The sequence below is a fragment of the Cheilinus undulatus genome, linkage group 16 (genome assembly GCF_018320785.1).
Source record: "Cheilinus undulatus linkage group 16, ASM1832078v1, whole genome shotgun sequence".
In the NCBI taxonomy this organism is placed as follows: Eukaryota; Metazoa; Chordata; class Actinopteri; order Labriformes; family Labridae; genus Cheilinus; species Cheilinus undulatus.
In genome coordinates, this window is record NC_054880.1 from 45,259,187 (window position 1) to 45,367,711 (window position 108,525).

Consider the following 108,525-nt stretch of genomic DNA (forward strand, 5'->3'; position numbering starts at 1 on the left):
GTGGCAAAACATTAGTATAAAAGGAATAAAGGGGCAAAAACTATATCAAAAATGGTTTAAAAGAAGCAAAAATGGTGAAAAGGTAATGAAAGTGGCAAAAATGGACAAAAAGTGGCAAAAATGGATAAATGAGGAATAAGACAGGCAAAAAAAGTGGTTAAATGAAGTTAAAAAATGGCAAAAATCAGGTTCAAGAGGTAAAAAAAAAAAAAGTATAAAAAATGGGTTAAAAGTGGCAAAACGGTGCATAAGTAGCCAATGGCAAAGCAGTGAATAGGCAGGAAAGTGGGTTAAAGAGTGATAAAAATAGAAAAAAGTGGCAGAAATGGGTTAAAAATGGCACAAAATGTTGCAGAAATGGCAGAATGAAGCAGTGAAGTAGTGAAAAGTGTGAAACAGTTCCTATTGGTGCTGAATCACAATTATGAGGCCCATTCTCTGGGATTTTCAGGAGCCAATTCTGTGGGCAGACCTGTCTCCTTGTGGTCTACGGCGTTATAGATAAGGGTAGATCCCACTGGTAATGTCTAAAAATGTCCTATGTTTCAAAGGAAAATAAAAATACTAATGAAATAATTTGTTAATCAGAACAAAATATTGATTTAGTTTTTCTTTATTTGGAAGTCCGCCCCCCAGAGACTCTGTCAGGACTAAACCCAGCCCTTGTGCAGATGTACTTGATGACCCCTGTTACAGGCGGTGTGTCTCTAGAACGGGGGCTAATGGCGGACCTGCTGATTCTGGTGATTGCCAAACAAGCGGCACAGTTCTGAGCATGAGTCTGGAGGAACCAGACGAGTTCTAGGTGTTGACTTTGTCGCCAGATTCCCAAGATCTCAGTCCAGTTGATCATCTCTGGGATGCTGCGAACAACCATGATCCTTTTGATCCTTGGCGGCCCCATGCTTACAGGAGTCAGAGGATCTGCTAACGTCCTGGTGCCAGATTCCACAGCAGGCATCCAGAGGTGAAGCGGAGTCGATGTGTTGTCAGGTCATCGCTACATTAGCCAAAACATGACGAGAGCGGCACTTACATAACATTAGGCCAGTGGTCATTGTGTTATGGCATTGTATAGTCCTTGTGAGGCCTTCACACAGTTATGTAACTTTAAGGTGGTCTGAGGCAGCCAACACAATCTAAATATTGGTTTGTAAAGTGTGGGTAAAGAATGAGCATCAGTAAATCAGTGTCTCCTTTCAGCTTCTCAGCAGATGGAAGCGTGAAGAGCTCTAAGATCTCCTGGTAGACGGCTGACAGCGTTGACTCTTGGATTCTGGGCCTCTCTGATCTTCCTCCAGACTCTTGGACCTTTTTCTTCTCCTTAGCCCAGTTGTGATGCTTATGATGCCGGTGGCTCAGGAGTGGCTCGCCATACAGAACATGACACTTGTAGTTCATCTCCTGGACCCGTATGTGTGGTGTATCTTGATCCACAGACTCCAGCCTCAGTCCAGTCCTTGTGAAGCTCCTCTAAGTTCTTGAATTATGGTGCACCATCGCTGTCAAAAGTCTGTATGCATAACTTTGACACTTTGTATCCGTGTTTGAAAACTTTGTGCATAAATAAATGCTTTGTACCCCCAAAAATGGTTTTGTATCTATGAGTCAGTAAATTATGAGTGTTTTTATGTGAGTATGAATCTAAAAGATATGACTTCAAGCAGTCATGAATACGAATCTGATTTCTTGAATCTGCTTTGTCTGATAATCCTCTGAAGGCTGAGCTCATCCACATTGCTTGTGCTCCCTTTCTTACCACACTTTTCTCTTCCAGTCAGCTTTCCATGAGTCTGCTTTGTTTCAGCCTCTGAGAACGGCCTGGCCTTTCAATAAAGACCCTCTGTGGCTTACCCTCCATGGGTGGATCGCCGTATGGACAACTGTCAGGTCAGCAGTCTTCCTCATGATTGTGGCTGTGTGTACTGAACCAGACTGAGAGAATGAAAGCTTGAGGGTTCTCAACCTTTTCAGCCCCCAAAATAAAGGTGCCAGAGACAGGGGACCCACACTGGACCTGAAGGTGGTTGAACAGCCATGCACAATCAAGAATAGTCAGGTTCAGACAAGGCCGCCCATAAAGGGGATAAAGGAGAGAGCTTTCTGGGGCCCAGGCCAGTCTGGGGGACCATGGAGGTCAGCAAAACCATGGTTTATTGTAAAGTTAAGCTGTGATAAACATATCTTATATTTAACCTGAATAATAACAACTCAAAGCCTTCTTGAAAAAAAGTAAATCCCTTTTGTTAAAACCAGAATTAAAATGGGTTAAAAATGGCTAAAATAGGTTAAAATTGGCAAAAAAAAAAAAAAAATGGTGGAAAAGGTGGTGAAATTGGATTTTAAAAGTAGCAATAATGGGTCTGAAGTGGCAAAAAATAAGCAAAAAAGGCTTTAAATTTGCAAAACTGGGTGAAAATTTGGTGAAATTGGATAAAAAATTAATATGAACAGGCAAAAATGGGTTAACTTAGACAGAAATATAGGCAGAAATGGGTGAAACTGGCAAAAATGAGCATATCCACCAGTGAAATGTGGTTAAAATTGGCAAAAATGGGTGTAAAATGCTATTTTAAAAAAAGTGGTTAATAGAGGCAATCATAGGTCAACAAAGGCAACGTTTAATGTGAAGTGGTAAGAATTTATTTAGAGGTGGCAAAAACACTTTTCCACGATACTTTATAATATTTTCAGATACGGGTTTTTAATTTTCATGACATGTAAACTGTAATCTTCAACATTTAAAAAAAACATTGAAATAAACACTCAGGGCGTGCAGATGGTCGAGTGGTTTGAGGCGCTACCCACGTACCCGGGTGGTCCGGGCTCGAATCCGGCCTGTGGCCCTTCACCACATGTCTCTCTACACTCTCTTCCTGTTTCAGAGTACATCCACTGTCCTCCTCTAACCAATAAGGGCATTAAAATCCCAGAAATAAACCTTTAAAAAGAAATATACACTTTGAGTTGATCAATCTATACTAAATGTAATTTTAACTTATGAATTTAATCACAGGAAAAATGAACTTGGTCTGTGTGACACATTTCATGTAAAAGTCTGTTCTCCCTTTGATTTATTTCAGAGGGTTAAATTTCCATACATTTATCTCATATAAAGTGAAATATTTCAAGACTCTTTCTGGGCTTATCTTGATGATTACAGCTCACAAAAATATTTCTCAAATTTTTGGAATATTGTGGATGACTAGATATGTTTCAGGTGTCAAACCAATCCTGAACCAAAGACAGACTAGAGTCTCACCTGGGCAGAGGAAAGAACGGACTGGACTGTTGCTCAGTGGTCCAAAATCCTGTTTTCTGTTGAAACTAAATTTAGATCACGGTCCCAGAGTCTGGAGGAAGATCAGAGACACAGAATCCATGTTGCTTGAAGTCCAGTGTTTCCAGTCTCCACAGTCAGTGATGGTTTAAGGTCCATGTCATCTGCTGTTGGTCCACTGGTCTTTATCAAGTCCAGAGTCAGCGCTGTCAGCCGTCTACCAGGAGATTTTAGAGACCTTCATGTTTCCATCTGCTGGAAGATTCATGGAGATTCTGGTTTCCTTCTCCATCAGGACTTGGCACCTGTCCACAGTGAAGCCAGAACTACCAGAAACTGGTTTACTGACCATGGTGTTACTGTGTTTAACTGGTCAGCCAGCTGGTCTGACCTGAACCCTGGAGAGAATCTCTCAGGTGTTGTCAAGAGGAAGATGAGAGACATCAGACTCAACAATCAAGGAAGCTATCAGAGCCACCTGGGCTTCATAACACCTCAGCAGTGCCACAGACTGATGGCTCCATGACACGAGCAGAGATGCAGGAATTTGTGCAAAAATAACTCCTACCAGTTACTAACAGGCCTTTCAGACTGGCAGGGCTCAGTGCTGGTTCCAGCTCCTGAATCTAATTTTGAACCTTTCCAATCACTTCTATGTCCACAGGTGTATAAAATCATCACCTAGGCATGCAGACTGTTTCTACAAACATTAGTGAAAGAATGGCTCGCTCTCAGGAGCTCAGTGAATTCCAGCGTGGTACTGTGATAGGATGCCACCTGTGCAACAAGTCCAGTGGTGAAATTTCCTGGCTCCTAAATATTCCACAGTCAACTGTCGGTGGTATTATAACAAAGTGGAAGCCATTGGGAACCACAGCAACTCAGCCACCAAGTGGTAGGCCACGTAAAATGACGGAGCAGGGTCAGCGGATGCTGAGGCGCATAGAGGTCGCCGACTTTCTGCAGAGTCAATGGCTACAGACCTCCAAACTTCATGTGGCCTTCAGATTAGCTCAAGAACAGTGGTAGAGAGCTTCATGAATGGGTTTCCATGGCCGAGCAGCTGCATCCAAGCCATACATCACCAAGTGCAATGCAAAGCATCAGATGCAGTGGTGTAAAGCACTCCGCCACTGGACTCTAGAGCAGTGGAGACGCCTTCTCTGGAGTGACGAATCCCATTTCTCCATCTGGCAATCTGATGGACCAGTCTGGGTTTGGGGGTTACCAGGAGAACGGTACTTGTCTGACTGCATTGTGCTAAGTGTAAAGTTTGGTGAAGGGGGGATTATGGTGTGGACTTGTTTTTCAGGAGCTGGGCTTGGCCCCTTAGTTCCAGTCAAAGGAACTCTGAATGATTCAGCATACCAAGAGATTTTGGACAATTCCATGCTCCCAACTTTGTGGGAACAGTTTGGGGATGGCCCCTTCCTGTTCCAACATGACTGTGCACCAGTGCACAAAGCAAAGTCCATAAAGACATGGATGAGAGAGTTTGGTGTGGATCAACTTGACTGGCCTGCACAGAGTCCTGACCTCAACCCCATAGAACACCTTTGGGATGAATTAGAGCGGAGACTGAGAGCCAGGCCTTCTGGTCCAACATCAGTGTGTGACCTCACAAATGTGCTCCTGGAAGAATGGTGAAAAATTCCCATAAACACACTCCTAAACCTTGTGGAAAGCCTTCCCAGAAGAGTTGAAGCTGTTATAGCTGCAAAAGGTGGACCAACATCATATTAAACCCTATGGATTAAGAATGGGATGCCACTTAAGTTCATATGAGAGTCAAGGCAGGTGAGCGAATACTTTTGGCATTATAGTGTATTTATTCATTATGCACAAAATCTGCTCTTGAACATTGGTGTATATGTTACTTCTGCAGCCAGCCTCAAGTGGACGTTGGAGGAACTGCAGTTCTATCACACGTGCACCAGCTTGACTCTCAGAGTTTGCTGCTTGGTTAAGATAACTTTATTGTAACTGTCACTGAAATGTCATGGGGAACGCTGTTTCTGGGAAGACTGTCAGATTTAATGTCTTTAGACACATGTGGACCATGAGCAAAGGACTGGTCTGGAAAGAAAGTGTTTTTTTTTAAATTACATGTACCTTTTAAACCTGCAGAGACATCAGTCTGGCAGTGGAGCAGAGTCATCCACCTTCCAAAACATCAAATAAATGTGTGTTTGCTTTTGTAATTCACTGTTGTCTTTGAAAAATGACCATTCTGTATGTGTCACTGTTTCTACATTTTATTGGGTCTGAATTCAGGGCAGATCTGTCAGCAGAGCTTCTGATCCGTCACTGGAGCTGAATGTTAAAGCTGAACTCTTGCCATCAGGCTGTCAGCAGATCTGCTGATAAAACTGCTTTAAGAAACAAAGTCACACAAACACACACAGGATTAAACACTGAGACACTACAGCACGGGTGTCAAACTCAAGGCCTGGGGGCCAAATCTGGCCAGTGGTACAGTTATACCGGCCCACAAGATAATCTCATATTCTTTAACTGGCCCTAAAATATGAGGTCAGATTTCCTTCAGTATAAAAATGTAAAATAAACCTTAATTATATCAAATATCCTAAAATCATAAAAATGTGACAAAATTAAAGAGTAAAAATAATAAGACAAAAAGAAATGTGGGGTGTTCGTTTGTGTTTTCATTTCATATTTTCATTTTTGCACAATTATAACTTCTATTATTTAGACTTTTATGTTTTGAACTTTTAATATTTATTAATTTGATTTTTTTTTATCCCATATTATGTCCTTTTACATTCATTATTTGGACTTTTAGCTAATATTTATGTTTTTTCAATTTATTATTTTGACTTTTTTATCTCATATTTTGACTTTGTTAGTTTGTTATTTGTTTTGACTTTTGTCTCATATTTAGGCTTTTTCTATTTTAATTGACTTACATCTCATATTTTGACCTTTTAGGTTCACAGTTTTCAATTTTTAAGTTATATTTTGGCCTTTAAAACATGATTGTGACTGTCGTTTTTACATATTTGCCTTTTAAAAGCATTATATTAACATCTCATTTTGTGTTTTGATCTTTGGTATTAACAACTTTGACTTTTTATCTCAGATTTTGAGCCTTTCAACTGATGATTTGGACTTTTTAAATCTCAAAATCATTCATCATCACTGTTTATCTCCCTATAATGTATTACTGGTGATAATGAGGTTGACAGTTTGGTTTAATGTGGACCCTGTTAGACCCTCAGGTTAGACCTTAGTCCAGAATCTGGCCCCTTCTGTGACTGAGTTTGACATCCCTGCACTACAGTCAAGTTTTTCTTTGCATGCCCAGCCAATGACACACACATTCTGACACACACTTACACACACATGCATGCCATTGGTCACTGAGTGCACAGACTATTTGGAGCTTTTTCTCTTCCTGACACTGAGGAGTGTGTGCAGTGATGCTTTTTCTTTGTGCATGTACTTTTGATTACACTGTAGGCTTGTTCAAAGTGCTTCTGAAACTGTGTGTTTACCCCGGACACACAATGTGAGAGCAAGGACTGGCAGAGAAAGCAGGAGAGAGAGAGGACAGCAAGTCAATTAAAGGCTCATTTTCATCTGCCGTGACAGCCTGGAGAAGAGCGGGGAGGGCATCTGAGAAAGAACAGTTGCTGAAGTATTACATAACGGCCATCAGAAGCTGTGGTGTTTTGACAACAAGAACCCTGTGAAACTGGGATCACATAAACAGGAACAGCAGCGGGGGAAAGATGTAAGAAAGGGATGTAGGAGGAAAACACACATGCAGTGTTGAGGAGGAAGGACACAGCTGGACGTCAGAACTTTAGCAGGCAGAGATGACTGCTTAGCTTTAATGCTGCAGCGATGGAAATAAAACTATTCAGCTAATGAAGACGGGGATCAGATGACGGTGAAATGGCATGTAGCATAAATAAAGGTTTGTGGACAAAACAGAAGCTGCAGAGACAGCAGTGCCGACTTTCCTCCTGCTCTTAGTGATCTTTAATGACAGAAGGGTCTGTTGGAGTTAGCTCAGACTTGTTTTTAAAGAGAACCCTCAGAGGCTCATCAACCCTGAGGCAATAATTCAGGCAATCAAACGGTTTGTTTCAGGGCTGATTAAAAACGCAGCCTGCAGTCCTTTTCTAAATAAGATGAAACAAGCTGGAGGGACCACAATAACACTCATTATCTGTCTTTAAAGTGAGGACTTCATTGATTTTACCTTCTAATTCTGTAAACTACTCATGTGGGGACAGGCCTGCCAAAGAAAGACCCTGAAAGCTTTTCATATGGGGCCCTCCATAACCACTCACTAACATCAGTGAATGCATGTTAAATTAGCAGGTTTTTGAATTAGCCTCCATGCTAACATTTGACGCTTCAGTCTGACTGGAGCTCTGAGTAAATAAGTCTGTAAACAAGTTGTTTCCAGGGTCAAACCTTATCAAAGGATGTTCTCCCGCTTTAGTTTTAGCATCCCAACTTTTGTGGAAGTCCTGGCATGGCTAACACAGACATCACTGGACTAACAGTTACATGCAATGGCTGCATCTATTATGTTACTGTCTTGCAGTAAACAGATAGATATGGGCTCATGTCACTTTAAGAAGAAGTAGTTTACACTAAAAACTTTAATTTGCTGCTCTCATAATTAAAAGTGAATAATTAGAAAATGGAGCAGGAGATTGACAGGCGGATCGGTGCGGCGTCAGCAGTGATGCGGTGTCTGCATCAGTCTGTTGTGGTGAAGGCGAAACTCTCGATTTACCGGTCGATCTACGTTCCTACCCTCACCTATGGTCACGAGCTGTGGGTAGTCAGCTCAAATATCTCAGTCGCCCCCTTGTGGCTGGCTGCGATATAGGGCCTGACCTCACTGTTAGAGCCTAAAAATTCCACACATTCGAAAGAAACTGAAATATATAACCAAAAATGCACCATATTGCCGAAAGTATTCGCTCACCTGCCTTGACTCTCATATGAACTTAAGTGACATCCCATTCTTAATCCATAGGGTTTAATATGACGTTGGTCCACCTTTTGCAGCTATAACAGCTTCAACTCTTCTGGGAAGGCTTTCCACAAGGATTAGGAGTGTGTTTATGGGAATTTTTCACCATTCTTTCAGAAGTCACACACTGATGTTGGACCAGAAGGCCTGGCTCTCAGTCTCCGCTCTAATTCATCCCAAAGGTGTTCTATGGGGTTGAGGTCAGGACTCTGTGCAGGCCAGTCAAGTTGATCCACACCAAACTCTCTCCTCCATGTCTTTATGGACTTTGCTTTGTGCACTGGTGCACAGTCATGTTGGAACAGGAAGGGGCCATCCCCAAACTGTTCCCACAAAGTTGGGAGCATGGAATTGTCCAGAATCTCTTGGTATGCTGAATCATTCAGAGTTCCTTTCACTGGAACTAAGGGGCCAAGCCCAGCTCCTGAAAAACAAGCCCACACCATAATCCCCCCTCCACCAAACTTTACACTTAGCACAATGCAGTCAGACAAGTACCGTTCTCCTGGCAACCCCCAAACCCAGACTGGTCCATCAGATTGCGAGATGGAGAAGCGCCATTGACTGCTCTAGAGTCCAGTGGTGGCGTGCTTTACACCACTGCATCTGACACTCTGCATTGCACTTGGTGATGTATGGCATGGATGCAGCTGCTCGGCCATGGAAACCCATTCATGAAGCTCTCTACCACTGTTCTTGAGCTAATCTGAAGGCCACATGAAGTTTGGAGGTCTGTAGCCATTGATTCTGCAGAAAGTTGGCGACCAATGCACACTATGTGCCTCAGCATCTGCTGACCCCGCTCTGTCATTTTACGTGGCCTACCACTTGGTGGCTGAGTTGCTGTCATTCCCAATGGCTTCCACTTTGTTATAATACCACTGACAGTTGACTGTGGAATATTTAGGAGCCAGGAAATTTCACCACTGGACTTGTTGCACAGGTGGCATCCTATCACAGTACCACGCTGGAATTCACTGAGCTCCTGAGAGCGAGCCATTCTTTCACAAATGTTTGTAGAAACAGTCTGCATGCCTAGGTGAAGATTTTATACACCTGTGGACATGGAAGTGATTGGAACACCTGATTTCTTTAGTTTATTTGAAGGTTTAGCTCCCAAAGTGACGGTCAAGGAAACGGCTGCTCCTTGTTCAAATGTAGTAGAGGATCATTTATGACAACTTTAAACTTCTAGATTATATAGAAAGAACACTAATCATCCCCTAAAACAGAGTTTTCATATGAAAGCCTATTTACGCACCTTAAAAAAAAGATCAAATATGGAAGTTACAGTAGGCAATAAATAAAAGAATCCTAATTCATAACTGTGAGATAAAAAGTCAAAATTATGAGATAAAACATTGAGATTATGAGATTAAAAGCCAAAATTATGATTAAAAAGTCATAATTATGGGATAAAAACTTGAGATTATGAGAAAAAAAGCAAAATTATGAGGTAAGAAATCAAAATTATGAGACAAAAGTCATAATTATGAAATAAAAAGTCAAAATTATGAGATAAAAAGTTAAGATTATGAGATAAAAGTCATAATTATGAGACAAAACATCATAAATATTGGATAAAAAGTTGACATTATGAGATAATAAGTCAAAATTATGAGATAAAAAGTCAAAATTATGAGATAAAAAGTTAAGATTATGAGATAAAAAGTCATAATTATGAGATAAAACATCAAAATTATTAGATAAAATGTCATAATTATTAGATAAAACGACAAAATCGTGAGATAAAAAGCTGAGATTATGAGATAAAAATCCAAAATTATGATAAAAAGTCAAAATTATGAGATTAAAAATTGAGATTATGAGATAAAACTTTGAAATTTGAGATAAAAAGTCAAAATTATGAGATAAAAAGTTGAGATTATGAGATAAAACTTTGAAATTATGAGATAAAAAGTAAAAATTGTGAGATAAAAAGCTTAGATTACATGATAAAACATTGAGATTATGAGATAAAAAGTCAAAATTATGAAATAAAAAAATCAAAATTATGATTAAAAAGTCAAAATTATGACAAAAAGTCAAAATTATGAGACAGAAAATCATAATTATGAGATAAAAAGTCAAAATTATGAGATAAAAAGTTAAGATTGTGAGATAAAAAGTCATAATTATGAGATAAAAAGTTGAAATTGTGAGATAATAAATCAAAATTATGAGAGAAAAAGTCAAAATTATTAGATAAAAAGTTAAGATTATGAGATGAAACTTTGAAATTATGAGATAAAAAGTTGAGATTATTAGATAAAACTTTGAAATTATGAGATAAAAAGTCAAAATTGTGAGAAAAAAGTTGAGATTATGAGATAAAAAGTCTAAATTATTAGATAAAAAGTCAAAATTATGATAAAAATTCAAAATTATGAGATAAAAAGTCAAAATTGTGAGAAAAAAGTTGAGATTATGAGATAAAAAGTCAAAATTATTAGATAAAAAGTCAGAATTATGATAAAAAGTCAAAATTATGAGATAAAAAGTTGAGTCACTGCCTGGCTACTCCGTTTCCACTCTAATCCAAAATGAAGACAAAGTCTTGGACTTGTACTGCCACTGTATTGTTGATTTGATGATTGCTCGCACACAGTCAAGGCACCCAGTGCCAGAGGCAGCAAAACAAGCCCAAAACATCTTTGAACCTCCACCATGTTTGACTGTAGGAACTGTGTTCTTTTCTTTGTAGGCCTCATTGGCCTCATACTTCACATTACAGTAGGTAGTGAATCCTGTACCTGGACCAGCTGAGAACCGTTGCTCTACACCAGTGTTACTCAACCAAAGAGCCAAATTGTTGAAAAATGCCTTTTCAAGAGCCACACTCTAAGTGGTGAAAAGTGGTGAAAAGTGGCAAAGCTGGGTAAAAATGGCAATATGAATACGTTGAAGGTTAAATGCTCAAAAGGCAGCAAAAATTAGTGAAAAGGGGCAAAGTAGGCCAAAAAAAGCCACAAAACAGTGGGAAAAATGGGCAAAAAGCAGCAAAGACTGGCAAAAATGGAGCGGGGGGGGTAGCATTTAATGGCATAAGGTGGCTTAAATTGGTGAAATGTGGCAAAAAAATGGGAGAAAATGTGCAAAAAGCAGGGTAAGAAAGGCAAAAACAGAATAAAAGAAGCAAAAATGGTCAAAAAGTGGCAAATAATGGGTGAAAAGTGGCAAAGACTGGCAACAAGCCACAAAACATTGGGAAAATGGGCAAAAAGCAGCAAAGATTGGCAAAAATGGGGGGAGAAGTAGCATTTAATGGCATACGGCAGCTTAAATTGGTGAAATGTGTCAAAAAATGGGGGAAAATGTGCAAAAACCAGGATAAAGGAAGCAAAAATAGGCAAAAGTGGCAAAAAGAAGTGGCAAAAGTGGGCTTAAAGCAGTACAAATGGATTAAAAGTGGCAAAAACAAAAAGAATGTGGGGGAAAAAATTGCAAATAAGTGCAATGGAAAAATACAGACCAAAATAATCGGTTGACAATTAAAGCTAAATGTAAAAGTGTGTGAAACAAACTGATTAATGTGGCTTGCAATGGATAATTCCTGAGGTCAAGTTTTCCCTTTTTTATAGTTTTCATGGGGAATAATATTTCAGATTTTTAAGGAAACGGCCACACGGCCATGATTATCCTGGCTCTGAGCTCTGAGTCAACCTGACAGTAACCTCCTTCAGCGTTGCCGTGTCTGTGGTTTACATCCCATACATCAGCTAGGTGAATACGGCCTGAGCTCTCAGGTGTGCCCTCTAGTGGTGTCCTCCAGTGACACAGGTCATCTCCAGGCAGGCATTTACTCACATGTTCAGGAGTTTCTGCAGGATTCAAGGCTGATTTATGATCAGATATGACCCTAATGTGCTCTGACTGTGATGATATTGAACATTTTAATGTAAAGGCCATTTTAATCCTTGATAGATGCTTCATTATGCTCATTAAAACTTGGATTAGAGTGTGAAGGATTGAGCTGACACTCACCATCCATCCTCCTCCCAGTGAGTCCATGTCACAGAACACCTGGAAACACAAGCACAGTCAGGATCAACACACTGGTCAGTACTGATGGGGTCTGAAATATTTAGATCATCATTGCTTTACAGAGAAATAAAGATGTGATGGGATTACCATCCCATCTAAAGAAGTCTAGAGTTTTATTTCTACTGTTTTTACAGCATCTCTATCTCTGTCAATCAGTTAGAATCTTCAACGTTTCACTGTCTGAATATCAGAGACTATTCAAGCACAAGTCTTCTTGTAATCCACATCCCTGATCAATATCAGATCTATCGGAAGAAGCCTGAGCTCTGTAACTAGCTCTCATCATTTCTATCTAACCTGCAGCCCAGAGAGGCTGGGGCGTACCTGGACAGCAGACGTGGATCCAGTGGGGTAGATGGTGTACACTTGGCTGGGTTGGCTGTGGTCATTGTTTTGGATGTCAGCACAGTCATCGGGCAGGACAAGCTGAGCGCTGATCAGCTGAGGAGCCAGGAGACAGATGAGGACTGGAACCAGCTGGAATAAAGGCTCGCATTTTGATTTGGATTCAACCAGAGACGAGCAGACACCAGGCCATAAGAGAAGCTCTGAAAGTCCTCTGAGAAACTGCCCGTTTCTATAGAGCGCAGTTTTTCATCTTTCAGACTGATTTATAAATCACCATGTCAGCAGTTTATTGGACCTGAAGAGACTGACAGACTTCTGTAACGAACTGTACAGAGGCTCAGAAAGCTGAAAAGAGGGCGTGTAAAGGTAGGCTTCATTTCACCTGTGATCGTCTGTGATAAAATTAGAATTATATTCTGTAGTCGTGCATGTTTGGGAGTATAGAGGTGATGGTATGGCATAGAGCTGCTGTGTTGTCCCACACCTGCTGTACTATTTTAAATGAGGTTATTAGAGTTATTGTGCAAAGCTGTTATTTTTCTGTGTTTAGTACATGCAGTTGCTACAGGCCTGCATGTTGACTTGTAGCTTTTCTGATGAACTTGATGTGCCATCATCAAGGTGAAAAATGCCAACAGTGTAATTTGAGAAATATTCTTAGTTTTTTAGGGCATCTGGACACCCCCTCTCAATGTCTTGGGACCCCAGATTAAGAACCACTGGTATAGCTGACCTGTTCATGTCATATAGTTTGAACCTTGTGAAACCTTGTGTTTGGTGAATAAAACGGCACCATTCTATCTGGACGTGTATGATGCCAACACTTAAGCTGTATCTTCTGGTACCTTAATACAAGAGTCTGAAATAGTCAAAGATAAAAATATTCAGGAACATATAAATTAAAATATTAGACAGTCATTTAAGAGTGAATGTGACAGTTAAAAACAGAGAGAGGTTGTAAAATCCCTCCAGAGTCAGAGTTTGCTATCAAAGCTTCAGAGAGCTGGCTGTTTTAATGTCCAGAGAGCAGAACTCTGAGGTTTAGGGCTGTGTGGCTTAAAGACGGCTAAAACTAGCTCTGTACATACCTTCATGATGAAGTCTGAGTTGAAGTGAGCTGATGAAGATCAGACTCTGGATTTGAGGACTGTGATGGCTCTGTGAGCCATTTATACATTAAACATTAACCAAAGATTGAACAGCTGCTGCTTCTCACCAACACATCAGCCTGGAAACATTTATCCATGAGTCTCTGGCCCTTTGATTGAAGTGTGGAGTCATCTCTGGCCCTTTGATTGAAGTGTGGAGTCATCTCTGGCCCTTTGATTAAAGTGTGGAGTCATCTCTGGCCCTTTGATTAAAGTGTGGAGTCATCTCTGGCCCTTTGATTAAAGTGTGGAGTCATCTCTGGCCCTTTGAATAAAGTGTGGAGTCATCTCTGGCCCTTTGATTAAAGTGTGGAGTCATCTCTGGCCCTTTGATTAAAGTGTGGAGTCATCTCTGGCCCTTTGATTAAAGTGTGGAGTCATCTCTGGCCCTTTGATTAAAGTGTGGAGTCATCTCTGGCCCTTTGATTAAAGTGTGGAGTCAGCTCCTGTCCTCGGCACACCCATGCAGCTAGAACCACATTTTCTAGGGTTAGGGTTAGAGGTGTGTATTGGCAAGAATCTGGCAATATGATACGTATTGCAATACAAGGGTGCCAATATAGATATATTACGATATATTTTTGTAATTTCAAATATATAAATATATGTATGTATTTGTGGGTGTGTATATTTATGTTTATTTATATAAATAAATAACAACTATGTAATTTTAAGTTAATATGGAATATAACATAACTATTCAGCTTTTCATAAAAATGTATTGAAAATATATGTATCTAAATTGAAAATTATATGGTGTATAATAAAATACATGGTCCTGAATCATCTAGAGTTTTAACTCTTTTTTTGTACAATTTGAAGATGAGGTTTTTTTCCCATTTGTTGTCATGAATTAAAAAGCTTTCAGGACTTCTAAAAGAAAAGTGAAAACAAAATCAATATAGAGTAAATGTACTCAGATCTTTTATATTTCATGGTACATCAGCTTGTATGTCTTAAAGACAAGGAGTTCGTGGAGGAAGACTGATCCTCATGTCAGCTTGAAGGACTGATGGAGTGTGTTGTGAGGAGGGCATGACGTGACGGAACAGTGTTTTTTTAACCGTATTATGGAAGCCATAATTCTTAACAACACTACGATGGCGCAGTGCCTTACAAAAAAAAAAGTATTGACTGTGTAATTATGGTGGCATCGGTAAAAATTAGCAGTAGCTTTGGCAGGCTTCTTTCATGTTAGCTGTTAGCCGCTAAGCTATCCCTATGTTGTCAGGTCCGTGGTGTTGTCCAAGTATTTCACTCTGTGTGGCATATCTTACAAATGACTTAACTCCTGTATAAGTCTGTGCCGTTTTTAATGTTTTGGGAGCCTAAATAAGTCCACATATCCGCTACGAATGCAGCAGAAGCTGCACTGCTGGGTAGGCATGAACAACCGGCTCGCTCAGACCTGAAGTCTTGCATGATCTCGTTGTCTAAGCAGAGGAGAAGAGGGAAGACTAAACTGCTTGCTGCCAGCTGGCGGTGCCTGCAGCCAACTAGTGGTCAAGCAGCGAAATTACCACAAATGACAGCACCAACAAAGTAATTTATTAATAAAATATCGATACTGCGTTTTAAATTATCGATAAAGTATTGTGCCGCAAATGCGATATATCAGTGTATCAATATTTTCTAACACCCCTCACATTTTCATAGTCCACTCCTCACCGATTGGTCAACTTTAACATCAAATCTTTGCATACTTACCTCTGGATCTTGTTCAGGTTAGAAGCTAAGACAGTTGGAATTAAAGCCACAGTTTAGTCTTGGCTTTAAACACAGCCAATGATAATGGAGAGAGGAAGATGCTGCTTCCTAATTCTGTGGCAGGCCTGACTGCCATAACAGCAGAGATACAGCAGACACACTCAGACTATATGACAATATCTTGTTTTCCCTTTTTCCTCATTTTTTGTTAAATCAAAACTTATTGTGATTCTATAATCACTGTGTTCAAACTCAGTCCCAACAAGGGCTGGGTTCTGAATCTAGGTCTAACCTGAGAGCCCAACAGGGTCAACATTGAACCAGAACCTGTCAACCTCAGCTTCAACAGTAATGAATTATGGAATTACAGAAAACTGTCCCCCAGTGGAAATTTTGGTATTTTGTCAGAATCATGCAAATCCATCAAGCAAGGGCCCCACAGAGGCCCCAAACGTGAGACAGAAATTTAAAACATAGCCTCTAAATTTTTTGTGAAAAGTTTTGAACATTTGGAAGCAAACTCCCAACATTCTAATAGTTTCACTTAAACGTTAACAAACATTCAGGACAAGCATCTCGTTATGATGTAGGGAAGCCAGACTGACGTCCTCCTACAGACACGCTGAGTCTGAGGAGGTTCACGTCTGTTTGAAGGCTTTTTATTGGGTGGAAGCTTTATTTAAAATTCAGACGTTGACAAAGATGTGTATAGAATCAAACAGCGGCCATGTTTCCTGTGCATGGATCATCAGAGTGTGTGTTGTGATCTAATAATATACCAGTGTGTGTGTTGGATTAGCAGTAGCATTGGTGCTAGCATCTTGGCTAACAGGCTAACAGAATTCCTTATTAGCGCCACTCTTTAACCTCTTTTCATCACTGTTTCTAACCATGTTTTTCCAATCCATTTCGAGCTCGTTGTTGCCTTTTTTGACCAATATTTTCACTTTTTATTCCACTTTTGCCTCTTTTAAACCACTTTTCACCATTTTCCTCACCCTTTTTTGCCTCTTGACCCATTTTTCAACTTTTATCCCATTTGTCAATTTTATAACCACTTTCCACCTTTTTGTCCCACTTCTTTTTTTGCCTTTTTTGACCCATTTTTTCCACTTTACAAATTTTCTCCATGTGTTTTGTGCCCATTTTTGCCTTTCTTTACCCATTTTTCCATTTTAATTCCATTTTTTCACTTTACAACCACTTTCCACAATATTCCCTCCCATTTTTTGTCCCTTTTTCCCTTTCTTGACACATTTTTCCAGTTTTATTCAATTTCAGCCACTTACAAATGCTTTCCACCATTTTACCACACATTTTTTGCCGCTTTCTGCCATTTTAGACCCATTTTTTCCAACATCTGTTGAATGTTTGCCACTTTTTAACCCCTTTCCACCATTTTGGCCACACATTTTTGCCTTTCTTGACCTATTTTTTCAAACTTTTCTTGCATGTTAGCCACTTTCAAACCTTTTTCACCATTTTTCCCCTCCCATTTTTATCTTTCTTGACCCATTTAACCCCTTTTTTTAATCTTTTATCCTATTTTTCCACTTTATAACCATTTTCCACAAATTTCTCTCCCATTTCTTGCCTCTTTCTGCCTTTCTTGACCAATTTTTTCAAACTTTTGATAAATGATAGCCACTTTTTAACCTCTTTCCAGAGTTTTTCCCACCCTGTTTTGCCTGTCTTGACCCATGTTTTCGTCTTTTTTCCCATTTTACCAATTTTTAACCACTCCCCACAAAATTCCCTCCGATTTTTTGCTCCTTTTTGTCTTTCTTAACCCCTTTTTTATCTTTTACTCATTTTTTTGCTTTTTAATTCCTCAATCATTTCTTTATTTTCCCCGTCCATTTTATAACCCCTTTTTCCATTCTTGGCCCATTTTTTCCATTTTTATCCCATTTCAGCTGCTTTTAACCACTTTCCACCTTTTTCTCCCACCTTTTTTTTCTGCCTCTTTCTGTCTTTTTTGACCCATTTTTGCCACTTTTCAAATTTTACCCATCTGTTTTGTGCCCATTTTTGCCTTTCTTACCTATTTTCCCAGACGTATTCCTTTTTTTCCACTCAATAACCACTTTCCACAGTTTTCTCTCCCATGTTTTGTCCCTTTTCCCCTTTCTTGTCACATTTTTCCAATCCTATCCCACTTCGCACACTTATAAATGCTTTCCACCATTTCATCACACATTTTTTGCATCTTTCTGCAGTGAAGGAGGATTTTAAAAGCCTCACAGGATTTTCTGAATGAGCAGCTCTTCACATGAGCCCCAGTGATGTCACTGATGAGATAAAAGTCTCAATGCCTCTTTGAATCCATGTCATTCCTTCTTCTGAGTGAAGAGAATCATCCCATCGACAGCTTTTCCTGCTTGTAGAGAATAAAACACCAGCTGGCGAGCTCCACCTCTGGTTCTCAGTCTTCACTCAGAATGGAAATGCTGTCAGGATTTGACTCTGAGGCCTCGGTGTAATGTGGGAGCTGCAGGGGGGCTGCCAAGCATTCTTGCTACACAAAGACAAAAAAGAGGGGATGACTGTGTGTTTCTGTTCATGTTTAGGATATACTTTCAGGATAGGTGTTCCTTTTGTTGACCAATACAGTTTTTCCTGAGCAAACTTCACTGAAAATAGCACTTTTTAAAAAGTGGGACTGTCAGTCTTGCTTCCAACTCTGGTAAAAAATGAACAAAATGACAGGGACTTCTGCACTGAGGGGATAGATGCTGGAGTTAGCCCAGCCTTCTGCAGGCCTCTGCTCACTAAAGTCACGTTTGCATTTAAGTAAAAGAGGATTCAGTTCTACAAACACCATGGAGAAAGACTCATGCACTGGCGGCTCAGACCTGCATGTGGTGGTGGTGCTGATGCTGCGAGAGCTGATGAACTACCAGCATCAGTGAAACTGTTTTTTTCTTCTGTGTGGTGCATTTCTTTTATGTGCTGTTATTTGAGGCCTTTCAGCTTCAATTATATCCTTACCCAGCACAAAAGCTCCTGTCACTTTTCTCACTTTCCTGATGTAATGGTTCTGCACCCATGTGACAGACACAGAGACACAGTGAATAAGCTACAAGCTTATTAAGTGAGTATTACAGACGGAGGTCCAGGCACGTTGTGTGGGCACGTTTTCAACCCCAGGAGGCTGTGCACATGCAGCTCTCGCTGAACGTTCATGGTTGCCTTGACAAGTAGCCAGCCAGCATCTTCAAGAAAACAAACAACCCATAATTACCCCGTTCAACCGCAGCATCACTTCCTGCAGTTCAAGCATCCAAAAGACTCAGTCTCCGTGGCTACCCTGTTGCCGGGAGACAATTTGGGTGGGCTGAGATGATGTCTAAGACATGACAGAGACGAGCAGAGGTAGCAGGAAGGTGGCACTGGAGAAGGCCAAAACAATACTATGCTAGGCTATTAACTGTCTCCTCTATTATTTTACCAAACTCCAGCCTTCCACCTTTCTCTCACACTCCTTTTCTGAAGTCATTTTGAAGGGTTTCTCAAAAAGAGGACACTGTATACATTCTTTAGGTACAGCCCAAATTCTAAAAAAGTTGGCCTGCTGTGTAAAATCCAAATAAAATGATTGTCAAATCAAACAAACCTATATTCTATTCACAACAGGACATAAACAGTATATCATGTGTTGAAAAGGAGATATTTTTCCAATATAAGAAAGATATTAACTCATTTTGAATTTGATGGCAGCAACACATCTAAAAAAAAGTAGGGACAGGGCAAACAAAAGGCTAGAAAAGTAAGTGGAACTAATAAATAAACAGCATGCCACAAAACCTTGGGAAAATAGGCAATAAGCAGCAAAGACTGGCAAAAATGTGTGCAGGGGGTAGCATTTAACAGCATAAGGCAGCTTAATGTGGCGGCTTAAGGTGAAATGTGGCAAAAATGGGAGAAAATGTGCAAAAAGCAGGGTAAGAAAGGCAAAAACAGGATAAAAGAAGCAAAAATGGTCAAAATGTGTCAAAAATATGGCAAAAAAATGTGTGATAAGTGGCAAAAACATGCAAACAAGCACCAAAACAATTGAAAAAATGGGCAAAAAGCAGCAATGACTGGCAAAATGTGTGCAGGGGCTAGCATTTAATGGCATAAGGCAGCTTAAATTGGAGAAAATGTGGCAAAAAATGGGAGAAAATATGCAAAAAGCAGGATTAAAAACTGGCAAAAACAGGAGAAGAGAAGCAAAAATGGTCAAAAAAAGGCAAAAACATGGCAAAAACCGGGCGATAAGTGGCTGAATAAGGCAAAAAGCCACAAAATCTTAGAAAAATCTGCAAAAAGCAGCAAAGACTAGCAAAAATGGGGGAGAAGTAGCATTTAGTGGCATTAGGCAGCTTAAATTGGTGAAATGTGGGAAAAAATGGGAGAAAATGTGCAAGAAGCAGAGTAAAAAAGGCAAAACGGGATAAAAGAAGCAAAAATGGTCAAAATGTGGCAAAAACATGGCAAAACTGGGTGATAGGTAGCAAAAACAGGCAAAAAAGCCACAAAACAGTGGGAAAAATGGGCAAAAAGCAGCAATGACTGGCAAAATGTATGTGGGGGGTAGCATTTAATGGCATAAGGCAGCTTAAATTGGTGAAATGTGGCAAAAAATGGGAGAAAATGTGCAAAAAGCAGGGTAAGAAAGGCAAAACAGGATAAAAGAAGCAAAATGGTCAAAACATGGAAAAAACATGGCAAAAAATTTGTGGAAATTGGCAAAAACTGGCAAAAAAGCCACAAAACAGTGGGAAAAATGGGCAAAAAGCAGCAAAGACTGGTAAAATGTATGTGGGGGGTAGCATTTAATGGCATAAAGCAGCTAAAATTGGTGAAATGTGGCAAAAAATGGGAGAAAAAGTACATAAAACAGGGTAGGAAAGGCAAAAACAGGATAAAAGAAGCAAAAATGGTCCAAAAGTGGCAAAAACATGGCAAAAACTGGGTGAAAAGCGACGAAACAGGCAAAACAGCCACTCAACATTGGGAAAATGGGCAATTAGCAGCAAAGACTGGCAAAAATGGGGGAGAAGTGGCATTTAGTGGCATAAGGAAGCTTAGGACAGGGCAAACAAAAGGCTAGAAAAGTAAGTTGTACTAATGAATAAACTTATTAGCTTAATTGGAAACAGGTCAGTAACATGACTGGGAATAAAAGGAGCATTTTTAGACAGGCAGAGTCCCTCAGAAGTAAAGATGGGCAGGGGTTCATCAATCTTCATCCGAGACTTTGCACATGCCACCATCTACAGTACCTATCATCAACAGATTCAGAACATCTCTGTGTGCTACGGACAAGGCCGAAGGTCAGTATTGGATGCTGGTGTTTTTCAGGCCTTTATGCAACAAGACAAGAAAAGGCATGACTCTGTACTTGAAATCAGGAACCCTTCCAAAAAATCAATATCTGTCAATACAGCTCGCCTCGCCGTCTAGAAATGCAAGTTAAAACTGTATCATGCAAAGAAGAAGCCATCTATGAACATCATCCAGGAACACCACCATCTTCTCAAAGCTCATTTAAAATGAAATGAGGCAGAATGGAAAACTGTTCTGTGGTCAGATGAATCAATCACTAAAGAGGCGAGGGAGCATCCGGCGTGTTCTCCTGCCTACATCTCTGATGGTATGGGGTTACATTAGCGCCTATGGCGTGGGCAGCTCTAACATCTGGAAAGAAACCATCAATGCTGAAAAGTAGAGAGAGATTTTAGAGCAACATATGCTCCCATCCAGACAACGTCTCTCTTATTTAAAACCTTGCATATTTTAGAAAGGGGATGTTAAACCACACACAGCATCCAGCACGACAGCATGGCTTCACAGGAGAAGAGTTGGGTTCTGCCTGCAGCCCAGACCGTTCACCAACAGAAAGCTTTTGGTGCATCATGGACAGAATTGTTGGTGCCCTTCGGTTAATGAAAGAAAAACCCACAACGGTCACTGAAAGAACTTCAAACTGACATAAGTAATAATAAACAAGAAGTTCCTGAAAATTAACTCATGAAAATCAGACATTGCTTCTGAAAACTGATGGCTCCCTTAACTTAATAGTTTGTTGCCTAACCTTTGTGAGGCAATCGCTGCAAGCAAGTGATTTTTGTAACTCTCAGTGAGACTTTTGCAGCTGTCCCAGGTATTTTGGCCCACTCCTCATGATCATACTGCTCCAGCTGTCTCAGGTTTGAAGGGTTTCTTCTCCAGACTGCATGTTTCAGCGCCTTCCACAGATGTCACTAGGATTTAGATCAGGGCTCAAAGATGGCCTCTTTCATTCGTAGCCATTCTTGGCTGTTTTTAGCTCTGTGTTTGGGCTCATTATGACATTATTTTTTATCTTTAAAGGGGACATATTTTACCCTTTAAGACAAGTTTATATTGGTATCAGAGGTCCCCAAAACATGCCTATTAGGTTTGTTGCTGAAAAACCACTCCAGTATTGGATTTCTGCATGTCTCTGTTTCAGCCCTGCTCAGAACGAGCTGTTTCTGTGTCTGTGGCTTTAAATGTTACTGAGCTGTCTGACTCCGCCCCTGATCACGCCCCTCTCAGGAAATGGATGTGGCTTATCGGGTGTGGCTCTCCTGATCCTCCAGGATCAGGAGAGGAGGGTGGAACTTTTCTCCAAGGAGGGAGGGCCTACCAAACCTGGGGGAGGGGCTAACTCTCCATGTGACACCATGAGAGGAAAATCTGAAAACGGCTTGTTTCAGCACACATTTTCTGAAAGGTGGAGAAAGAGAGGGGGGTGGGGGTGGATGTTTCTGATCTTTGAGGGGATTGTGGACTCATATTTTTGTCAGAAAAGCCTGAAAAAGTGATTTTTTTTCATGATATCTCCACTTTAACAGGGGTAACATCTTTTATGGTCCAGGCTGTTTTATTATAATTCTGATATTATGATTTATGATTCTGTTAAACCACTTTCAAAAGTGATGGTCAATGAGTTTCATGAGTTCGTTTTCAGTGACTTTTTATTCATTATTACTTTTGTCAGTTTGAAGTTATTTCAGTGGCCATTGTGGGTTTTTCTTTCTTTGTTATTTAAATTTATTTAACCGGGCTGAAGGAGCAGAAAACCTGAAACCCCATTTCAAGACGGACTTTGGGCACAGAGAGCAAAAGTAGATTTTGTGACTGAGTCATGGAGCAAAGACTACAACTTCCAAAACTTTTAACCTGAATGAAGTCATACAAGCATGATGAAGCAGACTAAGTAAAGCCTTATAAATAAGCCAATGATTTAGCCTTCAGCGTGTGGTCAAAGACGGCCAACCAGCTCGATTATACAGAGTAACGAATGAAGGACTTAAGGTTGGTTATAAACCTCTATGGTACAAAAGATTGAAGGCAGAGGTCATCAACTACATTTGTACATGGGCCGGATTTTGTTTTGACAGATACTGATCAAATTTAAAAAATGTCTAATTAGCATACAGTATTTGTATTTCCTTTCATTTTAACACACTTACAGTGAGATCAGCCCCTTACACCTATACCGCACCAGGCCCAGAGGAAATGATTTTGATATTTTAGCTCCATATTTCTGGAGCTAAATGTTGTCCATCACCAGGTTTGACATTAATATACTGTGTCTTAATTGGTGAGAAACACCTGCAGGAAACAAGCCGTCTATTTCTGATCTCAGACGGTGAATATTCCAGTCTCCAAGAGCCTGGAGTGGAACGTTGAAACAAAAAACTACAGATTTAATCAGGACTAGTATGTGTTTACCATGGATCATATTTACTAATGATGACTGACAGATGGATTACTGTATAAATGGGTCAAACATAAGCCATTCCTTGTAAAAATTGCCAATATTGATCGTTTTTGGGGTCAATTTAATAGCTATAGGGGTAGAAAGTCAAAAGATACCCTAAAAACCATAAGTTCTCTAAATTTCATAGACTTTTAGGGGCTGGATTAGAGAGTTTTGGGGGTCATTTATCACAGACATGCATGTACAGAACATCACCGTAATCAATCAGAGGCATTAAAGTGGCAGCAACAAGCCATTTCTCTGAGACTTAACAGAAGGGTACCAACAATTTTGTCCTTGTGCATAAAATGAAAAATCCCACAAAACAGACTCAGAACTGTTGAGCAGCTAGAATCCCACATCAGACAAGAATGGGACAACATTCCTCTCCTAAAACTCCAGCAACTGGTCTCCTCCCTTCCCAGACTGTTGTTAAAGGGGGGGTGCTACACAATGGTAAACATGGCTCCGTCCCAACTTTTTTGAGATGTGCTGCTGCCATCAAATCCAAATGAGCTCATATTTTCATGAAACGTTTTAAAGTTTTAGTTTCAGCATCGGATATGTCGTAATATCACAATATATCAATGTCCCAGTATGACCTTCTACCATTTTCAAATCACAGAAAGTGAAATATTTCCTAAACATGAAATTTGTGTCAAAATACCAGTTTAGAACTTTTTTTTTTGCAGCATTACATATCATGAAATCCAGTGTTCATTTCATTGACTAAAACTCTGACTAAAAATGTTTGTCAATAGCCTTTTTTCCATGACAAAAACTAGACTAAAACTATCAAAAATAGCTCTGTGATGACTAACACTAACAAAAACTATGTTTTGTTTTTGTCAAAACGACTAAAACTAGACTAAAATGTAATTTAGTTTTTGTTGGACATTCAAAATATGTGATAATTCTCCACTGAAGGTCAATCTGTCGAAAAACAATGTAGCTGTAGCGATTCTGCCTCTCAGCTGTAGAAAGCAGGGTAGAAATGACTAAAATGGGACTAAAACTGAAATACATTTCGTCTAAAGACTAAGACTGAGACTAAAATTAAAAATAGCTGACAAAATTAACACCAATGCAATCAGTCTAGTACCATATTTTCAAAATAGTGTACAAAAAATTCCTATTTTCTTCATTTTTGTATTCTTTTCTTATTAAATTAGAGAAATATTTTAAAAATTATTCCCTAATGCAACAGTTAATATCAAATTTGTAAAATGAGTAAAAACATCATCACAATTAGATATTTATAAAAAAAATTCTGCCCTAGTTAATCTAATATTGTGTCAGTTGTGTTTGTTGTAAAATGCATGAGATGAGGAACTTAAGAAAGAATGGCAAATTGGGCAAAAAAAAATCGCAATTCAATTATTTTCCCAAATCATTCAGCCCTAGCTCATAGTAGGTAGAGGTTCTTGGGAAACCTGCAATGAAAAGTGTGTTTCTATTTTTTTTTCTTTCTTACTAATTAGTGTCGTTATTGAATCAAAAGAAAGTAAATGAATTGGTCAACAGACTGAAATTTGTATCAGAGATAAATAAAATACTGGGAGTCCCCTGCTCCTCCCTCACTTTTCTCCCATTTGAGCTACCTTTTGCCATTGAATACCACTTTATTGCCCATTTTTGCCACTTTTATCCAATTTTTGCCTATGAGGGCTGTCTTTTGCCATTTAATACCACTTTTTCCCTACTTTTTTTTAACCCATTTTTTGCTACTTTCATTTCATTTTTGCCCCTGTTCACCCTTTTTTCTCCATATTTTCACCCATTTAAGCTACCTTTTGTCATTAAATGCCACTTTTTTCCTAGTTTTTGCCCATTTTAGCCAATCTTGACTGCTTTTTGCCCATTTTAGTCACTTTTCACTCATTTTTTTTCACGGTTTTGCCACTTTTGGACCATTTTATGCCAACAGTAATTCATTTTTTTGTCACTTCTCACCCATTTTTGCCACTTTCTGACCCTTTTTCCAACTTTCTTACCCATTTTCATCCATTTTTGTTGCTTTTTGACCATTTTTGCAACCTTTAACTTATTGTTATAGCTACTGAAGCTGTTTTTGCATCTTTTCACCGTTTAAATTGTGGCTCTTGCAAAGGTATTTTTCAACTATGTGGCTCTTTAGTTGAGCAGGGTTGAGTAACACTGGTATGAAGCTTAAAAATAAAAAGATTGTATCAAACTGGTATTTTGACACTTTTCAGGATAAAGAAATATTGAACTTTCTGCGATTTGAAAATTGCAGCATGCCAAACTGCGATTTAATCTTATTTGTGATTAATTGCCCAGCCCTAGTATTAACCATTGCAGAAACATAAAAAATGATTTTGGTAATTACCAATGCTGTTAATTCAGGGCAGCTGTGGCATAAACCTTACTTTGGTTAGGGTTAGGGTGGTCTAATAAATTTTTTAAGCGCTGTTAATGCACAGTTATTTGTAAAAATGACGCAGCATTTGTTGATTGGCTAGCCGGTTAAGGGGGGCCCTATGTAATATTTTTTCTGGGGGCCCAAAATCCCGAGCTACGCCCCTGTTAAGATCTTTGTTTTCTGTCTGAAAGTCATGGTTTTGTTTGATGCAGAGTTGTGTGAACTGAGAATAAGTGCTAGCCCTTGAATTTGTGACTGCACTGTTGGCCGTCATACTACACTGGTTAAGTAAAGTAGAGACAAGGTTTCAACTATGATATAGAGTGCAGGAGATTCAAAAAACTATGTATTTTGTTTGATTTTGGATGTTTGTTTTTAATGTCTATTATGATCCAACAATATGTAAAGGTTTGATTTTAAACAAAAGAACAGTTTTTCAAAGTTAAGGCAATACTGACCATCAGGGGAGGAACCAAGTGTCTATTTTTGTCTAAAAACCTGCAAAGCTACAGGGAAATATAACCTTTAGTTGTAATATCACTGAGCTTATTTAAGATTTTTTTATATATATTTTAAAAGATGAAGTACAAGTGATCCCAGTAGATGGGTGTACGATCAAATGTAAATAAAAATCTACTGTATGGAGCCTCATAAACAGACAGCCATCCCATTAAAATGATGGGTTCTTATTTGCTAAAGTCAGTTCTAAAGGCACACAGAATCACATATTAACATCTGAGAGTAAAAGACCATGTTGTTTCAACTCACGTCGTTGCCCCTTGAAACAGAAGGCCTATTTTTAGTCTAACACACATCTCTGACCCTATTCTGTCACTGCCGTTGTGACTTAGCAGCGAGCAGAGAGTCGTACTGCTCTTAAAGCATCACTGTCCAGGTCTCCTGAGTGGGTCACTCAACTCAATATGCATGTGAGGGTGCTTTGGATGGATTCACTATTACCCCTCTGCAGAGTAGAGAGGGGAGGTTATACCACACGCCGTTACTGTGCCGCCACCTGCTGGTCACCCTCAGTCACACTAGACAAGAAAAAGTGAGGACGTCACTAGAAAAACAAGCCGGCCCTTTGCCCTGTTTATTTCCCCCCTCATATCTCAGAGTAGACGAGGGGTCAGAAAAAGAACATCCTGTGCACTTTTCCAAGACCTCCACCCAAAACAAGATATTCCCTAGACAGAGATTCCTTTTTTAAACATGGATTGCCCAAGACTTACTAGAGTCATATTTCCAAATATGCCTGTTTAATTCATCAGGACAAAAATAAATCACTGAGAAACACAAAATGCATGTTACATTTATTTACAAAATTTCTTCACCAGAGGACGGGTTGAGAAACCTCTGTTATCTAACCCTGATCCCAAAAGAGAGTTACAAGAATCAGTGAAGTTTCCTCAGTCTTTTAGAGTAAAGTGCACATCGAAGACGCTTACAGTTAATCTGCTGTGGCTGTATTAGGGAGCTGTTGTGGAATTGTTTCCCCATTTTCTTTCTTTTCTGCTCCAGAGAGGATCCGAAGGACTGTCTGGTTGAAGTCGTCAGGCTGGTCGGCAAAAACATAATGGCCTGCTCCTCTGATCACCTAACAAGACACAGGGAAAAGTTTAAACTAGGGCTGTCAGCATTCATGTGTTCATTGTGATAAATAAAGGTCCACAGGTAGTGTCTTTACTTTTTTAAAAATCACATTAATTACAGGATTTATTGATCTTTCAGCATGCTTTGGTTAAGCCACTGCAACGTCCCTGCAACCACAATTATGTAAGATAAGTCCACCGCTGCTCCTGAATGTCTTGTTTCACTTTAAAAACTCACAGGCAGCTCAGTAGATGAGCTGTAGGTTATCTGCATCTCTTCTTTTCTTTCAAATAAAAATAAGACTTTCCACAGATCTATCTATATATATACAAAAAATATACAAAAAAATGTGTATATATTTTGTAATACTTCACGGTTAAATTCATTTGTGCCATTCCTCAAAGCAGCAGAGACGCAACAGTCCCTCCCACAATGCATTGCACTAAACAATATGGCAATGCCCATGGCAGAAAGCCAAAGTAAATTGTCAAAAATGGATTAAAAATGGAGAAAAAGACATTTACCATTGGATCAATCGCCATCGATTTAATCTTTCATGACCCTGAAAAGTCACAGAAGTTCTGAGCTGACTAGAACGGCGTCCTTTAGAGCTATGGAGACATCGATGGTAGCAAACAAAGCGCAAAAAGCTCAGCTTTAAGAGGGAAAAAAGAGTGTCTCTGACTTATGGTTCAAAAGTTTTTAATGATTTTATAAACTGTGTCATATCCTTGTTGTAAATGACAACGCTGTCCTCAGACACCCCAGAAAGTCAGCCAAGTTCTGAGCTTAGAAGAAAATGTTCAGTAAGAACTGCACATGCATGGAGAATATATTTAGAAAGGAACAACAGAGAACTGTCATAGGAAAAAAACAAGTTAGTGCCTATGACTCACGGTTCAAAAGTTACAAGCATTTTACAAAGGGGTGATCCTGTGGCACGCATATGTGCCATGTGAGCTCTAAGGGCTAAGGATTCACAAAAATCCAAAATGAAACAAAACAGTTGTAAATGCCAAAAAGTGATTTTTAAACTTTGATGTTTAACTCAAGAAATTCTTAGATTGGTAGCAATTAAAAAGGCTAATTGTTTGTCAGCTCTTGTCACAGATTTACCACTGAAACCATGCAATTCCAATTTTGGATCCACTGATAGAAAGCACTCTGGGATCTGCACCTGCCATGAGTGTTTACTTTAAAACCATAAGGTAGAGGATTTTTTAGAACTTACTATGATCTCCACGTCCGGTCTGGTCTTCTTGAACGCGTATCCTGAGTCACTGTCAATACTGGAGCGCGATCCATAGATGAAGGAAATGGGAATGCCTGCTTGGATCTGGCCGATCCTCCGAAGCATGGGCCTCTTAGCCCAGCCGTACGGTATGGTCATGTTCCTAAAGGCTGTTTCTCCGCTGAAAACACAGAGAGGACATTTAAGGGATTGTTTGAGATTCTGGAAGAGTATCAGTTCACACAGTGCATTCAGAAAGTATTCAGGCCCCTTCACTTGTTCAATTTTGTTATGTTTGCAGCCCAAAAATTCATTTTTATTTGCATTAATCTACAAACTGCAAAATATTTCACCTGACAGTCAAGTGGGCTTTTGTGTGCTTTGAAAGGCTTCCATCTATCCACACTTGCATAAGCCCAGATCAGTGGAGGGCTGCATGATGGTTGTCCTTCTGGAACTTTGTCTCATCTCCACACAGGATCTCTGGAGCTCAGTCAGAGTCACCGTCAGGTTCTTGGTCTCCTCTCTTACTAAGGCTTCTATCCCGATTGCTCTGTTAGGCCGGCAGCCAGCTCTTTGAAGAGTTCTGGTCGTGCCAAACTTCTTCTATTTGAGAATTCTGGAGGCCACTGTGCTCTCAGGAACCTTTGAACTTTTTTACAGCCTTCCCCAGATCTCCCGGTCAACAATCCTGTCTCTGAGCTCTGCAGCAGCTCTTTTGACCTCATGGCTTGGGTTTTGCTCTGATATTATTTTTAATAAATGTGCATTTTGTATTCTGCTTTCATTTTGTCATGATCAGATACTGAGTGTAGATGAATGAGAATAAAAATGATTTTTTTTACTGGAGCATCAGGCTGCTGCATAAAATTTCAAGAAAGTGAAGGGGGTCTGAATAATTTCTGACTGCACTCTTTCTTAACACGACACTCACCTTGGAGTCTGGGCGTTGAGATGGTAGATGTAGTCAGATACGGTGTTGTCATCAAACACAGAGGAGTACTTCTGCTTAAAGTCCGACCTGATTGTCTGAACCAGCATTGGACCTAAATAAGAAAAGACGCCTACTTTCAGTTGTTGAGGAGTCAGGATATTTACTGCTGCTGTCGGGCCATAACCTCTTATCTCCAGAACCCCCACTTTTCGGGGAAGGAGGAAAAAAACGTTTTGTTTTTTTTTTCAAACAACTTAACACTGAATGTTCAAAGTCACCATTTGTTACACCTTTCATTGGCTTAAAATGTATAAAAAAGAAGAAAAAAACACTGATGGATGTAAAGGGAAACCAATGGCACTGATTCATGAAATAACAATAACATAAAATGAAAACTGGAGATGGGAGGTTTTGGCATCATCCTCTTTAAAAATATTTTGGAAATGAAAGATAAAAAAATTCAAGTCACAGCAAAACAATTTTATACCAAATATCTATAGAAGACAGAAAACAAATCAGAGTGTGCAAATGTTCAGGTAAATACAGGTGTTTACATTAACTGTTTAATAGACTCATAACATTTTTTCTCACTGTCTGACATTAAATCAGACCAAACTTTTCTGTTTCAGGTCAGTTTGCTAAATGCCAGAGTAATGACAGAGATTTTTGTATTTATTCCTTCAAATCCATTTCCTTAGTGTTTGGTGGCATTGCCTCTAAACTGTATGACTTGGGTCAAACGTTTTGGATTTCCTTCCATGAGACTTTCACCAGAGTTTGCTGGACTTTTGTTTTATTCCTTTCTGACAGACCTGGTGGAACTGAGTCCGGTTTGTAGGCCGCCTTGCTTTCACACGCCTCCTCAGCTCCGCCCACAAATCTCCTCTAGGACTGAGATCAGGGCTTTGTGATAGCCACTTCAGAACACTGACTTTATTGTCCTTAAGCCATTTTGTAACTAATTTGGTGTTATGCTGAGGATTTATTCCTTCAATACTTCTTTATAATGTTCTTTCCTCATGATGCTATCTATTTTGTAAAGTGCACCAGTCCCTCCTGCTGCAAAACACCCCCACAACATGACGCTGCCACCCCTGTACTGCACAGTTGGGATGGTGTTCTCAGGCTTTTCCTCCAAATGTAACAATGGTCATTATGGCCAAACCGTTCAGTTTTAGTGTCGTCAGACCACAGGACATGTCTCCAGAGGTGAAGCCCTTTGCTTCTGTGTGTATCTGCAAACTGTAATCTGGCTTTTTTATGTTGCTTTTGGAGAAATGGCTTCTTCCTGGCTTCGTGGCCTTTCAGCCCATGTGGGTCCAGGACTGGTTTCATTCTCTTACCAGCTTCACCAGCATCTTCACACGCTCTTTAGCTTTTGTTCTAGGGTTGATACGCACGTTTGACACCAAAGCCGTTCATCTCTGGGACACAGAACCGTCTCCTTCCTGAGCGGTATGATGGCTGGACATTCCCGTGGTGTTCATACTGGTGTATAATTGTTTGAAATGATGAATGTGACACCTTCAGGCATCTGGAAATTTTACCCAAAGATGAACCAGACCTGTAGATCACGATTCTTCTCCTGACATCTTGGCTGATTTCTTTGGATTTTCCCATGATGCCACACTGGGAAGCAGTGTGTTTGAGGCCTCCAGTTACCTCAACTGTTGTCAGTTAACCTATCAGAAGCTTCCAAAGCCATGACATCATCATCTGGGCTTTCCTAAAGGCACAGTAATCTTAGTATATGAAAACTTCCAACTTTGAAGAAATTCTGGCATTTAGCAAATAGAAATAATTTTAATAACCGAGCTAAACAGGAGAAGTTTAGTCTGATTTAATGCCAGACAGCGAGAAAATAAAGTTGTGTCTTTTTATATAGCGTGTATGTAAACTTCTGGTTTCAACTGTAAGTGCGTGTTTATTTGCTGACCTAGAGGTCCAGCCAGTCTGAGTGCAGCCAGAGGGTTGAAGGGACTCATCACAGCCCCCATGGCTCTGATCCACACTGGGATGGAGATGTCGTTGGGGTTTTCAGGACGAGCTGGGAACCCCCACGGCTCCACCAGCAGCAGATGTTTTACTCTGCAAACAAACACAATTATTCAAGAAGTGCACACACTAAATATGAAATATAAATCAACTCAGATTCAATCGTTTATGGAGCTGCAGCAATAAGGCAGATGTGAGATAGCAACATGTGTAAAAGGACAGTCAAACAACATTAATACAGAGTTTTTAAATTACAATAGCAGGCCTAGGCTCACTGTGGGTATCTGTATTCAGCTGGTGCCCAGTCTCTGGATGCAGATACCTGTGTGGATGTTTGAGTGTATATGCTGCGGACAGATATCCTCCCAGGTTGTGTCCCAGCAGCACCATTTCTTCCAGTCCGACCCGCTCCCTCCACTCCTCCAGGGCTGTCAGGAACTGCTCCTCAGCCCTCTCTGCATCGGTACTGAACTGAGGGTGACTGCTTCTGCCAAAGCCGAACAAGTCTAGAGCATAGACCGGTCCACTGCTGGACAAAGAGTCCAAGTTTTGGGCCCAAAGAGCTACTCCTCCTCCAAAGCCATGCAGCAGAACCAGGGGAGGTCTTGTTGGGGAGGAGAGATGAGGGGGGAAGTGTGGCTGCAGAGGAGTGGAGAAAGCTAAGGTCCACATGTAGTTGTTGTTGGATATTCTGACATGCTGCCTGGAGAAAGGCTGCTTCACATCTGAGAGGAGAGGGTAAAATACAGGACTATTACACAGAGAGAAGGAACAAATGGGAACCATTCTCCCCAGTCATCTCCCACTAATTAGATGAGTATTTATCGTGTCTAGTTCTGCTGGTTTAGGCTCTTTTGATAGAAATTGCAAACACCAAACTCTGTAAAGACAGTTCAGGGCTGACACTCTTGACTGAAAACTTGACAACTTCTACATCTTTCTACGTCACACTTACTTTTGAGCATTTTTTCTTCTGCATTTTTCAGCTGAGAGGGAGATGTGGGGCACCAAGAGGGAAGCCAACTCAACATCCAGGAGCTGAGTTTGAAACAGCAAGCATGCACCCGAGCAGGCAGACAGAACATGAATTACATGCAAACACAGACCAAAAAATGAACTTTGACCACAGGACGTTTCTGCTATCACAGCTGCATGGTAAGCAATCTATAGGGCACTTCCCTGAATCTGCCTTCCTGGGAAACTTTGCTGCAGTCAACATGGCTAAGCGCAGACAACTAACAGGTGATTTGGTATCTAAATAAAGATATCAAGAGACGGTTACACCTTAACATTTATAACATCTGGATCAAAGAGACTGGTAGTCTTGAAGAGTTGACTGAGTTTTACCTCATCACAACAATCTGTCCTGGAGAACACGTTGTTCTTTGACTGAACCTGTAAATAACCTACTGTTATACCGGCCTATCAGTTTATTCTCAAAGAAATGTGTCAACAGTTGAGAATTAAGCTTTAAAAGGCAATATATAATATTTACAACGTGTTAGAAAAAAGGAGCTACAGAGTGGTACTCTGTAAGAAGTCACTACGACTTTACCATGAAAACATAACTAACGGTATTTTATTAGCGTACATCTAACGTCACTATCCTCGGTTTAAAAGCAGTTTTAAGAGCTAAACTTACCCCTGTTCCTTAAAGGGTTGAATCTCCTCCGCCATCCTCCTCATGGTGTGTTGTGATGGACCCACGACTACGCCGAAATCACAGAAAGTAGTCAGATGCTTGTGGTGCATTCACTTACATCCCGTAAAAAACACCGTTTAATTCTGGTGTGAAACAAACAGTAAAATATACATTATTTTACCAGTACAAAGCAAGGTTGTAATAGTTTTGGATTTGTCATTAGTTTTAATCTTTATTTAGGTTTTCCCTTTTGTTGATTTTGAGCTCAGTTTTGATTAGTTTCTACTGCTGGTTTGTTAGTTCAGTTTAGTTTCTATTTTGCAAAAATGCTTCGTTTTAGTTTAGTGTTTATTGGTTTCAGTGTTAGTTTTAGTTTTATTTGGCAATATGGGATACAGGTTGGGGTGAGACCCAAAAGGACTCTTCACTTTTCAATTCATTTATTCAGTCTTAACCCCTTAAAGCCTGTTGTATCAGATTTGATACATACTTTTATGATACCTCTATCTAATCAATATGATCATGAATTACTAAAAAAAACCCTTCTGAATACAATCTGAAAAAAGAGAAAAATGCCATCAAGTGGATTATCTAAGGTGGCCAAGAAGGGTCACAACACATGCAAACGCCACAACGCTTGCAAATTCATAAAACACCTGCAAACTCAGGAAACACGCGGTGTTTTCTGAGTTTGCGGGTGTTTTCTGAGTTTGCGGGTGTTTTCTTAGTTTGCAGGTGTTTTCTGAGTTTGCAGGTGTTTTCTGAATTTGCATGTGTTTTCTGAGTTTGCGGGTGTTTTCTGAGTTTGCGGGTGTTTTCTGAATTTGCATGTGTTTTCTGAGTTTGCAGGTGTTTTCTGAATTTGCATGTGTTTTCTGAGTTTGCAGGTGTTTTCTGAATTTGCATGTGTTTTCTGAGTTTGCGGGTGTTTTCTGAGTTTGCAGGTGTTTTCTGAGTTTGCAGGTGTTTTCTGAGTTTGCATGTGTTTTCTGAGTTTGCAGGTGTTTTATGAGTTTGCATGTGTTTTCTGAGTTTGCAGGTGTTTTCTGAATTTGCATGTGTTTTCTGAGTTTGCAGGTGTTTTCTGAATTTGCATGTGTTTTCTGAGTTTGCGGGTGTTTTCTGAGTTTGCAGGTGTTTTCTGAGTTTGCAGGTGTTTTCTGAGTTTGCATGTGTTTTCTGAGTTTGCATGTGTTTTATGAGTTTGCGGGTGTTTTCTGAGTTTGCAGGTGTTTTCTGAGTTTGCGGGTGTTTTCTGAATTTGCATGTGTTTTCTGAGTTTGCGGGTGTTTTCTGAATTTGCATGTGTTTTCTGAGTTTGCGGGTGTTTTCTGAGTTTGCAGGTGTTTTCTGAGTTTGCATGTGTTTTCTGAGTTTGCAGGTGTTTTATGAGTTTGCGGGTGTTTTCTGAGTTTGCAGGTGTTTTCTGAGTTTGCATGCACTGTAAAAAATGTCCGTAGAAAATACGGCAAAAGACTGTCAAATAGCAACAGTAAAAGACCGTAAAACAAATAAACATATATTACTGTATAAAATACACAGAATTGCTGTAAATCAAGCAACGGTATGAAACATAAATTTTTACAAATAAAGTACGTAATAATTACAAAATTGTACCGTTTAAACGAAAGAAGATTGTGAAAATAAAGGAAAAATACTGTAATCTTCAAGACGGGCAATTACTCTAAAAATTACAGTAGTATTTTGTTAAAATTACAGACTTTTCTCTCATGTACATTTAAATTCACAGTAAAAATCTGTGAAAAAAATTGCAATCACATACCGTAATTTTAGCAGGGACAAGAGGTTAAAAATACTGCATGATCAGGAAAGTTCTGTAGAAAATACAGTAAAACCTGTCAACCTGCAAAACCTGTGAACAAGCACCAATTAGTTGTTATGTTCACATTTGTTTCTCAGTGCTACACCACATGATGCTGCCTTGTGAAATAAACGGACAGTTACAGTTAATATGAAAACCTTATTGAAACAAGAATGGTACCAAAAATCATTTTGTTTGTTCTTAATTTGATGGATGAAAGTGGTCAATTATTTTAGTTTAACTGATTTATTGGAAAAGAATGATGTTAACTGCTCTCACAAAGAATGCCATTGCATTTGTAAAGCCATTCCACTTCCTTTAATGCATCTAACACAAAATACATTGATGTACTTTAATGTTTCAGTCAATCTTTCAGAACTGAAATTGGATGACACATATTACCGACAGGAAATATAACAAGGTAATTGGAAAGAACTATTTTATATATACATAAAGAGAGAGAGAGAGAGAGATACATACTGTATATATAATATGTATATAATACAGTTGAATATATAGTATATACATTATATAAATACAATAGTTATTTTTACTGGTTAAATAACTTAAACATGAATGCAAATAGAATGACAAGAAACCCTCCATAATCAGTTTTAAAAATGAATGGGAACTGTACATATAGTCTATCAAATTGATTTCTAAGGGAAAAAAATTTCTTAAAAAAAAAACAATATGAAACCATGGTTTAGTTTCTGAAATTTTAATTTACTTCTCATACCTTATGTAATTTAATCTAAACTTCTCTTTACCTGTATGTGGGGTTATTTATGTCTAGTAAATACGTTTTGTTTCATGTGCCAATGCTGTATTAACTATTGGAATCTGTTCAATAAAGTTGTATCAATATAAAAAATAAATATATAAAAATAATTTTGAAAAACTGTTTCGTCGCCATTCAACCCTGTCTACACAGGAACGTTTTCTATTCTGTCTGTACTAGAACAGCGTTTGGGTGTTTAAAATGGAACAATTTGGAAACGAGCTACAGAGTGAACAGTTTTCAGTCACCTCCTCCACGCACACTCACAGTGCTGCTTTCTCGAAATGCGTTTGCGCACTGTGGTTGCAGTCAATTGCCATGCGCGAATACGGTTTCGCGCAGGCGCGGGGAAAGAAGGACCTTATACGCATGCGTGTGTGGTTCGTTGGAAAATCAAACCGCCAACGGCTGCCTGGTAAACTACAGCGTTTTCGTGTCTTCTGTGATCTCGTGTGCGCGGAAATATTTCATAAAGTTGCTGTCTGCTCAAGAAACGGGCTGCAAACGAAGATGGAATACAAAGCAGGACATCGGCGTGTATTAATTCGACGTCACCCGGAGCATCAGCCTACGAGTTATTGGTAAGGTATGTAGAGCTTCTTTTGTCGTAGTGTCAAATATTTCTTGAGTTCTTTTCATTCAGTAACACCACGTGTTTATAGGTAGAAGTTAAATGGGTCAGGAGGCATTTTGTTTCAATTCTAGACCAGCCAACATTGCTGTTTGATTTGTATTGTTTGCTGTCATTTTAGCGTGGAGAACGTTTAACACTTGCTGTGTTGGGGACCATAAGTGAACCCCAAGCTCAGAGCTAACTCCGCCCACTTCAGACTTTTGAAAAATGCGCAAAAAATGGGCGGTTGGATACTGGGAACACTGGGAAGAGGGAAAGAAACAGGACGGAGTTTTCCAGATGAGGTGGGAGTGACCGTGAGGACCGTGATGTCCCCTAGCCAAAAAGTGAGAGTCCCGCCGCAGCACTGATGCTTCAGAGCGACCTAAGGTGAAGGATTTTTCCCCTTCAGTCATATTCATATCTGTGTTCAGAGTCACATTCATATCTGTGTTCAGAGTCACATTCATATCTGTGTTCAGAGTCATATTCATATCTGTGTTCAGAGTCATATTCATATCTGTGTTCAGAGTCACATTCATATCTGTGTTCAGAGTCATTATCATATCTGTGTTCAGAGTCATATTCATATCTGTGTTCAGAGTCCCCTGAAGTAGGCTTTCCAGCTTATTCCTACCCCTCCATGAATATGGGCGCAACTTCCGCTCCGTTCTATCTAAATGGGACTTTGCATAGAAACGAGATGCTAAACGTGACTATTAAAGCAATTTTAATACCAAACTACATAAAGTTAGACTGCTTCACCTCAGACGGGATAATATTATTATTTCTCTAGCCTCTACTGGAGAGTTCAAATTGATGACATTACTTTAGATAACCTACAAGGGCATATTTAGCTAACTTTAGTAGCTTTATATCGGTATAAAAAGATACATTTCTAGTTTGTGGAGTTGCTGAAATTCTCATTTTACAAACTAATCCCTCTTAAATATGGGAATTATATTTATAAAATTATCCATGACTCAAGTTGCCAGCTCTTCAGTTTGGTAAATGTCAAGTTTTGTATTAAGAATTAATAATAAATTAATACTAAAAGAATCACATCCCCGATGCATTTAGACAGTGGACAGCATGTTGTGAGAGACATATTTAACTTTGTCATAATATTAGTACCATGAACATAGCAACAGGTACTGAGCATTACAGAAAATATGATTAAAACATTTCAGCTCATTGATTTAACAAAAATGAAGCAGTATTTATTACAGCAAATATTTATTTATTTATTTCAGAACAACCACTGTTGACACTAAATCACTTCAGTAAGCCTTTGGAAAAATCATGTTTTTGCTATTATTGTTACTGTACTGGAAGTTCCACTTCCATTCATAGCTACAGTAGACCCCCAGGAATAATGTGGTATCCACCTTATTTACTTATCTACAGCTTATAATACAAACAATGTGAACATGTGATAACAAAATTCTAATTAGTTACAAATTCCAGAAGAATTCCTATTGAAACAACTGTTGTTCTTTGTTAGCGTCTATAATTAGTTGCTGTACTAGAATACATGTATTTAATGTAGCCTACTTCCGCTTTGGCACCGGAAGTTTCGCCCATATTCACATTTGCAGTGGCCCCAGGAATAAGGGGGATAGTGTGGTGGTGGACTGTGGTGGTCCTGGGCACTACCTGTTGGCTCCAGCACCTCCTAAATGCACAATGGGGATATGTGCACGTCAGTGTCATGGCACTAAAGATTTAATAGCTCACTTGATTTTTGCAGGATGCCACAAAGCTCAAGATTCAGAGAGGACAGTTGGAGGGCTGCTCAGAGGACATAAAGGGCTTCTCTCCTGTTTCGACAAAAAAGAAGACAACCTCTTTTGCCTTGTTGAAACATTCTTGCCAGATGGGGTACCAGTGGAAAGCCTGCCCCATGTATTGTTTTTTGTAGTAAGTGGATCTCAGAAACACTTTAAAGACTCATTTGGATGGTAATGGATGATTTGCTTGTAATTCTTTTCTACTTTTATCATCCTCCCAGGAGCCTCTTGCTAGGCTTCAAGGCAGCTCATGCTATGCATTGACCAGCATTGGGATCCACTCAGGAGTTCCTACAGAGGTAATAATTTTTCCTCTTTAGAGGTAGTTATATGGTATAGTGTAATGCTGGCAAAATGTTTTATTTCCTTCCAGCCGTGTGCATCATATGATACAATATCAGTTATTTTTATAACTGTGTTATCGTCACCTGTAACAACTGCTATCCTGAGGAAGACGGTTCAGAACAATAAGAGCCAAAACTAACAGACTGAAAAACAGCACATATCCCAGAGCAGTTGCAATAATAAACTAGAAAAGCACTCAGAGAGCGCAGACCTCTGCCATTAGCCCTATCTCCCAATAGTGAGGAGTCCTTTAAAAATTCCTAGATCCAGACAATGATCTGGATCAGTCCCAAAATCAAATCAGTTCTTCCTTTTGCCATTTCTGACATTCCCTGGAAATTTCATCAGAATCTATCCATAACTTTTTGGGTTATGTTGCCAACAAACACACCCCGCCGATCACATAACCTCCTTGGCAGAGGTAATAATAATTGCACTGAATGGAACTGTGCAAAATTTCGTTGTACTTGTGTACAATGACAATAAAGATTCTGGTTCAGATTTTTAGGTTTGATAGTATCCAAATTTTCAAATTTAAAAACAAAAAAAAATAGATGTGCAGCATTTTTTTCTAAACCAAAACTGTTGTGAGCAGAAAAAGCGCAAGGGCAAGCAAGATGACTTACAGAGCTGTGGGATCAACACACACTCTAAATGGAGGGGGTGGCACCAGTCACAGCTTAGTGTTGATTTTAGAAGAACATATAAACACAGCAACACCCTGATAACTGCTTAACAGCTGGATCACTTCAGTACATGTTATACATGTCTGCATTTTGTGTCTGTTTGGCTGTAGCTTCTGCCACAAAACACTAAGGGATGTGACAAGACATTTCATTGAACATTTTTTTGAGTGAATTCAAAATTTGATAGTACTTTGCAATCAGTGCATACATAAGTGTTCAAAACTTCTAAGTTGACATGATTTGTGCTTTACCTTGTCTTTCTATTTTCCTTACTCTTTTTAAGGTCCTGTTTCTTCTGCTAGTGGTGACTAGGACTCCATTACTTTATACTGTCTTCAGTATTCCACTCTTCTAAAAAGATGCCAGTTATCAAGGAAAATAATGGTAAGCCTTGCACAGCATTTGTACATACCTCAATAAATTCTTTAGATTAATCTTTCTTTAAGCAACATGAAGCCATTTTATGTTTATTTTATGTAGTTTACACCAAGCACTGCATTAATCTGGTCATGTAGAAATACCCAGAATACTGCCATGCCACTGCTTTGTCCAGCTTGTTCTCAGTGTTCTGATGATCACACCATATGGGGGCCAATACAGTTTTCTGTGTGAGTCATATGTTTTCATTATGATTGATTTAAAATTCAGCGCCCATCATCTTTGTTACAGCAAAATCCTTTTGTACCCCAAAGCATTTAGGGTAAGTGTACCCATTAGGCCCACCAAAATCTAAGTTCACGTTATTTTTCATAGATACTAAGATGGTTTATTAACATGATCATTTGTTAGAATGAAGGATTAATCCTCATTTGAAGGTATATTTATTTACTTATGCATATTTTAGAGAACAAATTAAAGAAATGTTATGAATAAAGTCATCTGGCATGGGCTTAATTGGTACCTAAGTACCATTTAAGCCCATCAGTGTGTTCCAAATAAGCCCACAACCACGTTTATTGACAGAAATTTAAAAAATTATTACATTTTTCAAGTAGTAAACATATATTAATTCAGTAACATGTTATACATGTTAAACACAATTTATTTTGAACTTGGATTTAATGTTTGGCTTGTAACAATGGACCACCACAAACATGACTAAGTAGGCCTAAAACTGATTTTCATTGGCTTCAGTATTTAACATTTCATTGAACATTTTATTTAATATTGACAAAATTTGATTCAATATTGACAAAATAAAAAAAATGTGTTTGTTTTTAAAAGTATTAAATGATATTACAGTGAATCAACAATATCTTATTGACTTCAAAGTCACAAGTGGGCTTAAATGGTGCCTGGGCTTAATGGGTAGGCTTACCCTAATACAATACAATAATAACTTTATTCATCCTCAAGGGAAATTATATAGAAATTATATATAAAAATATATATTATATTTACATGTAAAAGCAAATTCTATATTTATTTGGGTGGTCTTACAAGTAAATATATAAATAAAGAGCATAGTTTGCAAATATTTATCTTGTGGTTCAACTACCTAAAATCACAATATAACCCTTATGAATGGTTCATACCAAGGTCTTTTGCTAACACTTGTGGTTTGGGCTATTGTGTGTAGCTTTAAACCAGTGTTAATTTCGTCGACTAAAACTATGACTAAAAATGTTCATCGACAGCTTTGTTTTCCAGGACAAAACTAGACTAACAAAAATAGATCTGTGATGACTAAAACTGACAAAACTAAGTTTAGTTTTTGACTAGAATGTAATGTAGTTTTCAGACATTCAAAATCCATGATATCTCTCCACTGTGGGTAATTCTGTCAAAAAACAATGCAGCTGTAGCTCTTCTGTCTCTCAGCTGTAGAAAGCAGGGACCCCAGGTTTGGCAGGGTGCAGAGAACATCCCACTATGACTTGGTACCAGATTTCAGTAAGACAATAAATGCTTGGACTAAAAGTAAAACCTAAAATGTCAGGACTTTTTATGGACTAAAACTAAATGGACAGAAATGACTAAAATGTGACTGAAACTAAAATTCATTTCACTTAAAGACTAAAACTAAGACTAAAATTAAAAATATCTGCCAAAATTAAAACTGCTTTAAATAATGACATCAATTCAAATTTATGTTTAGTTTTTACAGCAATAGCTATGTCACTTTTTTGTGTGGGTCCATATCTTCTTGGATATGTGAAGGAGGGGGGAGCTCAGTGGATACAAGCCTGGGCACCACAGCTCTAAACTATAAAGGAAAAGCAAATTGCAATTAATATGTCATAACTGTCTCATTATAATCAATAACGGAAAAAGTAATTGGCTGTTGTTAGGTGATTGCTGACTTAATAGCTGGCACTTGTGGGTACATTTGCGTTTCTTCACCATATTCTATTATAGAAGCGATCTGTATGTACTGTACACACTGTTTATTTTATTCTGTTGTGCTGATTGTAAGCATGGCTTATTAGAGCCTAGTTTTCTCAAATTTACATCTGTGTAGGCATTAAACTGAAGCACTGAATCACTCTAACTTTGTTTTGTATATGTACTTCCTGCAGAGAGGATGGAGCCAGTCCAAAGTAGAACACCTGATGAACTGTGCTCGAGTCTTCAAGAAGATGAAGTTTCTTGGCCATGTGAAGCTTCCCAAGTGGAAGGCCTTCTTCAGTCAAGACTGGACTCATTACTCTTGAATCATTTAGGGGCAAGTGACTTTGTTTCATCTTCATGCATTACACCAAGGACTACCTGTCATACATATGGACACAAGCTTTTTCTTCCAAGATCTAAACTGCTTTGTGAGTATACAGACAAGTTATCAGATGTGTTGAAAGGTTTTTTATTGCAAACATATAACTGCAGAGTTTCTTATTGTTTATCAGAGAGCTTGAATCTTTTGTTAAAAGTAGGAGTATTAGGGCACTACTGCAAAAATCTAGCAAATTAACTGAAATTTCACATGTTTTGTACTGTATTTTTACAGTAAATTTCTGGCAACCACAGCTGCTGGTAATTTACCGTAAAATTTAAAGTAAGGCAGTATTAAGCTACTACTGTAAAATCTGCAAACATCAGCTGTAATTTCTCATGTTTTGTCCTGTATTTTACAGTAAATTTCTGGTAACCACAGCTGCCAGTAATTTACTGTAAAATTTAAAGTTGGGCAGTATTTTGCTACTACCGTAAAATCTGCAAATATCAGCTGTAATTTCTCATGTTTTGTCCTGTATTTTTACGGTAAATTTCTGGTAACCACAGCTGCCAGTAATTTACTGTAAAATTTAAGTAGTTATAATAAAATACCGTTAACATTATACGGGTCTACTGTTTTTATTACTGAGATAGATTGTATTTAGGTTTACAGGATTTCTGGTGTTTTTACAGTAATTTACGTAAACAGGTTTGTTTCATTATCTTTATTTTTACAGCCAATCCCTGTAGAAAATGTTGTAATAGAGCTGTAACTTCTACATCAAATTACAGTAAGTTGTACAGCAAATTACCGTAAATATGGTTACAGTATAACTGTTATTTTTACAGCAAATCCTTGTATAAACGGTTACAATATTGTATTTTTTTAACAGAAATTTACAGTTAAAAAAAAACAGGTTTGAACTGTAATATTTACAGTTGTAGAATGAAAACACCGTTTTTTCTCATACATTCTCACCGTAATTTTTACAGTAAATCTCTGGTAACCACAGCTGCCAGCGTTTTACCGTAAATTTAACGGAATTTTTTTTACAGTGTGTGTTTTCTGAGTTTGCAGGTGTTTTCTGAGTTTGCGGGTGTTTTCTGAGTTTGCAGGTGTTTTCTGAGTTTGCGGGTGTTTTCTGAGTTTGCGGGTGTTTTCTGAGTTTGCGGGTGTTTTCTGAGTTTGCAGGTGTTTTCTGAGTTTGCAGGTGTTTTCTGAATTTGCAGGTGTTTTCTGAGTTTGCGGGTGTTTTCTGAGTTTGCGGGTGTTTTCTGAATTTGCGGGTGTTTTCTGAGTTTGCAGGTGTTTTCTGAGTTTGCATGTGTTTTCTGAATTTGCAGGTGTTTTCTGAGTTTGCGGGTGTTTTCTGAGTTTGCGGGTGTTTTCCGAATTTGCATATGTTTTCTGAATATGCAAGTGGTGTGGCGTTTGCATGTGTTTTGACCCTTCTTGGCCACCCTAATAATCAGTTACCAAAAACACAGAATGTATCAAATAAGATACAAAAAAGTATATATGTTAAATTTTTATTGAAATTTGGAGTTTTGAAATTCAGTGGAAAGTCAAATAAACATTTCAGTTCCAAAAAAATTAGAAATTTCTGGCTATAATTTGTGTTTTCAGGCTTTAATGGGTTGGTTACAGCTCAGCACCATTGTGTGAAATCTTCCTCAGTCAAATCTGGTAGTTTAACCCTTTCCAGGCTTGGGTGTTCATGTCATTTAGCATGGTGCTGTCAAAGACTACAACTAAGGAGATTTGGTCTCTAATTTTATTTCTTTTTAGTTAGTTTTGTAGGCACAGAATTGAGTTTTAGTCAGTTTTCGTTTTTTCTGCAAAGTTAAATGTCTATTTAGTGTCAGTTAACTAAAATTATTTTTATGTTGTAGTTTTAGTTGTTTAGTTATTCTAGTTAACTATAATAACCTTGGTACCATGTTCTGTTAGTCTGGTCATGATGAACTGTAAGACATCAATGAGGTAAAGGGGAACATTGATAATAACTCATTAAAAATAGAACAATATTTTTATAATATCTTTGAAAACGGGGGTTTACAAAGTGCGGTGACATACATGCAACAGAAGTCGACACTAGAACAACGCACTAGAACTACAACAGAAAAAAAACACTTAAAAACACAAATCAAAGAGTAAGAACCCTTACAAACATACTGAATAACCCAAAACGACAAGAACCCGAGCTTTACACCATCACAAAGTATAATTAAGAAGCTGTTTTGAATTTTGAGGGTACTGCTTTTTGTTTGAGTAGACAGTGAGTCGGCTAGTTAGTGAATTAAGTATACCAGACGGCTGAGTCTTTGAATGTCCAACTGCACCCGAAGGCATCAGCGCCTTGCTGAACGGTAGCTAGCTCAGGTGAGTCCTTTGACAATTTAAAGGTTCTGTTTTTGAACAGTTTGTCATAAATGTCCATAAATGCCAATTCTTACCTCAGTGAGTGTAGTTTCCTGTCAAAAAGAGCTAGCGTCGTTGCTAGCAGACAAAAATAAGCTGCATGACGTATTTCTGTGAACTCCATCCATTACAGGAAGTATCCTAAATAACTCACTGAAACCTAAAAACATAAGTATTGATATTTTTCATTGAGCTGAATGATTGGGCTTTATGTAGCTCAATGCGCGGGGAACTGGGATTTTTCTTTGCTATCAGCATGTCATCTGTGCTAGCTAACTCATGTTTCATAGATGGCGTTTCAGAGAGAGGTTAAAGGTAAGATGCTTCAGTCACACAGAAAAAGGTCAAATTTCTCCAAAAATATATAAAAAAGAAAACGAAATAAATAATAGGAAGTAGGCAGCGTGAACTTTTTTTATGAAATTAACCATTTAAAAGTGGAATGTAATTTAACCCCTAAGTCCTGTTAAGAAAAAGTCACTGCTTACTGTTTGACAAATGTTGTAAAATCAGTTAAACTGCAATAAAAAAAATATGTTTTTTTAAATTATTTTTCCTGATTTACTTTATTGAAGGGTTGTTATTGAATTTATATCATAACTTTGCCAATCAACAAAAAATAAATAAATAAATAAATAAATAATGTTACCTGTTAGATCTGGTTTTGGGTCAGGGGACTAAAGTATAATCCGTTTTTCTGTAAAAACCAATAAATGAAAAACTTTTTTTCCCCCTTTTTTTCACTTTCAACCAATCTCACGATTGAATTCAATTTCAATCTCATATTATATATTTTTTTTTAAATTTTTTTTTTATTTCTATTTTTTGAAATGATCATAATGAGCCTAATGGTGTATATAATAAACACCAACACTGATCAAAAATAAAAGCTCTATTTAATGTTACTTATCTTTTTATTGTTATTGGTTTATAAGTTTGGATATTATTTTGGTAGGGAGTCCATTTACCTCATGGTCACGTACTTTTGTTTCTTTGTTTCCAGACTTAAAACAGCAAAACGAAAAATCCAAAAACCAGTATGGGGCCGTTATTTGATTTGATTTTTTTCGTTTTTTGTTTTTGTTCAGAAAGATTTTTTTTTTTTTTTTAGTCTTTGGTTGAAAATGAAAAAAGGAAAAAGGGTGCCATTTTTCGTTTTTTGTTTTTTGTTTTTACTAGAAAAACGGATAATACTTTAGTCTCCTGACCGTTTTGATCCAGTATGATTTAATGCAATCTTGAAAAACACCCAGACTTAGAATATTCTAATGACTAATTTTATTTTTATCATTATCATCAGCTGATCTGTTGAAATCATGAACTAGAACATTAACTTTGGTACTTTTTTTTAAACTTTTTGCACAATACCAGATTTTACAAAAATAAAAACACACACATTTACTGTTAAGAACAAACTTTATAAAATCAGTTAAAATGCAAACAACAATAACAATATTTTTTCTTCCTTACTTTTACTGAGGCATAGTTTTTGATTTTTTTTTAATTTTTTCAGTTAAATTCCATTTTTTTCTATTATTTTGATCATAAACCACTACATGAAGTAGCAAATTTTATTTTCATTTACATTATCATCAGCTGACCTGTGTAGATGATGAGCTAGGGCATTGACTTTGGTGCATTTTTATATTTTGCCAGCTTTTACAGAATTGTCACACAGTTCCTGTTAAAGATCATATATTATAAAGTCAGACACATTTTTTTTTATTGGAAACTATATGAAAGACAAAAATCAACCAGATACCAGTAAAAACATAAAATGTGAAGTCCCGCCCTCAAGATAAATGCTTCAAATGATCAAAGTGATACATTTCTATTCTGGCCATGGAATAAAAACATACAGATTTCTGTGAGTTTGCTAAATTGAAGGATTTTAGTATCTCTGGCTGGGTTAGACACAGACACACTCATAAACAGGATTTATTCTCTCAAATAATTCAAACCACAGGACTACATCAGTAGCCACACATAAAGATCGTTTAAGTAGAAACATATTTTATAACACTGGTTTACAGAGGCTTACCAGTTCATCCCAAAGGCCCACCAGAGAAGGGACCGGGGAGGCAACAGAGGTGCAACATACTGGGATTTTTCATAATTTTACACAGCTACATGGAGTTGAGACAAGAAATCACAGGCAAGACCATTTTTGCCTGTAGTTTGTACAGTTAAAATACAATGTATGTGGCTTTAATTTAAAAAAGAATCCAATGAAAACACACATTTTCCTCAAATATCATGAGCAGGGACTGGGTAGAGACAGAGTTATTACAAAAATAAAACTAAAAACTACAGAAAATGTTTGAACAGGTTATAAGGGTTGAGTTAGCGAAGCGTTCTTTGTGTAAGTTTTAAACTAGCCTACGTTTTAGCAATAGTTTATTGAACCTTTGCTCCACTAACAGGCATCAGTAGCTCTGTGGATGAACTGTAAGTATGTTTATAAGATTGTCTGGAGTGTGTTTCTGTGACAAACAGGCTCCAATCTTCCGTTTATGACTCTGAGTCTTGCTCAAGAATGACAAACTGATGGAGATGACCTTGGTCTCCAACTAATAGGCTAAGAGATATTAAAACACAGTTTCTGGCATAGAGATTAAACCTCGGCTTATCTGAATATTTCTTACAATAAATTAAGATAAGGGCAGAGATTAAAAGGAGAGTTAATTTAATTCATTATCCTGAAGGGTTTGAGAGCACACTATGATCCACTGTTATCCTACTTTTTCCCTTTTTTAGCTTTAAACTTCATGTGGATCTCATTAAATCTTAAAAATGGGTTTATCTTATAGATTTACAGAGGAACTGTCCTTGAAAAAGTCAGTAGCATTCTTTTAGAAATTCTGTATTATGATGAAATGGGATGTAGGGGTCGTTTTAGTTAATAGGCGGCTTTTTAATGAATTTTGGGAAATTTGGTTTAAAAATCTAAGAGTAACGTACATGAGAGCGAGAAAAGAGGCGACATTTGACCTCTTACCTTACTTGGCTTTTCATTCATGCTCCATAAGGATGTTAAAACCTTTTTGTTCTCCATTTCCATGCCTGATGAGTCGCCAAACAGCCACTTTTTTCTCAGTTTGTGTTTTCCTCTCACACTCAGGTCAAGGACAACTTGAGGGGAGATTTTGCAGCCCTGGTCCACAAGGTGGCACACTTGTTTTCTGTAAGTACACACACACACACACACACACACACACACAGACGCACTATTGCTGCCTACTTTGTCCTTCATTACCCAATCACAGTTTTCCTCTCCTAACATCCACTTCTGGAGGCTCTCGGACTATAGGCTGACTGAGTGGTTCCTGAGTGGTTTATTTCCTTTGCTCTCCTAGATGCAAACACTCTCCCTCTTTGTGTGCTACTTCCTGTTCACGCTAGTGAGCACTCAGAATTTCATAAACCAGCAGACAATGAGGCTGAAGTCAAGCCCATCGATGAGCATCAGTAGTGTAAGCCCCCAGCTGTCTGGAGACCAGTAACCGGCGGAGGCTTTTAGTGGGGAGACAGCGTAAAGCTGCAGCATCAGCCAGCGCTGTGAGTTTCACAGTTACATGCTATCTGCTCAGTAGAAGTTAAATAGATCAGCATCTAACTTTCATTTTATCAGATGCTCCAAATCAGTAACTCGTGGTCTGCCTTTACAAGGAGTCTGCTCAGTCTCATCAGCCAGTGATGGTCAAAAGAAAATAGTACCAGTTTGTTCTGGATGCTTTTCTGTAATCTGACTGATGGTGCGGTTTGTTGTGGTAACACTTTCTTACATACAGTGGACAGGCCTTGAGTGGGCATCTTTAGAGATTAAAAAAAAAAGCTCAGTGCCAAGTAGTATGGATGATTGACCTAATTATTGGAGTTTTAAAAATACCACTGTGCAGTTAGAACCCGTAAGCTTTTGTCTCACCAGTACATGCACACCGTTCTCATGCAGAACCATTTTCATGCAATGCAATGTGATGCATAAAGACTGTGAGCGGCTGCTAACAGCTACAGAAAGTAAGCTACAGTAGATTACAGCAACAGGGTTAGGAGATAAATCTGTCTTGATCTGAGGAGAGAGATTTCTGTGTGAATATTACATCCTTACTTTAAAGCACAGGTGTCAAACTCAAGGCCTGGGGACCAAATCCTGCCTGTGGAACGATTATATCCGGCCTGCGAGATCATATCATATTTGTATAACAACTGGCCCACCAGTATGAGGTCTGCAGATTTCCTCCAGTATAATGATGTAAACTTCAACTTGATTATTTAGAATATCCTTGTTAAGCCATAAAAACCTGAAAAAGTAAAGAGTAAGAAAATTAGAGAAAAAGTCAAGAATGTAGGGGAAAAAATAATTTGTGTTTTATTTCATATTTTCAATTTTGCATCTCAAGATTACGACTCAAACTTATGATTTTAACTTTTCATTGCATACTTTGACCTTTTCAGCTCATAATTTAGACTTTATATGTCACATTTTTATCTTTGAGGTTCCCAATTTTATATTTTAAGTCATATTTTGACCTATTCAGCTCATTACTTTGGCTTTTAATCCTATATTTTGACTTTTAAACACATGATTTCAATTTTTTGTCATATTTTGACATTTCAAATTCATAATTTTTACTTGTTATATCATATTTTGACCCTTTCAACTCCTTACTTTGGCTTTTTAATCCAATATTTGACTTTTAAACACATGGTTTAAATTTTTTTTCTCATATTTTGACATTTTAAATTAATTATTTTTTTCTTTTTGTATCATATTTTACCTTTTCAACTCCTTACTTTGGCTTTTTAATCCTATATTTTGACTTTTAAACACATATATCATATTTTGACCTTTTACACTTCCAATTTTGAATTTAAGTCATATCTTTAACTTTTAAAGTCATCATTTTGAATTATAGCTCATATTTTGATATTTCCAGCTCCTAATTTTGGCTTTTTAATCCCACATTTTAAACTATCAGACTCACAATTTAAAATTTTAAGACATAATTGTCTTTTAAACTCATGATTTTAAATTTGATCTCATATTTTGACCTTTCAAACTTATAATTTCAACTTTCTCCTCATATACTTGCTCTTTGAAAACATTATTTTTCTATTTTTAATATCGTGTTTTGATCTTTTAAACTAATAAATTGGATTTTTTTCAGATTTGAGCCTTTAAATTTAACATTTTTAGGTTTTTGAATTTCCTAATGATTATCATCAGTGTTTTTTTTCATATTTTATTACTGGTGAAAATGAGGTTGACAGTTTAAGGTTTTGTTGACCCTGTTCAGCCCTCAGGTTAGACCTAAATCCAGAATGTGATTGAGTTTGACACCCCTGCTCTAAAGTAAAACCAGTAAAGCCTTCATAGGAGAATCAACAAATGTTGTGTTATTTTAAACTGCCCCTCAAAGTCCTGACAGTGTAACAGTTTGACAGTGAGCCAGCATGCCTTGCACCAGGACCTGAAACTACAAGAAGCCAAATGGAATCCAGCCATACCTTTTTTTTTGTATTTTTTTAGATCTCATATGTTTTTCCTACTGCAACAGAAGGCCTTTGCATTTTTCACACTCCTCTGAGAATAATTAGACTGAACTGTCCTGATGGATAATAAATCTGGACACATTAAAAGCTTCATAATTCAAATCAAAGCTCTGTTCTGATCAGAGCTGAATGATTTGCAAAAATAATCGAATTGAGATTTTTCTCCTCAATATTGAAATTGTGATTTAATATGCTATTATTATTAGGTTCCTCAATTTATGCATTTTTAAACAAATTCAAGCAATAAATCATTCTGTATCATAACCCTACATTCACGCTCATCATACATTTAACCACTTTATTGCAAAACTGATCTACATTTTAACTTTGTGGAGAAGGCTCTGCTCTAAACATGCTCCCTGTGTTAGTCAGGCAGCTGTGAAACCCCACATAAATAGATACATAAATGACTGTGCTTTGAAAACAATCAAATTATTTTAGAAGCAATGAATCCATAGTAGTATGACTCTGAATATGAGGGTGCAGCAAGCTTTAAGCTATAAAGGAGGCGGCTGGGGTGGAGGAGATGAAGCTGGCTGTCAGCTGACTGCAGCTGGGGTATGAACTAATGCTAAGCTTCATCAGTATTAGAATGAACTTGTTATTTCTGCTCATATTGAAAACTCGATACCCAGTTCTTTATTGAAAGGGATTATCATTTTTGTCACTCATTTTGACTAAAACAAAAACGCACATAAAACATGAAAAGGAGGATTATTGTAAGCCATTTAAAAAATTGAAATTTGAATTATTGCATGATGTGCATAAAATTTTTGCTGCTGCAAAAATAAATGTATTAAACTGATATTTTGACAAATTTTAAGTCAAAGAAATATTGCAACTTCTGTGATTTGTGAATTGCAACAGGCCATAATGTGATTTAACCTAATTTGCGATGAATTGCCCAGCCCTAGTTGTGATCAGCTAGTCTAAGATGTGAAGCTTCCAGTGTCTCCAAAAGAGGTATGAGACCAAATGTAACAATCACTGACTGTTTTGTTAAATTTGGTGAAAATCATACCTTCATCTCTTTTATCTGAACTAGTGATATGATGATTTTTTTTTTAGAAATATGGAATAACAAGACATTCACGAGATATAGGGTAAGATATAATTATGTTCATTTGAAAAGCATGTGTTGCCAGGCCTAATGCTTAATAAACACACTGTGTTTAGTCCAGACAGAGAATTGTCATTAAAAACTACTTTTGGCATATTTTTCTGCAATTTTACAAAATTAAAAGTAGTTTAATTTTCGGCCATTTTTTGCATGCTGACATTGTGCAGCTGCCTGTCTGTTTGACATTTAGCTTTAAGTCCATGTGGATTTAACCTGGAACTATGGATGCACAGATGCAGTGGTTTGACATCTGTATCAGCCAATATCAGCACTTGTGACAAACCTCAGTCATCTGCAAATAATGTGATGTGAACTGCATATAAGTGGCAGCACATCTGTTGTGTTAATGCTGGCATTTAGCACACCTAACTGCTGATTTAGAAAAGAGGTTTATTATTGTGCAAAGATGTGACTGCTGGACAAACTCTGTTCATGATCTGTTTTCATGGTCTGCTGTGAGAGGAAATGTTGGTCCAGTTTAACCAAAAGATGTGATGAAAAACATCAGGCCAATCAGACTAGACTATCATTCTAAACACCACTGTCAGCATCTGAGCTGATCTTTACAATCAGTGCATCTCTACTTAGAACTGACTTTGTTCTTTATTTCTTTTTGTCTTAAAAAGCTTGTAAAACATCAACCTGTGGTGCACAGTCAAGCTCTAGACATCTTTTTTTTTTTTTTTTTTTTTCAGGACAACCTGGGCTTTCAGAATATATTTACCACAGTAATGTCACTTGATTTTTAAAAAATTTTTAGGACTCTGAAGACACAAGAACAAAATAAATCTGAATTTGAAACTCAAAGGTTTTTGTTGATAACACACAGTAAACATCAGTGACTAAGCATTTTCTTTGCACAGACTTGTTCTCCATCTCTTCAGGACAAAACAGTGAAAAGAAACATTCTGTGACTGACGGTTTTTGAAATATCTACATCCATACAAATAAAAAGTCAAACACTCCCCCAACAAATATGGCACTACCAACTGAAAAAAGCCAAAGTAAATGATCGGAAAATGGATTAAAAATGGACAAAAAGACACGTACAATCGGATCAAACGCTGTGGATTTAATCTTTAAAGACCCGGAAAAGTCACTGAAGCTCCGAGCTCGCTAGAAAGGTGTCCTTTAGGGCTACGGAGACATTGAGGGTAGCAAACCAACAACAAAATGGCCAGCTTTCAGATGAAAAAGAGTGTCTGTGACTTATGGTTCAAAAGTTAACAACGTTTTTCTAAACTATGTCACTTCTTGTTGTATACGACAACGCCGTCCTCAGAGACCCCAGGAAGTCAGCCAAGTTCTGGGCTCACTAGAAAATGTTCTGTAAGAGTTTCAAATGCATGAAGAACATATTTTATAAAGGCACAACACAGAGCTTTCATGGGAAAGAACAAGTTAGTGTCACGGCTTACAGTTCAAAAGTTACCAAGCAATTTATAAAGCTGCATGGATCCGTGTCGTGTGAGCTCTAAGCTCTAATTAAAGATAAAAACTATAATATGACATTGATATAAGTATTCAGACCCTTTGCAACAACACTTGAAATTTACCTGCCTTCAATTTTTGCTGAGAGGTTTCTCACCTTGATTATAGTCCACCTGTGGTAAATTAAACTGATCAGACATGATTTGGAAAGGCACACCCCTCTCTATAGAAGACCTCACAGCTGACGAGCTTACTCTGATGATATCAGAGCAAAAACCAAGCCATGAGGCCAAAGGAGCTGCAGAGCTCAGAGACAGGATTGGTGACAGGCACAGATCTGAGGGAGGCTATAAAAATTCTGTTCCATTTAAGGTTCCCACAAGCACAGTGAAGTTTGGCACAACCAGGACTCTCCTGAGAGCTGGTGAAATGGCCAAACTGAGCAATCTGTAGAGAAGAGCCTTAATAAGAAAGGAGACCAAAAACATTCTACTTTATACACCAAGACGGGGCAGTGTGAGTGAGACGTTTGTAACTGCAGGAGTTAATGCTCTACATCAGGGCTCTTCAATTACAAATTCAACCAGCCAAATTTCAAAATCAAGAAATGTAGCCGGGACAGACATGTTCAGAGCCAGGTCAGCAGCTGGTAATAATTTTTAAAACAATACAGATTAATATGATGAAAATATGCACTTTTGATTCACAGTCTACCTTTTAAATTTGCCAACATGACAAAAGCACATCAAAAAGTTCATAAAATACAACAATAGAGATTTATTTGAACATAACCTGAGGTAGTAGAAACACTTTTTCATGTGAATAAAAATAAAATGAATAGAATGAAAAATAAAATGAAATTCTGTAAGTAACATATCTTAAAGTGCATAAAAACTTGATTAGCACAGTTGTAGCTACAGTTGAAAAGGACATATTTTATGCAGAGTGTTGCATTCACGGTCTGAAATGCTGTGGGAATTTATGAAAACTTGCAAAATAGGTTGCCCTCTGCATCTCTGGCATGACCACAGGCTGGGCCACTTGGGGGTCCGTTCTGAGCCATATGTGGCCCCCGGGCCGCTAATTGGACAGGCCTGCTCTACATGCTGATTTAAGAAGTCTGGTGTATAAATGTATGTGTCCGCTTGATTCCACTGGGAATGAAATTAATTTGGCCCTGACTGACATCAAATATGGTGCTGTTAAATACATGTCACCACTATGGAAACACTGGTACAGACGCCTGCTTTAAGTGTAATCTTATTTTTATGCTCTTTATACTGAATCTAATTTATTAACTTTTATTGTGCCTTTATAGAAACATGTATGTATTGTTCTGTCCTTTTCATGTGTTGTATTGTGTTTTATATATTTTCTGGACCTAGAGTCTGTAATAAAGTTTGAATTGAACTGAATTATGGGACACCATCACTGCAGTCCTCCACTGACCTGGGCTTATGGCAGAGTGGCTAGACAGAAGCCTCTCAGTGCAAAATGCATGACAGCTCGCTTGGAGTTTGCAAAAAAACTCCACATGAGGAGATGCTTCCATCTAGCCACACGTGATACTCGTTGCTATACATTTACCCTCACTGTCCTCATCCTGATCCACATCGCTTTTCAATTTCCTCATCCTCATTCTCATCGTGATCGATCTCACTGTCCTTGTCCTTGTTTTTATTTCAGTAATCCCAGATTTATACCAAAATGCACAATACCAAAATGTAATGGTATCATTGTGAATCCATAACAGTACAGTCTTTGCAGTATTCCATAATGGTACAGTATTGCCTCAAGGCAATCGTCTGCACAAACAGTGTTCAAGATGGCATCCAGAGTGTCATGTGATAAGTCAAAACACTTTTATGGGTTACTTAAGGACCTGTCATTTTTTAAAAGTATGCGATCATACTTGGGAATGTATTACGTGAGAGCACAAGGCCAAAAAGTGGTATGTTGCCTACAGGCAACACTGCACCATAGAGGGTTAACAAGAGCAACAAGCCGCACTGACCACTTCTCTTCTCGGGGAAGACTTTTTGCTGTTCTCGACCGGCTTCAGCGTGAGTTTTATCCACATCAAACTCAATTATGGCAGCGTTTGCCTGTTGAGCACGGGTGCGTACCTGTACCGCACATGCGTACAACCTCGTTTTGTCTCGCCACTCTGATTGGCCTGTATTGAATGGGTCAGACAGAACGTTCCTCCAATCACCTTCCAAGTACTTATAAACGTCCTGCCCTTCCCAAACGCCTCCTATAGGAGGTTCCCAGGATGAATGTGAAATATATCCCTGTAATGGAGACATGAAACAGTCTCTCTGGCGTGTCAGGCTAAGAATAAAGAAAATCTATCTTCACACTGAGTGGCATGTGACATCTTTTATGCATGCGGTCAGCTAAGGACTATGTCTAGTTTGAATCTGATAACAGGCCTATCATTGAAACTGCCAATGCAATAAAATGCAATTCATCACTATAATGTATTTTTATAAAGATTCTACATTTCTAGTTTGTGTGGATGTTGGTGTTCCTAATATTTTCCCCTCTCTATTGACTTTATTCTTACATGCATGTAAAATGTGTCATGTTTATGACACAGTCAAAATGCAGAGCCTTTTTAAAAGTGGAATTTATAGAAAACTGATTGTATGTTGCATTTTAAGGCTGATCGGTGTAGGAGCCCAGTCTGTATAGCCTCCCCTGCAGCACGCTGCTCGCACTTTTTAGTTTTAATTTGTCTCTCAACTGCCCCCCATACATAACTCATACATAAATATTTATATCCACCGTGGCTGCACGCATGGCTTCGTATGTCAGTCAGTGAAGTAAATCTCCGTGCTTGTGTGGAAACAGTCTAAAAATGTTTAAAGTGCACTATTCTGGGGTCAGCGGCTATTAAGTTTAATAAGCATAACCTCCACATGTAGATCAGTTAGCCGGCTGTGCGCACAAACTGTGCCCTGCCACGAGTTTTTAGGGCATGGCCCAGTGCAGTATGGGTATTAAGAGCGACTAAGCTGTTAACTGAAGATAGAATGGGGATGGAGGAGAGGCGGAGGGTCTGTCTGGTTGCTAGGATACATTGCCGGCGCCAACATCGGATATGATTTATAATGGCCAGTCTCACTGTCTCGCTTTCTCTGCTAGTTTCCTCCTTCTCTCCTCCCTCTCACTTTTCCATTGACTCTCTCCATCCTTTACCCTTGTTTCTATCCTCCACATCTCCACGGATCTATTAACTGGCCCTGATCTGAGTGCTGGTATAAGTTGAAACTATTATTTATATGGGTGATCCTGATTTTCCTTCCTGTGCCCATCAGGAGCGTGCTGAGATCGCTTCCAAGCACTGCCAGTTTATTTGGCACTAACAACAAATCTCATTTTGAGTCCATTTCTTCCGGCCCCTGGGGTCATGCATAGGCCTACAGAGTGTATTTATGTTGGTGCAGCAACTTCCGTCTGTGTTTTTAAGTGCATGCATTTCACATGATCATGCAAGAGCTGCACCCACATGAATGGATGATATTGATTTGCAGAGACTTGATCCACCCCGGGATGTGAAAATCCTCAGGGACAAGTACAGTGTGGGGGGGGCACACAAGGCCATGTGAGGGGAGAGACAAAAGGGAAAATGGAGGAGCATGTGAAAGATAAAAAGATGTCACACAGTGATTTAGTGATCCACGCTGGCTCCTGAGGGGAGAATAATATTTTTATGCCAAAAGTGCAGCAAAAGCAGCTGTTTTGAGATCTTCTTTGGTTAGCTCTTGCATCACCGTTCCCTCCATCTATCAGACTTTTGAACTTATCTGCTCTTTTTATATTCATTTATTTGGGGATAAGACGTCTGCTTGTCTCCCAGTTCTGCTTCTATAAGTGATCCAGGAAAACATTCAAACTAAAGTGTCCATATTTCTCTTTCCCTTTAGTCTGTCCAGTGTCTTCCAGTAAATGGAGGATAATTTTAGAGCGATAAAGAGCCCAGAGGATACAAGGGGAGGGCACACACACACACACACACACCCACACCCACACACACACACACACACAATAAGATGGTCCCTCATTCCCTGTTGCACCTGCTGACCCCACAGGATCCACTGAGATCGGCTACTGCTGAGTGTGCGGCTTCTGCACACACACAAATACAGGAATGCGTACACACTTTGACTAATAGGCCTAATGCTTCCTGAAGAGGGCCCAGCACTGCATTAGCTACGGATGTGGGATTGATTTAGAAACTGAAAGCCTTCTAGTGTGTGTTTGTGTGTGTATGAATATGTCGTGCACTTGTTCTTACTTGTGTGTGTGTTTTTCCCCATCTGACATGATTTGTTGACTCAAAAATGGCAAACACACTAGTTTGATGTTTTTGTTTTAGATGTGACCATTTTCATTCAGAACTATAAATATCTACATCCCATGAAAAAGCCTTGTATTAAAAAAGAAATCAGATGTTTTCCTGAGTTAGCAGCAGGGGCTAATAAAAATCTGACCCGTCACACCAATTAAACAGAAACTTCTTAGCTCAGTTCATTCCTGACATTAGACTGGAATAAATGGAAATGTGGCTTTTGATGAGACTGGTCCATCATTGCTGCCCAACAAAAACCAGCTAGCAGTAAAGATACTTTTGACTAGTGGCTACTGGGGGTGGGTAAAAATATCCATTAATCCATGCATTGCAATACCCCCCTCCCACCCCCAATTCAATATCGATTCAGCAAATCCTCTGAATCGATTCACCTCCTGGCCAGTGGGGGTCGCTGTGTGTGTGATTCGCGTTGTATGGACGGAGGCCGCACTGACCAAACAACCACCAACCATAACCATGTTATGTGAGGTTTATCACAATTTCCAAGAGGAGAGAAATATTATTTAAGTTTACAAGCACTTTCCTTTTTCAGGTTTATACAGAACTGTCATGTTTTTTACTTTTGCACTCCATGTGCACAAATAAGTTATTATAAAGCAAATTTATATTTTCAGACGTTTCATTGCTCAAAATCGTGAGGTTCTTACCAATACCCAGCCTAGTGGCTACAAGATACCGAGTTAGCATTTTTCCATTTTGCTACAGTGATTCTTTGGCTAACATGGTGGAGGTCAGTGTTAATTTTGGCAGCTATAATGGGAGATGTGTGTAAACTGGAAATGTATAGTTGCACTGATTCAAAGGTTGCAGCTAAAAATGACAAACATTAAAATGTCCTTTTTCCTGGATGAACCACTGGTAATCTGAATCTTGCTGTTACATGCTGCATGTCAGAGTTCCACCTTTTTGTTCCTGCTGTTCTACTGTATTAAATATTTAAATTCTTATCAATCATCAATTGTTGGACATTTATAAATCGATTCAGAATCTTCCACCTCCACTCTTCAGCGCATCTAAGAATAGTTTTTTTCTCCCACCTCGCACGTGATTGAGACATTTAGGAGCTGTGGACTTATTTCATTATAAACTAATTTCAAGTTACCTTTTAATTATCTTTTAAATTCACCAGCTTTTAGATGCTGGTATGTTTCCCCAGCTTTATCATTGCTGAATAAAGCTCACATTTACGGCCTCTTTCTTTCTCTCCTTTTACACCAGTCTCTTCCTGTCTTTAAAAACCTCCCTCTCTTGCTATCATTTCTCTTCCAAAGTTCAGGCTGGAAGCAGAGGGAGGCAGTAAACACAGATTCTGCTGGCACATCCGCTGACAGAAGTCAACTGCTGAAGTGCTTACAGAAATAACAACTATCCATGCGTTTACAGAGGTCCAGTGTCTGCAGCCAGGTGCCTCTCACTTCACCTGCATTATTAGAATTTCCATAAGACGCCATACTGAGCTGGTGGGTAAATATAACAGGTAATATTCAGGCAAACTCATCAAGAGTGAGTGGGAGGGGTGATGATATTTAAATCTTGCAATTGATGTGCAACCATCGCGATCTTTGTGCAAGCAACTGAACTGCCTCAATTTGTTTTCTGCAACTTTCATTTTGTGCTGTGCATTTTTCCTCAGTTCAGGTCTTAAAGAGTCTTAAATTTGATGTTTAGGAGTGTTTATCAACCCTTTACTCATATATCTATTTCAGCAGCCCATAGTCTGTGATTAGGAAGGGCTGAACCCTTTAAAAAATTCTCTGGTGTTAAATGCAAGAGTACCTGGATGCAGCGGATCTCCACTTCACAGTGGAAGTTGGACTATCACCGCCATTTCTCTTCTACTAATACTGGGAGTTACTTAAATTGAACGTCTTCTTCGTTGTTTTCTTTGAATATGACCGTTCTATATGTATACATGGCTATATGTATAAAGTGTATTAATTTGTATATAAACGGGTGAATCATGTAAATAATGTCTGTATGTATGAAGAAAAAAAACATTTTCTTTGTGCGTTGCCGCCATATTAAAAGAGGCAGGTCTGTCACAAGTAAATACAAGTAGACGAAAAATACGCAAGTTTTCGGACTCAAAAGCACAGCGACTACATCACTGTAATTTTAATCAGTCGATTTATGATCAAAATTCACATCACTGCACACAGACATAATATGCCACTTGAGATTGGCTGCCATGTTCAATCAGATTGATCAAAATGTATTTAAAAACAGCAGCAGCTGACCAAAGTGCTGTACATTAAGGAAAGTAAATACAGACAAACATCGACAATCATCAGGGGAAAACATGCACAAACACAGATGGGAAGAAAAACACAAAAATGTAAATGAACAAATATACATTAATGTGAACACATGTAACGTCCACATAGGCATACACCTATTTGACAGGGCATACTGCAATCACAAATCAACAGGCCCAAAACAAGGACCCAACTATAGGGATTAGAAGATTGAAATAAAACTAAGTCTTGAGATGTGATTTGAATGTGTCAGCGTTTTCAGAGGAAGGTCCGCTAGGTAATGCAATACAAGTAGACAAGGAATAAAAAGCTCAAACCACGAGATAACATGGATTTTAATGAATCATTTATAAAAAAGGATCCATATTAAAATAAGAACTGATAGTGAAAGATAAAAGCAGAATCTGCTTTCTTGTATTTTCTTAGTTAAATGAGAAGATGTACCCCATGATTTAAAATAAAATAATTTAATACAAAATATAGTTTCATATATGTATAGATTTTTTTTTAATTATGATATAATATATATACAAACTTAAACAAAAAGTAAGGCAGTTTGTGTTTGGTACATTATTTCTTTGTTGTAACAATGCTTCCTGGTAATAAATCCTATACCACTGGACAGTCTGTTTACTACCCTTTTAAATGGAGCCACATTTGTAAGGATCATGCATTTGTGGGATGAGCAGCAGAGCTGAGGATGTGGGTTGCACCCATGGAAAATGGGCCACATTTTCTCACAAACTGCCTTACTTTTTGTTTTAAGTTTACAATCTAATACATATGTAAATGATTAGTACAATACAGATATTTTATATAATTAATAAAGGCAAGGCAAGGCAAGTTTATTTGTATAGCACATTTCAGCAACAAGGCAATTCAAAGTGCTTCACACAGTTCATTAAAATACATTGACAAAGGGAAAAAGAATATATATAATATATACATACATACCCATATATTGATATGGATCTTGGAGTATAAATGATTTATTAAAATTAATTTAATCTTATAGTTTGAGCTTTTATTCCTCAAACTTGCACATTCCTTGTCTACTTGTACTAAATAACGTAGCGGACCTTCCTCTGGCAACATGGCGGCAACATCGACATCCGGCCAGCAAGCCAGTTATGTCTGTGTGCTCAGTGATACGTGAATTTAAATCATAAATCGATTGATTAAAATTACAGTTATGTAATCATTGTGCTTTTTAGTCTTTTAATATGGCAGCGACGCACGCAGAAATGTTTTTTTTCTTCATACATACAGACATTATTTACATGATTTACCCGTTTATATACAAACTAATACGCTATATACATGTATACGTACAGAACATTTATATATGAGGAAAACAACGAAGAAGAGGTTCAATTTAAGTGACTTCCAGTATAAGAAGACGAGATATGGCGGCGCTCGTCCGACTCTCGGTATGAAGCGGAGGTCTTCGGCTGCATCCAGGTCCCTCTTGATAAATGGACTAACATTCTGTCACATTCATTACTGACCAATCAGAGTGAAGAGTAGAGCTGGGTATTATCTGGGTATTATACCAGTGCTCTATCAATGATTTTAAAATGGAAATGTACCCAAATCCAAACTTTCAGGAGGATAGATATAATGGTCAACAGACTGAGAAATCCAAGAAACAAATGTAGGAATGACAGTAGGTAGTGCTTAAAGTTCCTGCATAGTTTAATTGTTCATAAATGATCTCTTCAGTGAGACGAGTCGATTCACCGCACACCGCGCTCTCTCTCATCATTGGCCACCGACCCTCCCTCTGCCATCAAAACCAGTAATGATCCATACAAATCATCAAAAAGAGGGATTTTTCTGAAACAGAATCAAAACCATCAACACCATTAACAGTATTTCTGCACTATAACAGCAGCGTACTGTCATGCACTCATGTTAGTAAATCAAAACATGAAAGACGGCGCATTAATGAGAGCTGTCTCAGTACTGTGGGCCAAAATAACTCAGATAAATGTGTTTAAAAGATGCCGATTGGACGTGGGATAAGAAAACAAACAGTTGTGACTTCTTTAGATGAAGACTCAGCCAGGTTCATGCACAGGTGCTACATCAGAGACAACTCATAAATGAAATAAAGACACTCGTTAGTAGAGCAGAGGTGTTACTCCACAGCCAAATGAATACAAGTTAAACATGCTATGTTGAAATAAAACGAGTTTAAGCCTGCATAAATTATGGGTCACCTGTGGGTGGTAACGAACCCAAAAGAAACACCAAAATCCATGTTTTGATTGGCTTGTTGGAATTGGAAGTGTTGGCACTGGTGCAACGCTGGTACCAGATTTTGGTACCCATCCTTAGTGACAGGACACGGTGGGCCTCACTGATAAAATACTCAACCTGAGCTTAACATGTGGGCACTGTTGTTGTTTGTTGGGGCCACTTGGTGAATCAAACTCATGCCGAAGCCGGTCCACTAAAATGTTCTCAGTGTGGTTCTTTGCTCTTCTTTTGATAAAACTGTCACTATATATCAGGGGTGTCAAACTCAGTCACAGCAGGGGCCGGATTCTGAATTAAGGTCTAACCTGGGGGCCTAACAGGGTCCACATTTAACCAAGCAATCAACCCAGTAATATATTTGCACTGATGATAAATGATTTTGAGATTTAAAAAGTCAAAATGACAAGTTACAATGCATAAAATCAGAAATAAAAAGTCAAACTTATTAGTTTGAAAGGTCAAAATGTAAAATTAGATGTTAAAATAATGCTTTTAAAAGGAAACTATATAAAAAAGATAGCCACAGTCATGTTTTTAAGGCAAAAATATGACTTATAAGTTAAAATGGTGCATCTAAAATGTCAAAACATGAGATAAAGGTTGAAATAAATTAAAAAGGCTAAAAAATGAGACAAAAAGTCAAAATAATAAATTGAAAATGGTCAAAATATGAGATTAAAAGTCAAAATAATAAATTGAAAAGGTCAGAATATGAGATAAAAACTCAAAATGTGAAATGTAAAAGTTAAACATGAAATAAAAGCCCATGTAATTGAAAATTGAGAAAATGAAATGAAAACACAAATTAAAATTTTTTTGCACATTTCTTTTTGTCTAATTATTTTTACTGTTTACTGTTTCACATTTTTATGACTTAAGGATATTTGATATAATCAAGGTTAAGTTTACATTTTTATACTGAAGGAATCTGACCCCATATTTTAGGGCCAGTTAAAGAATATGATATTATCTTGCGGGCTGGGTGTAACTGTACCACAGGCTGGACCTGGCCCCCAGGCCTTGAGTTTGACACCCCTGCTATAGATGCTTGTTTACCAGCTTGCAGTAAGACTAGACCCTGCCTGTAAGTTCTGCAAACTCATGCTTAGGCTGGTTGGGTGAAGAACAAAAACATCATTTCTACCACGAAAAGCTTTCAGTGCAATAAATAAAGTCAAGCTCTGATCCAAACTGCAGCCATCTAGGTGATCAAGGTAATCACTTCACCTGCAACCATCGTTTTTACAGCTTACAGCCCCGCCCATCGCTAACACCTTATTCTCCGTGAATGATGCTGATTGGTCCATCTGTTCTCAGACCTGGCACAAAGGTGTCAGATTGAAGTTTTGCAATATCTGTCTGATTACAGGCATGGATTCTGTCCAATCAGTCGGCCTTGCAAAGTGAGGCCAGCATCGACCCTGTTGACAAATATCAGGAATTGGCAAATTATGTGGCATGACCAGATGTCAGTTGCTGAGGTTTAGTGTGTCTGATCAGCTGATGCTGAAATCGGTATACCTAACTGCTGAATCAGAGAAGAGGGTTTTATTTTCCTCTGCAGAAGAAGTCTCCTGTTGGACAGAGTGTGATCTGCTGTCATGGTCAAACCAGGAGAAAATAATGGCAAAGCATGAGTCTTATACAAAGAAGAAGTTATAAAATCATTGGTCTGTTATCCCCTGTTTCAAACATGGAAATCGGCTCTGATTTGAACAATTACTGCACTGCTTTTAAAGTATTAAAGTCAGACAAATATTTTGGTTTAGTAGTACTGATTATTGTGATTTTTCTCTTCCATTTTAACAAGACAAAGATAGAATCATTTGCTGGGAGAGAGAGATGAATAATCCAAGCAATGCACATCATTTTCAGGCAGTCGTTGCTCTCTTGTTATTTATTTTGTCACCATCAAGCATGGAGCACAACATCCAAGCAAGCACCTTCTGTGATTGTCATCTGACCAAAATCTAAGCCTGTTTTCTTGATTCCTACCTCATCTCTTATTTGACTGGCTGTCTGGAGCAGCAACATTCTAGTGATGTGAATTCTAGCTCTTTTTTTGTTAACAGGATCATCTGTCTCTGATCCACAATGAGACCTGGCTCTTTTGATTCCATTTCTGCTTTGCTATTTTAGCCAAATTTTGCAGTTTTTTGACCATGATTGAGAAGTGTTTTCATAAACCAAACCATGCAGTGCCTATAAAACATATTTACCCTCTGGGATGTTTTACTCTTTTATTGATTTTATACATCAATCATGGTCAATATAATACCAAAAGATGCTATAAGACTATACAGATACTATAAGATTTCTACAGAGTTAAACAATGAAAAAAATACATAATATAAAATAAGTAATTCCTTAAATATCCTTTAAGTCAGTGTTCAGTAGAGTCACCTTTAGCTGCAATCACAGCGCTGACTCTGTGTGGATAGGTCTCAAATAGGCCTACACATCTGGACACTTCTATTTCACACCATTCTTCTTTGCAAAACTGCTCAATCTCTGTCAGGTTGCAGGGAGATTTGGCATGAACAACCCTTGTCAAGTCCAGCCACAAATTGTCTTGGTGTCCTCTCTCACTAGTCTCCTTCTTCCACGCTCACTCAGTCTGTGAGGACGGTCTGATCTAGGCAGATTTACACATGTGACATATTCCTTCATTTCTTCATGATGGATTTAGCTGAACTCTGGGGGATGTTCAGAGCTTTGGGATTTTTTTGCATCCATCCCCTGGCTTAGACTTTTCAATAACCTTTTGTCTGAGTTGCTTGGAGTGTTCTTTTGTCTCCATGGTGTAACGGTAGCCAGAAATACTGGTGAACCAGTGACTGGACCTTCCAGACACAGGTGTCTTTATGCTCCAATTAGTTTAGGCACATTCACTGCACTCAGGTGATCCTCATTTCACTAATTGTGAGACTACTGGCACCAGCAGACTGGAACTCTGTTGAATATTTATGCAGTCACTTATTTTACATAACACATTTTTCTTGAATGGACGTTACTTTGTGGAAATGTGTTCTCATTTTGACATTAAAGAGGATTTTTTTTTGCTAAATTTGTTTGTCAAAAAAGCCACGATATTTTGACCATGATTGGTATTTAAAATAAATAAAAGGGTACAAACCCAACAGGTTGAACACTTTTTTATAGGTACTGTATGATTCCCAGAATAACAAAGCTTCAATGTTCAGCACCTTGCTGGGCACTTAGGGTTTAGTTGTTCCAGTATTAGAGACCAGAGTGGCTGCATTAACACTGAACAATCATCCTCAGCATGCTAACTAAGATGCTGGGTATGGATGTTACCTTCATGCACACTAGGGATGGACGATATGGACTAAAACATTTATCACGATATTTTTCTGTATGTAGTGCAATAACGATATAATCATGAAAAAAAAAAAATAGCACCAATCAACACAACCTTTTTTTTCTAGGTAAAATGTATCAAATGGGCTGCTTAACTACACCAGCTACATATAAATATATTTATATAAATATAGAAATAGATATTGATTCATGTAGGGATATTTTATTTAAAAAACCTGATGTTGCTTCAACATTTAAGAGATTCAAAGAGAAATTTAGTTGGAAATAGTACAATAATGTTCCAGCTTGGGACATTATTTAAAATATCAGGGTTTGCATTAACAATTTACCCTAAACTAGAAGTATTTACATCACTATTTTACCTCCCTGTGGCCCATCCTTGATATGGTCTTTTTTGTCCAGTTTGCCTCTATCTTTAGTGTTTAAATCCAAAATTCAGTCTGATATTTTCAGTCTGGAGGTTCCTTCAGTGGAGCAGAGCTGCCAGGCTCCACCATGTTTGTTTTTACAGAGATAAGTCACTTACTGCAAGTCCAAGCTGAAACTCTTGTTGTTAAAATTAATAACAATAAAAAATTTGAAGAATTATTTTAAACTAAGTTTGATTATCATTGTCATCAATCATAGTTTATCGTTATTATCGTTGAATTCTGTTTTCTCATCGTGGAAAGTTTTTTTTGCGGTATATCGCAAACAACAAGATATCGCCCATTCCTAGTGCACACTGTTGATTTCACTCTTTATTGGGAACCAAGAGATACACAGATTTGCATTACATGCCACCTTTACATGGCTAATGCTAGCATGCTAGCTCTACTCACCCTATGTAGCCCCGCCTCTTAACCCACTGCAGTCGTCTTTCAACTACCGCTCTAGCCTCTTTTTTTCAAATAATTGTTCATTCTCTCACAGAACAAATAATGATTGACAAAATAAATGTTTATTAATAGAAAACCAGATTAGAATCAAAAACTATTGAATAAATGTTTAAACAAAGTCACATCTTATAACTTCTTACCAACACAGAGACTTAGGGTGAATCCACTTTCTACCCTTTAGCCTTTAACTTAGCCCCTCCTCTTGGTTTTGCATGTTCACATCAGGTGAAGCGGTGTCCCAATTCTCTTTTGAATCGAGGGCCAAGGGCTACATAGCCTCTGAAACGAACATTTTCCAGGACCACACTTAAAACCACAGTTATGATGAATTTCTCCTCCATGCACTGCGTTCAATTGCGAAATGGCACAAAGGACTACGATAGAGGCGCATAAATGAAAAATATTTTCGGCATAATGATTATAGAAAACACAACAGTTGTGTTGTCTCATATATTCAATCTTTAGCCACTGAGGATTGGAGTTTATTGTATTTTTGGTATCTACAAGTGTTGGGAGTTATTAATTGTATAAATAAGTGGAGAAGATCAACGCAGTATGAACAAGATGGTCAAAGCTTTATAGTCACCTCCGATGACGCAGCTGTTTACTGGCAGTGTGTGATGATGAAATCACGTGGCGTCTCGTTTCTTAAGGGAAGGTTTTCACCACTACCCCTTACCCCTCTGTTTTAAGGGGAAGGAACAGACCAAGGAGAAGGGCTAAGGGGAAGGGGTAGAAATGGGATTGGCCCTTATGCCCCGTTTACACAACAAAATTTTCAAGTGAAAACGCAAAAGTTTTGTAGCGTTTTGGCTGTCTGTTTACATGGCAATGGCGTTTTGGTGCCTGAAAACGGAACCTTTCTGAAACGGGCACCAGAGTGAAAGCAAAATGCCCCCGTCTCCGTCTCCGTGGAAACAGGGAAACCAGCACTTTCTGAAAACGGACACGTGCACTGCGGCTGCAGTAAATATCCATGCGCGAGTAGGCTTATAACGCAAGCCCAAAACAAAGATGGCCGACACCAGTGTACTGTTGGTGCTCCTCACTCTTTTGAATTTAACTGTACTTCTTCAACAGAGTGTTGATGTACTTCACCATCACTTGGGCGTATGGGTCCAGTTAGAATCTGGTGCAGGCGCCAAAATCACACCGCCATCTACTGGCCTGGCATGTATACAACATCGTTTTTGGTGTTTCCCACAGTCTCGTGTGAACGGAGATCGTTTTGAAAACGTTGCCGTCTGAACATGGAACTTTTTGGAAACGAAAACGGAAAATGAAGCAAAACGTTGTTGTGTAAACGGGGCCTTATGCTGCATTCCCTTTACCTCGGAGATCTGAAGTCGGAACTGGGAATGACGTCACATTCATCTGAAAAAAACAGATTTCCCAGTTGTTTGCGTTCCATTTGTCATAACCACGATGAGTTGAGAAAAGTGTGTCTCCATAGTGGCTTATTTTGGTTGGATGAAGAGCAACTCTATAATGTACAAACGGGCTCCAAAGTTCAGTTCAAAGAAAAGGATGTAATTTTTCATTATGACAATAGAAAGGGTAACTGTAAAAAGCTTTATATTTTGAATTTACTGATATTGTTTGATAAATATTATATCCATAAGTGTAAATGGACTCAAAAGTTACCAAAGATACAACAATTTAAAACAGAAATAGAATATTATATGACCTCAGTACATGAAATGAAACACAAAAAAGCAATGAAAACTCTGGACATTAGTGAATCCTTAAATATGTTTATTTAATTTATAGGTATATAGTGTATTAATTCGTATATAGACGGGTGAATCATTTAAGTAATGTTTGTAAGTATGCATGCATGTGCTTCACATATATCAATAAAAAAAAAAAGTTGGAAAAATGGCAGATGTCGTTCTTGCGTTATCCTGCCATTGTTTTTAGCATCATTGATCAGTTGGTAGCCGATAAACCTTTAAAACAACACATTGTGCGGTACTTCATGTATTAAAAGACTGTTGCTGCACACGACATGCAACCACAGGGTAGTGCTGTGTCTACAGTTTCTAAAAATGCACTGAGAAATAGCTAAAGGTTCTGAAAACAGGTCAAAATCTAAGTTTTTGTAACACTTAATACTTTGCGCCGCCATGTTGGGACATCGTGGTCAGGGTGCTCCGTGCAATACCAAGTTCATGAGTTGTAAATACGACTTGGAGGGACGTTCTATTTGCCACTTCCAGTCGGAAGTCGGAAAAACAAGTCGGAATACGAGTTACAATGACAAATGGAACGCAGCATTAGACTGTTCCACCAGACGTCACAAGGCAATCAGGAAGTACGAGCCCCATTTTTTAATGGAGCATGATGCGTTTAATTCATCATTGATCACCTTGGTAGCTCTGAATTGAACAGGCTTACTTTGGTTCTTTAGATCTAAACACTGTGATCTACTCTGTGTGGACAGTGGGTGATCATTTGAAGTCTTTTTAAATGAATGATCGTAACAGACGCTAATCGGCAAGCTAACCTACTTGCTCCTGGAAGTGAAACATTCATGTAAACACAGGGTTTACCACAGGATTTTAAGAGACTCTGGTGTGTGTGTGTGTGTGTGAGCGTTTGTCCACACCACACCAACGTGCTTTCTCACGTGTTATTTCAGATAGAATATGAAAACAGCTGGGTGACCTTTCTCTTCATTTAAAACCAGAGCGACTAAGTTTAATGCTGCAGAGCTATAGCTTTAGCTGAAAGATTTTCAGAAAACAAGGCATGCATTCTCTGCTATCACTCTCTTCAGGCTAGAGTGAAATTTGTGAAGCGTGGTGAAATTTTTACTCGTCAGACTGTAAAACTTCCTGCTGTGAAGGACATGTGTGAACAAGAAACTCTGGAAGTTTTCAGAGCCACTTTTCAGGAGTGCATATGTGAAAACAGTTTTTTTTTGCATTCTGTTGTGTGGAAGACGATTATAATGCCAAACACATTCAAAGGAAAATCATTTCTCAAATTCATTTTGGAGGAATAATAATACCAAGGCCTGAGAGAGAGGAGTTTAAGCTCCGTCTTCATCTCTGCTGATTTCATAGCTGGTAAAAAGCGATTCTGAATGTCTGACTCAGAAAGTTACAGAAACTGTCGCACGGCCAACTCAATTTGTTCGTCATACGTCTTTTTGGTTTCAGATGCTGTTCAACCATCTGACTATCCTTTTGGTTCGAGCATATGCCTGGCGATAAGAATATTGGAGAAAAAATCCACAATCCACGTTCTGTGTAAGAATGGAAATTTAGCTGGATCTAAAATGAGGCTTCAGGGGGCTGAGATTTTAATTCAAGTGGTTCTCTTCCACATTTTTATGGCCATAATTCCTTCTTTGTGCTTCCATGGACCATATTTACATGCTGTGCAGGATGAGAGGGATGTTTTTTAGATTTTTAAACAGACAAAACCATATGGTGTTTATGATGATCTGATTTATTTCACTATTAAGGTAGCACTTCTGGACCGACAGAAAGATTAAAGCAAGCACTCGCTGCTTCAGCAGACTTTTGTTGTGGAAATGCTTCAAGATAGAATTAATTAATAAAACTAAATCTGTGATTTAGCCGGTCTTTTGAACAAGCTGTGATGTTGAATTGCACATGTTGAACCTCTCCTTCATGTTTCTGTCAAATACTTGCTGGGAGATGTTGGCAAACTGTAGCATGAAGGCATGCGGTGCTGAACGCAGAGACAAAGAGGCCGTGGTGCGTGGGGGAGAATAATGGTAGAGAACCAGGTGACTGGCAGAGGATGCTGGGAGAAAGGAGGAAAAGGAGGGCAGAAGAGGAACGGGTTAAAGCGCGTTGAGAGCAGAGGAGAGGGTGAGGTGGCCTGGGGGGAGGAGAAGAGAAAGAGCAGAGAAACAGAAAAGCAGACGTGGAGGAGGTGGGGAATTGATGAAGCAGAAAGCTGGGTTATTCCTGCTGTGAATCTATGTGTCTTTTCTTCGTGTGTACGTGGGAGTGTGCCCATGCCAGCGTGTGTGAGTGTGAGTATGAATGGTGGGCTTTGGCAGTAAATGAAACTGTTTATCAGATCAATATGGCCATCATCTCTCAGATGACTGTGGCCTCTGCTGAAGAGCAATCATAAATCACCACCAAATATGGAGGACACGGATCTATAGCAGCTGTTTGTCGCTTTGTGCACGGGCGTACATGCAGATCTGCGTTTATGTGCAGCAACCTGCTTTTATGCGTGAAATCTTCTTTCTCCTGAGCTGAGATTTGGAGATGGAGAATTCAGAAAATTGAGATGCAAGGGAGTCAGACCACACCTAAAAGCAGGCCTACTTAAGCAGCATTGTGTGAAATAAGGATGTCGGACAGTAAACGCACACATGGTCAGCTTTACTGGAAGTGTGACATATCCTCTGTGCTTCTTTACAGGGTTAACAACAGAGCTCTTGTTCTGTGTGTGACGGCCCCTGGTGCTCTCACTCTGAATAATGTAGCCTCCCGATATCAGTGACAAGAGTCTCGAAACCAAAATAGCATCTTGAGCTCCGATAAATATAGAAGGTAATTAAATCGGCAGCAGGAGAGAGACAGAGAAAAGCCAGGAAAAAGGGATGGTTCTGTTTTATATGTGAGGACAAAACTCCCTCCGCAGTGAACTACAGGGGATCGATCTGATGGGAACAAAAACCTGCTTTGTTGTGTGATCTTCTTACTCACCCCTGCATCAATATAATCAGCCATTGATTTCTTTTGATAATTAAACAGTCTATATTAAATACACTGAATGTAGAGGTTAATCTGTGTGTGTTTTAGGGCCTGCCAGAGTACAGTGAGTCAGCAGTATTTCACCAGTAAGTTCTCAGGAGACTTGGCCGCGTGTATGTGCCTGCTGCCATCTGCCTTTTAGCTCTCTCTCGCCCTTTTCGCTGCCTTTCCCATCTCGCCTTATTCGACCTTTCCTCAAATCTTCCAGGCTCATAGTAAAACCGGCGAATCAGGGATTGATCCCGCGTGTGACACCGTCGCAGAAGACCCAGAGGAGTCGGGGTGAAAGGTTGTCGGGGGGTTGCATCGGCTTGTCAGAGCAAAAACTGGCCCACATCTTGACGTGATATCCTCTGGGAAAGCGGGTGTTAGTGTGCGTCCGTTCACTGTGACATGTTGTGACAGTAGCTGACTGACAAGCCCCTTTGCCGCCCAACACCAGCCACTGCGGAGACTAATGATGACAGCTCTCAGGCCATACACATTGCTCTCTTTTTCTCTATCTATCACACGCCATGTCTTCCTATCTCTCTCTCTCTCTCTTTGTCTTGTGTCTCTCCCTCGACTACCTCTTCCTCTATCACACGCCCACACAGACAATGGCATCCTGTATATCGTCTGCCTGACACAAAGGCATACATGAACGTGAACACGCTCACTCACTCGCATGCACACTCTAAAATTCATGCATACAGTCAAACCGGTCTGCATGACAAATATGTCTCAAATACACACTAGTGGTACACACATTTTTCTCTCGCATTGTCTGTCTCACTCTCTCTTTTTCCCACACACACACACTAACACTGCACTACTCTCTCTGTCTTGGAATTTTACATTTTGATGAAGGAGGAAGCACGCTGTCCAATCAGAGCCGAGGAAGCAGGGAGAGACCATGTGAGCGCAGACAGCAGGGATGTTCAACGGCGCTTCGGCAGAGCCTCGTCGACGCTGACCCTACCAGCTCTTCCCCGCGGCGTCCCCTCGTCTGCGGGCAGTGGGTGGTACAATCCGCCAGGCTGGATAAGAACCCCTCCTCCCTGTCTCCCCCTCTTCTGTCAGTGCTAGGGTGTAGCTACTGATCCCATACTACAGCAGAAAGAGTGAGAGTGAGAGGGAGGAGGGACATCAGGTGTCACAAGCTCTGCAACCCCAGTTGAGGCTGCATTACCACGACAACCAGCTCCAGGGGTGCTGCCAGGTGAGTCTGAGGACACATACTCACACGCATGCACTTTGACACATATCCTGCACATGTGCACAAAGGAGTGCTTCCACATTGTTTTCACACAGGGATGTGCTGAATTAAACAGATTTACATACACAGGTGTGCAGCTGCTGATGCGCTCCAGGATGTGGGTATTGTCACTTTTGTAACCTTTTGTCTTAAAACTCTGTACCAAAAGTGGATTGTGTGAGCGCGTGCATGATTCCTGTGCATGTTTGAAGCCATGCCAGAGTGTACAGTATACGTGTGAGTGTACATACGCCATACCTCCCCCAGTGGTGGTGGGAGACAAAGGGTCCCCTCTGTCTGGCGCTGTAGCAGCTTTCACGCCGCCGCTTATGGGTGGGAAAGTTCTCTCCGTCAGCAATCACGTCTGATCGGAAAGAGAAAAGAAGTCAAATAGGGTGCACCACCACCCCCCCCCCCCCCCCCCCCCTCACTGTCAGCCCCCCCCCACCACCACCCATCACTGTCGAACACTCCTGACTCACGGTGATAGGAGGACACGGTCACAGCAGATGATCACCCGGTGGGTGGGGGTTGGGGTTGTGGTGGGGGTGGTGGTGTGTTCTGAGGACACGGAGGCTGAGAGGAGGGGGGTGGGGGTGGGGGTGGCGGTCATGACACTACTGTAATGTGCAGTAGACATACCACGGAGAAAGAGGTTAAGACACATGTGTTCTAGGAGGGGTCATCTGCCATGCACATGACTGCTCGTGTCAGAGGAGGAGAGAGAGAGAGCCTGTGGAAGGAGGAGAGCAGGATCACAGCGCTCTGAACTGACGGCCATTACTGACCGATAAACTCAGACAAAGGGCGGCAATCATATGTGCAGTCTCGTGTCATACTCTCAATGAGTGTGTACGTGCGGGTGGGGAGCTCGGGACGGGGCGTTTGTATGTTGGTCGGTCACGTCAGCCGTCAGCGTGTGCGTACAGTATGTCTGATCATGAGTGTCTGAGCTCGTCCTGTAAGGTGGCGTCCGTTTTCGAAAAGATCACATGTACGCATTGCGCCGCTGTGTTCTCGGTCCTGGACACCCTGATTCCAACTGTCCTGTTTGACAGCCGGTCAGTGACTCTCCAGCGTCACACAGAACCAGCAGAGCCTCGTTCAACCCTGCTTGGGAAGGATCTTCACTATGAAGATAGACTGTCAATCCTCTCTGAACAACTGCCATGGATGTGCTCTTATCCTTATGTGGCCTTTGTTCAATCCTGCCCATGTGATTGCAGATCTTTGAAGTGAGAATGCAGGGCTGTGTAGTTTTTAAAAGTGCAGGTTAGTGTTTAAGCACCAGTCAAAGCTTTTTTCATTTAATAAATGCTGAATCAGAAAGGAAAACTCTTAGATTACAGTGTACCCCTTTCAAAAAAGAGCGTTTTTGGCATCCAGAAAGACCTGTTTTCTTTGGTCGGAAATATCTCTTATGTAAGGAGTGAAAATTCTAGGGTTTTTCAGATCAATTTTGGTTAGTGCTGTGTAGGCGAGACAAATTAGGTTAGAGAGGGTCTATATGGGTGGAGAGCTGAGCTCCTGCTCTGGACATGCTAGTGTGCAGGTCATGCATTCACCTACAGTGACACTGGACCATTCTGCATGCATTAACCTGGGATAGAGGAGTTGTTCTTGAAGAGATTATCATATAGTTTGATGCATGACAGGTGTGAGCTATCTTCCTCTATTTTCTGAGTATCATTGAGAGCAGAATAATCTTTATCTACACAAAAAATCGACCGAATTAACCTCAACCAAACTGCTTAGTCTGTGTGTAAAAATGGTGGCGGTGAGAACAAGCTGTACATTTCTCTTTCAGTGCCCTTCTCTCCCTCTCTCTCCCTCTTCCTCTGCATCCCTCCTCTTCCATTTTATTCCATCTCTCTCACCCTTACCATTTCCTCCCTCTTTTCTCTGAGCTCACATGCACACGCTCGTCCCCTCCTCCATATATGAGCCCTGAGAATCTGTAGGGCGTGCCCCCCCTCGCCATATACGTTACGACGAGCTGTGCGCAATACATACATTCACGCCGGTTCACACATGGCTGCACGAGCATCGACACGCTGGCCGTCATACATGTCCTGGTTTGTACCATGGGGCCTCAGCGCTGATTAAAGACCTCCAATCAGGATTCCTTTTCTTTAACTTGGGTTTCTTAAGGTGACTTTAGTGTCATGGAGCCTGAAGTGTCAGTATGCTTCATATATGATGTCTGTAGCGCCGAGAACTGATTGCCTAAGCAACAATTACACTAATTGAACATTCCAGAGCAGCAAAATGGCTGCCGAGCCGGCATCCTGTCTGTGATGGCCGACAAAAGTGAGTAGGTCTGAGGTGTGTGCGTGTTTACGTGCAAGTATTAATGTACATGTGTGCTCTCTGTGTGCTAATGTTATGTGAGAATAATCCTGCCTCTGCTTTTTACTGACAGCTATGTGTCTAGGGAAGTCTTCACTCACTGGAGATCTCTGCTAATCCATAATTACTAAGCTCAATATACTTTAACTGTAGGAGCCATTATGCTTTCTGCTAATGCGGTTTATTGTAGCATCTGTAAAAAGATGCTACATTTAGACTGGAAGTACAAGTAGGCGGCCACGACGGTTATCGCCAATTCTCGTCCACCACCTTAGGAACGTCGGCATTTTTACAGAGCGGTATTAAGGTGCTGAAGGTGTTCTGCTAAATAGCTGACCTTGTCGTTTCTTTGCAGATCTCTGCCTCGCGAGCCCAGCGCCAGGTCGGCCCGTCCACCCGGCGATCCAGCTCTCCCAGCCAGGCCCTGCCCTGCCCAGAACTGGCAACCTGCAGGAGTCATCAGGGTTAGTGGTCCTTTGGCAGGCCTCTGTGCCAAAACCATCTGTAAGCATCAGGCACAAAGTAGTGAATTTATAGATCTGCACTTAAACCAAAGGCCAGACAATCAAAAAATATACCTCCTTAAAGAGAGAGAGAAAATGGGCAAGCAATCCATAAAGCCCTGAATGGCTCCTGATATATTACAGTCGGTTGGACAAGTCCAGACATGCAGGGGTTGCACTGCAACACAAACAGATTCCAAGTGGTGATGATTTTATTTGCATTATTTGCATTTTAATTTCTTTGTGTCTCTGGCACCCAGAGAGCGATGACTCCTCTATGGTTCTACATTAAATTTTCCCACATCACATCTGTAATAACTCGGGTCTAATGCTGTTAAGAAAGAGCAGCTGTAGCGGTGGGTACCTTCTTAAACACACGCAGTCAGCATCAGACTCTTTGGTTCAGAGATAAGCAGCATACTCTAATTTACATACCCACTTTTTCTTCCTTTCATATTAGGCTCCACACACACTCACACACAGATTATAAGCAACACTGGATTAAGTTAAAGCTGTGCCGTTTTGCTAATAATTCAAATACTGCAAGTGCTAGCATTTTCTGCAGTTCATCAGGGAGACGCTGTAAAAAGACAAAGCTGAACTAAATGACTACCAGTGCTCAGGCCTTATCGCGAACGTGTGGGTGTACGGCTTGTGCGCTCATGTAAGAGAGAGAGAGAGAGAGAGAGAGATGGAAGCGTGTGCGTGAGCGCGCGTGCACCGAGACTTGAATGTGACAGCCGAGGGTCGGGCTTACACACTGAAATCTCCTCTGCAGCTTTTAATGCATTTGTCGAGCAGAAACGTGGTCACACCGTTCAGTTGTATGGTAGAGATACAGCCAGGCGGAAAGATGGCGCCGAGGGAGCAAACAGCTGTGCATTTATATGCAACACGCCTCAATACTGTGTGTTTATAGGTGTGTGAACCTGAGACTGAGTACATCTGCTATACGGTATTGATTAGAGCGAGTAGTGCTTCTCTCTCCCTCTCCCTGTCAATGATGCCTTTATAGAAATCACAGAAATAATCCCAGAAGACAGGGCAGACAGCAGGAGACGTTTCACCTCTAAAATGCAATTCTAAGAGGGTAAGGAGGCACATAATTTAATCATATTAAATAGAATTCTATATGTTTTATTTTCATGTCATAACAGAGATTAGACTGGAGAAATTTGCACATTTAAGAGAAATATATTTATTTATTATAAAAGCTATTAAACGGCAACAGAGCAGTGTCCAGAGGCCCATTTAGTATTATTGCAACCTGGTTTTAAAGGGCTTCTTGTGTTCACTGCTATGCCAACAACAATTTAAAAACATGACCGTAAAAGAGACGAAGTCTGAAAGGCCAGGTTGGAGACATAATCTTGTTTTGTTAACCTATTTAATTGGAAAGATATTGATGCTCACCTTTGAGTAAAGGGAACATGAGGACAGCAGATTGTGTTTGTGTGTGCGTGCGTGTGTGCACTAGTGTTTGGCAAAAGGCCTTTTAGAGCAGAGTAAGAAAGAAATGGATGCTTGGCAAATGCTCAGCCAGCATCCTTATCGCTGCTGCTCTCAGAGCTGACCACCACAGCTCCTTAATAATGGACGCAAAACACAGAGTCACTTCTATTTATGCACTCACTCACACCTCTCAGCCTTCCTGTGTGCAGCTTCAGATAGCATTAAAGCATAAAAAGATGCATCATTATACCGGAGACTGTTTATGTGTGTTCTGCTTTAAACACTGGCACATTTGAAACGGAGCAGCAGAAATTCAGATATCAAGTTGCCATCTTTCTTGCGTGAGCTGATATGGAATGAAGGGGGAAATTGTGTTTGACACAAGTGAAAGTCTGCTGTCTAATAGTGTGGGTCTAAAAGGCAGAGATGGGGAGGATGTTCTCCACAGCGAAGCTTTCTGCCTGCCTGGCTTTCATCCCAAGTGCAGACAACAGACGTCGTCATTTTCCAACTCAATTTACAGACGCATTAGGAGATGCTGAGGCGCGCCCAACTCTCTCAAATGCAATCAGCCTGCCTGTGTGTTTTAAAAGGAAATTGAGGGTGCAATCTTTATCGACTTCTTTTTGACTTCTCCTCTTTTGTAGACTCGTTTCCCCACTAAAATGGTTTTAAATCATAAACAGCTGCATTGGAGTTTTTTATGACCAGGCTTTACTGATCTGTCTCCCTTTTAGGCTGCAAGAAAAAAGACAAAGAGGATGTCAGAGAAGACTTTTTATACTCATCTCACAAAGATTTAGATACATGCAGTTTTATCAGGTAAGTAGATAAATATAATGTTGACTTTAACCTTTAATCTTGTGTGTTTTATCCACCTCCATCCATCTGTATTTGTCCACAGAGTTTATTTAAAAATGCTGATGAGAGACTGAGATTTCATACTTTCTAAATTAGATTGTGTTTAATATTTCCTTCCTGGTTCTGATGTGTGATTTTTGCTTTTATTGCTCCTTCGTGCACAGACTTCTCAGCATGTTCTTCATGGCATGGTTTGAAATGATTTATGCTTAATGAAAGCAACAATGTGTATATTTTACTCGGAAATGTTTTATTGTGGTGAATGTTTGATATATACAGGTGACAGTCTGATAATGCTGTCTTTACGGTGTGGATTGTGTTGATGGGTACTTCCTTTTTACGTTTAAAAACATTTGATAAGCCTTTTGGCAGAAAAGGTAACCCAGTTTTGCACATCAGATTTTTAAACTGATCCTAAATTGACTTCACAGTGGCATTAAAAAGCTCTTTAACCTCCTGAGACCTGCGCTTTTGTTTAGAAATCATTTTGAAATGTTGCTGATTTTTTTGGATAAGGAAGGTCTGATTAGCTAAAACATCAGGCTGGTTTTTCAACAGGAATTTCTTTGAAAAATTTCCTCTCCAAAAACTAAAAGAAAAAATAAACTTTACAAAGTACCCCAAAATTCCTTTAAATAATCATCACATCTTTTATTGAAACTTTATAATAAAGCCTTAACATCCCAATAAAGAAAAAAAATCTCCTAAAAATTCCATGAAAATCCATGACGATTTTCAAGTGAATCCCCCAAGTATCTAGGAAATTTACCCTAAAATTTAATGGCAAATTCTGAAAAATAATATCAACGCACTCTCCAAAATTTCATGAAAAGGATGGGAACCCCCAAACATCCTAATAAATTCCTTAAAATTTCCATGAAGCTTCCTGAAAAGATCAAAAACAGCCTCTACCTCAAAATTCCCAATTTAATTCCCCAAAATTTACAAATAAATCTCCCAACCTCCCAAGAAAATGGCAAAAAAAAATCAGGCAAATTTACCCAAATTCTTCCAGTGAAACTCTCCAGAATTTACCAACATATTTCCTCTATATTTTCATGAAGATACTTGATAATTTCCAAGCTAATTTTCCAATAAACAAAAAGCAATGTACCTCAACATTTCAAGCAAATTAATGACACTAAAATGGACAAAAATCTCAAAAATGCTAATAGCAGAATTGATTACTTTGTTGTAGGAAAGCCTATATCTAATGTCCTCATATGTGCATGCTAGGTCTTAGGGGGTTAAATTTGGTTTTCTGAAACCTGCTGACACCCTGAAAGTCTGCCTCTCCCTCTCTCTGTAATTGATTTAACACCTTTGAGCATCACAATAGTTTTCTGAGTGCACTTAGGGGGAGAGATTCAGGACAAAGTCAGCCGAAGAGGCACATCCATGCAGATCTCATCTCACTGCTTTGTCCTGTTTGACCCTCAGCTCAACATCAGACCCACTGTGAGCTTACGCAAAAAACGTAAGAGGATGTGAGACAAAGGATCGGGAGCTGAAAATGGCTAAAATGAAAGGAGAAAACGGGATTAAAAAAAAGGGGGAGAAACGGACAGAAGGAGCTGTTAAAAAGAGATTGATGGCATCTCCTTTTTAAACAGTCCCCTCTTTCAATTCCTTCAATCTCTTAAAAAACATCACACATCATTCATCGCCTTTTTCACCCTTCATTTCTCTCTCTATCACCTCATTTCTTCTACCAGCTGTTCACTCATCTGTTTCACTTTTGATCTCTCGTTTTCCTCCAACATGTGATTTTTCCATCATATTCCTCCTCTTCACGTTCACATATTTTGCTTCTTCCCTCCCTGATATCCTTCAGGCATTTGTCATATTCTCAGCGAAGGCCTTTTTGAGTCACCAGCTAAAAGAAGCCACGATGACAGCAAATTGATCCTTCTTACAAATGCATGGCTCAGATATCGATTATTTCTCACACCGTGGACGTTTAGACACAAAACATTATTCACATGTGCCGTTAAGTGGCTGGATCGCTCCGGCAGATCTCCTCTCTGCCGAGCACTGGTGTGAATCTATAGCGTTCAGGTGGAGGAGGTCTCTCCAAGCATGTGGATGGTATCTTGAAACGAGGGGCTGGCTGCCATAGCAACCATATGATGAGGCAGGCAGGGCTATTTAAAGGAATTCAGCTGCTGCTCGCGTTCCCGTCAGCTTCACACCGGTCCAGCGAGAGACAAAGAAAAAGATATGAATGCAAGAAAACGTGCGTCTTTATAGTTCTACACATACTATTTAATGTCTAGTAAGGTTAGAAAAAGGGATGCAATGCCTTTTTAACAGTATAAATGAGGGCTTATATTAGTTCTAATTAATGCACCATATTATAGCCGTTATGCTCTGTTAGGAGTCTAAATTATCTTACTCACCTGAACACCTTATTTAGAAATCTGCTAGCCATGAGAGACAGGTTCAGATTTGCAGCTTTCCCTCCCCCTAGTGCCAATGGAATAAACCAAATTTAATTGCAGCATTTCCACTTAACAGAACGGCTAAAGATGTGAATGCACAGCCTTATCATTTTTGATGGGAACATGCTTTGCACGTTTTAAATCCATTTAAATGCAAAGGGGCCACACTGGTGAAGGAAATGCTTCACATAGCCAAAGCTAAATAGTTAATTTTCCTTTCTATTTATGTTCATATGCTTGTGTGCAGAACGGCCACTTTAAAGTAGAAGATAATTTAAGTACAACTTAAAAAAATCACCTTTAAAGAGGTTTTTCTCATTAGGTGTGAACACATGAAGGAGGAAATGTTAGAGAAAGAACAATTGCTGTTCACTTAGAGTGCCTCGCATGTGAAACAGAGAGGGAAAAACAAAGGAAAGCACGGTTTACTCGACACGTATTTCATACATCCATTTCTCTGCCATTATAGTTGGTTTAAGAAGATTAACACCTGAAAGAAAATGACATTTATTTCCCATCTCAGGCTAAGACTATTACGGTATCTTAAGTTAACCTCCTGTGTGTCTCTGTCAACATGGACCTAATAATAGTCAGAGCCTCTTTTCTATTCTGCAGCTTTAGTAGACGTCTGAGGCTCTTTTACTTCTCTTCCTCTGCTTTTTACCAAATAACCACAAACTGAAGGGCTGTTTTCAGCAAACTGTGCAGATTAAAGGGGGTGGCGTCCCCCAGTTGGTAAATTAAAGCATCGGTGAAGAATTTACAAGGTGTTTTTAGAGATATTGTTTCTAGCTTTCCTGTTTAATTGGAGGAGGAGGCATGTTAACTGCTTATCTGCAATGCACAATAGTAGATAGTGAGGCCGTTACTGTTTATCATCCTACATATCAATAAGTCACTTCACAAATCTACAGTGTCATATTTAAGGTGATATTAGCAAACGTAATTTTTCATGCATTCTCTTTAACTTCATGATAAGAAGTGTTTCACTGAGTAGTCTATCCTCTACATTTTAAATGCAGTATTTAAAGTGTTAATGAAAATTAGGGCTGGACATTTAATCGAAAATTAGATTAAATCGCAATATGGCTGCAATATTTCTTTAACCTGAAATTTGTGACAAAATACCAGTTTAAACCTTTGTTTGCTGCAGAGACATTATGCATCACATATAATGCAATCATTTTTCTGGCATATTTTTAGAACAGTGTACAAAAAAATCAAATTTTCTTCATTTTTGTATGTTTTTCTTGTTAAATATGAGAATTATATTAAAATTATCACTCCCTTTAATACAACAGTTCATATCCAATTTGAAAAAGAGTTGAAATCATCACAATTAGATATTTTTACAAAATCATCCAGCACTAATTTAATCTAATTTTGTGTTGGTTGTAATATAGACCAGGGGTAATCAAGAACATTTGCACAAGGGCCAGATATATAAATATTTTGGGTGCAGGACATTTTTAGGAATCACCAGTGAGATCTATTCCTATTATCTATAATGCAACAGCCACAAGGAGCCTGACAACAAAATTGGCTGGATCCCTGAAAATCCCAGAGGATGGGCCCTCCACAGTTGTGATTTAGGACTAGTATTAATTCATTTTTGACACCTTTAACCCCTTTATGCCTCCTTAGCCAATTTTTTTTCAAGATTTTAACTCCTTTTGAAACCAATTTTTTTGCATGTTTTACCCCTTTGTGCCACTTTTATCAATTTTTGCCACTTTTGAACCCCTTTTCATTACTTTTTTCAACTATTTTTGCAACTTTAAAATCAATTTTTGCCACTTTTAACACATTTTTTGCTGCTTTTTGCCTCTAAAATACATTTTTTTTGCCATTCTTTAACCCATTCAAACCACTTTTCCTGCGTTTTTATCCCCTTTGTGCCACTCTTTTATCCATTTTGCCACTTTTCTTCTATTTTTTGCCACTTTCTAACCCCTTTTCATTGCTTTTTTTGCACTGTTTTTTGTCATTTGTAACCAATTCTTGATAATCTTTGCCCCTTTTTTCTCTTTAACCAATTTTTTTGACACATTTTAAACTCTTTTCACCACTTTTCCTGCCAATTTTTGTCCCTTTTTGTCACTCCACAACCCATTTTTGCCCCGTTTTTGTAACACTTTTGCCAACCTTAATCAAACGTTGAATCATTCTAAAGTTATTTCAATATGTATTGTTTGTGGGACTGATTTAACAGCTGCAGACATTTAAAGCTAAGGGACACTCCTAAAACCACAGCATCTTCTTTTCCTCCTTTTCTGAATCTAATGATCTTCTGGGGGCCGGACAGGAAGCTTTGGGGGGCCTGATATGGCCCCGGGCCACCAGTTGATGATCAGTGGTATAGAATGAAGTATTGCTTGTTTTTGTTGGAACATACACAAAATGAAGAACTTTAAAAATAAGTGCATATTAAATCGCAATATTGGGTAAAAAAAATCACAATGAGATTCTTTTCCCAGATCGTTCAGCCCTAATGAAAATAACCTTCACTGGTATAAATGGCACTACTAGCATGCTCAAACACAGTTATACTGACTGGTTGGTCTCAGAACAAAGGAATGCATTTATTAGTATGAATCAACCTCACTGGTCTGAGTTCACACCAGCAAAGAGGCAATATTTCATCTCCTATGAAAAAGAAAATGCCCCTGATTTTCTGTCCTCTTATCAAGCTGGTATTCTACAACATTTTAATTCAAAGTGCACATTTTTTGTGAAACTTCAGGTGCTCTTTTATCACGCATTTGAGCCCAGTGTGCCGTTCCATCGCTTGTGAGAGCAGTCAGGAAGATTTAAAGTGCTTCATAGAGGCAAAATTATGAGTGACCTCTCTGGTAACACTCCCTGTGCTCTTCACTCTGCTCTTTATCTCATTCTAATCCCAACTCATTTCATATGCTAAGTAAAAGCTTATATCCCTCTTCACTGTACGTACACACACATCCCTCATCCTGGGCTGTGATTATAAAATTAGCATAGAGGATGTTGTTGGAGCTGTGGAGAGCTGAAGCAGGGGGTTGTGGGTGGTCTAAAGCCTGTCAGGTGTGCAGAGGTGGGGCAGAGAATCCCTCATATCTGGATTATAAAGAGAGCTCAACAAGAGAAACCCAGAGAAAGTTCCCTCTACTGAACGTTTTCCTCTCAATCTAATTAGCATGTTGTCTTCTCACAGCTGCCACTGATGTGGTGAAGAGGAGGGAGCGCTGACTCTGACCCCCCTCTCCTCCTGAAGGAAGCAGAGAGATGGAACCACCTATCTGCCCTCAGATGGAGAATCACCTCCACCATCAGAGCGCCATCTGCTGGCTCGGTGGGGCGGGACAGCTGGTGTTGTGAATCAGGCCGCCGCAGTCCAGGGACCGGCTACTTCCCAACACCAGGGTCTCACCTTCACCCCACACGTCAGGCTTTACCTTTGTCTTAAAGGGTCCAAAACCTCTAAACCCTCTCATTTGTGATAGTCTTGATAGCATACTTTGAATACAGGTGCTTTTTGTCCAAATCTGTGGTAAAGAATTGACAATTCTATTCTAAATATTGAACCTCCCTTATTTGATACATACAGTTAAGATTTTGACTTTACATACACAAAAAAAACCATTTTCCTCAGAATAATGCAAAAAATAAACATTTCAAGAAATGTTTGTGTTTTGTCATTTAATTGCATAGAAATGTAAATCATTAAATACAGTTGGTCTGAAAATTTCAATCACAGATTTCTCTCCTTGAAAAAAGTTAATCCTGGCTGTTACTTAACAATGTTGCAAACTACAGTGGGACTCAATTGGAGTTTTACTTTACTTTGTATAATAATAATCAAAAGTATTTCACAATTTTCACTTTCTACATTAATTTAAATGTTAAAAATGTCATATAAGATTGCATGTCGGGACATTTACAGCTTTATTTACAGGTGTTGGAGCTAGAAGGTGACAGGGGAAGTGATGTATCCATCTGAGCCCTGATCAGTACTCTCATATTACAGCACAAACGGTTGTTCTTTGAAATATGAAACAAAATGAATGCATAATTCAGTGCAGTACAGCTGACTGTGACATACCCTTAAAATAGGCAGGCCCTTGTTTTTATGATCTACACAACTGGATAAGATTGAGTGAAACATTTTGACATTATTTTTGTCATGTTAATTTAAATAAATCACACATCTAGAATGTTTTAATCACAAATATAAACATTTGACCATTTAAATTCACAATGAAAGATCAGGAGAGAGATGCCCGCTAGGATGGAGTGCATCTTTCTCCCCCTTTCTCTTTATTCTGCCTGAATTCCCTTTGACTATTATTGTTTAACTAAAAAGCAATAAATATTCAGATTTTAACACTTTTGTATGTATTACTTAAATGTGAGCAATGGCAAAACTTATGTAACTGAATTGTATAGTTTAGAATTTTAATTTCTAACCATCTTTTTATCCAGTGCATGTCTGTCTTTGGTCTCTTCCGGTATCACAATATTTATTACGAAAATATTTTTAATGTGCTACCCCTTCTAGTTCTCTTTTAGCATTTGCCTCATGTTTTAAATTTCAAGAACTGTGTCATTTATTATTTAAATGCAAGAAATAAAGGTAATTTTTAAAGTTGCAAAAACCTGTGTTTCGAGATACACCATGGAACATTGTAGTCTAGTTTTTTTTACTGAAATACCCATATAGTCAAGGTTATAATAGTTTTGGATTTTTTGTTATTTTTTATTTTTTATTATTGTTTTCACTTTCTGCGTTCAATTCAGTTTATTAGTTAGTTTTATTTATTAGTTTTGACTGCTGGTTTGTTGGTTTAGTATAGTTTTTATTTTGCAAAAATGCTTCTTTTTACTTTAGTTTTTATTAGTTTTAGGGTTTTTTTCAGATAGATGTCAGGGCTGAGTGGACATTTTTTAAAAACATATTTAAACAGGCTACTCTTAACTTATCATGTTATTTACTTAAAGATGATGTTTGAATACAACTCTTCAAGGCTTGGATGTAGGTGCCAATCAGTCTGGTTTTGTCAAAGACTAAACAGAGGATATTTTGTCTCTATTTTATGTTATTTTAGTTAGTTTTGGAAGCACACTGTACAGTTGGGTAAGTTTTGGTTTTGGGGTAATTGTTAGTTGTTTTTTTTTTTAATTTTGTTTTCACTTTCTGCGTTCAAATTCAGTTTAGTTTTTATTAGTTTTGACTGCTGGTTTGTTGGTTAAGTATAGTTTTTATTTTGCAAAAATGCTTCTTTTTACTTTAGTTTTTATTGGTTTTAGGGATTTTTTCGGACAGATGTCGGGGCTGAGGTGACATCATACATTTTTAAAAACATATTTAAACAGGCTATTCTTCACTTATCATGCTATTTACTTAAAGATGATGTTTGAATATAACTCCAGACATAAAACTACCACTTTGTGAAGTCTTAACCAATCAGTTCAGGCAATTTTACACTCCCTAGGCTTGGATATAGGTGCCAAGGATATTTTGTCTCTGTTTTTATTTTATTTTAGTTAGTTTTTGAAGCACACTGTCTACAGTTTGGGTTAGTTTTTGTGTAATTGTTAATTTTTATTTTGTTTCAGTAAACTACAATGAGTTTTGAATTTTAGTTTTAGTTATTTAGTTAGTTAAAGTTAACTATAACAACCTTGCATATAGTGGTGTTCAATTCCTCCCCCTTTAATTATGTTTATTTTACTTATGTTTTATGTCTCATAGCCGTAGTTACAGCATTTGTATATGGTTTTATTCTATTGTGAAGTCTTTAGTCAACTGAAAGTCTGCTATTGAAGTATTAACTCTTAAACTGCATGGAAATAATACTAGTGCGCAATAAAACTACACGTCATTGCGCATGCTCCGTGCGGCTTGCACACCTTAATTCACTTTCCTACCTGTGGACGAGCCTGAGCTGCGGTGTTAATGAGCGCTAGGCCCCTTGCTCTTGTATAAATGTACAGACCGCTCTCTTAACTCTAGTATTTCGACTTTACTTTATATTTTTAGTGGTCTTAGTGTTTAGCCAGTATGTTCTCATCGTCTGGACGGGTAAAACTTAACAGAGTTGCCTTAAAAGATGTCATTGGGCCAAGACTGGTCCCACGTCGAAGACGCGTCTCTAAGCCGCCGAATAATGTTATTCCCGTCCCGGAAAAAAAGTCGGTTCCTGAACCGCTCCCAGAAAAAGACACCTCCTTGGTCCAGAACAGCGCTGAAACAGTCGGGACTACTTCAACAGACCAAAGGTACCCAGAAAATGTAACCAACACTGTGGGTAGCATCCCTGAAGCAGAGCCGGAGGACGATTGCGTAGGTACGGAAAGGACAAAGAGAGAAAATACTTTACAAGCAGTTAGACGAAACGACAGTAGGCCCACGGTGTTTGCAGACGAGGGTCGCATCACCAGAGGCAAGACCCAACAGGAGAGGCCAAACACAAGAAGCAAGGCCAGGCTGAGCAGCTGTAGGAGGCCGTGCGACGTCAGACTGCGGTTTACCTTACTAGAGATCTACCGCCAGGTGAAGCCGAGGAGTAAAATCTCCAAAATAACAAATAACACTGAGATGAGTGGTGACATTATATCCCAAAGTAAAACCACCAAGACCCAGAGACCCGCTGATCTGGGGCCCGGCGCTGGAGAACAGTCTAGTGGAAGTAAATCCAGACCGCTGTCCATTAAACGCAAAGCTCATGAGCCGCATGTGGACGGACCTCAGGGTAAACCGAAGGCCAAGTCCTCCTCTGGGTGTGACCGTCAGCGGGCAGCAGGGAACACGGCACCAGTGCAAACAGAACCCCCCTCCATGCCCACTGAACTGTCAAGTAAGGTGCTTTTAGTTGTTGTTTAGCTTAGCTGTGCTGGTTATGTGTCCGTTATATCACCATCATCTTTACCTGAATGAACAGCGTCTGTTAGCTTTTTGGCTGCCTGTCCTCCTATGCTAAGCTAAGCTAGCTGGCGGCTAAATGCTAATTTCAACGGCTGGCTACTTGGGATGTCCTCAGACTGTAAGTAACTTTACAAGAGCCTAATTAGGATTAACAGCACCGACCACAGAGATCGGTGTCTTACACGATGAAATTAGATGTTTATCAGCAGCTAATAAATAAAAACCACCACCAGATTAGCTTCCATAAGCTGCCATGTTGTGAAAAAGCCGCCTGCTTATAAGAGCATGGGTCCCTAAGGGGCCAACTTCTGTTAGTCACTCTGCTACATCGATTTTTCGGCAAATAAATGAACTTGAAGACTCATCATTTTGTCTGATAGTAAGGGAAAGGGCTAGCTTTAGCCTATACATCTAGATATTTCTGTGTAAAGAAATAACACTTTTATATCTACCCAACTATAAACTCTGATATGTTGATGGTAAAAAACTAAGTGATATTGATACCATGGTGACAAAAGTCCTTGTTGCCCAGTACTGAGACTGTTTTTGTTTTCAATGATCAGATATTGTACAGACTCTGATCTTACACACTATGAACTGCCTGTACAATGACTCTATGGAAGTTTCCCGCTCTTTTCAAAATAAGAGCTACTTTTTGTAAGTGACTGATTTATCGTTAGCCGCCACTTTCACCAACCTTTCCTAATGCTGCCAACATACAGGTTGTTTGCAGAGGTCAGCTCACAGCAAAGATCTCCAGATGGCAGACAGGAAGTGATTTCTGTACGGAGAAGCACTATCAAAACACCAAAGTTTTGTGCTGTTTGCTGCTGTGCCAACCTCTCAGATCTGGAGGAAAACGAGCTGCTTTTGAGTCTTGAAAGTACTGACAAATAAAGGTCATAAGGTGAAGAAAAATCTCTCAGATAAATGTTTAAAGCCTTGAGGAGCAGAGTGCGTACGTATGGTCTGTTTCCACCAAGAGGTCAGATTTGGTTAAGTACAGTATGGTATGGTAAACCTTGCTCTTGCATGTACAGTGCAGGTCACAACTTGTCCACAAGAGCGTTTTGGAGTTGTTGGATTGTGTATTTGATGAGTTTGATGAGGGAAAGCCAGAATACCGTCTGCTTACATTGAGTTGGCACAGCAGGTCCAAACTCGGCAGCGGCCAGTCTAAAAACAGCTTGCACCGACAACTGAAGGTAACAAACCTATTACTAAGACTATAGGAATTATGGCAGTGGACGAATTTGCCAAAATGTTGAAGTATCCCTTTAACTAATTTACTAGACCACCACCCAAAGTAAGGTTTATGCCACAGCTGCCCTAAATTAACAGCATTGGTAAAAAATCATTTTTTATGTTTCTGCAATGGTTAATACACCAACATGTAGAAACTCTTTAACCCAAATGATATTTTTAATGCTAAAATATAATTATTATTGTTATCCATGCACTTTCAAATTTACTGATTTACAACAAAACTGAAAAAAATAGTAAAGCACATTAATATTTCTTGATTAATATGTCAAATTATAGTTATTTACTGTCATTCTTGAACAGAAAAATGAGTTTTAGTGGTTGAATGTTATGCTTGATTCATTTCTGACTTCTCAGAGAAGCCCAGTGAGCCGGTTCAAATTTGGGTGAATTCAGTTTGAAATCCCTCATTCCTGTTCAAGATGGTAAAACGTGGAGAGCTGACTGAAAATGAACGAGTCCGCATTAATGATGCTGGATGTTCTCTGAGACAGGTGGTCTGATAAATTTTTTAAGCACTGTATTTTCACAGCCAATATCCGTCCAGTAAGGAAGCCCATTTCAGCTCGGGCTGGGCGTAATGGCAAAAATAAAGACCATGATTAATTGAACTTTCTACCTCGATTACATTTAATGAACAATTATTCCACCCCCAACCTCCGACTAGGTTTGTTCTGTAAATATTTGTATAATTTTAAAACAAATAACTGAAAGGAACATGCACAGATTAGCAATTTATGGCTATTTATTGAAACATTTGAAATCAAAACAACTGAAATAAAAAAAATTTTATGTATAAAGTCAAATTTCCAAGAAAAGTAGAAAATAACTTGTATTTCTTGCTATCAACATAAACTATTTTTGTACTGTTGTTTTGAAAGTAGAAAATGACTGCTGCTCACGTTGCACAGTCATGTCTGTTTTGGAGTTTTAGCAGACTGGATGGGATGGTGTCACATGACCAGTACTACTTCTTCTCTTGGGTTTCTAGCAGGCTACATGCCCTGTGACCCCTGGTGTCCTATCATGTGACTACACAGCTAATAGTTAGTTTTTAAGGGGTGGTGCATTGGTAGAGAGAGAAGTACCAGGGGAAAAAATTGGAATAATTGACACAGCAGGTTTACGTTGGTTAGAGGCTCTAAATGTCTGTTTCTGTTATTTTTCAATTAATTGCCAAACTCTAATTTTAGCCACTTAAAAAAGAAAACTGTGAGAGTTAGTCAGGTACAAAAAAAGGAGAATACTGAGTAATAATTATGAGATAAAAAGTCAAACTTATAAGAGGAAAACATCAGAATTATGGGATAAAAGTAATCTCATAATAATGACTTTATTATAATTTCGACTTTCTATCTCATAATTATGACCTAGGATTCCTTTTTTGTTTATTTGAAATTGCCTAACTTTTATATTTTTCTTTTTTAAGTGTTGGAAATGGGCTTCCATAGTCCAGCCTGGTGTTAATTTTGATGGCTATTTTTAATTTTAGTCGTTGTCTTTTGTTGAAATGTCTAGTTTTGGTCCCATTTTAGTCATTTCTACCCCTTTTAGTTTTAGTCTAGTTCCAGTCCATAAAAAGTCCTCACATTTTAATCTACTTTTAGTCCAAATCATGGTAGTGTGTTCCCTGCACTCTGCTAAGCCTGGGGTCCCTGCTTTCTACAGCTGAGAGGAAAAAGAGATACGGATTTATTGTTTTTTGACAGATTTACCCACAGCGGAGAAATATCATGGACTTTGAATGTCCAACAAAAACTAAAAATTACATTTTAGTCTAGTTTTAGTCATCACAGATCTGTTTTTGTTAGACTTAGTTTAGTTTTTGTGAACATTTTTAGTCATAGTTTTAGTTGACAAAATTAACACTGGTCCAGCCAAGGGCTGGGCGATTAAAAGTAAATTGGTTTAAATCGCAATATGGCCTGCTGCAGTTTTCAAATCGAAGACGGTGCAATATTTCTCTAATCTGGAATTTGTGTTGAAATACCAGTTTAAAACTTTATTGCAGTGATAATATGCATAACATATGCAATCGTTCAAGTGCCATATTTTTAGAATAATCTACAAAAAATATCCTACTATCTTCATTTTTGTATGTTTTTCTTATTAAATATGAGAATGACATCAAAATTATCACTCCCTTTAATACAACAGTTCATATCAGATTTATTGAACATTATGTTGGCTATAATATAGAATGACTTATTTCTTATGTTAGCTGGAAAATACAATGAGGAACTTAAGAAACAATTGCATAGTAAATCACAATCACAATATTGTGTGTGTGTGTGTGTGTGGGGGGGGGGGTGTGTGTGTGTGTGTAGGTGTGTTTGTGTGTTTGTGTGTGTGTGGGGGGGGTTAATTAGATTATTTTCCAAAAATTATTCGGCCCAGTCCATTCTCACTGGGTTAGATGGGAGATTTGCTCTTTCAGAAATCTGGATCATTTGGCTCAGCTTTGTTATTCAAGCCTATTTTTTGACTGCCAAGCAGCTTTTTATTTTAGGCTCTTTATTTTAAAATTGTTCGACTCTTGGTTTGTTTTAAATAACAACAAAAATCGAAAAAAAATTAACTGGCATTCAAACAGGAACACCTCTTGATTCCTAACCAGTGTTCTTCACTTCCTGACCCCCATCTGACCTCTGTGTGTCATCAGGATCTTGTGACTGCAGACAACTTAAAGGGTCATTTCACCAGGGTGCTGAAGTTTGCCTCCAGTTTTTGAAATTTAAAATTTAACAGCTGGTTTTTAGGATGTCTATTTTGTTGACATGTTGTAAAACAAGTTTCACTCTGATTTGAGTTTGAATAATAATAATAATAATCAAAATGCTCCTTAAATGAAGTACAGTGAATAAAATCATGTACTATTCAGACTAGGGCTAAGTGGTTTGGGAAAATAATCTAATAGTGATTTTTATCACAAGTATTGCCGTTGTGATTTATTATGACATAAGGTCATCACCTTACGTATTTCTCAACAAAAAACCCCAAATAATTTTACATGACACTGTATTTGGTATATTAAATTAAGGATGAACAACAAGGAAAGTAAGATTTTTTTGCAAATTATTCTAGAAAAAATTAACACCAGTACTTTAAGGGGATATTTTTTCAGGAAAAAACCCATTTATAAACCCGTCACAGCATGTTAAACTAAAACGAGGCATATACTTTAAAACTAGCTTGCACATGCCAAGCAAACTGGTAATCCAGCATAATGTTTTAACAGAAAAGATGTCTGATTAAGGAACTGTTTGATTTTGCAAATGTAAGTTGTGTTAAACATAGAGTTGTTCTGTGCATGTACACTCAGAGCCAGTTTTGCATGGGTAATCCTTATTCTTAGCCTGTTGTTGATACTAGTATGGGTTCTTGGAGTGCCTAATAATGTCAGATGGCTGCTTGCACACACATTCATGCACTGTTTAACAAAGTTTTTTCTGTTTGCAGATACTGAAAGACATAAACACCCAAGTCCAGCAGGACCCACTGACTCAGAGGGCTCTTCGAGAAGAGTGGTCAGAGCCTCTGGCTGCAGACTCTGTGGGGACTGTAAATTTATTTCTCCTCAGTGGAACACACTGGGTAAGCCAAGGCAAAAAAGCAGTGATCCAGGGCCAGAGCAGCCTAAAGTTGAGTTTAAGCTTGGGGGAAAAAACCAAGACCCCAGTGCCTCCAAGAAAATTATCATATGGATAGACCAGTACCCAAAGGTGGCACTTTATGACATAGCCCAAAAGTGTGCTGGCATGAGGGACAGAAAAACTGATCAGGATCCCAGGCCAGGACACCCACACACAGGGCCGGGGCTTTGCATGGATAAGAGAATAAAGCTCGGGGATACTGATGACAATGAGATTTTGCCATCCTCTCCTGATTTAGAAAGCAGCAGAAACCAAACGATGAGCGCTTCTAGACTCATAGAGAAACCCCACTTTCTGGAGTCTAATGAGAGCCGGTCTTGTTTAGCACCAAGTGTTGGCAGCAACGGTACTTTTGGCCCAGAGACTATCCGAAAGAAACCATGTGGTGAAATAGAGAGTCCCATAAAAACTGAAACAGCTGAGATGTCAGAAGAGCTGCTGTCTCAGAGCGGTGAGATGGACATGAATGAACCGGAGTCATTCACCTGCCAAAGAGTGAAGCCCTGTCCCAGGACACTACGTTCTTCATGTGCACGCACATACATGTCCTGGCCGTTGTCCAAGAGTAGCTCGACTCTGAAAGCCCATGCTGGGACTGCGGCTCAGCCTGCAGAGCATATTGATCCTCTTACTAACGATAACTGTGCCTCTACAGTGAATCAAAAGCAGCCAGATTTATCAAGCAAGAGGACCGATGATGTGATCCCAGATCTGCCCACAGACTCTTCTACTGGTGACACGAAGCATCAAATTAATCATCTTAACAAGAAGAAGAGAGAAGATGGGAGATGTGTTTTGGTAGAAAGGATACACAATGATGAGTTTGCACCTCGTACAGCCAAGGCTGAAGAATCACAGGCCAGCCTTTCCTCAGAGATGGCTACCCTTTCCAGCCCGAGCCAGTGTGGACCAGCGTCGCCCTCATCTCCAGTTGTCAATGGAGCTCAAACTGACAGCTCTATGTCCACTCCTTCCCCCACAGCACTTGGCCTGAGTAACTGGGAGACTCCTGTTTCATGCCCATTCTTGCTCAGTGGTTTGAGCAGACTCTCTAGCCCACAGTCGTCTGTCCCAGCTTCATTGTTCTTAGTGGATGAAGTCAAAAGTGTTGAGTCGACTGAAGCTCAGTCAGCTGCATCACCTTTACCCACATGTCTGGTCAAATCTTTGGAAAAGCCACTGCCCTACTGTGAAGGGAACCAAGCGACCTCGGACTCCTTAGCTTCATATGACTCATCCTTTCTTCTTAATCAAGAGGCACCAGAGAATGATGAAGAACTTCCCACTGACAGGTGTCCACCAAAACTTGAACCCTTTTATAAAACAAGCCCCAGCAACCATAATCTCGCACCCCCAAAAGGCAGATCATTGCACAACATCCCCTCTGAAGACTGTGTAGAAAATCACTTAGACAGATTTCCACTTCCACCTGTGCTCTCTCCTATTACATCACCTATATGGCATCCACTGACAAGCTCCACCCCCCAAAGTTCTGGCTCCTCAGATGAAGAAGAGGAGACAAAAAATGACATGGAAATAAGTGGAGGACCCATTGAAGGCAACATGTCATTAAGATGTGACAATCCACAAACTGTTCAAACTGATGATCTTGATTGTGGAAGTAAAGAAACTGAAGGCGCCTCAGAGAATTCAAAAACACTTACATCTGTCAGAAGTGGACCACAGTCTTCCTCCTGCAATGGGGAAAATGTAGGCAATGATGGTGATGAAGAGGAAAGTCAACATGAATCTGATTATGAGATGAACAAAACATCTGAGCAAAATCACTCAGACCCAGAATTACAGCCAACGCTTGGCTCGGATTCTCCAGCAAAATCCTTCTCTGCTTCGAGCAGCGATGAAAATGAAGGTGGAGCCTTCAGTGATGAGGAGCAGCTGTGTTCATCCGGCAAGGATTCATCAAGTCTGTTTAAAAAAGCAGGCTATGAGGAGGATCAAATCAAAGCAGAGGACACCCATCGGGGTGTTTTGGATGAGTTCACAGCTTATGAGCAGGATATCCTGCTTGTAGATGTGATCCAGGACGACCCAGAGCTGTTTGAAATCTTGCCCCAGAGTGCACTGAAGCTGGGTCCAAGCAGGGTTACTGAGACCCTTAAAAACAGACCCATAACAAGGGTTAAAACATCGTTTCCAAGGACAGATGGAGCATCGGTTCATTTAGATAAAAGGTAAAGAATCAGATTTGATCAGGTTTGCCGTCCACAGTGACAGACAAATAGTGTAGTCCAGTATAAATGAAATACTGTTTGTGTTTCAGAATAACCCCAGTTACTATTAATCTCCACTGTGACAGCCCTGATAACACAGGTAAGGCTTGTTAGACTCAAACTTACCTCTGTATTTAAGACATTTATTGCATGCTAGTTGCTAAATGAACATAAACTGATGCAAAAATCCCTTGCCTAGAATTTTCTTTACTTTTTTGTGTTTTTTACAGATGAAAGCAGCAGATCATGGAGACCTCAGTGCAACACCAACCCTGCGTCAAAGCAAAGCAGTGCATGGACTGCCAAAGAAAAGCAAACCAAAGCCTTGGTAACTGAGTGGATTTAATGTGGTGTCATGTAGTGGACCATGACTACACCTGATGCATTTTTATGCAAGTCTTCATCCATTACAAGAGCATAACTTCCAGCTTCCGATGAATGGATAAACAAATGGGATCACCCGTCCCCAAATCCAGGGAGGGAAAAGGGGAACAAATTAAAGTTGCAAATCAACTCAATATAATCTAAGCAAACCAATGATAACCTGAAAGCGTGGGCTATATTTTAACCAGTCCCTGATTTAAAAAAAGATTTTATAGGATTTTATAATCTGTCATTTGTAATTTAATGCAAAACATTAAAGGGGACATATTTTACCCCTTTAAGACAGGTTAATATTGTTCTCAGAGATCCTCAAAACATAACTGTGAAGTTTGTTGCTGAGAAACACTCCAGTTTTGTCTCCTTTCCTCTGTTTCAGCCCTGCTCAGAAAAAGCCATTTCTGTGTCTGTGGCTTTAAATGTTGAGCTGTCTGACTCTGCCCCCCTCAAGAAATGGATGTGGCTCTCCTGACCCTCCTTTCAGCTGAGTGGAGGATCAGGAGAGTGGAACTTTCATCCAAGTGAGGGAGGGCCTACCGAACCTGGGGCGGGGCTAACTCCCTACATGACATCATGAGGGGGAAATCTGAGAACGGCCTGTTTTAGCACACACGTTCTGAAAGGTGGAGAAAGAGAGGGGGGAAGAAATGGATTTTCCTGGTACTTGAGGGGGTTGTGGACAGGCCAGGGGCACATGTTTTTGTTAGAAAACCTGAAAAGGTGATTTTTTCATAATATGTCCCCTTTAGACACATTTTTTGTATTTCTTAAGATTGTAAAGTACGGCCCCAGTTTATTCTAGGACATAATCTTAAAGTCATCTTTAACATTAAATCTGCTGTTTTTGACAGGTTCATTTTGATGCCAACAACAATCATGTAAAGGAAAGCTTTGAAAGGTAGTTCCACTTATTTTTATTGTTTTGGGCCCAGTAAGGTGTTATTATTTTAAAATTTAAGCTGTTTGCTTTTACAGGATCCAACCCGCCAAGACTATAACCTCACAGCAAAATCCCATCCCTGCTAGGATAACCACAAAAAATGGTGATTAGAAAATTAAAACACTATAGGAATATACATAACTGGTTCATCTTGTATCATACAGCATGGATAACGGACATTTTGGAAAATAATTTCACATTTTTTTCCCTTTTCTGTTTGGAGTGAAACTTCAACTGTGTTTTTTTAACTCTGCACAGGAGTGTGGAATTCAAACCAAGCTAACATGGCAGAGCTAAGGCGCCAGCAAACTAATGTTGTAAGTATTTCATTTAAATGAATTAGAATATCTGCCTCACTAGTACATGTTAATGAGCCTGGAATAGATTCAAAAATGTTTTCTAGGGATTTTAAATTTATTAATCAGCTTCTGCCAAATACAGTATTACCAAGTGTGAGCTCCTCTTTAAACTAGAAGAGCTGTATGTGATATCTCTATTTGAAATAATCTGTGAGGAAAAATCTATGCTGAAGAGTTTTTTGCACACATCTGTAATTTGTATAAGCTTTTGTTATGGCAGCATAGGATTTGTTTGGCGTCAGGCTCCGACGTCATCACTCGCAGATTTACTTGACATGCAGAATTGAGGAGTGATGAGATAACATCTTAAACCCTCAGTCAGAGCCTGCAGGTGGATGCTGGGGTGGAGGTGGGTTGAAGCGAGAGCATGGTGTTGATCCAGGGCAGAGCAGAGGAAGGGACGTGCAGCTTAAGTAGACCTCTGAATTAGGAGGCTGTGAGTCATGTGATTTGATTACGATGCATGTCAGGTGTGAATCATTTCCTGGAGAAGACTGCCAGAACTAAGCCACAGGCTTCTTTACATTTAACAAAATACAACCTGGTGCTCAAAAAGTGTTTGATATGCCATTTTCTCTGCTCTTTATGTTACCGTAAGCTACTTAGGAAGGAAAAACATAGGAAGGGTTTTTTCATACAATTTGATATGGTAGTCATCCTTGAGTATATGCTAAGATTTTACAGCACGTTTTATATATCTAATTTCCAGAACCTATAAAGGTGGGAAAATGCAGAAAGAAAATGAAGCTTGTTAACAAAATCATGATCAAGTCTTTGATCCTTTTCTTCTGAATTTTTTGATTGGACAGTGGAAATCAAAGTTTTGAAGCAGCTTCTCTCCTTCCTCTCCCACAGTACTGCAGACAGTACTTCAGCGAGTCGTTGTCCTGTGGGTACAAGATGTGCTGGTTCCTGCATATACCCGTGGATGGGGACGAGAAGGTACCAGCAGCTCAGGCTGGACACTCTGATTAGATTGCAATCTGTCCTAGAAGGTGCAATTCATCTACAGTCATCTTTCCATTCAGTATAGAATTTCATATTCAATTTACAGTGTGAGTAAAGGCAATCACATTTTTTAATGTTCAGTGTTTTTTTAAATCTGTTTAAATATTATGTTGATTATAATATGCAATAGATTATTGCCTGTGTTTGTGAAAAAATACATTAGATGAGAAACTTAAAAATAATCAGACATTAAATCATAATCACAACATTTTGTGGGGAAAATGCTAATTCTTTTTCCCAAATCATACAGCCATACTAGCATCACATTTAAGCATTATTATACTGGAGTATTATACTGGAGTAATGTAGAGATTTGCAGTGTCCATTCCACCATTTTAAGAAGAGAATAAACTAGAGTTATTGTGGGAAGCAGCTGACTAGAAAACTGTTGATGTTTATGTCAAATTTCTGATGGATTTTGAAGACGGAGACATCGCCCTCTGATGGACTTTAGCTGAAATTACATTTTCTCCACTGTGGCGTCTCTGAACTTCTCCCTCTCTTTCAGTTTTGCATTGAAACTGTGATACGGTTCACCAAAAATCCAATGTGCCTTCAAAAAGCAGGTACCTTCTTTCATACATTCAACACCTGAACCTCAACGGTATGCAGTTTTAGTTACATTAATTGGTGATTGCGCTTCTGCTTTTGTATGCAGGAGCTGTGTTTACAGGCTACTATGAGAACAACCATCCAGGAGTTTATTTTTCCATGCCCGTGCTTCTGTCTCTCCTCTGGGCTCTTCTCAAAGCTGGTATGGTGTCTGAGGTCTTCTCAGTCCTGAGCGTCTGCTTGACTCACAAAATAGTGGTAAGTAGGGCTGGGCAATGAATCTAAATTTAGATTAAATAAACAACATGGCCTATAGCTATTTTCAAATGGCAGAAGGTGCAATATTTCTTTAACCAGAAAGGTTTGTCAAAATACCAGTTTGATACCATTTTTGTAGCAAAGAAGTGTTCCAAAAAACATCCAGACATCTTTTTTGTATAATATTTAGAATACATTTTTTTGTATCGTTTACAAAAATCTCACTTTCCCTGTTTTTGAAAGTTTTCTACATCAAAATTAACTAACATAGAAAATTATTACTCCTTTCAATTCAACAATCTATGTCGAATTTGCAATGTGTCAAAAATAATTGCTATTAAATATTTTTCAATATCGTTCCAACCTAGTTTAATCTATTTAATATTGTCCTGGTTGAAATAAAGAAATCTTTATAGCTTGTGTTGGTTGAAAATATATAACATAAGAAATTTAAATGGTTGCATGTTAAATCGTCCAGCCCTGGCGCTCAGTGTGGTTTGCATCCATCTTCAGGGATGCATGACTAGTAAATTTAGACTTGCCTGTATTTCTTTAGTTTATGCTGAGAGAATTCACAGCATATCTAGACTTATGAAGAAGTTTTAGATTTTAAATATAGCGAGCTATAGCTCATCATCTGCAACAGGAAAGCAGTTTCTACTACAAACTCTGACTATAACTACTTTCAGTGAAAGAATCAGACCTTACATCAAAGCTGCTTTATGGTATCAAACTGAGGTGTATTTTCTCGTGGTCTGATCTCTAAATGCACCTAGAAAGCTTAACTTGCATACTTCAACAAGAAATACTACTAGCATTTTTTGTCTATATTTCATATTTTTATCTTCAATCAGCACAAAACATACACTTATAAACTTATGAAAATAATAATAACTTGAAGATGCAATTTGGTCCTAAAGTGTCTAAAGGGAGTCTTAAAAAAGACATAAAACATATTACATTAATGCCAGATTTTTGGCTATACCCTGATCTTTAAACATTAAAGACCCTGTAAAGTGAAATCCAAAATTTGTGTCTTAACACTCTCAATATGTTCGAATATGGTTGCTGTAAACATGAAAACACTGAGATCTACATGTGACTGAATTTTGGTTTTAGAACGTTAGAAAGTTTTTCACCTCTTTCCTGGCTGGGTTTAATGTGGGCGGGGCAAATACGTGGACTCGTGATGCCACCAGCCCAAAGTAGGGAATGACCCTGCCCCTCTAACACTACAATATGAAATCACAGAGCAGTTCATCTCAGTCCAGTCTGCTGTTAGCGGATGTCACTGCCTTTATTGAAAGTTAAGGGTCGGTTAAATGCTGGTTTTCAGTTCATTGTGAGATAAATTTACCAAATCTATCAGCCACAGCGGTCTGTGGATCATTTAAAGCATCAGAACAGAGATTTGAGACAGAAAACAGACTTTGTCTCTTCTCTGGTGCAGAGCAAGGCAGGGTTTCATCTTTTAGATTTGAGAGGATCATATTTCTCCTGAGTGGGCGTGGCTTCAGCTCATTCAACAGACACGCCCACACCATCCTGGAGCAGATTTTACTGCCTCATTTCATGATTTTGAAGCTTAATTTTAGAAACTTAGAGATGTTCAACTGGACTGGAATTTGACCTTGTGGTTCATAACACAGTGAGCTGTCAAACAACAAATCTAAATACAGATTAATTTTCACATTACAGGGTCTTTCAAACTTGTATTTAATGTTTTGTCCTTCCCCTGTCCTCCAGCCTGGTCATGAGTTCTTGTTGGGCCTCTTCAACTGTGTGAGAGAAAAGGGTCTCCTCAGTCTAGTGCCTGAACTTATGCAGCTCACATTCAAGGTACATGGATTCCTTCTATTCTGTGTTTTCTCTTGTGTGTTTGTGTATATAAAATATTTAATTGTGCCTCTGTTTTGATAGATGGCTAATGCAGGCCTGTTGCTGAGCTTGGACTGCCTGGACAGTGTAAAAAACACTCCTGAGTTCCAGCAAACAAACTCACACGTGTCTGGGACTGGTCCCAACAAGTGGGTGGATTTTCCTCTTAAACATGTGTGTGTTTTTATATCAGTCAGAATGTGTGAGCTAAATGTCTCTGTCTTTATGGTACAAGGGTATCTCCCAGTGCACCCTTCCCAGAGTACCTGAATTTGGCCCATTCCATCGTGGAAATAGAGGTCAGTTCTTCTTTTGTGTAATCCGTATCAAAGGGTGTAATTGCTTTGTGTTAATCTTACATTGTGTTAAGGCTTCTCTCTGTGTCTTCTGTCTGTCAGCTTTGCACCAAACAAGAGGACTGGAGGCGGATGGGGGAGGTTTTCAGGTCCATCTGCCAATCCAGCCAGCGCCCCAACCAAGTGGAGCGAATCAGCGGTCGCATAACTATAGCGCTGCTGTCTGAGAGCAAAGACAAGCTGTCTCTGCCTTTCGCTGCATTTGCTGAGACTGGTAAAAACACTTCATTTGTGTTAGGTTATTCAGATCTTAAACTACTATTTCTAATCTCAATATTCTGGCTTTCAGCATGCAAGAATGAAGAGGGAGAAAGCCTGAACAGAAGTTTCTGTGGCAGAATCGGAATCTCACTCATGTTAAGATACTACAAAACCCATCAGTGGGCAAAGGTAAAGAAAAAAACATCTTTTTGTTTGTCACATGACTGCACAGGGCACACATTCTTAGGCCTGAAGAGTCCCAGAAACAATGGGTCTCAGTGTTGATTTCATCAACTAAAACTATGACTGAAAATGTTCGTCAACAGATTTTTTTTCCATGACAAAAACTAGACTAAGACTAACAAAAATAGATCTGTGATGACGAAAACTGACAAAAACTAAGTTAAGTCTTCATCAAGAGGACTAAAACTAGACTAAAATGTAATTAAATTTTCGTCGGACATTCAAAGTCCATCATATTTTTCCACTGTGGGTAAATCTGTCAAAAAACAATGCATCTGTATCTATTCTGCCTCTCAGCTGTAGAAAGCAGGGACCCCAGGTTAGACAGAGAACACACTACCATGATTTGGTACCAGATTTAGGCAAGAGAATAAATGCATGGACTAAAAGTAAATACTAAAATGGGAGGACTTTCTGTGGACTAAAACTATGACTTCAACTAAAAATGATAGAAATGACTAAAATGTGACTAAAACTAAAATGCATTTTATTTAAAGAATAAAACTAAGAATAAAATTGAAAATAGCTGCCAAAATTAACACTGATGGGTTTAAGGGCGTAAGTACCATCCCCTCAAGTACCAGAAAAATCTACCCTCCATCCCCTCTCTTTCTCCACCTCTCAGAAAATGTGTGCTGTAACAAGCTGCTCTCAGATTTTCCCCTCATGATGTCATGTGGGGAGTTAGCCGTTAGCCCCACCCCCAGGTTCAGTTGGCCCTCCCAGCCAGAAAGTGATATTTCAGTTTTTTTTGTTTTGTTTTGTTTTGTTTTGGGTTTTTTTTTTTTTTTTTGTTGGTTTTTTAAAATTTACTCATATCTGCAATATTTTCTAAAATTCTGTGTTTACTTTGTCATGATGGGGTACTGAATGTAGATTAATGAGAATGATTTTTTTTTCTGCTGTAGCATCAGACTGCAACATGACTGGTCTCAAATCTAAAGAAAAAAATAGAGCTGCTCACATAATTATTCATCATGATTATTCATTCCTTATGAACAAGATTTGACGCTGCATTTAGTGTATTATCTTCTGCTGTAAAACGACAGACTATTTTACTTTATTATCAAAAAACTCAAGTCCAATGTTGTAAATAAGTTTGGTTTATATAAACTCTTAAAATGACTGGCTAAGTTTATATTCAGTTTTTAACATTCTGTCATGTTGACTGAGCATTGATAGACTGAAATTAATCAACTACTTTCAGACCATTTTTTAAAAATTATATCATATTAACAAACAGTTGCTAATTCAAGGGGAAAAAAACAAGCCATTTTGCATGGACATATTAGCAATCATTTCTGCACATTCGCCCCACTTTTCAGAATTTTTACTAAGAAGGATCTGTGAGTGAGGACTGTAGTGTTTTAAACGTCACACATGTTCATACTGGAAGTTTCCAGGACTGTCCTGGACTTTATACATTTAAACAAGAAGCTGCTGCCTTGTTTTCTAACATCTGAATTAATTGGAAGGATGTTTATCACATGAATGTAAATTTATATATATTTATATGTTTGTAGTTTTGACAAAATGTACGGTTTAAGATGTGATGTTAAAATGATGATATGCATGTGTGGGGTTGTCTTTCAGGGTCGGAGGGTGGTGGAGGTGCTGTCGTGTTCCAAGGTGAACTACACGACTCTGCAAGGATTGTTTGGGAATGAGAATGGAACATCTCGCTGCTACCTTGTGACCGTGGCGGCTGAGCTCTTCCTGCAGAGCGGCAGCGTAGAGGGCGCTCTAAACACGCTCCGAGGTAAACGGCCTAACCCTGGGCAGATTAGATGTCTTATAAGGGGTAACTAAATGTTAGTTTTCATGGAAGATACAAATCAAGTCAAACTTTTTTCACTTAAGAACAGATCTAGATCTACTTAGATAAAGTACTGAAGCAGTGAACAGCCAGCAGCTCTGGACCACAGCCCTTCTGTTTGCTGTTTTGTAATTTGTTTGTTCTTTGCAGATTTTTCTTGGTTTTCATTTAATTTTTTCCATTTTTAGAAAACAAATGGTTTGTGAGCTCGGCTTCATGGCCCTGTGAGTCTTCTGATCTGGAGAGCAGGATTAGGGTGCTGCAGCGTCTGGCTGAAAAATCCTCTCACAGAGACTCTCTGGAGGTCCTCAGTAATCTCCCTGGACTCAAAGAACCAAACAGTGAGAAGAGAAAAACACTTTCATTCCTCTGTTGTTAAAAAGTCTTGTTCTAATAACCATGTAGAGTACATGTTACAGGGATGGGGTTCTTCTGGATTGGTCCAAAATGTAGAATTATGTTAACCTTTGAAACTTAAACTTCTTCTTTGTTTCCCACTTATTGCCTGTAGCTGAGGTTATTATATCTTGGTACACTTGTAAATACATTTCTGGTCAGTTTCCCTCTTGAATCTTCAGGTATGTTTTTTTCAGTCTGTATTTAATTGCCATCTAAAGCTGTGGACACACTGCAAGATTTTTTGCCTGATTCTACCCAAAATTCCCAGCCCAGCAAAGTCTGCACCAGTTTGCACTGGTTGGGGACAGCCAACATGGCTAGTTGACACAAAAATCTGTTACCCATAATTTCCACATACAACAGCTGTGCCATGATCTGCCGGCGAATCGTACAACGGAGAAAATCTTGTTTCTTCTCTTCTGATCAACACCAAACACCCTGAGTCAGCGTTAAAAAATACAGCCTTTGCTGTTAATGAGAACACAAATTAGTAACATGTATATCCCAGCTAAACGGGTTATCTAAGTAAATGCCTAGATACCTGTAAGAGCTGACCTGGTTGATTTTTTTTCATCATGGATTAGCAGTGGGGTATGGTTACCTACTGAACGAGGGTCGAGCACCACGTCCTCGGTGCTCTTTGTGTTTATGGTGAGGTAGTTAACATCACACCAGCGGACAAAAGACTGCACCTCATTAAAGTACAGTGAGGGAGCTGCGTCTTTGTACAGGAGGCTGAGGATGGCAGTTTAATCTGAAAATTTGAAAACAATTTCCATGGAAGCTGCTGGTGCAATCATTGGTATAAAGGGTAAAAAGGACAGGTGAACTAACACAACCCTGAGGTACACCTGTGCTGGTGGTTTTAGAGTCAGAGTGGGTTTTTTAAATGAGGCTGTAGTGTGTTAAAAGCAGAATTAAGATAACTAAGAGATTTGGTCATTACAACAGCTCAATAAGAGAGAAGTAGAAAATAAAGTGAGCAAAACAATACCTAAATACAATATATACAAAAATAGCAATATTCAAAATGACAATAAAATATAATATTTACGTATTAACATGTGTACACCTTCACTTGAGGAAGGGTAAGACTGGATTATAAATAAAAACACGGTACCATACACAGTGTGTATGGTATTGATGTGAAAGAGGGACCAAAAAAATCCCAGTAACATTACACATCTGAAAAATAATAAATTTACCGTTCAGTTTGAAATTGAATAAAATACACACTTTAAAAGCAGTGTTAATTTTGTCAACTAAAACTATGACTAAAACGAATATTCGTTGACAGCCTTTTTTTTCCATGACAAAAACTAGACTAACAAAAATAGATATGGGATGACTAAAACTAGACTAATATGTAATTTAGTGTTTGTTGGACATTCAAAATCTGTGATATTTCTCCACTGTGGGTAAATCTGTCAAAATAAAATAGATCTGTAGCTATTCTGCCTCTCAGCAGAATGTGCAGATAACACACTACCATGTTTTGGTACCAGATTCAGGCAGGACAATAAATGCTTGGACTAACAGTAAAGACTAAAATGTGAGGACTTTGTATGGACTAAAACTAGACTAAAATGTTTTGAGTTTTCGTCGACTAAAACTAGACTAAAACTAAAAAGGATAGAAATGGCTAAAATGTGACTAAAACTAAAATTAAAAATACTTCTTTTTAAAAACACCCTGAAACAGTGATTGTTACCTCCGCTAAGGAGGTTATGTGATCAGCAGGGTTTGTCAGTTAGTTAGTTTGTTTGTTAGCAACATAACTCAAAAAGTTATGGATGGATTTTGATGAAATTTTATACATGTAATTTTGTAATCATTCAGAAGTTTGCAGAATTTAGTATAACTAGAAAACCTTAAACTTCACTGGACTGTGGCTCAGATCTGTAGCCAGTTTGAAAATGTGAATATGACAGGCTTTGATTCTCTTAACTTCTGGTAAATAGAAATGTTTATGCTAACTTTGAAGTGTATTAGAAGTACACAGATAGGAAATGCCAAAGCAAACAGTTATTACCACGTATATTTATGAGCACAGCGCCCCCATGTGACTGTAATTTTCAGCATTTTTTTGTTGTCCCCAGACTTGTTGGATATCTCCATGTACACACCCCTCTTTAACACTCATCTGCAAATGTGCTTGGAGAGACACACACTTCCTGTGGCGTCGGACACCGTGGACTTCATGTTCTCTAAAAATCTGGCAGTAGATCAGGCCATGCTGCACATGCTTCTAAACAAACTGGGCAAGCAGAACCTCTGGCTCCGTGCACGAGACCTCTTCAGACGTAAGTATGACTTTCCCTTACATTTAACCCTCGCTCCCTTGTAATTTTTAGCTCCATCTGTCCTTGTTTGTCCAAAAAACTGACATGCAGATAAGTGTTAATAAAATAATAATTTGTCAGCATTTTTTTATTTACTTTCACTGCTTCAAATCTCAACCCTGACCACAAAAAAATAAAAAACAAAAAAAATTCAATGTTACACCCTTTTTATGCCAGTTATTGTACACTATGTCATTGGTATTTTTTGTGGTATAAAACACAAAAACACCATAACTCCCATATAAAATGATCTAGAAATAAAAATATTTTTTTCAGTAAATACAGTCTGGGCCATGCCAATGATGAGTAGTAAAATTGATTTTGATGCATTGAATTTTTTTTGTTGTTGTGCCAAATTACTTTCTTTAGCTCCATCTGTCCTTGTTTGTCCAGAAAACGGACATGCAGAAAGGTGTTAATAAAATAATCTTTTTTTTTAACTTTCACTGCTTCAGATCTCTTCAACAACTTCAACCCTGACCACTTGAAAAAAAATAAAAAATTCAATGTTACACCCTTTTTATGTCAGTTATTGTACACTATGCCTATGACTTGGATCAGTGAGATAGCGTCCACGCTAAGCAGACTATCTATCGGTGTGTAAAACACGCCAGTTTTACCATCCTTTTCTCGACCAAATCATATGCGAGCTAATACATTTGTTCATGTTAGTTTTATTTTATGTACAGGCATAAAGAATCAGAGGAAATATGTAGGATATGAATCACAAACACGCGCGTTTCCAACTCTAACCAAAAGGTGACCATAAATATGCCAATTACGCGCATATATATATTTACTGTATCTTTGAGATATGATATATTCTTACCTATTGATGGAAAGGATGAAGTGAGGGCAAAGTTGAAATTGTCCAAATGTCCCCCTTTCTTAGTCTCAGGCTGCAGAACTCAGAGGTAACATTTCCTACTGTAAACACTTCACTTACAGCATGTCCGGTTGTAAACATAGATGCAGATTCACACCCAAGCACACACGTAGGAGCACACAAACTTTTCCTTACACATGTAGCCCTCTCTCAGACATCCATATCTAGTGGCATGAATCGGTTCATTTAATTCTGATAATGTTTAGTGGGTGAAATAGCGCTATACACGGTTTGTCCATGGAAGGACAACCGTGTGTGTGTTACCGAAGGGGTTAAAATGATGCGCTGGTGCAATCTGCTGGATCACTGTTGAATGGTGAAATTTAGATCCCTGGTGATCGAGTGACTGCAAAGAAACAGTTGCTATAAGTTGTTTTGGTGCCATAGACACAGTCAAAAAACATGTTTTTAATGGAAGTCTGTGTGTCCGATTTCGGACAAACAAGGATGGATGGAGCTATTTCACGTCAATCGAGTTCTATGGGCGACACGTTTTTTTTGGTTTTGTTTGTTTTTTATATGAAGAAAAATAATAACTGTGGCCAAATTTGATGCCTCAATCTATAAAAATGTGACCATCAACTCGAAAAAAATGATGATAAAAATGATAAATGTCCTCAAAACGGACATAGTAGGATCCGAGGGTTAAGGAGATTGAATAAAGGAATAATTTTGATTTGATGTATTTTCCTCAGACTCTCTGAGAGTGGGCTACTACCCCGGTGTGTGCGCTCCCCCTGGATCAATGTTTCTGGTAGTACCCTGCCGACTCGGAGAGTTGGAGCTGGCTCTCACCCTGGAGATGTTCATCACCGTCAATGCAAACAGTCTCCTCCACCTGCCAGAGAACTCCACTTCTCACCTCAGCATCACTCTAAAAAGGTGGGTTTGGATGTTAAAGTCCACAACATGCAGTTTCTGTGCAGCTGTTCAGTTCTTTCTAGTACTGTCTGAAGTCCCCATGTGGAGTTTGGAATCCTGCTGGCTATTATAGGGTAGTTTAATTCTCAGCTGATGGTAAAATTGATAGTTGTGAAGAATGGACTCACTTCAGGCAACTAACCTTCAAATTCCACATATCAGGGTTCCTGCAGATTCTTCAAAAGTCTTGAAAAGTCTCAGATTTTTAAGGCCACACAGGTCTTACTTTTACTTGTGAGAGGTCTTTCAAATAATGCCGGCCTGATACCAGAGGACTGACGTCTGAGACTCTCAAATCTAAAGACAATCTGTCAGCCAGTCGTTAAGTTTTTATTCCCGGACTGGGATTTTGCAAAGAGAGTTCCTAACTACAAGACTAGAATACGATTCCTTTTGAGATTATTTCCCATCATGCATCTGGTGGAAATTCACATCAACAATGTTGTAGCAAACAACAAAATGTAGAAGGAGATGGAGACCGCATTTGAGGTAATATCTCTTATAGTCAGAGGTAGGGCTGGGCGATTATGGCAAAAATCATAATCACGATTAATTGAAATTTTTTCCTCGATAATTATTAATGAACGATTATTCCACCTCCAACTACTCGGCTTGTGCTGTAAATATTTGTACAGTTCTAAAACAATTAACTGAAATTTTGCATAATGATGCAAGAACATAATTATGTGCCTTAATCTATAAAATGCCGTTGTCTTTCAACAGTTTTGTCCCCTTGTAGTAATCAAACCAGAGTGCTGATTCCAGTTTGACTGGCCATTTTCAAATGAATTTTCCTGGTCTGAACTCCTGATAAAAAGATGAAACAGATTTTCTTTTGTTGAAAAAACTGACTCATAAGTTACAATTAAGCATCAACAAGGATAATATACCAAAAACTACCACAGACTGTTGTTTTATCGAAAAACTAACCTTTGTCTGAAAAAAGTCACCAAAATGATCATTCCTTTTAATGATCATATTCCTTGCTGCAGTAATAAAGACAATATTTTAAATTTTCACCTGTCTGTTGTTAAAAAACTGTCCTCGCCGAGGGTTGATTATTTTAATCATAGCTTTAGTAATGCTCTCTGTTTTATTGCCGTTTCCACAAAATTAAACATAAACTTGTCTTGCCCTCAGTTTTGATTATTTTTCAATTAATCGCCCAGGACTGATCCAATGTTTTTAAATCATTTACATCGAGCAGAAACGAAAGGAAAGTTAAACACCGAAGCAACTTTGAACGTTACTGCAGCAACCAAGAAAGTATCCCGGAAACACTTCACAATAAAACTATGTAAACATGAGTAGTCTCACCACAGAAAAAACTGATCGGGCTTTTACTTTGAAAATCCCAAATCCCTGAATAGTAGCTGAGCCAGAAGGGAAGAACCGGAGGGCATGCAGGAGTCAAAATAGCTGACTTTGTAGCTCATGAATCATAACAGTGATTAGTCTAGTAAAATGCAGATACCGATAATTGGCACTGTCAACTCCTACTCAGTCACCTGAGAGTAAGCATGGAGAGGCAGCAGGAGTGCTCGGAGAGGAGCCTTCAGAGTTGGGTGCTATCTGGAAAAGGACCTCTGAAAGGTTTTAACCAGATTTCACTGCATTTTTTCATGATGGTTGTTTCCTCTTCCAGGACTCAAAGCTGTGAGAGCGAGTACCTCAGCGCTAGCAACCGCCTCGCCTCTGCTGCTTGTATACCCAATCCCAAACTCGATGTCCTCTACACAACTGTGAACTCTGCACAGGAGCAAGTTTACACCCTTGACATTTCCTCCGCTCGAGCCTGGCTCCGCCAGAATCATTTATGGGCCAATGAGGTGTGGACGCACTGAACGAAGCGCCGAACCGAGCCGCTAACTGCTTCACTTTGCTTTGTATTGAAACTGCTCATGTTCCAGAAACCTCTGACTCTGCTGACACAAATGAAATCAGGAAAACCAGCGCTTGTGGATTTCTGTTGGCTGTTTATTTGTTAAACCAAACATCACTTTTCAATTTGAATAAGAAGCAGAAAATCCTAAAGACTGCCTCCAGGTCTCTCCTCTAGACTGATAACTTATTTTTGTTCTCGTTTGTTTGATAATAAGTTTAAGTGTTCCTTGTCAGCTTCCGTAGGACTTCATTATGGTTATTTGTCTTTAATTGATGTCGCTCAGGGTTTATGTGATTTAGAATCTGAAAAACATTTTTTGTTGAGGGTCAAAGGTTAGCATGTTTGGTTCATAACACATGTAAATACCATCTGAGTGTACATAGGTCATATTTAAAGGGGTGTGTAGTCTTTGACAGTGTTATGTTGCTGTATTGTATGAGACTGTCAGAGCCTCAATTGTTGCTTGTTCTAGAGCTGCCATTTATATTTCCTTTGTATGAAGTTTTATATTTAAAAAAACAGAAGTTTTTCTGCTCCAAAATATTTGGCTGTGTTGTTTTTCTATTTGGAATTCTGAACCTGGCTGGGTTTAATGTGGGCGGGGCTAATATGTGGGCTGATGATGTCACCGGCCCACAGTAGGGAATAACCCCGCCCCTCTAACACTACCGCACAAAATCACAGAGCAGTTCATCTCGTCTGTTGTCTCTTCTCTGGCACAGAGCCAGGCAGCTGTGCTCTGATCATGAGGTCAATGTAAGGTCAAAGGGTGGGGCTAATAGCTCTCCTTAGTGGGTGTGGCTTCAACTAATTCAACAGACACACCCACACCATCCTGGAGCAGATTTAATTGCTTACTTTTCATAATCTGAAGCTTGATTTTATAAACTTAGAGATGTTTTATCTCACTGAGGTTTGAACTAGGGCTTCATAACACAGTGACCCGTCATACAACAAACCTAAACAGATTTATTTTCACTTGAATGGCACTTAACTTTCCTGGTAAAATTTAAAAGGTTGAGGTTAATGGGG

The 108,525-nt window shown here is 38.9% G+C and overlaps 2 protein-coding genes and 1 long non-coding RNA gene across 9 annotated transcripts; 2 read left to right on the forward strand and 1 right to left on the reverse strand.

Annotated features, from left to right (window-relative positions):
• Window positions 1–17,490: 17,490 nt before the first annotated feature.
• LOC121523156 (1-acylglycerol-3-phosphate O-acyltransferase ABHD5-like) lies at window positions 17,491–44,468 on the reverse strand. Of its 3 annotated transcripts, none has more exons than XM_041807923.1 (9): window positions 44,246–44,467; window positions 33,100–33,242; window positions 32,413–32,495; window positions 31,780–32,182; window positions 31,399–31,550; window positions 29,463–29,574; window positions 28,529–28,709; window positions 27,153–27,301; window positions 17,491–18,062 (listed from the first exon to the last, which is right to left on the reverse strand). In XM_041807923.1, exons 2-8 carry the CDS (start codon window positions 33,207–33,209, stop codon window positions 27,155–27,157), a joined length of 1,188 nt encoding a protein of 395 aa, XP_041663857.1. In that variant the 5' UTR covers window positions 33,210–33,242; window positions 44,246–44,467; the 3' UTR covers window positions 17,491–18,062; window positions 27,153–27,154. The 3 variants fall into 3 exon arrangements, with proteins under 3 accessions (XP_041663857.1, XP_041663858.1, XP_041663859.1); XM_041807924.1 differs by lacking the exon at window positions 17,491–18,062 and adding an exon at window positions 26,715–26,741 and having other exon boundaries at window positions 44,246–44,468; XM_041807925.1 differs by lacking the exons at window positions 17,491–18,062; window positions 32,413–32,495 and having other exon boundaries at window positions 26,945–27,301; window positions 44,246–44,466.
• LOC121523157 lies at window positions 44,135–71,199 on the forward strand. Its single transcript, XR_005993032.1, has 3 exons — window positions 44,135–44,171; window positions 47,332–47,394; window positions 71,027–71,199. It is a non-coding gene; the product is annotated as an uncharacterized LOC121523157 (long non-coding RNA).
• A 13,733-nt stretch (window positions 71,200–84,932) lies between these two features.
• topaz1 (testis and ovary specific PAZ domain containing 1) lies at window positions 84,933–108,036 on the forward strand. 5 transcript variants are annotated; one of them, XM_041809632.1, is made up of 20 exons: window positions 84,933–85,853; window positions 90,644–93,029; window positions 93,119–93,168; window positions 93,299–93,396; window positions 94,301–94,347; window positions 94,425–94,492; window positions 94,648–94,706; window positions 95,604–95,690; window positions 96,265–96,322; window positions 96,415–96,566; window positions 98,313–98,405; window positions 98,487–98,593; window positions 98,680–98,743; window positions 98,843–99,014; window positions 99,090–99,190; window positions 100,838–101,003; window positions 101,249–101,401; window positions 103,559–103,762; window positions 105,383–105,569; window positions 107,254–108,036. In XM_041809632.1, the coding sequence occupies exons 1-20, from the start codon at window positions 85,058–85,060 to the stop codon at window positions 107,450–107,452; spliced, it is 5,247 nt and encodes a 1,748-aa protein (XP_041665566.1). In that variant the 5' UTR covers window positions 84,933–85,057; the 3' UTR covers window positions 107,453–108,036. The 5 variants fall into 5 exon arrangements, with proteins under 5 accessions (XP_041665566.1, XP_041665567.1, XP_041665569.1 ...); XM_041809633.1 differs by having other exon boundaries at window positions 84,933–85,275; XM_041809634.1 differs by lacking the exon at window positions 84,933–85,853 and adding an exon at window positions 85,981–86,039.
• The last annotated feature ends 489 nt before the right edge of the window (window positions 108,037–108,525 follow it).

Excerpts from the sequence above, each read along its gene's own strand:
- LOC121523156 (XM_041807923.1), bottom strand. The coding sequence starts at position 33,209 with ATGCACCACAAGCATCTGACTACTTTCTGTGATTTCGGCGTAGTCGTG. Across the intron at positions 32,496-33,099 it reads CAACCCTTTAAGGAACAGGG|CTCCTGGATGTTGAGTTGGC; the intron begins GTAAGTTTAGCT and ends TTTCAAACTCAG. Across the intron at positions 31,551-31,779 it reads ACACTCAAACATCCACACAG|AGTAAAACATCTGCTGCTGG; the intron begins GTATCTGCATCC and ends GTTTGTTTGCAG.
- topaz1 (XM_041809632.1), top strand. The coding sequence starts at position 85,058 with ATGTTCTCATCGTCTGGACGGGTAAAACTTAACAGAGTTGCCTTAAAA. Across the intron at positions 93,169-93,298 it reads TGACAGCCCTGATAACACAG|ATGAAAGCAGCAGATCATGG; the intron begins GTAAGGCTTGTT and ends TGTTTTTTACAG. Across the intron at positions 94,707-95,603 it reads GGCGCCAGCAAACTAATGTT|TACTGCAGACAGTACTTCAG; the intron begins GTAAGTATTTCA and ends CCTCTCCCACAG.